The sequence below is a fragment of the Momordica charantia genome, assembly GCF_013281855.1.
Source record: "Momordica charantia cultivar OHB3-1 chromosome 7 unlocalized genomic scaffold, Mcharantia_2.0 BLBB01000007.1, whole genome shotgun sequence".
Taxonomy (NCBI): Eukaryota; Viridiplantae; Streptophyta; class Magnoliopsida; order Cucurbitales; family Cucurbitaceae; genus Momordica; species Momordica charantia.
This window is the reverse complement of record NW_028275165.1, coordinates 14,803,862-14,948,040: the sequence shown is the minus strand read 5'-3', so window position 1 is coordinate 14,948,040 and position 144,179 is coordinate 14,803,862. Positions and strand designations below refer to the sequence as shown.

At 34.4% G+C, this 144,179-nt stretch overlaps 7 protein-coding genes and 1 pseudogene across 8 annotated transcripts; 5 read left to right on the top strand and 3 right to left on the bottom strand.

Moving 5' to 3' along the window:
• The first annotated feature begins 26,617 nt into the window (after positions 1 to 26,617).
• LOC148210431 (uncharacterized) lies at positions 26,618 to 31,784 on the top strand. The gene is made up of 6 exons (XM_088126318.1): positions 26,618 to 27,127; positions 28,147 to 28,840; positions 28,892 to 29,463; positions 29,701 to 29,959; positions 30,155 to 30,444; positions 31,281 to 31,784. Exons 1-6 carry the CDS (start codon positions 26,618 to 26,620, stop codon positions 31,782 to 31,784), a joined length of 2,829 nt encoding a protein of 942 aa, XP_087982444.1.
• Positions 31,785 to 34,381: 2,597 nt separating this feature from the next.
• Positions 34,382 to 34,969, top strand: LOC111016196 (uncharacterized). Its single transcript, XM_022291492.1, has one exon. It carries the CDS (start codon positions 34,382 to 34,384, stop codon positions 34,967 to 34,969), a length of 588 nt encoding a protein of 195 aa, XP_022147184.1.
• A 21,046-nt stretch (positions 34,970 to 56,015) lies between these two features.
• Positions 56,016 to 59,900, bottom strand: LOC111016233 (Leucine-rich repeat protein kinase family protein). The gene is made up of 2 exons (XM_022291543.2): positions 57,551 to 59,900; positions 56,016 to 56,773 (listed from the first exon to the last, which is right to left on the bottom strand). The coding sequence occupies exons 1-2, from the start codon at positions 59,808 to 59,810 to the stop codon at positions 56,259 to 56,261; spliced, it is 2,775 nt and encodes a 924-aa protein (XP_022147235.2). The 5' UTR covers positions 59,811 to 59,900; the 3' UTR covers positions 56,016 to 56,258.
• A 16,398-nt stretch (positions 59,901 to 76,298) lies between these two features.
• On the bottom strand, positions 76,299 to 87,906 carry MTR4 (RNA helicase, ATP-dependent, SK12/DOB1 protein). The gene is made up of 14 exons (XM_022291505.2): positions 87,401 to 87,906; positions 86,177 to 86,377; positions 85,874 to 86,092; positions 85,243 to 85,581; positions 84,408 to 84,512; positions 83,594 to 83,704; positions 82,887 to 83,137; positions 82,051 to 82,174; positions 80,693 to 80,975; positions 80,454 to 80,608; positions 79,045 to 79,191; positions 78,502 to 78,734; positions 77,486 to 77,750; positions 76,299 to 76,737 (listed from the first exon to the last, which is right to left on the bottom strand). Exons 1-14 carry the CDS (start codon positions 87,653 to 87,655, stop codon positions 76,459 to 76,461), a joined length of 2,967 nt encoding a protein of 988 aa, XP_022147197.1. The 5' UTR covers positions 87,656 to 87,906; the 3' UTR covers positions 76,299 to 76,458.
• Positions 87,907 to 94,959: 7,053 nt separating this feature from the next.
• LOC111016175 (phloretin 4'-O-glucosyltransferase) lies at positions 94,960 to 97,331 on the top strand. Its single transcript, XM_088126712.1, has 3 exons — positions 94,960 to 95,494; positions 95,570 to 96,098; positions 96,770 to 97,331. The coding sequence occupies exons 1-3, from the start codon at positions 95,038 to 95,040 to the stop codon at positions 97,179 to 97,181; spliced, it is 1,398 nt and encodes a 465-aa protein (XP_087982838.1). The 5' UTR covers positions 94,960 to 95,037; the 3' UTR covers positions 97,182 to 97,331.
• Positions 97,332 to 98,316: 985 nt separating this feature from the next.
• LOC111016211 (DNA repair RAD52-like protein 2, chloroplastic) lies at positions 98,317 to 102,053 on the bottom strand. 2 transcript variants are annotated; one of them, XM_022291513.2, is made up of 4 exons: positions 101,377 to 102,050; positions 101,244 to 101,281; positions 99,244 to 99,335; positions 98,317 to 98,782 (listed from the first exon to the last, which is right to left on the bottom strand). In XM_022291513.2, the coding sequence occupies exons 1-4, from the start codon at positions 101,700 to 101,702 to the stop codon at positions 98,645 to 98,647; spliced, it is 594 nt and encodes a 197-aa protein (XP_022147205.1). In that variant the 5' UTR covers positions 101,703 to 102,050; the 3' UTR covers positions 98,317 to 98,644. The 2 variants fall into 2 exon arrangements, with proteins under 2 accessions (XP_022147205.1, XP_087982854.1); XM_088126728.1 differs by lacking the exon at positions 98,317 to 98,782 and adding an exon at positions 98,918 to 99,092 and having other exon boundaries at positions 101,377 to 102,053.
• A 14,960-nt stretch (positions 102,054 to 117,013) lies between these two features.
• Positions 117,014 to 118,602, top strand: LOC111016218 (mogroside I-E synthase pseudogene; annotated as a pseudogene).
• Positions 118,603 to 130,815: 12,213 nt separating this feature from the next.
• LOC111016174 (mogroside I-E synthase) lies at positions 130,816 to 132,514 on the top strand. The gene has a single exon (XM_022291472.2). The coding sequence runs from the start codon at positions 131,034 to 131,036 to the stop codon at positions 132,429 to 132,431; it is 1,398 nt and encodes a 465-aa protein (XP_022147164.1). The 5' UTR covers positions 130,816 to 131,033; the 3' UTR covers positions 132,432 to 132,514.
• The last annotated feature ends 11,665 nt before the right edge of the window (positions 132,515 to 144,179 follow it).

Sequence of the window (144,179 nt, the reverse complement as noted above, 5' to 3'; positions counted from 1 at the left end):
TGTGCCTTTTGTATTCTTTCATTTTATCTCAAAGAAAGCTTAGTACTTTCAAGGAAAAAATAACAAATACATCATCTATAGTGCAATCATATTTAGTTGTAGAATCTAATTATCATATTTAAGATGAAAATGATATTTCAAATAGAGAAAAGTACAACATAAGAAAATTGAAGTGTATAGATGACCGAGAGATGAAAATACCTTATAGTAACCTTTCATCACTTGAGGTCCCCTGACTTCAACAATGCCTCTTGATCCAGCTGGGAGAACATCTCCAGTTTCAAAACCTACAATCCCGAACTCTGTATGCCGAATTGGATGTACAACCAAACCAAGAACCTTTAAAAGTTAAAATCTGCATAACTGTCATATAATCTGCCAATAGGTATGGAAAAGGTTGAAAACAAAATGGAGCTAATAACACAGTTAATCTTAGCAAGGGAGACAATGAGTATATAATATCCTATTCTTAAAGAATTGGGCATAACGACATCAAAGAGAGAGTGGTGCGTTGAATTTTTATCTACAGAAAGAAAGCTCCCTAAAATAATTTGAAAGCCATTTGATAATCAGGATGATTAAAGCTACTAGTTTGAAACTTACAAGACCGATTTCCAATTATTGATCAAGGGAAATCACAACCAATGATTGCTAATCTATCATAGGTTTATTGCTAAGGTTAGCATCACTTTAGCACATTATATTGACTTACATTACATCCATTACTAAGAAGAATGGCAGAAACAGTATATGATCTATTACAGTAAGAGGATGCAGGTAAGGAATATCAAAATTTCTTTGAGAAACATTGTTATTGCTCTGTAAAACTATGCCAATCATATACTCCAAAATTAACTAAGACATTATATGAGCATTCCATACAAAGCAATAAGAGGAGAACATTCTGTTAAACCATACCCATTCTGCACTGTAATTCCAATTGCCTGCAAGAATGCTCAATCATATCAATTGTAAACGAACATATTCATTTACAATCATTAAACATATTTAAGCATCTAACCTCAAAAAATTGATCAACGTGTGAAGGCAAACTGCCCCCTCCACTTATGCTTGCCTGCAGATTCTAGGGATAGTTAGCTGTTCTAATATCAAGAACCTTGTGAATAAAAAGTATAGTCTTCAACAACCAAAAATAAACAAGATGTTTGATGACATTATCCAGACGATAATACGGACTAAACAACCATCTTCTCAAACTGAATCTATTGGTTCAAACATTCAATCATAACTTGTTCTTATGACAATTTTTTCTATGAAGCTTTCAAAGTTTGGAGGGTTTTGTGTCCATGACATGTCAAGCATGTAAATTAGAGAGTTGGCAATTTACTTATAATATTTTCTTGATTTTTGACATGATTGGACGTTCTATGGTTAAAATATATAACACAAAAGAAACAAGTTGTCTCACGACGTTCTAAACCCAACTCACGTACCACTTGAATCGGCGAACAACCGAACCCTTGGGACCTTCTTCAACCCCAGGATGTGATGAGTCGACATCGAGATGCCAAACGACTCCGTCGATAAGAGCTCTTGGGAGTCATCAGCCTGTTATCCCCTACGCGAGAAAGCTTTATGCAATTATAAGATTCATGTAAAGGGTATTCTAAGACATTCAAAAACCCGCTGAAAATAATTCACAATCAATTACTAAAATGGAATTCAGAACTATGGCTGAGAAAAAGAAAAAAAGGCAGTGCTGCAGAAGCTGTCATTAGTTCAAAAGTGTAACCACGATGTCATGCAAACAGTGTACCAAAAAAAAAAACAGCAAACAACAAAGGCATCAAACAAAAACTAAGCCAAAAACCTTCTGCTTCTTTCCAGTCCAAACAGGAAAACATTACAAGATACCAATATGTGTAAATCGCGACCACCATCACTCTTGGTGGTCGCGATTTACGGCTCATGGCCGGTGGTTTCGACAATCAGCGCTCTGAGCCTCCCTATTTCATATTCTAATGAGTCGTTCCTAGCTTCAGCATATTTCAAGAGGGTTTTGATAACAATGTCTTTTTCTATCTTGTGAGTCAGTATTTCACAATTCATCTTCAACCGTTGAAGTTCTCTGTCCTTGATTTCTTTACAGAGCTCCAACCTTTCACAATTCTCCTTCAGTTTCTCATTTTCTTTAATGCAGTTGTTGTAGTCCATCTTCGCTTCAAAACACTGCGGAATGTCCGAGGAACTGTCTGGATTCTCAGAGGTTCCGGTGTGGGCGCCAGGTACGGGGGAAATATCGTCTCCCAAGATTTCTTGGGTGATTACTGTGTCGGCTCCTTGAATGGCAGCGGCGGTTTTCAAGTTGTCGGCGACCACAACATCAGCGGCGGGTAACGAAAATACCGAAGTAGAGTAAGAGAAGTCGCGTGGATTTTCTGGACTGCTCATGATTCCGGCGGCGGCGGAGGAAGTCTTCTTTAGAGTATCGATTTTCGGAGGAGTATCTATTCCGACGACAGCGACGGCAGAGGAAGTCTTCTTTGGAGTATCGATTCTTGGAGGAGTATCTATTCCGGCGGTGGCGGCGGCAGAGGGTCTTCTTTGGAGTATCGATTCTTGGAGGAGTATCTATTCCGGCGGCGGCGGCGACAAAGGATCTTCTTTGGAGTATCGATTCTTGGAGGAGTATTTATTCCGGCGGCGGTGGCGGAGGAAGTCTTCTTTGGAGTATCGATTCTTGGAGGAGTATCTGTTCCGGCATGATAACAGCAGAGGAGTATCTATTTTTGTGAAAATATTTAGGGCGAAACTTAAAATTGAGGCGTTCTCTGATCATAGTTTTTTTATTTTATTTTATGTCAAACAAAAACTAAGCGAAAAACCCTCTGCTTATCCCCGGTGGTCGCATGCTGAAAGTTGGTGGTTGCAGCAATCAGCCCTCTAAGCTTAACTATCTCAGATTCTAATGAGTTGTTCCTATCTTCAGCACGATTTACAAGGGTTTCCATATTGTTGTAGTTTTGTAACTCAGCGCTCAGTATTTCATACTTCTTCTTCCAATCTTCAAGATCTACGTCGATGCTTAATATACCGAGCTCCAAACTTTCAACATTCTCACTCAGCTTCTTATTTTCCTCCATTATCATCCTCGCTGCAAAATGCCACTGCACGTCCAATGAGGGTTCGTAGAGCCTTCAATTCCGGTGTGAGCGCGTATGGCGGCGGGTAACGAAGGTACGGGGGAAATCTTGTCTCCCAAGATTTCTTCATCGGTGATTACTGTGTCGGCTCCTTGAATGGCGGCGGGTACCACAGCATCACCTGCGGGTAACGAAAATACCGAAGTAGAGTTAGAAAAGTCGCCTGGATTTTCTGGACTGCTCATGATTCCGGCGGCAGCGGAGGAAGTCTTCTTTAGAGTATCGATTCTCGGAGGAGTATCTATTCCGGCGGCGGCGGCAGAGGAAGTCTTCTTTGGAGTATCGATTCTTGGAGGAGTATCTATTCCGACGACAGCGGAGACAGATGAAGTCTTCTTTGGAGTATCGATTCTTGGAGGAGTATCTATTCTGGCGACGGCGGCGGAAGAAGTCTTCTTTGGATTATCGATTCTTGGAGGAGTATCTATTCCGGTGCGGCGACGGCAGAGGAGTATCTATTTTTGTGAAAACATTTATGGCGAAACTTAAAATTGAGGCGTTCTCTGATCATAGTTTTTTTTTATGTCAAATAAAAACTAAGCCAAAAACCCTCTGCTCATTCCCGGTGGTCGCATGCTCAAAGCTGGTGGTTGCAGCAATCAGCCCTCTGAGCCTAACTATCTCAGATTCTAATGAGTTGTTCCTATCTTCAGCACGATTTAGAAGGGTTTCCATATTGTTGTAGTTTTGTAACTCGATGCTCAGTATTCATACTTCTTCTTCCAATCTTCAAAATCTACATCGATGCTTACTATACTGAGCTCCAAACTTTCAACATTCTCACGCAGCTTCTTATTTTCCTCCATTATCATCCTCGCTGCAAAATGCCGCTGCACGTCCAATAAATGAGGGTTCGTAGAACCTTCAATTCCGGTGTGAGCGCCTGATATGTGTAACGAAGGTACGGGGGAAATCTTGTCTCCCAAGGTTTCTTCATCGGTGATTACTGTGTCGACTCCTTGAATGGCGGCGGGTACCACAGCATCAGCGGCGAGTAACGAAAATACCGTAGTAGAGTTAGAAAAGTCGCCTGGATTTTCTGGACTGCTCATGATTTCTGGGGCGGCGGATGAAGTCTTCTTTAGAGTATCGATTCTCGGAGGAGTATCTATTCCGGTGGCAGCGGCAAAGGAAGTCTTCTTTGGAGTATTTGCATTAGGTAGAGATATCCATACCTTGAATAATCATCTATGAAAGAGATGAAATACTGATACCCTCCCATGGCTTTAACATTCATTGGTCCACAAAGATCTGAATATACCAGATCCAAGGGTTCTTTGGCTCTGTAACCTTTTCCAATAAAAGGTCTTTTAGTCATCTTGCCTTCAAGACAAGATTCACATGGAGGTAAGGAGTTATCTTCTAACTCGCTTAGAAGTCCACTCTTAACCAATCTCCCAATCCTATTGAGATTTATGTGACATAATCTTAAGTGCCAAAAATAGGTATCTTCTTTTGGATAAGTTCTTTGCCTTTTGTGTTGAGTTTTAGCATTTTTAAACAACTCTGTATTTAAAATTGCTGTAGTTATGGTTGGTCTTAACACATATAAGTTGTTTTCAAGTTTTGCAGAACAAATGTTAACAACATTTCTTGAAATGAACACTTCATTTAATGAAAAAGAAATAGCATAACATTGTTCCAGTAGACAAGCAATTGAAATTAAGTTCCTCTTTATTTTATGAACTACATACACATAATCTAATAATATATACGTATTCTTGTCTAAAAACAACTTTAGGTCTCCCACTGCATTTGAGAGTCATCTTCCGAGCATAAAACTGCCTCCAGGAACTAATTCCCTTAAACGAAGAACAAGCATGGTTAGTGGCCCCAGAATCCAGTATCCAGGCAGAATCATCATTCTCCACTAAGCAAGTTTCAAGAACAAGTAAATCATATTTACCTTATTTGAATTTCTTCTTTTCGGCCAAGTATTTCGCGCAGTTTCTTTTCCAGTGCCCATCCAAGTTGCAGCGAAAACATTTTCCTTTGTCTGCAACTTTGGCCTTGCCCTTCTTGGCAGCCACAATAGTAGTAGGGTCAGCTTTCACCCCCTTACCATTGTTCCTCTTCTTCTTGAAAATCTTACTTTCAGAAAAGATAGTACATATTTGGTTCCTGAGGTCGAACCTCGATGGAACCGTGTTGAGGTGACAACGTTTGTCTCCCCTTCTTGTCCCTTATTTTTCATAAGAGACTCAAAAATCTGTAGCTCATTTAAGAGCGTGGTAAGGTTGTACTCTATCTTGTTCATCACAGCATTGCTGTGAAACTGTAGAAAACTCTTCGTAAGAGATTATAAGATAAAGCTGATCTCGCTCCCCTCGTCTATGATAGCGCCGTTCACTTCAGCCACATTGAAGTGGACAATCAGATTTAGAACATGTTCTCGCACTAATGTTCTCTCTTTCAAACGAGAATTATAAATGAACTTGAGGGCATCATGTCGGGCTTGAATGGACGGCTGTCCAAACATGTCCCGCAACGAGTCCATGATCTCCCTTGCGGTGACCATGCTGTCATGTTTCTTGGCCAGCACATCAGATATGCTTGCCAAGATGTAGACATTGGCCTTGTCATTGGCCTGGATCCATCTGTCATAGGCATCCCGACCCGCTCGGGCTGCATTAGGTGTTGGAGCCTGAGGACACTCCTCAGTTAAGACGAACCTCAGATCATCTACCACGAGTATCGTGTTAAGGTTTGTTTTCCATTGTGTGTGATTTTCACTGTTGAGTTTTTCAGCGGCAAAAAGGGCAATAGATTTAGACATGCTTAAATATAAACAAATCTACATAAGACACTTGCACTACCCATTAAAACCCAATCAATTTTAGTAAAGTAATAATGCACTCTATCAATCAAGATTATTTTTGCGACGATGCTTCAATGATTTAGAGCAACAGCTACCGTGGAGCAGTAAGCTACTACACTGAATTGAGACATTCTCAACTAAATATTACACCAGAATAACTCTTATTCCTATAACAGTTAGTCACTGTTTGTTTGGTCAAGGAGTTACCAACAAACTTAATAACTTATCGTAAGTGTGACCTGCCCTTTTCAGACCCAGAGGTCTGCTCGAATAAGTCTGTCGTAGGGAATGACAAATATTGGTGCAAAACCTAAGAGACCTTATCCTTTTCTGGAGTTCGCCCTGATTTTGATTCCATACAACAAACCCTCCGTAGAGGTGGTCGCTCCAGGACGACACGCAGGCCGTGTATGAAACCACATGTTGCAAATCAATGGAGGAGACTGTAGGATGTGTTGTTACACATCTTTCTCCCACTTACAATAAATAATTTCTCCATTCACCTTGGTATTGAACCATGCAAACACCTTCCGTAGGGAGGCCGTGCCCAGGACGACACGAGGCTGAGCATGGAATTCACGGTGTGAACTTATACGGAGAACGTGAGGGAAATAATGTGTATATATATATATATATATATACCACATATGTCTCATATACTTGGTATATTTTATATATACATATAATCCTCCCACTTAGTATTTTACAACTTAGGGTTATTACTTAGGTAAAATCCGGCTAAATGAAATCATCTAAGCTTACTAGTTTTCCCAATATAACTTTTATATTGGATATGTTTAACACTTCATGCTATAGTTCATTAAACACTTTAACGAACTAACCACATTATTGCATGTTATAAAATATTGACTAATTCAACCCCCAGGTTGGTTCCCAGGTAGAGGTGTTCCCTTACGATCAACTTAAGTACCTCAACCTAGACAGAACTTTCCTTAGACAGGGTTCCCTTATAGGCAATATTTTATATTTACCTTTTATTTCGTCGTTTTAAACCTATTTAAAACCAAAATAAAAGCCAATAGGATACATTAACAAGCAAGGGATGTATCAATGAAATAAGGCATGGAACGGCTTTCTTTCCAGCCGCCATACGGTTCCATTGAAGCTGGTATTCTTCCTCAATCTCAGATTCCACAGCCTTTCTTTTCTTCTTTCTTCTCTAGATACCAGGTCAAGACGGTCAGCGTGAAGGTTCAAGACTTAGCCGAGCGGGGGAAAGAAGAAGCATGTCATAAGGACGGAAAAATTTCCGTGGGGTCACCCTTCCTACTACTAATTCGGCCGGCCCTGCTCGCTTTGGTTCTGCTTCTGTGGTGACCAAGAAGCAAGAGCTTGAGCTCAACGAACGATGCTCCTTCTCATGCCCGTTTGCCAACATCCAGAAAACTCGTCTTCTGCTATCTTCCACTCCAACAATGATAGGCCAGAGGGATAGGTTCATTCGACTAATTAGGGATCCCTGGCCCTCCCTAAGAAAGAGATGCCCCTGAAATTAGTATCTATGGTCCGGCAACTATGAAGTGCGTATCTGAGATTCTTTATAGCCCTTTCAAGACCTTAGGTAATTTCCTTCGATTAGGTTAGCCTTTTGGTCCGTAACAGATCGCTTCTTCCAAAGCACCCCGTTCATTCCGCTTGCAACAATCCAATTAGTTCTCCGGGTGAAAAAATATTAGACATTCCAGTGGTCACCGGTGAAGAGACACTTTTGCCTTAGTACGACCCCTCTTTCCTTTTTTGTTTTTGAAAAATGGACAACTTTCTCGCTTGTTGCTTTAGAAAGATGGAAATATAAGTTGAAAAAATCATAGGAAAATTATTGGATCACCTGGTAAGAATGTGGAGAAGAACTAAAACAGAATGGTTCCACCTACTCAAAACTAAGAGGGGATGCCCGGCCACATTCTATTCTGATTGCCTTGAGAAAGTCACGCTTCTTCGAGAATGATTTTTTCCCTCAATTTGAAAGTAGGTTCCATGAACGGGAGGTACGCTTGGCCCCTTGTTACATTGCCTTTTTCCAAATGACAAAGCCCTATCAAAAGAAGAGAAAAAGTAGAGAAAAAGATGGCTTTTCCCGGATGAAATGCAAATTGGATTCAATAGCTGATTCCGCAGCTGCCACCGTTGGGAGATTCTACACGGTCAGAAATTTATACAGGGCCCAACCGAGTTTCCGCCTTCATTTTGTCGTGCTATTATGATGTAACGTGCAATCATCCCGAACCAGTAGGATGAATGGTATAGGGCTCCCTATTTTCTCTTACTACCAGAACTGCTACGTGCTGGCACTCAGAGGGCTCCCCCTTTGAACAGACTCTTACAGGTTAGGTTACGTGCCTGTGCCATAAGTGGCTTATTTATGTAGTGGTCGCTCGGAACCAGTCGATTCTTGAACCATTCGTCCTCCCCTCTCGGTTGGCGTTTGCCAGCCACTAGAGCAAGTAAGAGAACAATCAGTGAATGAACATGTATTTATGAACGAGCAACTATTTATCAGTTCCTATTCAAAGATCAGCCTTTTGTCTCTGTGTTTTCATATGGAGAATTCTTTGCAGATGAAGAAAGAGATGTTAAAGGGGCTCTTCTTACTTCCCCTTTGCATGCTGGTACCAAAAACCGATGCCTTACCACGTGGCTAAACTCTATACGGCCTTGTTTTGGACGGTTAGTAGCAAGCCTATTTGAAGAGAGTTGTTACACGAGCAAGCTAAGTCCATCTATCAGGAACGCTATGTCATTTAGAACTCCGACATATTTCAGATGCTTGCTCATCTGTGGCTCTATTTCATTTATTATATTCCATCCATATTTAAGACAAGAGCTAGGTGAGCAAGCAAGAAGGAGAGGCTAGAAAAGGCGAGGCAAGGGGGTGAACCACCCGAGCAGGTTAGATGCGTGGGACAGAGGGCTTGTAGTACCCCATTTTCTTGATCCAACCTTTTCTTCGCTTCGGTAGTGAATCACCTACTAAAAAAAGAGGCAGGCCTGCACGCTTTTGACTAATTGTTCGCATCGGATCTCAGGTTCTCTATTGCACGAAAACAAAAATCAGAATGAGGAAAAAAAAGATATCGTGAGGAAGAAACATAATCATATTAGCCAGAGCACCCTAAATCGGCAATAGGAAGACCAACCAACCAAAGAAAGGGGAATCATATGGGTAGAACATAAACCCCATGTAACGCCCCCAAAATCACTACAAGGTATGGGGTATTTGCCGCCATAACTAAACACTTTTTTTTTTCTTTTCATTAATGGAACATGAGACGGAGGAAAAGCCTGTGAGGCTTCAGTCATAACAAAAGGACACCTGGAAACTTAGATTGGCCTCAATGGCTAGCAACTCAACTAAGAAAAGGACCGGTTCCAAAAAAAAAACACGCAATTTGCCTCAGTGGCTAAAACCAATTAAGGAAAGTTACAATTATTCGCTTTCACAAATCCACAACTCAACCTGGTTTTAAACAATAATAATGAATCTGGGCGGCTAACAACTCGGTGAAGAACAAGTATGAAATAAAAAGAAAAGAACAAGAACATAAAACAAAAGAAAGAAACGCTCCGTGAGCCAACAACTCTGACAACGCTGACACTAAGTTTCTAAATGCGAAGGCAAAGGAATCTCAGTCCAACTATCCTAAACAAAACATAACTAGTGGTCCCTCCTCGGTCAAGCCTTCTCCACGTCATCACCACGGCCGAGGGTCCTATTCTCACCTGAAAACCAACAACATAGAGGGGGGGCGTGAGTATATAATATACTCCGTAAGTAGCCCTTACCAAACAGACACCAAACAGCATGCTCACAATCACATTGGCATCATACATAACAATCTAAGTAATAAGCATCAAGAACTAATAACAGTAAAGTGACCTCTCGACATTTCAAATATATTCCGTAAGTAGCCCTTACCAAACAGACACCAAACAGCATGCTCACAATCACATTGGCATCATACACATCAATCTAAGTAATAAGCATCAACAATTAGTAACAGTAAAGTGACCTCTCAATACTCCAACCAACTTTGGAACTATCGTGGCTTTGATTTGCACAACCCGCTAGCTCCTAACCCTTTCAACATACAACTCGTACCAAAACCCTGAGTTAGTACTCCAAGGCTAGTCCTTCGAGGCGCATCGGTCCTTGACATTTATCCCCAAGGTACCGATAACCCTCCATAGAAGCTTGGCGTTCAACCTTGCTATTTATTCCCAAGGTCTGGGGTTACACACCGGTCCTTGACATTTATTCCCAAGGTACCGACATCTAATCAATGTATTGGTTCTTGGCCCCCACCCCGTATAAAATCAAGGCTAGTCTCAATTAGATTCATCGTGCCTACCTCCGACCCTTTGTACCCGAAGCCTCGACACTCATCTCAACCAAAAATGGTGTATCGACCCCCGACCTTTTGTACCCGGAGCCTCGACACCCATAGAGACGTATCAGTCCCTGACTCTTTACTCACGGGAATTAACCCTCATTCCACATCCTACCCGAACCATACAACACCGACAAACCCACCTCTCACTTCCAACAAGTGTTCCAATTCACAATGACCCATCCTGCCTGTCACAGCAACCTACTCATTAAGGTAGACCCAATATTCCTACGACTAGGCCTTAGTAACCACAACCAGACTTCTCAAAATGTCAGGGATCCTACTCATACGTCTAGCTTATCATACCAACGTTTTACCATACGACAGATGCAACAAGTCCATCAACAACAACAAACAATTATAACGCACGCCTTAATTACGTGGTTTATTCTAAACGAAACCAAGCAACCTGTACAAATCACTCAACAAGGGACGACCTCATGAAACTGTCCAACATACACAGAAATACCGACACAACAATCATACTCAGAAACATAGACTTCCACAGATGCTTCACAACATTCTAGCCAGCACAACTACAAGTTCAGCAACAACGACAATATTCAGTCATAACCAAATCTAACGTCAACAATTATAATAGAAACCATTCTTCCAGAATTATCTCAACGAACAAAAGACAGTCAGAATCAATAGTAACAATCATTCAAATCTAGATTAATGTGAACATTAACACAAAGACTTACCCAAGGAATTTATCACACATTCACACACACACGTCGGCCCCTCCCCCCCGGTACTACTTACACACTGCTACGCTTCCAAAGCACGCGTCGATTCAACACCTAAACACCAAGGAAAAAAGAAAAAAAACAATTAAATAGAAGTTTCAGCCATCGAACTAGTTTTAAGGTGCTATAAATGCTTCGTTACCGCTAGAAACGATTTCGTTCAGGTGCGGTTAGTAGCACAGATTGGGCTGTTATCAGGTGTGGGTAGTCGCCAAAACACTATAAAACTCCGTTGTTTGAAATTCTCCGCTGTCACCGTCGCACGCTGCTAGCACGAACGGAGTCGCCGCCCGCTGCTGCCACGAACGGACGACGCCGCTGCACACCCCACTGTCCGAACACGCTGCCGCGCCAAACGCCACACGTCGCCTACTGTTCTCGAACACACCGCCGCACGTCGCTTGCACGAACGGAGTCGCCGCCCGCCGCTATCACGAACGGACGCCGCCGCTGCACACCCCGCTGTCCGAACACACCGTCGCGCCAACGCCGCACGTCGCCCGTTGTTCTCGAACACCGCCGCGCCCGTTGCCGTGAAATGGAGCCGTCGCCGCACCTGCCGTCGTGGACTGGGTCATCGTGTCGTCGGCAGCTGTGGTCGTCAGAGGAAGGCTCGCCGGCGAAGTCGTGAGGCAGCCTTAGACGAGGGAGAGGCTAAACGTGAAGATGGGAAAAAGAAAGGCTAGGGTTTTTTTTTTCTTCTTTTCTCTTTATAACTCTTTGTTTTAATTTCTAAATGGCTAAGGTTTTGGGCATTTGACAAATCCACGCAAGGCCCCTTCTTGGATAAGTTTTGGGCTTCTAATAAAGCCCATTTAACTAAAATTGAATGAAAGAAAACAAGACCCATGGACTCCAAAAGATTACGAATGCAGACCTCACCTCTCTATACTTAATTAGTTCTCCTAATAGAATTAAGCAATCGGCCCAACGACCCAAGCAAGTGCCACGGCAACACACTCACAGTCAACAACCATTAAATACATACATAAAACCAATAACTCACAACAATTACTACAGTAGTTCAAAAGAACTGACACAGAGCAATTAGATAAATTTAAAATTATCTCTGAGAAGAAACCCCCGGGACTCGAGGGTAACCTGACCTGAGTAACGTATGGCCGGACCTGAGTAACGCGGGGCGTTACACCCCATTGTTTCATTCGACAAAATATTTTGCCGACTATATCCATCTTGATATAGAGCGATTTCCCTCTTTTTTTCTATGTTCATTTGTTTTTCGATAAGATCCCCGAGCAAGCGGGTTGCTTCTCCGAAGAAAGATGGGCTGGTTAGGCGGTGGAAGCTAGTGTGGCCAATGTGTCAGCAAACTGATTCTTCGCCCTCGACTAAAAATTGACTTGTGTCAGAATTGAGAAATTCTACGGCTCGAATCTTTAGTATTCTCTTATTTATTACTTGTGTCTACTATTTAGGTAGAATACTGAAGACTAATTCGTCGTCATGACGTTCGGACAGACAGATTAGAGCATGATCCCTCTCCTTCTCTCTTTGGCTAGTTGGTTAGTTGCGCGATAAGCGGGAAAGCATACCAGGCAAGGAAAGAAAGGCTCTCCATTTCTGTACCGATTTCGGAAGAGCGAACAAAAAAGGGATGTTTTGTTAATAGGAACAAGAAAGTGTTTATAGCTGTAACGACTTGCCACAGGTACATTCGATGGATTCCGCGGATACTTTGCACTTAAAGGCTTCTATCATTCTGGAGTCGTATTTGGATTTGAATAAGCAGTCTTGGTGCTTTGGGCGTGACATTTGTCTCACTATGCCTGCATGCATCACTCTTTCTTGACGGGTCGCTCCTATGCCTTTCTTGGTTGGACCAACCCAACCGGCAATTTTCGTGGTCTAAAAGTACCTAGTAGATAGGATTCCATTCCCAAGAAGGGTTGCGGGCGGGTAGGAACTGAATCCATTTGAATAGCCGCCGGTGAGGGAGGAAATAGAAGCGAGGCCCAGATTGGAGATGATCCCAGCGACGATCTACTTGAAATTGCTTGATGAGTTGCCGGGCTGGTGAACCGTTTTTTCATCTTCCACGAAGATTCAGATATTGAGTAGACTGTTGATGTATCAGACTCGACCTATCTTTCGATGGGGTATTCTTGTACAGCTTAGCTTTTTCCCTAGCGCACTGTCATCGAATCTACTAGTCCTCCTCAAAGCCAATGGTATAGAGGGCTGAACGAGTGGAATGAGGGGTGTGTCCAATAGTTTTCTTTCTTTCTCCCATTCGAGAGGTTATTTGTGCCAAAGCCATTTATAAGCCCGTTCGTTGGGCGATTCAGCTAGCCAAATCGCACTAATGCAATTCATTCGGCTTTCGCGCAAGTTGCAACATCCCTTGCTTGTTGCTTTCGAGCCCCTTCTCGATCGCATAGGGCTGATCCGGACAGCAAAAACAGGAGCCAAGCCAACACACTGAGCGAGGGGGGAATTCCTATCGATTTTCGATGGATAACAATCCATCTTTCTCGGTTTCGCTCCTTTTCCCAATCAATCGTGAGACTCTAAAAAAAGTTAAAGAAGCTATTAATCATTATTTCCAATGAAGTGAAAATAGAGTCGATCTTTAAGTTCCAACCGGCATTGTCGGTATCTGATTCCTCTTTTTCTGCTTCATTTGTTGAAATCCAGGTCAACGAAGTCAAGTTATTTTCCTTTCCTGTACCTTTGTGGCATTGGCCCGTCCTTGTGTTCTTGTTTCTTCCATTCCGTAGACCCCTCTTTCTTCGAATCGTTTCGCAATGCTTGTATTCAGCATGTTCTTCAAAAGAATGAGACTTGGGATCTTGTGTTTCCACCATCTGACAAAAACATTGACAAAAACATTGTTGGGTCACCTAGTTCCTTAATGTCATACTTCTTAGGATCACCATGCTCCTTCAGTCTTGAAAGAAAGTAAGAAAGATCACGAGCTTCTATAGGCTAAAAAAAGAACGAGACATGATCAAGGAACTATTCATGAAGAAGTTCTAGCCAATTTCGATTTCCCATAAAAGAAGGGCAAAGGGAAAAAAAAGCCATGATGATCAGAAAAAGGTAGTGTTGGTCACTACGCTGGTCACTAGCAGGTTTTTTCGGAAAACTTCATTTATTCTGGTGTGGAGATTACCTAGTAGAAAGATTTGAAAATCATCACAAACCCCTCACCAGGCTACTGGCATTGCTAAATGCTCCGCCACGAAGCAAGCTCTCCCACTAACCATGTAAAAAAATGATGGGTGGAATGGCGCGACGCTAGCATCCACCGGTAATGTGTGGAAGAGGGCAAAAACTTTGAATTATTCTCTTGAAGCTCATCCTCTTCATCATAAATGATCTGCTTGCCCCGAGAGAAATATATCGATCAATTCCAATTCTTTCTTTTTCAATTGATTCTTTTCTGATTGAGATGTATGGATCAAATTCATTAATGCAATGAACTAAAAAACTTGAAGAACTGGCCTTGGAAACCCCATTTCATCAAGTGTTCATGCTAGAGACATAAACTATCATGGAGAATTTTGAGATGATATCCTTCCGAACTAAAGCGTTACCGAGCAAGAAAAGGCCCCTTCCTTTTTGTTTCTATAGCTTCAAAGCCAAAGAGGAAGTTTCTTCTGATTGGAAGGTTTCCGCCAAGGACTTTTTCTTGCCTACTTCTGGTGGTTTATCTCTTCACGAGTCGTCGGCTCTAGTCTAGACTTTCACGCTGAATTACTTACGGAATCTAAAATCTCTCTCGACGCCGAGAATTTTTTGATGTTTCCAAGTCGATCAGAGGTTCAGCTTGCTTCTCCCCCCACCTTTTAGCGTTCTGGGCCCCTGAAAAAAGAAAGAAACCCAAAATCAAAAAGAAAGAAGAGAAATTAGGCCATGTTTCCCAATCACTAAAAAAGAGGGTTAACCATCGGTTCATTGGATTTCGTGTCGAATGGATCCAGTGCATGATCCGTAGGGGGTCTTCAGCAGATTGGTCACAATCATTAAAGACCTAAACCGAAGGTGCTTGAGGTGCATTAGAAGAAGCTGACTTAACTCTTATGGGAACCAGTAACACGTAAAACCATGTCAAACCAATACCCTTGTGACTCATTCCTTCGGTTGAGCGTTCTTCGGACGTTGATCAATCTATCATAGGTCGCTTTGTCATTGTCTGATTTTTTGTTGTCTGAGAAAAGGTCGCTAAAAATAGAGTGCCAGGACGGGTGAATTTTGATTCATTGTTCATAAAAATGAATATTTCGGTGAGATTCTAGGTATTCTATACTTTAGAGGAGCATATATTGAGATAGGATTGAATGTCATGCCCCACCAGGTTGAATTAGTTAGAATAGGGGCATTCATTCTGGGTAGAAAGATAGACTGAGCTACAGAGAATCCAGAAAGTTTTTGGGCAAGACAAGAAAGGACCTTGGTTCTGGAAGGCACATCGGCACCCACCGGAGGTTCGTACGCTCACGCTCGTTCAAGGTATTCCATTGGCTTATCTAAAGTCGTTGGATGGGGTCAGGTGAGCACCGCATTTATTCAGTCAAGTCACCCTGCGGTGATGGAAGGAATGAAGGCTTTCTTCTCGAACGGTCTTCAGCCTTGAGCTAGACAAGAACTTCGTTGGCAAAATTTACCGGATTTGGCTCAAGATTTTAGGCGCAATAGAAAGGAATGTTGTAACCGGGATGGATGAACCCTTTCGGCCGGAAACGCTTTTCTTTCTTTTTCTTCACACTATTGGATTAGAGAATTCCCTCTTTTTTGCTCGCCCTACTTCTAAGACTCGATAGAAAAGGGAAAGCAAGTGCTGTGATGAGATCTGTCTTTCGGCTTGGTCGAGGACACCGTTGTCAATGAGTGGGCTTGTGTCTAGCTTATGTTCGAGTTCCTGTAGCAACTACATGAAGAGTGTGAAAGAGGGCGAGTACGGCCCCATTCCAGACACGAACCATGTAAAAAACTGATGGCCGCTTTAGGCACATCTCTCTTTCTTAGTTTCACACTGTATACTTCCAGGTTTCCAATGCGTGGACAATTTTCTTTGAGCAAAATCGAGATCTCCTTCCATGCATCTCGATGTTTGCCGGGGGTGCTCCTAAGGTATGACTAGAACGTCCTTGTTGACAATCCTTTACTCCGACTGGATGAGGATTGATTCAGAAAAGAAAAGAGGGCAAGAAAGAAAAGAATGGATTAAGGTGATAGAATGTTATTAGGAGACGAAGGAGCTGTTTTAAAAAAAAAAAGGTCAGGTCACAACAAGTCGGAAGAGAGAGGAGTGGCCTTCTCGAAGGTTGGGGGTTGCTCGAAATCGAAAATAGTTGGCTGAAGATGACACTTCTCCCTAGTTGCCTATTCGAGGTGCTGCCGAGGAACTGGAGGACCTTCTCGAGCACAGGATAGGCAATTGAGATCCCGAGCTAGCCTATTCGTTATAAGGACACCCCCCCTCAAACTCAAGATGCCTTAAGGGATGAAATCTGGAGTTTAGATACTATGTATCGGAATCCCACAGTGGTGTGGGCCTATCAAAAGACCCTATCAAGCTTTCTAAAGAAATTCCTGGTGGACGATAAGCGGCTTCCCGGACTTAGCCGAGGTCAAGATGGTTCGGGGTTCAGGCGCATCGAACTCAGACGACGGACGACTGCCCGTATGGAGTTTACTGCACAAGGCCCCTGTAGAGGAAAAGCTTGGGGTTCCGTGCTTCGCAAAGAGTTTAATGATGCGTCTGTAATGGCCTACACATCAGTCCCAAAAAAGAACGCGCTACACCTGGCCCCCTTTTCCGTATATGAGATTAGGATTGATATGAACCAAAGTATCTTAGTGCTCAAGGATTTAAAGGAAAATGTTGGAGAATCCTATGTCGAAGTTGACAACAAATTGGAGTTGTATTAAATGCACTCTAGTTTCATTTATAGTCAACTCAAGTTCCATTAATGTGTTTTAAATTACTTTTAAGTTAGTGGGTGTTCCATTAATGTGTTTTAAATTACTTTTAGCTAGAGGGTGTTATGGCCATCATGTTTTAAATTACTTCTTAGCTAGTGGGTGTTATGACCATCATGTAATTAGGAGTTACAACCTTGCAAATGCTTTTAGGTTACTTTTAGGGTTGTTTTGGAGGCTATAAATAGCCTAGCTTGTTCATTTTGAAAACAAAATGGGATGAGTAAATGAAAATAGCCATTGAGCTTCAAAAGCCTAGAGCTTGTTATTCTTTGCAATTCTTGAGTGTTAGATTTGCATGCTAGAATCATTCAAGTAGTCTTGATCAAGCTATCTTGTGGAGTGGTTAGAATCTTGAGTTTTGAAACAAGTTTTCTCTACTCTTGATCTTGATCATCAAGGTAAATTCGTTCTAACTTCTTCCTTGGGTTGACATCATCTTGATTTGGCGGTTTTAGCACTTGTGATCTAGGGGTTTGAATAACCATAAGGATTCTTAGATCCAATTGGCTATTGTTTTCATCATAACAAGGATGAAAGGGCTTGCTTTCATTAACATTTAGTGAAGGTGCAGAAAAGTAAGGAATGAGGCATTGGAAAGGCCGACCACTATATCATAGGTCTTCCTTGACTACGAAGGAAGGCACTCGAAGTGAGACGGCTAGGCTCACCAATCAACCTGGACTTTGATTTTTATTATTCCTACCGGTACAAACTCGAAGTGAGACGGCTAGGCTCACCAATCAACCTGGACCTTGATTTTTATTATTCCTACCAGTACATGTATCAGTCCGTGGAAGAGTGAAAGGGCTGATCTTCGACCAATCAATAATGGGATGTCTTAGGGTTGATTCCACCAGTGTGAACAGGCCCTTATCATAGCCTTGCCCATTCGATTGATTGTTCTAAAGTCGAGACTTCATGTTTACCATTGTCACTGACTCATACATTCTGACTTAGTCAGTCGGGGCCCGCGAGCGGCTGAAGGCACATTCATCGTTTGTGGACGGCGTAACAAGCCCATATTCTTCCCCTTGAAGCCAGGATCTAAAAGAGAAGATTCACTCTCCAAAATTCCGAGAGACATGATTCATTCCTTCTTCAGCAAAAGTTGAATGATCGAAGTCTCCTTCAGGTTCCTGAGACTCAAGTCCCTCTTGACAAATCCGATCGGGTGTCATAATCTGGAGTTAAAGGATTCTCAGGACCTCCCCTTTCCTTTGACCAACAGGTCATCTCTTGCATGCCTCATTTCCCGTGCTTAGACTCACGTTTAGCAGCCCATTTTCGAGCAGCTCTTTCAACTGCTGCCTAATCTCCTCATTTACCAATGTCGACGTCCTTCCTGGTCACTGATCACTCTTTTGTATAGGGCATTTTGACTCTCACAGATGGATTAGCTTTATGCACTTTGCTTAATGCTTGCCAGAGATAGTTCTATAGCTCGTGCCTTGTCGATTCACCAAATAACCAAGAAATTTCCTTCTAATTCATGTGGTCGTTCTCTGCTACATTGATATCTTCGCTAAGCGTTTATGGAATTATTATAGCGGGTTGGTCTAGTAATTAGGGGGCGAACGCCAAGTGCATCCAGTAGAAATCGAACCTACGCAGTATCAAAGTCACTCGAAGTCGAATACCTCACTCACACCTACTTCGTCGCACCAACTCCCTCAAACACAAGGGAGCGGGCATTGCTCTTAGCCTGGTTCGTTTAGATGCTCCAACGTCAAACCCCTGTGATACGAGATATACTTGCTCTGACGACTTAGCTCTTTCCCCTTTAATTTCGGAGAAGGGCAATCACTCATTCTTAAAACCAGCATTCTTAAGACCAAAGAGGCGGGAGTGGAATCGAATGATTACGATCTCGACAATGAGACAAAGCTTCACGTTCATTTGATTTACTTTTCATCTCAGACTCTAGCTATTGGAACAGGGGCGGTTGGAGAAGGTCGTCTGGAGATTCAAATGCCCGCCTCGGCCGCAATAGCAGGGAACTATGACCAATAGAGTCAGACACTTAGCTACATCCACACGCAAAAGGAATGTGGTTCTGGTTTCGAATAGTGAATCTTCTCTTTTAGATCGTGGCCTTGGTAGAACTTGTCTTTGATTGGGATTTCGGCCACTAGTGGCGAAGAAAATTTCTACCATCCCCATTTCATTCGCTAAGCGAATGATCTTCGTTTTGCGGGAACAACAAAAACAACCATCTCGCAAATTAGGCTTACACTTTTGAGTTCATAATGAATGAAATTCACCCCCGGATGAAGATAAAATCTCGCCTCCATTTTACTAAACCACAGGGAGCTTTTTACCACGTCCAGAAATGGTATGCCAACACCTTTTCTCCTTAACCAACCAAAGTATGATGATGGCAATAACTGCGTTTGCCATTAAAAGTTAACCGGTGTTCTCCATACGCAGGTAACACCCTACTCCTCGTATTACCATGGTCTTCCGAGTAGGATATGTAATATGTCCGACCCTTTTCGCGCGTATTAAAACTTTCAAAGTTGAGGAGGTTTTCGATTAGCGCAAAGTCGACATCTTCGTGATTCTCGGTCTGAAAATTCCCCTTTAGCTCGGTAATCGCTCTTTCGAGCATTAAAAAAGAGGATTTGTGCCCGCTCTTTCCCAATCCGAACCACAATTTTACTACAAATTCGGTCCAATGGCTGTTCAATCATGGATAGGTCAAGGATATCTTCTCTCCAAAAGACCAAGATATTGGCAGGGGATTCATCCGAGCGAGATATAGACTCCTTTTTCATTTAGGATCCCTTTTCGACGTGAAATTCTTTATTGATCCTGGTGTGTGTAACGTGCATTTTTTGCTTGTTTGAATCCTCGAACATCAAGTGAAAGCCAATGCGTTTTCCGAACGGGGTTTTGAAAAAAAGGCCTACCCGTTGGCAGGAGATGTTGAACTTGCACCACCAAGCGAGATCAAGACCAGCATCTTGGCCCTAGATAGGGCCGCGACGAATTTCCAGAATTTTAGTTCGATCACTGCAGCCCCTTGGCCTTAGATAGGGCAGTTCCCAGCCCGAGACGCGTTCAGGGCCGGAAAGGAAGGGGCCTGCGAACCTCCTACTAGAACCTCTTTCAGATCTGTCTTTGAAGATCTTGGAAATCCTAATATAAAGGGAGGAAGGAATAAGATTCTTTATAGAATTCCGGGCACCTTCAGTAGCAGCAGGAATGAGAAAGACAAATAACCAGCCAACTATTATGTATGCCTTAGATGCGCTTTCCGAACAGGCTATATTGCTTTATATCTTTGTCTTTTCCGTCCTCACGGGCTGGGCTCTCACGTGTCTGGGGTGCTTTATTGCCCTTTCTATTTATTTAATTAAAGCAATTAGGAGCCAATCTTCAACAGGAGCATCTCGATGTTTGCTAGGGGTGCTCCTGAGGTATGCCCTTCAGGTGGGTTGTCGTTTCTAGGCCTTTTGACTATTAAAGATTCATTAACCATTTAGCCAAACATGCCTTTTTCTTTTCTATTGCAATTTCTGGATTATTATATGATGATTTCACTTGCTTATCGTAGAGCCTGTCAGTATATAGTGCCCCACAATTATGAATAGTATAATGGGGTTAAAACACGAGTGTGCCCGCCAAAGAGCAGCTAAACTAAGCAACTTGTTGTCGTTGGGAGTCGAAGTCCTCCTTCTCCTAACCCACATATGGACCAATTCCCGAGCAAGGGCAGCCACCCGAGATAATTGTCCAGGTCTCTTATTGTAAAACAAAAAAGTCGCCCCGCCACATCAGGCGGGTTGGTTCATCTGTTGTCGTTGGTGTTCGTATCAAACTCTAAAGAGAGGTTGTTTTCTTGCAATTAAATCAAAAGGAACAGTTCTTACCTCAAAGGGACCGCTCGTCGGGCCTGATAGGTGGTGATTCATTGAAGTCCTCCGTTTCTTTCGGAGGTGCTGATAGGACAAGGAAGGGCTAAACTAGGATCATTACATCCGGAAAAGAGGACTTCTTTGCTCCACATCTGGGCGGGCGGGGGTTCATGACGAGTGGGCTCATTCGCTAAACAACTATTTTGTTAGGCGATCAACCAGGTGCTCCTACCCAAGCAGACTAATGAATGTCGTAGCGAAAAAGGGTTTTCCATGAGATGGGAAATGAAAACTATTAGCCATGAAATCCCCTCCTTAGCTATAACGTTCCAGAGTCATGCAGAACAGACACTAACCGTCCGGCATGGGCTCTTTTTTGATTTTGAGTGTTGTTATGGGACCGCAACTGGTCGACACGAAGTTCTTTATCATGCTTAAAGATGAGACATAGCTACTCGGGGTTCCAAACCTTACACAAATACCGTCAGAAAAGAGAGCTTCGATCTCTTTCCGTCATCCCAGAGGAAATCATCAGTGAAAGCAGCTCTCTTGGAAGTTCGTTTCCCCAGCCTAACAAAAGAAGTACAGGCCAATGGAAGTACTTACTTAGCCTACCTAATTCTTACACGGATGAGCCCTAGCCTGTAAGCTCACACTTAATCAGTGTTGATGCCCCTTCACCAACAATTTTGTTTCGTGGCTCGATATGGAATGAACTTCTAATCATTGAATTGACTCGATCATCAGCATTTTTGGAGGATTCGTTCCCTGGTCCTGTGGTTGAGAAGCCTCAAGCTCCACCTCTTTCGTCCTTCTATCTACGCAATTCTCTGTCTTCGTTCGCAAAGGAGGCTCGAGGGCTTGTTAAGGAAGGCGACAACGGCCAACGAAGGGGGGAAAACGAAAGGCATTTTAATTTGCTTCTCTTTAATGGAAGTTTGATTTTCCCATAATGTACCCCAATTTTTTCCCAAATTCTTCTTCTGATGATCGATTCAACCTCTGATCACATAGTAGGTAAAACCGGCCGAAACCCCTGCTTTTGCTGTTACCTACGTAGGGAGAACACCGGTTGACTTTTCAACCTCTGAGAGGAAAACTAGGGATTCTCGCATAATCAGGTAGTTGGAATCGCGGTAATGAAATTTTGAAACACACAACCACAACAATCAAATAAAAAGACTACGGCGACAAGGAAAGTAAAAGGTTACTTTCGTGGGTCGACTAGTCATAAGTGGATATGCTGTTAGCTCTACCGGAGACCTACGGATCATTCTGTGCCTGATTATGAGCTTTATTTGATTAGTAAGGGGACGAATTTCCCGGACGAAGCTCTCTAAAACACGGACCGGCTCCCCTAAAAAAGGGGGCACTTCTACTAATGTGAACGGTTTAAACTTCGACCCGGATTTCTTTCTTCATATTGTAAAGGGGAGTAAAGTCCCAAGGAAATCAAGGTCGCAGCCCTCTATTGAACAACCAGCACTTGCACCTCGCTCTTCTAATAATAAAAAGCAGCCAGCCTGCCGTTCCCTTCTCTGTCAATCCACTACGGGTTGGGTCGGCCTCATTTCATAGAAAACCTCAAAGTGGCTCTATTTCTTTCATTATATTTCATCCATATCTCGAAGAGAGGAAAGAGCGAGATGGTTGTTTTTGTTGTTCCCACGAAACGAAGATCATTCGCTTGGCAGGCGACGCCAAAAAGTCGTCTCGTGCAGGAGCGAAGCTGCTTTACCGAGTTTACCTCTCTTTCGCGCTAGAGAGAGAACCCGAAGATAGACTTGTTCTTATGGCTCTCTCATCCATGTAAGAATTAGGAATTCCTCTTCCAACTCGTCCTAGGATCCATGTGAAGCAGACCGACAATCAGATAAGGAGAGATTCAGGAGAAAATGACTTGTAACTATGAAGCTATAAAGTATCTCACTTTCCTATCATTCAGTAGGAGATCTCTTCTTGTTTGTTGTTGGAAAATGGACTGAGATGCGATGGAATAACTTTTGTTTAACATTTCTGGAAAGACCACCTATTTGTTCCCCCCCAACAATTGAAAGAAAGTAGCGAACGGTAAAAATGAGGATCTTTGACACTCCTCTCTTCCGCTAATGCGAATATCTCGTTCTTGGTTCTTAAATAAGGATATGTCTCCAGCCCGCTCCGAGCAAGCATCGAAGGAATTAATCCAATGCTGGTACGGGTTCTTCTTTCTTTTATCACTTAGAGCTTAGGAGTCGTGCGAGATGAAAGTCTTTTGGGGCCCTACCCAACCTATCTCGACCAACAATTGAGGTTGCGGGGGAAATTTCTACCGTCCTGACTATGGATCATTCAGTGGGTACCAAGAATGGTGGTTCGACATTCGACAGTTCTGGTCATAGACACGGTGTTGCTGATCTCCCCAGCTACGCGACTTGAACCTACGACCATTAGGTTGAAAGCCTAATGCTACTTATGCGACAAGGAATTTCGCTACCTTAGGACAGTTAGAGTTACTGCTGCCGTTTACCAGGCTCTAAGTCAGAAAAATTCATGAACGATGATCCGCTTCCACTCCGGGATTCACATCCCATCAGCAGTGGTCGTTTAGTCCATGGTCCATTAGATGGTCGGTGCAAGGCCAGTTCTGCGGTGTGGTGGCAGGATTGATAGGGGATTGGCTCCGAGTGTAGATAGAGTCAAATCTGCCATTTCGAACTTTATACAGAAGGTTTTCCTTCGTTTTTTTCCTCTTTCTCTATCTTTATCTCGCGGGTACAGTGTTTGAATCAATAGAGAACCTTTTCTTCTTGCAACGAGAAAATAGGAGTTTTTAAGAGCTTGCTGTCTAATCACGCTCTGGTTTTAACATGCTGGGCCGAGGAAGTGTCTGATTTCCAATACATTTCGACGATATTATTTTGAATCTCATTGAGCACTGGCGTGCCTCGTGTGTTAACAGGACAAGGTCAAGCAAGAATTTTATAACAACTATCTCGAACATGCGTGGACCTGACAAAATGATGCTTATCTGGATCAGCTTACTTCTTCTATGTTACGTCATTCCCCCCGTATAGCCATTTCAGCCTGACTCCCTATTCTCTCTACTTATCTTGCTTGTGAATTAGCTTGAATTAGTTCCTCTGTTTCTTACCCTATAGCAGCAAGAAGTGCACATTCGAGTCCGCCGTCCCACGGCTTTCCCTTTTGCCGGCTGCTCCTCAAGCCTTTGAGTGTCGATCTTCGCTAGGCTCAACCTGTGTTCTATTACAGCTTTGCCAAGCTCAATCCGTCAATCCAATCAATACCACTTCCCTTCCTTTATTCAAGATAGCTTTGATTTTATTCAAAGGGGGGCGAATACAATGAACCTACAAAACCCTTCAAATTGTATCTGATTAAACCCAGGTATTGTAGACATTTTCTCATTTCCACCCCAAGCATTTTATATCCACCAGAATATCGATGTGAGGAAGCAGAGAATTCGGAATGGGAACGGGTTTTTTCACGTCTCACTAGAAGGATGCCCTCCCTACTTCAATGGAAAAGGGGGAATCGTTGTTTCACAGCCGCTCCTCTACAACTACCTTTCGCCCAACATGAGCAGAGTCGCTTCATGAGCGGGGGGGGGGGGGGAGAGGGGGGGAGGTGGGCTAAGCGCAGTTCTTTGAATCAAACGTTGAATGAAACCGATTCTTTTTTAGATATCAAAATCGAAATCGTCTCGATAGATTCATCCATCCTTGTTTTCTTACTGGCATATGATCTTGGACATGTCTTGTTGGCTTGATGCACTAGCAGAGCTTCCAGATTGAAGATCCTGACCGTAGAGTCGATGTCCGCATTCATTCAGAGTTGACAAGGGAGTTTTAAACCATGTGAATACTGGGGCTCGGCTCCCGAATCGTACGTGAGCTGCCTCGTATGGCTGCCCTTGCTCGGTAGTTCTGTGGCAGGTTTTTTCGGATGTTTTCTAGGATCAGAAGGAACCGCTATAATCACCACTACGCGTGTTTCATTCTCTTCGATCTTCTCTTTTCTTGCTTTTTATGAAGTCGCACTGGGCAAGGGATGTTGCAACTTGCGCAAAAGCCGTCGACTCTCATACGCATTCCTCTTAAATAATTATTATGCTATGCTCGTGTTAATCCGATATTAACACTCCCAAATCTGGAAATGCTAACCACACCTTCAATGGTAACGAACCTAATACAATTACCCAACACAATCATTTCTTTTTAGCGTTGCCCATGTGTTTTCATTTCTTTTTATGTAAATGGTATTTTTTCCCTATAAAATTTTCTATTAAGTTCTTTTTGTGAGTCTTAGTAGAAAAAAATTTCGTCGATTTATTTTTAAAGAAGCAAATAAAATCATTGATTATTGTAGAACCATGAATTTTGAGCCAATCATAAACGGCCACGTCATTATCTATTTTACTTAGGGATTAATTATATATTAACCCTAAATTAAAATTAAAGATAAACTGACATTTAAAATATGTAATTGGGTCATATGAGAATTGGCCTTGGAATCAATTTGGTTCACAACCTTGGGCCAAAACCCAATTTACCATGAAATTAAGTGGATTAATATTTAAATTTAAATAAATCCATTTAAAGAATTGGGCTTTGCCCAAAATTATTCAAGCCCAATGGCCCACCAAAACCTATGGAAACATCTATAAATAAAGGGGACCTCATTCATTTTCAGGGGTTCAGAATTTGAGAATTGAGAGAATTCATACCAAGTTGAAGACTCTTTGAAGACTTGAAGTCTTTCGAAAAACATATAACTTCGATCCAAATCCAAATTCAAGAACATATATCTTCACATCAAGTTCGAGAGAAAGAATCAGAGGTTAAAGATTAGAGATTGAATCCACTATACAATACATACAATCAATACAAAAGTTCAACTCCACGAAATATAATTTCTCCGGAAATTTCGTGTGAACAAATTGGCACGCCCAGTGGGACAATCGCTACCTCTCATCCCTTTCTCTAGACTAAGTTTTTCTCAAGAAAAAAAGAGAGAAGAAACAATGATGTCCAAGAAAACCTCTACAAAGGTTAATTTTGCTTTGGGCGACTCCTATATAGGACCGATCACCCGTAGCCGTTCTAAAGAAATCTGGCTAGGAGAAGATCAAACTCCTCCAGCTATTGCAAAAAAAATACTGTAGCAGATGAAGAAACCTGCTCAAGTTGGGGTTGTTATAAAGGAAAACCCTTTGTTCATCTAGTCTGCTCCTTCCTCTGTTCAGTTGGAGAAAATCCCAAAAATCGATGTGATGTCTGTTTGGTGGCTGATGCAAGCAGCATAGAAGAAAGGATGGCTGAAATGGAAATGAAACTCGCTGCACTTATGAAAACAGTGGAAGAAAGAGACTATGAAATCGCTTCCCTAAAGAATCAGATTGAAAACAGAGATAATGTTGGGTCGAGTCAAACCCCTACTCTCAAGATAAATGACAAAGGAAAGACTATCGCTCAAGAAAATCAATCGCAATATTCCAGTTCGATCGCTTCGCTGTTTGTTTAGCAGCTTCAAGATATGATCACGAACACGATCAGAGCGCAATACGGCAGGCCTTCTCAAAGCTCCCTCTTGTATTCTAAACCATATACTAAGAGGATTAATGATCTGAGAACGCCTGCTGAATATCAACCTCCAAAGTTCCACTATTTCGATGGAAAGGGCAATCCCAAGCAACATATTGCTCACTTTGTCGAAACTTATGAGAATGCTGGTCAACCAGTTCGTCCGAACGTTGAAGGGAAACGTCTTTGACTGGTATACTGATCTCAATCTTGAAATAATCGAGAGTTGGGAACAGCTTGAAAGAGAATTCTTGAATCGTTTTTACAGCACAAGGAGAACCGTTAGTATGATGGAGCTCACCAGTTGCAAACAAAGAAAAGGTGAATCGGTTGTCGAATATATCAACTGGTGGAAAGCTCTAAGTCTTGACTGCAAGGACAAACTCACAGAAGTATCTACTGTGGAAATGTGCATCCAAGGCATGAACTGGGGACTTCTTTATATCCTTCAAGGGATAAAACCTCGTACATTTGAAGAACTAGCAACTCGCGCTCATGACATGGAGATAAGTATTGCTAGTATAGGTAATAAAGAGCCTCTAGTCTCAGATGTGAAGAAAGAGAAGAAGGAAATGAAGAGTACACAGAAGATCTCCAAGGTTTCTACGAAGAAATCTATCGTCGTTAACACGACCCCTCTCAAATCTTCCTCGAAAGGAAAAGAAAAAGAAAAGAAAATAGAAAGCGACAAGATGGAAACGTAAGACATCGCCTATCTCTGGAAGAAAGACAAAAAAAGGTTTATGCTTTTCCAGATTCTAACCTTGCAGATATGTTAGAGCAACTACTAGAAAAGGGACTCATAGAACTCCCTGAATGCAAACGACCCGAACAGATGGGAAAAACAAATGATCCCAACTATTGTGTATATCATCGAGTCGTTAGTCATCCAATAGAAAAATGTTTGGTTTTAAAAGAACGAATTTTAAAGCTTGCTAAAGGAAAGAAGATTGAGCTAGATCTTGATGTAGTGGCGCAAACAAATCACGCTGCAATACTCCCAAGTTTCGGCGGCCAATCATCCATAATCTCATTTGGTGACGAAAGAAGTGGTTTGGATCCATTTGGGACCCTCGAACCTATAACCATTTTGTCCCGACATAAGGCTCATAGGAAGAACTCCCAAGAAAACGACGAATTTACAGAGGACGGAAAAGAAGAATAGACTCTTGTAACTCGTCGAAAGAAGCGAAAACAAAATTTCGTTAAGAAAGAGTCTCGCATATTACGAGACCATAAAAGAAGAAGCAGAGCTCATAAGAAGAAAGGAAAGAAAAGTTTGAGGAAACATAAGCTAGTCGTGGAAGAGAACGAATATATTTCTCGACCTCGAAAAAAGATTTCTTTCCATTGAGTTTCCTTAATAATAATCAAGAGGAAATCTCTGAAACAGTCACCTGTCACACTATCACTGTGACTGACAATGATATGTTTCTACAAGTTCAACAGAAGCAATGACAAAGTTGGAAGATCCATCATCTTACCGTAAGTAATTTGTTGTCACTTCCTCGAAAGGTAAAAAATGTTCTTATTGAGACATTGAAAGATTCTGACATTCTAGTCTCTCAAGCAAACACATGTGCTTCATGTTTTACGTCTATTGGCTTCACATATGAAGATTTTTTGCCTGGGTCAAAACCCCACAATAGACCGTTATTTGTTTCAGGGTATATTCAAGAAAAAAAAGGTCAGCCAAATTCTTATTGATGATGGCTCAGCTGTCAATATAATGCCCAAGTTAACTATGAAGCAGCTAGGCATTTCGATGGAACTGTTATCAAATAGTAAATTGGTGATTCAAGGCTTCAATCAAGGCGGTCAGCGAGCAATTGGCATGATCCACCTTGAACTCAGCATTGGGGACTTCAAAGCTAACACTCTGTTCCACGTTATAGATTCCAGGACCACCTACAAGCTATTATTAGGGCGCCCTTGGATTCATGGAAACGGCATAATAGCGTCCACACTGCACCAATGTTTCAAAATTTATCAAGATGGCATCATGAAGGTTGAGGCTTATACGAACTCATTCTTGGAAGCTGAGTCTCATTTTGCAGATGCGAAATTCTATATAAAGACTGAGATTATAGGGGAAGTTATACCGACGGAAATCCTCTTAATCAAGAGCTGTGATAAACCTAAGTTGCAGCAGCATGAAGACCCAGCCAAAGGGCTAATCAATGAAGTAAACACTTTTGACGTCCAAAAGAATGAAACCCCTACCAGCGCTAAAAAGTTATGGGCTTTGAAGGTTGAGAAAGCGCCAAGTGCTCCTATCCTTCGCCATGTCCCTTTATCTCTGCGAAAGAAGGGTGAATCACCATTTACAGAATGCTAGAGAAACCTAAAGGGCGGTGATGTAGAAATCTTGAAAGAGAACTTCACCACGCCTCTTACAAAGATAACAAAGCAAGAGGCTAAAAAGCCCGAGGATGACCATATAAAAGTGATCTTTCCAGAGAAGCGAACGAATGATGGATTTGACCCAAAAGCATATAAACTTTTGGCAAAAGCAGGCTATGATTTTACAACTCATACTGAGTTTAAAAGCTTAAGGATCTTCGATGAAATACCTAAACTTTCTTCAACACAGAAGAAGTTGCAAAAAAAGGGTTACGCCATAACTACCTCAAGAGTAGGCATTGGATATAAATCACCAGAGCTTGTTCGCATTACCAGGAAATGGAAAGCAAAGATCGCAGACACGAACCATATTACAATAGAAGAAGTTGACGACCAAGAAAATAAAGAAAGTGCTAACCAAAGGGTTTCTGCCTTAAATCACATCAGACCGCCAGTTGCACGCTCTTTGATCTTTGAAAGATTAGGTGCGGGTACCGCAGAAGAGGAAGTTTCATATCCAGCTTCTAGTTCTACGTGCACTTCGGCTTTTCAGAGGTTACTTATGGCCACAAGAGAAGAAGAAAGCTCACGTGTACCTATTCCTTCTAAATGACCTTCAGTTTTTTGAAGATTAAGCTTTACACCAGCAGAAAATAAAGACAAACGTTTTGCGTCAGTTTTTGAACGTCTGGGACATGAAGGGATAGGAGAAGCTTAAAAAAAGAGGCAACTTACTGAAACGAAAGGTGATAAAGAAATCTGTAGTAGTGTTCCATCCAAAATGAGAAGAATGACTTGCATTTTTGTAAGTACATAGGGCTCATTGAAGGTAAAGCCACATACTATCATCCTCAATAAACCGGCGGATGAGAGTGAAGAATACAAGGAAGATAAGACCGAATGTTGCCATGTTACTGTTGAAGACGCCTCGGACATTGAAACATCTGAAGAAGATGTCGAAGAAGCTCCATCGTCATTAGAAGATGGCAACCAGCCAACAGTCGACGAACTTAAGGAAGTAAATCTTGGCATGATAGAAGATCCACGTCCAACTTTCATAAGTGTGTCACTTACTTGTGATGAAAAAGGTGAATATATAAACCTACTCACCACATACAGAGATATTTTTGCTTGGTCATACAAAGAAATGTTAGGACTTGATCCGAAAGTGGCAGTCCATCACCTTGCAATTAAACAGGGATATCGGCCAGTGAAACAAGCCCAACGACAATTTCAACCATAACTTATACCTCAAATCGAAGTTAAGGTCAATAAATTGATAGAGGCAGGTTTCATCCGCGAAGTGAAATATCCAACATGGAGAGTAAACATTGTTCCTGTGAGAAAGAAGAACGGCCAGCTTCGTGTGTGCGTTGATTTTCGTGACTTAAACAATGCATGTCCCAAGGATGATTTTCCATTACCAATCACCAAAATCATGGTTGATGCTACTACAGGACATGAATTCTTATCTTTCATGGATGGATCATCAGGATACAATCAAATTTGGATGGCACTCGAAGATGAAGAAATGACAGCATTTCGAACTCCGAAAGGGATATATTGTTATAAGGTAATGCCCTTCGGACTAAAAAATGTCAGCACCACTTATCAGCATGCCATTGAAAAGGTATTTGATGACATGCTACATAAACATGTCGAATGTTACGTTGACAATCTCGTGGTTAAGTCCAAAAAGTGACAAGATCACCTTGGTATCTAAAAGTAGTCTTTGATCGCTTGAGAAAGTATCAATTAAAGATAAATCCTCTCAAGTGTGCATTCCGAGTTACCTCGGGAAAGTTCCTTGGTTTCATTGTAAGACATCGGGGAATCAAAATTGATCAGTCAAAGATTGACGCTATTCAAAAAATGCCAAGACCTAGGAACTTACATGAGCTGAGAAGTCTTCAGGGTCGTTTGGCCTATATCAGGAGATTCATCTCCAACCTAGCTGGCCGATGCCAACCTTTTCAGAGATTGACGAGGAACGATACAAGTTTCGAGTAGGATCAAGCATGTGAAAATGCTTTTGAAAGCATAAAAAAATACTTGCTTAATCAACCTGTCTTAGGTGCACCCATAGCAGGAAAGTCGTTGATATTATATATCATTGCGCAAGAAAGATCGCTCGGAGCATTGTTGGCGCAAGAATGAGAAAAAGGGAAAGAACGAGCCCTTTATTACTTGAGTAGAACCTTGATCGGAGCTGAATTAAACTACTCTCCAATCGAGAAGATGTGTCTTTCTCTCTTCTTTGCCGTCGATAAATTAAGGCATTATATAAAAGCCTTTACGGTGCATCTAGTTGCTAAGGCAGATACAATAAAATACGTTCTGTCTAGGTCGATCATTTTGGGACGTTTGACAAAATGGGCAATTTTGCTCCAGCAGTACGATATTGTTTAGGTACCGCAAAAGGCAATGAAAGAGCAAGCATTGGCGGACTTTCTAGCGAATCATCCAGTCCCATCAGATTGGAAATTGTGTGAAGACTTGCCTAATGAAGAAGTATTCTATGTCGAAATAAAGGAACATTGGACTATGTACTTTGATGGTGCAACACGAAGGAATGGAGCGGGGGCAGGTGTTGTCTTTGTTTCACTTGAGAAACATATGTTACCCCATAGCTTCACACTTGGTGAATTGTGTTCAAACAACGCTACTAAATATCAAGCGCTCATCATAGGACTTCAAATTGCCATAGAAATAGGAATAACATACATTGCGATCTACGGCGATTCGAAGTTGATAATCAACCAACTTCTGCTGGAGTATGATGTGAAGCACGAAAACCTTAAACCTTACTTCGTTTATGCGAGGCGACTGCTGGAGAGGTTCGATGGAGTAACACTAGAGCATGTTCCTCGTTCGGAGAACAAAAAGGCAGATGCCTTAGCTGAAGGGATGTGAATCCCAGAGCGGAAGCAGACCGTCGTTCGTGACTTTTGGGAAACAAAATCAAAAGTGTTGATAATGAAATACAAGGGAAAACTTTACCTTTGAAGAACGTTTCTTCAACGATTTCCCAACGAACACCACCGAACGATCTTCCTTGCTATCCTCTTGGGTCTCGAGATCGTGCTTGTGGGAGCAATACTTTGGAATGAAGAGAGAAATTCAGTGAGATTCTTTGAGAGAGTGACGTTTGAGAGAGTAAATTGCTTGGGTCTCCTCCTCTGTGTTGTGCAGCACCTTCTGCAAAAATAACAAAGGCGAAATATGACGTGGGGTAACTCCCCACGTCATATGCAACTTCCCACTCCCCTGCATTTTTGCAGGGGAGTGATTTATTATTAATAATAATATAAAATAATATTATTAATTAATAATAATTAATATATATTTAATTAATTAATTATTAATCTAATTAATAATCAATTAAATATATATATATTAATTAAATAATTAATTAACACTTAATTATTTATTATCAAAATAGAATCATATTCTAAAGCATTTCTCTCGTATAACCTATAGTTCTAACGTACATCTTATGCACAATATTTTTAACCTATAGTTTTAATATGAATCTTATATTAATTTTATTTTAATCTCATTCAAATAATTTCTTTCATAATATATAGTTTTAATTTAGAATTAACTATATATTATTATGTATCAATATACATATATTCCCTTGAGCAATTTGAAAAGTTCAAATTTTTCCAAAAATTTAATCCTCGTTTTACTCGTTATGAGCTAGCAAGTGGACCTAATCGACCTACAGATCCGAAGCTCCAACGATACGAGATTAATCGGTCAAACTCATTGACCGAGTTAATCAACATTCATTAACTACGGGTCACTCCACTAAAGACCCGCAGTTGCACTCTTCTCACTGTAGAATGTTTTCGTGTCCATGGATATACGACCATTAATGACAAGTCAATCCTTCACGAGTGCTCGTAACTCAAGTTGGGTCAAATTACCGTTTTACCCCTGAGTTACATCTTACTCCTTAAATACCACTGCTCCTTTAATGAACAACCCGGTTATGATCCGACCAATAACTGGAAGTCCCTCTCGGGCCAATGAGAGGGTGGGGCCCCTAGTTCAAGTCCCGGAGTCAGCATTTAAGAGAACACTCATCTACTCCCCTAAAGTCGGGGAGGAGTGAATTCCATCTTGTGAAGTTATGTTCCCAGCTCCCCACTCGGTCTCGTCCCCAAAATGGTAGGAATATTGAGTCGGTAACTCGGGCCAATCTCACCCATACAGATCAAAGGACGAGCCCTCACGAGCAGAAGTCCATAACTCACTCAGGATTGAGAATGAGTTGTTTGGTCATCCTATGAAATAACAATCTGTTAGTCAACGGCGTTGCATCTAAAGATTGTCTATTTCACAGTCCGGTCTTATACAAACTCATTGTATAGGATACCCCCACTCGCATGTCTCCACACGAACGACCTGGATCGAGTCGTCTGTAACATTTACAAAGTGGACCGTATCCATAGTGTTGCCAGGATAAGGTACCCAGCCTTATCCATATACTATAGACCCTTTAGGTTATTCACGGGACATTATCCCCTCGTACATCAGGGGTATATCAAATATATACCTCGTATATCAGGTATATACCCAGTATATATACTGTCCCGATTACATGAAATAACCTTGGATGTTTAGTTTATTGGATTTTGGACAATGCAATGCTATGAATTCAACAATAAATCTATTGAATAAAACTTTATTGAATATACATTTATTTTTACATAAATACAAACTACGAGTTTAGGGTAACACACCCAACATTAGCAAATTTGGCTACTGCTCTTACAATTTAAGAAGATGAGACGTTGCACATTTCACTTTGCCAAAAATGGATCACCCCACCAATCGAAAGTGAGCGTCAAGAAGCAAATGCTATATCAGTTTGCATCATTGAAGAAGAAGATTGGCGACAATCTATTATAGATTATCTTCAACATGGAAAGCTTCCAGTAGATCTCCGACATAAGACTGAAATACGTAGAAGAGCTGCTCGATTTATCTACTACAAAGATACTCTTTACCGACGCTCCTTTGAAGGTCTTTTTCTTCAATGTTTGGGAAAGGAAGAATATGCTAAGGCGTTAGAAGAAGCACACTCAGGAGTTTGTGGTGCTCACCAATCTGGGCCAAAGCTCCATTTCCGATTAAATAAAATGGGTTATTATTGGCCCACAATGGTTCAAGATTCTATGGAATATGCAAATAAGTGTGAAGCTTGTCAGATTCACGCTATTTCATACATCAGCCACCAGAACCTCTACACCCCACTGTAGCCTCGTGGCCATTTGAATCTTGGGGACTTGACCTTGTCGGTCCTATAACGCTCAAATCTTCAGCTGGACATTCTTACATACTCAGGGACTGATTATTTTTCAAGGTGGGCTGAAGCGATTGCGCTAAAAGAGGCAAAGAAATAGAACATTGCAAATTTCGTCCGAACTCATATAATTTTTTGGTACGGTGTACCTCAACGAATTGTCGGTGACAATGGCAAACAATTCTCCAATAGTCTGATGGACAAACTATGCGAAAAGTTTAGCTTCAAGCAATATAAATCGTCCAAGTATAATGTTGCAGCGAATGGGTTGGCAGAAGCATTCAACAAGACGTTATGCAACTTATTGAAGATACTGGTCTCCAAAACAAAAAGAGACTGGCAAGAGAAGATCAGTGAGGTGTTATGGGCCCATCGAACTACTCATCGTGCTCCTACAGGAGCTACGCCATACTCTTTAGTTTATGGTGTAGAAGCTATCCTTCCATTGGAGAGAGAAATTCCATCACTACAAAAGGTCGTGCTAGAAGGTTTGACCATTGAAGACAATGCAAAATTACGCCTTCAAGAGTTAGAAGCACTTCACGAAAAGAGACTTGATGCGCAACAAATATTGGAATGCTATCAGACTCGAATGACCAAAGCTTCAATAAAAATGTTCGGCCTCGGTCATTTCAGGTTGGTGATATGGTGCTTGTTGTTCGAAGACCTATCATCACGACGCGTCACACATGGAATAAGTCCACACCTAAATGGGACGGACCCTACATCATCAAATAAGTCTACACAAATGGAGCGTATAAGATCATTGATAAAGATAGATTGAGAATTGGTCCGATTAACGGCAAATTTCTTAAAAGAGTTTATGTGTGAAATGTAAACACTCCTTATCGTAAGAGTCTAAACTACATGATACTCATGGCCCGCATGAGTTAAAAAGGTGAACGGCCTAAAAAAAATCTTTTATTTGAACTACGTTATGACTTGATCCCTTTCATTGATGGGTACGTATGCAGCTTAGAGGAAATTTTAAGTTCGGTCTATAATAAAAAAAATCTCAAATCATGAATCAAGGCAATTTTATTTATTATTTTATTTATCAGTTCAATCTATAATTTTATTTTTTTATGATTAAAAAGAAGAAATATTATTATCATGAAATCATAGAGTCCATACATGAAATGATAAATTAATATATATATATATGTATAAATCCTCTAAAATGGCGGCATCCACTTGAAGTCCTTTAACTCTTGTTGCGTGTCCTCCAATATTCCACAGTAGGCCACAAGCGATCTGACATCCGCATCATCCACAAATGGAGCACCTTCAATATCATTCATCTTCTCTCGCACTTTAGAGGCTTCAAGTTTTTGTTGGTCTATGTATCCATCTTGCTTGAGAATCAGCTTAGAAACTTCACCTTGTTGAGCTTGGGCAACTTTAAGTTTGGCTTTCAGCTCTTCTTCCTCTTGCAATAGTTGTGCATGTTGTTGTTGAAATTTGTTCTTCTCTGTAAGCGCATGTTCCTCATTGTATGATATCTTCTATTAGCTAAATTTGCACACTTCTAATTGACGATCTTTGCTCGTTAAAGTCAGCTGAGAAGAAATCAACGATTGTAGGTTGTTAGAAGTTTCAACCTTTCTCAAATAGTCAGTATAAATTCTTCAAGATAAGCAAGGTTAGCTACTCCAGTTTCCGAAATCGCATGGATAATTTTTCGAGCCTCTAGTTCAATTTCACAATTGTATCAAGTGGAATACATGTAATCTTCTTATGTAAAGTTTCCCACATAATTAAGGCAATTTGTCGTCAACTGTCAGAAATTACATTAGCTGCACAAAGGTCAGAGACCTCTGACATGACAACATGTACCGCCTTCTTAGCTGGTGTAGAATCCTCAACATTTTCAGGCAACGGATCAGAGGGAGTTGCAACCCTGTCAGTTGCCACCTCGAAACTTTCGACGCCAGCGACAACTTGATCTTGAACATGGGACTTCTCAAAGATGGGACACTTCTTTACTCGTCAATTCCTTCGAGAAAATCATCCAGAAGTGACTAGAAATAATAATAAAAAAAAGATCATAAAAGAATAATCATTAAAGAAAATATAAAAAAAATAGAATAAAAGAAATTCACTAAGCAAAAGTGTAGAAGGAATAGGAGGACATTCTGAAAGAACTTGCTATGGCATTAAAGAATTTGTCATCGTCACAAACAGATAGTGGTTTAGATTTCTTTGACCTTTTCCAATGACGATCACTATTACTACTGTGACTTTCCTCATCATTCTCAGAATTGAACTTCTCAATCTCTAACAGACGAATTTTTTTCCCCCTATTATCATCACCAACCTTTTTGGGAAATTTGGGTTTAGAAGGAGGAGAGGCGCTACTTATCAATTTGCGTAAGTTCTTTTCGAGATAATCTCCATTTTTCGCTAGCCACCAATCCTTGTATTGAGGAGTAACTTGGCTATCTGGGTTTAGCGAACGGGCAGGGAGGTGTACCTGAGATGATTTTCTAGTTAAAACATAAAGCCTCCAATAACGTAATACATTATCCAAGTTGATTGGAGGAACCTCTTTCCTCAGATCCTTCCGTATATCTTGATAAAACTTGAACTGTCAACCAAATCGATAAGGACTATAAACCTCAATGACCATCGAACTTGAACATCGTGATGATATGAAGTAGGATTTTAGGCTTGAGAAGAGTGACCAATCTCGAAATGAAATTTTGTCATTACCTTTCAAATCTTCATCTCTATTTCTGGACTAAAAGTTGAATGCCATGATATAAATTTACCCCTGTGAATTATGTCACGAGCAGCAGCCTCCTTGAAGTATTTAGATTTACCTTCTCCAGAATAATCAACCATCATCGGACCTCTAACCGGCATGGGAGTTTTGTAATGTGTCTGGAAATAATGAGCAAGTCAACCATGAACATAATGTATGGGAAAGCAAGCACCTGAGTTCCCAGCTGAAGTTGACGCATCGTGGATCTGGCCGAGCCCATGATAAATGTTGGCCAAAACAGGAATGGCATAAATGAAATACCTTCAGCCATGTAATTGGCAATTTTAAAGACTTCTGGACGAAGAAGAGAATTCTTGCTGGGAAAGACGAATATGCATAACCAACAAGATAAGAAAGCGGCTAAATACGTTTTTCCCCTCCATTCATCTATTATGCCCAACTGGTCAAATAACTCAATTTCTTCCATTGACCAACTGCAACTTACTAAAGGAGTCCCATCCCGGTTACAGGTTGAACGAGGTCGAGCAGTTTTTCGTGCCCTTCGAGAAGGCGGCTATACATATTTCCGATCTCCTTTAAACCATAAAGAGATCCACAACTTGACAGAGACTCGTAAACCAACATCATCTTTAGATGCAACATGGTGATAAGCGGCAAAAAGATACTTACAACTCTTTGGGAGATTTCCCTCTTTTTGAGTAGATGACGTTAATAACTCTGAGCAACTTAGAATAACTTCATCATGACACCAACCTTTGATGGGAAGTCCCCCTAATCTCCACATATCCCACCAAGAGAGGGATAACTCTTCAGACGAAGTATGAAGTGTATTAGTGGAAGGACACCAAGCTTTGCAAAACGCTCGTATTATATCATTGTTACGATCATAGGTGTACAAAGAAGCCAGCACAGCATCCAACAAGCAATTAGACTGCAATGTATCATTATTTCGGGAAACCGTGACTTCTAACCATTCCCAATAACAAGGAATATAAAATAATTCTTCATGGAGCTTTAATATAGAGCCCCAACTAGCTGAACCTTCAATGATCTTGCGACCTAGTGTTGATAAGGATTTGAATTTGGTTCCTTGTTATGAAGAGGAGAGTCTAAAAGCCACACCGTTGAGGAAGTATCATGAGTCAACGCTCTTTCTTTGGACCATTTAGATAAATAGCCAAAGTCTTTTTTTGTATTGGCTCCTCTACTGGGAGGATTAGTCCACTGTTCAGCGATTGGTCCTTGTTCTTTAAAATAACCAAATACCTCTTCTTGGGATCAGGGTGTTCCGCAAAGTATAGCATGATGCTGCAAAAGTATATATATATTATTATGGTTGTAGAATATATGTATATATATTTTACAAAAGAAAACATAAAAGTTGTCACTGCAAGGTAAATAAAAGTAACCACTACTGGTATAGGAACACCTTAACCAATCGAAAAGGTGTTAACCTACTCGCAAAGTAGTCACTGTCGGGTAGATAAAGGTGACTGTTGCTGCTATGGGAATACCTTAACCGATCGAAAAGGTGTTAACCTACTCAGAAAATATGTCACTGCAAGATAGATAACAATGACTATTGTTGGTATAGGAACACCTCAACAAACCGAAAAGGTGTTAACCTACTCAGAAAATATGTCACCACAAGATAGATAACAATGACTATTGTTGGTATAGAAACATCTCAACAAATCGAAAAGGTATTAACCTACCCAGTAAATATGTCACTTCGAGATAGATAACAATGACTGCTGGTATAGGAACACCTTAACCGATCGAAAAGGTGTTAACCTACTCAGCAAAGATGTCACACTAAGGCAGATGGACGTGAGCATTGCTAGTATAGGGCGTGACTACTGCTGGTATATAAACACCTTAACCGATCGAAAAGGTGTTAACCTACTCAGCAAAGATGTCACGCTAAGGCAGATGGACGTGAGCATTGCTAGTATAGGGGCGTGACCACTGCTGGTATAGGAACACCTTAACCGATTGAAAAGGCATTAACCTACCCAGCAATGACATCACCGAAAGATAAATGAAGGTGATCACCGCCGCTAGGATACAAAGATCACAAATAAATAAGTGATCATCCAAAGCAGAAGTGACGCCACTATAAAGAATGATCACAAGACTCAACTACTAAATTTTGGATTGGTCTATAGACTCTATCACAAAATCTAAGTGTTGGTCTTATATAGAGCAACTTCATCAAGGTAAATTGGGATTTTTGACCCCTTTCAATAACCACTCTGGATTTTTGACCCTTTTTTTTTACTTATTCATGACCCCTTCACCTCAGATTTCTGACCCCTCCCCTTATTTTATCATGTAAATTGACTAAATTGCCCTCATTTCATAATAAATGCATTTATGATATAATAAATTTCCAACCAACCCACCAACCACCAACTTAACAATTCTCACTTTGTTTTTTCAAGTCCAAATCACCACACACACGCAAGTCACGTTTTTTTTCCAATACTCAAGATTTTCTCCACGTGATTGTTGGCCCACATTATCCAATCGATCGGTCCCCACATAATTCGTTATCTCGAATCCATTGTTTTCACAATATAGGTATGTCCATTTTATCATTTTAGAATATTGTACTTCTTCAAACTTGTAATGATACGAAATTTTATCATTTTTCTAGAAAAAAACATTATTTTACGGAAAACAGAAATGAAGTCTAGAATTTATCTTGGACCGGGATTGGTACCGGGATAAAATTTAGAACCGGGTTTGAGACCGAGATAGAAGGTAAACTCAAGCCCGGTCCTTCATGTCCAGATACGACCGGGACCGGGACCGAGATGGGGATAAACTGGGGTAGACCGGGATAGGGATTGGGACCGAGATAGGGACTGGGACCGGGATCGGGATAGGGACCGAGTCCATGCAATATAAATCTTGAATTTTTCTTGTTTGTTTGTAAATTTATTGATTTGTATTTAATTATAGTGTTTTGGATTATTTAATTTGTAAATTTAGTAGTAGCTTATGGTTGTTGTTTTGTTTAAGCTACTAAAAAAACACTTTTTGTAATGGGATGGATGGATGGAGCCCCTGTTTCCTACTTTAATGAATCAATTATTATTATTTTTGTTGTTACTGCTTGCTTACTTTCTCAAAATCCTACAGTCTTCTTTCTCTTACACGCTCATTCTCGTTCGTGGTAATTTTCGTTGATTTTCATTGCACTTTTAAAAAAAATTATCCTTATTGTCATCACGGTCGCTTACTTATTACGCTATTTTTCTTCCTTCACATTATTATATATCCACTTATATGCTGTTAATCGTTCATGATGACGTCTCATTTTCGTTCAAGCTCATTCTCGTTCAAGCTTATTCACGATCTCTTTCGTTATCTGTTTTGCACTCTCGCTGCTATTTTCCACTGCACCCGTTTATTCTCAATAGACTGAAATCGAATAAGTACTAAAAAAAAAAAAATTAGATGCAGCCTTTCTTTAATTTAAAGAACATCAACCAACAATTGAAAGAATTAAATTTCACGTCTTTTCATCTCTCTCGCTCTCGTTCCTGCACGTTCTAGATGTACGCTCTCGTCAAGCTCATGCACGCTCTCGTTGTACGCTCTCGATCAAGCTCATGCACGCTCTCGATATCGATCACGATCAACCTCATTCACGCCCTCGTCAAGCTCATGCACGCTCTCGCTGTACGATCTCGATCAAGCCCATGCACGTTCTAGAAAGCCCGAGATGGAATCCAGAAAGCATCTCGGGCCTCGTCCCAGTCCATTTCGAACCGGGATGAGTCCCAAGATGGATTCCAGAAGGATGGTATTTCTGGATACCATCTCGGTCTTCATCCCGGTCTACTTCGAACCGGGATGAGGCCCGAGATGGAATCCAGAAAGTCCATCCTTCTGGAATGGACTTTCAGGGTTTCATTCCGGTCCTAAATCCACCGGGCTTAAAGCCGAGATGAAACCCTGAAAGTCAAAAATTAAAACAAAACAATGGAAGCAACAATAAATCAAACTTCATAATAACCTTGGCTACTTCAGATAAAACCGAAGGTTGAAATCATTCACACCCACGCAAAGAACGAAGAAAAAAAAGGTAGAAAATCATTCACAATAAGATCGCGAGTTCGAAAGAAAAATTACCTCAATTAGGGAAGGGGGAAGGCTCTGATAGAGACGAAGTGAGGGAGACGAAGAAGAAACGACGGAGATGAACTTTCTGGTTGTGAAGGAGAGACCGGGATGAAGACTGGGATGGACAACGAGATAGTGAATGAGGGAGGGGAAGGACCGAGACAGGGAAGGAAAGGAGGGGAGGGCTGGGTTTGATTTCTTTTTTTAAATTGAGGGTAACTTGGTAATTTTACAAAGCAAAATAAGGGGAGGGATCAGAAATCTGAGGTGGAGGGGTCATAAATAGGTAAAAATCAAAAGGGGGTCAAAAGTCCAAAGTGATTATTGAAAGGGGTCAAAAATACCAATTTCCCCTTCATCAAATGGAGACATCATATTTGCAATCAAATAATATGGGCATGTTCAAGTTTTACAAGAAAAATTAAAAAAAAAAAAAAAAAAGCGGAAGATTCACAGAGAGACTTTCAATTGAAAAGGGAGTTTGATAAAACAATTTCAATTTTAAAAAAAAAAGTTTGATAAAAAGTAAATAAATAAATAAATAATTGAAAAGTGAAAAAAAAAATCTTCTTTGCCACATGGCAGGGAGGAGTTTTTTTTTTAAATATATATAAAAAATTTTAAATCCTCCCTGCCGCTTGTTTTTAAAAAATTTTCTTGTTTTAAAAAAAAATATATAATAATTTTGAAAATTCTCCCCCATGACAAGGAGGTCTTAACCTAAAGAAAAAAAAAATATGGCAGTAAGAAAAGGTTAAAAAAGAAAGGAAGAAATTTCTCTTGTGGCAAGTGTTTTAATTTTTTTCTTTTAAACAAAAAAACACAGAAATAGTAAGGAGAAATTTCTTACTCTTTGAAGATGCAAATGAGACAACGGAAACTTCGATGATAATCCAAAGCTTGGAAGAACGTGAATACTAGAAGCCAAGAATTTAAGAAAAAAGGGAATGAATTTTGAAGCCAACGTTTAATTTAAAGTGGGACAAATTCAAAAGTTTTGAATTCATCTCAAATTTGAATTCCAATTATATTCGAACTTTTAAATTAGGTTTGGATAAATTCATATTTTCAAATTTGATCCAAAATTCAAATTTGAACCATAATCCAGCCTTTTTTTTAATTCAAAAAAATCTTGAATTCATCACAAATTTGAATTTGATTTATATTCCGATTTTTTTGAATTAAGTTGGAAAAGTTCCATGTTTTCAAATTTGAACTAAAATCCAACCTTCAATTTAAGCGGGATAAATTCCAAATTTTCAAATTCATCGCAAATTTGAATTTGAATCATATTTTGACTTTTAAATTAAATTCAAGGTTAATAAAAAACTTCTGAAGATAATTTAAATTTCAATGGATAAATTTCAGATGTCTCATTTTAAATTTTGCAAATTTATTGTGAATTGGACGTACAACGATATCTTGGTCCACAATTGATTTTTTTTTTCGAAATTATGACTTAAATTCATCTTTTTGATTGCAAAATATTTTCGAAATTCAGCCACAATTATGTTTGGCACAAATTTCGAAAAGGGGCATTTGTAGAACCATGAATTTTGGGCCAATCATAAACGGCCACGTCATTATCAATTTTAGTTAGGGATTAATTATATATTAACCCTAAATTAAAATGAAAGAGAAATTGACATTTAAAATATGTAATTGGGTCATATGAGAACTGGGCTTGGAATCAATTTGGTTCACAAACTTCGCTGAAAACCCAATTTACCATGAAATCAAGTGGATTAATATTTAAATTTAAATAAATTCATTTAAATAATTGGGCTTGGCCAAAATTATTCAAGCCCAATGGCCCACCAAAACCTATGGAAACCTCTATAGAGGGGACCTCATTCATTTTCAGGGTTCAGAATTTGAGAATTAAGAGAATTCATACCAAATTGAAGACTCTCTGAAGACTTGAAAACTTTGAAAACTTGAAGACTTGAAGACTTTCGAAGAACATATAACTTCGTCCAAATTCAAGAACGTATATCTTCACATCAAGTTCGAGAGAAAGAATCAGAGGATAAAGATTAGAGATTGAATCCACTATACAATATATACAATCAATATAAAAGTTCAACTCCACGAAATATAATTTCTCCAAAAATTTCGTGTGAACAATTATGTCCATTTTTAAAAGTTGAAAAAAGAAGATAAATTACAAATTTTCTATATAAATATGTCAATGGTTAAAATAGGAAAACCAAGAGATTATATAAGTTTGTGGAAAATTCAAAGTCTAATTTTAAATTGTGTAGCCCTCACCTATTCGTTTGAAACTACAACAAATTTTTTTCAATATATACATGATTTGTCGTCCTTTTGGTCTAATTGTTGCCATTAATTTTAGGGATTAGTACATAGATGGTTTATTTAGGAGTCATAATTACATAAAAGGATTGAAAGGTCTAGAATTTACACTTTTGTCTAAAATAATTCCCAAAATATATGGTACCCAATAAAAAAAATTACTAATATATCCATCTCAATATTAAATCATTAATAAAATATGAAATTGGTAAATAATTATTAAAATATATCAACTCCCTAAAATTAAGCTAATTTAAATTTCCAAAACTGAAATTTCTAAAAACCCACGATTGCGTAACCTCCTTCATCTCCGTTGATATCCTTTCACCGTCGCGACTGTACGGGTTCTCTCTCTTGAAGCTTATCGTCGACGTTACTCACGAGATTTCTCTGGCGGCTGCTTCTTCGTTCTTTGCAGAAGATTTATCCGGCGGCCTCCATCGCATTTCATAGGGCAACATCGTCGCGCTTCCTTCATCTCCGGCGGCTATGTCGACTCCATTACACGGCAAGTTCTAATTCCATCTCCGGCCTCCGTCGCATGAGCAATCTAGTCCGTCAGTTCCCCTTATACCATATTTTATCTATATGTAGGTTTCAATTTTGTACAGAATCGAGGTATATAGTTCTTATTGTATATGCTCAATTTAGGTTTCAATTTTGCACAAAATCTGTCTGTTGTTCTCTAGTTCCCATTATCTTTTGCTATCTTGTTTTATCATTTATAATAGTGTATATTTGAGTATATATAATATAGTGATACTAATTAGAATATATAATATATCTCTAGATTAAAGTATCTCCATATATACCAATGAAACAATTAAAAGAACCCGAGCATACAGACCAATCTCCATGGAAAAGGTATTAGGATATATAATATATCTCTAGTTTATAGAGGACTTTCGGTATTACATTGGTATTTATGAGTATATTTTTTTTATTCGTTTGTTCTAAGTAACGTATATGTGGGGATATATAGTGTTTAGATAAGTATATATATTATATCTCAAGTTTTATGTATCTCGATATATACTGATGGTGATTTAAAGTTAAAAATTTATTGGATATATACCGTTACTGATTTACATCAATACATACGAATAAATTTTATATCTCATAAAGTTTGTAGCACCGTGCACCATAGCAGAAATAGAAGGGAAAGTGTTCGTAGCACCGTAGTAGTGAAGGAAGATTAGCTTGGCAGTGAACGAAGAAGAAAATTGGAAGAAAAAACGGAAAACCTTGAGAAGAAAATCGGAAACAATGGGGATGATAAGATTTGAATATTTTTTATTAATAATATTGGTAAATAAAGCAAATGAATCTTTTTTTAGAGATTTGGAGGGGAGAATTAAGGAATGTGAATTGGCAATTACTATGGGACCCACATTTATTAAAGGATTGTGATATTAATTTATAGAAATAACAATTTTATATTTCAAAAAAATCAAAATCCCTTAATAAATGAAAATGCAATAAGTAGAGGTAAATTCAGAATTAAATTAAAATCCTAACGGTAGAAATCTAAAAGTGTAAATTTATAAAAATTTAGACATTTATGTAAATAAGTTTCTAAAATAGCTCTTCGAAGATATTATCTCTTAATTTTAAATTGTCTAAGATACATTTGTATTAACTTTTACATCACATATACTCAGAATTTGGTTGTTTGAGGTTATTTTAAATATAATAGTTAGTAAAAACTTGAGCTATAATATAAAATTATCATATTTCAACTACTTATATACATATATTTATATCATTCTTATTTGATGTTTTAGCATTTTATTTTATTTTTATTATTGTTCCTCTAGATTTAATTTGGAATTTAAATGTAAGGATACTACAAAAATTGATGGAGTCATCATCTCCATTAAAGATAAGTAATACAAGTTCTCATAGATATTTTACATAAATAAATTTAAAATAATTATCGATAGATTCATGATCTAAGAACTAGGAGACCAAATTCGTAGAAAATAACTTTGCTACTTCAAAATAATATTTTTATGAATTTTTGTAATTATTCGTAAATTAGTACGAAGTCCTTCGTAAACAAAATTTTTGGATTCGCCACTGCAAACAACATGAACAATTTGTAGGATTTAACCTAGCTATAATAAACTCTAAATTACATCTTAAACTATAAAAATCAAATCGATAATTTAAGAACAATTCAAACATAGTTCAAGTAAATAAAACAATCGTGGAACGAAAGCAATTAAAAATGAAAAAGAGAATAAATAAAAGTGCTTGGCCAGCAGGTTGCCGGTGGCTGGTGCGTATTCAACGCAACCACTCCCCCAACTAATTCACATTACCGGTACGCCTAACCCTTTTAATTCCGGAGATTCCAACACTTCACACTATATTTATATTTATTTAGTTTTCTTCAAAAGGTTAAATTAGTCTCTATAATACTAAAAGAGCCTAATTTAACAGTAATTGACGTATATCTTCGTTCTAATTAAAGAAAAATGATGTTGTTTTAACTGTTTACTAACATTTTCAGATTACCTAACCACTCCAAAGTGTGTCATATATATACATGTTCGAAGTGCACTTTTTTTTTTAATTTAAATAAAGATGACGAAGATTACCCGTCACTATTTACTATTACTTTTTTTTTAATACAACGTGTTGGGGAGGGGATTCGAACTCACAACCACTTGGTTGGAGAGCTATGCTCGCTTTGACACTATTTACTATTATTTATTGTTGATTTGTAGTCGTACTAATTTATGGAAAGCTCCATTAAAAGAGGCACGGTTTTGTAAGATACCGTCACAAATTTTCATCATTTGTTATTGTTAAAATATTTTAACTGTTATTGAAGGTGGTAGAGTACAAGCTCATTACCACGCAAGTAAAAAATGTCATACTCAAATGTGGGGGTGGGGTATACAACCTGCTAATGTAGTAAAAAAGATCGTTTAGATTTTATTTTTTTTAGTACAAAATGTGGGTGGGAATTCGAACTCACAACATTTCGATCGAAAATATACATGTCATGAGTAATTGAGCCATATTCAGGTTGAAATTTCTAGAAATTTAAGAACCGAATTAAAACTAAACACAAATTATATAGACTATAAGAAGAAATTGAACTCCTTCCTACTTTCTTCCCACCACTGTTCAACATCAAAATCATTACCAAACCCTAAATCTAATGTATTTTTTATTCTTTATAACTCATATTTAAAATTACAAAAAGAACCGGTAGAAAATTATTTGGTAAGATATATATATATATATATATATATAATATTATTTTAAATAAACTTTATAGTAAAGAAAAACATAACGTATAAAATGTTATCTTTTTTTATATATATATATAAAATATAAAATGTTATCTTTTATTATCTTTGCGTGTCTTCTTTTGATGTTTTTTCTAATTTTTTAATTTTTTTTTTTAGAATTGATGTTTTTTTAATTAAATGTTTATATATTATAATCAATGATCATTCACTACTTTTCAAGTTTTATTTAATTTGAGGGAAAAAAAGAGTGTCTTATATTTTTAAATTAGTATTTAAAGTCACATTCACAGATGGAATTTTGAACAGTGTAAAATATTATTATTTTAAAAGATTAGTCTCCACCCTGGAACTGAATTTTAAAAACATTTTAAAGAAATATATCTAAACGGCTCTACTTTTTAAATATTTAGAATTTGACTATTTTAAAAAATAAGTTACATAATGAAATATTTTTATTTTAAAAACTTATTTAAAAAAAGATAATAAAGAGCAAACACGAAACATATAACTTTATTCCTTTCCATTATTTTCCAATTTCATCCACAATATTTAAAAGTTTCAATTTTATCTGGAAGCTACATAATTTTTTTTAATTAAGCTCTTACTCTACCATATTGTTGAAATTTAAAATAAAAACGTGAATGATGGTTAAAATATTATGTTTTTATATTTCAATATTTCTTTAATTGCTAAATTTACGCCATATTAAAAAAATCAAGTAGGTTGAATATATATATAAATAAGACATTTCTTACTTCAATAGTCTTGGGGTGTGAGATTGAACAAATGACATTTATATATTAGAGACTTACATTAAAAATTTTTGATAGTGTTATGGGTAAATAGTCTCGGGGTAAAGTCCCTTAGGTTCAAACAGTAAGATGAGCTCCATTGACTAATCCCATTCTTTCCATTCAATCTTTTGAAGGTTTATCGAAAGACTCGAACTTGGGTCATGTACATTAAAAAACCAAGCCTCTTACCACTATTCCAACATCATAAGATGAAAACAAATGTTTTAATTTATTTTTTTAAACTAAAAAAAAAACTTACGAATTTTGTTAAATAAAAACAAAAAATAAATAACTTTTTTTTTTATTTATTTCGAAATTAACAAGATTATTTAAAAAAACTTTTATTTAAAAATAAAATCAAATTTACTTTAACAAAACTTATTTGCTAAAAACTGATTTTTTATTAAAATTCTTTTCAAAACCATAACCACCAAACCATTAAAAGAAAATAAAAAAATGAGATTTTATTATAGAAAAGACTCTATTTTTATCTCTTTTTTTTAAATCCTGCAGCATAAGAAGACTCTTTTTAATTAAAAAATAAAACAAAGTTGACAAAAAAAATAATAAACCTTGTTAAAAAATTTAAATAAAAAACTAACTTTTAAACTTTGTATTGAAATTTAAAAGAATCCAAAAAAAATTTTTAAAAACAAGATTTATTTTATAAAACTCTATTTTAAAGTAATATCTTTTATTTAAAAGAAATTAACTTTATATTTATTTAAAAAAAAGAAAAAAAAACTTTCTTTATTAGAAAAAGAAAAACCTTTTTTTATTTTAAAACAAAATTTAAAATATCAAAATCATTATTTTCTTTTCAAAACTTATTTAAAATTTCTTTGATCTTTTAAAAAAAATGTTTCTTAATATAAAAAAGTTCTTTTCCAACGGATTTTTTTACTCACTTAAAGCACACCATGAGGAAGGAGGTTACCGTAGTGCAGCAAACTTGGAAGAAGCTGTGAAGAAGGCTGTTATTGCTGCGTGGTCGCCGGAGGTCGCTGGAGTTCGTGGTTGGAGGTCTTACCGTTTGCTTGCATCGCCTGATGTAGTCGTGGGTATGAAGGAGAAAAGGTGGTGGTGGAGGAAAAAGACAATCTTAGAGAGCGAGAGAAGAAGAAAAGATGAGGGGTTTGTAGTGAGTATTTAAGGGGGAGGCGATTCTCCCTAAAAAGAACTTAAAAAAAAACTTTAACGAGGCTTCACTATTTTCTTTCTAACTGTCTGCCTGTATGCACTGTCCATTAAATACATAAATAAAAATAGCGGAAGCGAGAGAAAAGGAGAGAGAAGAAGAAGGGGAGGGGACACGTACCTTGGGTTTAACGAGGAAATAAAAACTAATTTGTTTAATCAGTTTTAGTGAAAACAAAATCTCTTTTTAATTAAAACAAAATCTTTTTGAAATAGAATTATTTACCTAAAAACAAATCAATTTTTATTATAATAATAAACAAGATCTATTAAAACAAAATCTAAACAAAACCGTTTTTTATTTTCTTATTAATAAAATCAAAATCTAACATTTTTTTTAGTTTAAGTTAATTTAAACTTTATGTTAAAACTAATAATAAAGTAAAATGATGTTATTTTTAATTAAAATCAAACTTTTTTAAATAATAATAATAACAAAAAAATAAAATAAGCCGAACCAAATACGGTGTCTACACTTAACACAAACTCAAATCTCACTTAGGCATAAGAGAGACTAACACCACAATAGTGTGCAATTCTCTATTTTTCAAATTCCATCAAATCTCGTTACTCAAGAACAATAGTGCGAGTTGGTCATTCTACTAAGGTCAATTTTACGTGATAGATTTGAAATAAAATTTTAAATTTTAAAATAACAGAATTTTTAATGAAATGATTTTGGGGAAAGGCAAGGGCACTTGGGGGTGGCAGATGAATTATGAATTTAATTAATTATTACGTTTATAAATATATTATAATGGTAGAATTTTCTATATCTATATCCATACCATATTAAAAAGCAAGATTTCTAGAAAACAATTGTAGACTATATTATCCCTCTCATTTTTAATGAATCACAAATATACTATTTACTTCAATAAAATATTACAAATTACAAAATTTCATTTCATTTTCGTAAATATTTTGAATTTTGAATATTCAGTTACATTCAATAGGAGGAAATTCAATTTATTTGTATAACCGAAATAAATTAATTATTCAATATTGCTAGCTAATTATTAGCCAACAGTTACCATTTTAATTTTTATAATCATCATAAATAAAATAAAACAATTGTCTATTCAAATTCCATTAATAAAAATATATATAAATGTAATAGAGATTAGGATGAAATTTTCTTCAAAAACATGGTGATTGCCAACTTCCCACTTTGACATCAATTTCAAACGTGATCTCCAACTTACTTATGGTTGAACTAAACAAAAAATAAAAAGAAAACAAAAGAAAAGAAAAAGAAAAACGATACATTAATAACTGATAGTGTTTATATAAAATCTATAACTTTTATTGTTGTGCTGGTATACCTTGTTTGAACTTAAATTCAAGTTATTTAGAATTTGTAAAACTTATTAATTAATTTAGGCTTGAATATGAAAATTTTGTACAATTGAACCCCGTCCAAGTTGTAAAAGAAAAATAATAAAAAAAATAAAAAAATGAAAGAAATAATTCGGTACGTTGGTTTTCATTGTTCTCCATAGAAATTGATTCTAAACCTGGAGAAAGAGAAACATGTAATATAAAAAGATTTTATTTTTATTTTTTGGTTTAAAAATAAAAATAAGAATATTATTTATATGGATACTATAAATATCTTTCTTTTAATAATAATAATATTTCAATATCAACTGCAAGTCTTTTTTTTTGTTTAGTTAAAAAGTACTTTTAGTTCCTCTACTTTCTCTGAAATAACAATTTAGTCCATGAACTAGTTTGTAACGATTTAGTCCCTGTACTTTCGAATTTGTAATAATTTAGTCATTGAATTTTAATATGTAACAATCTAGTCATTGTATTTTAAAGTTGGTAATGATTTAGTCCTTATTTGAAACTTTTTTTTGTTAAGTTTCTTGTATGTATAGATCGATAAACTAAAGAGTGACCAAATATGCTTATGAATTAGAAAGATTAAATTTTTATACGATAAAATTTGACACTTAATTTTAATAAAAAAATTTACGATAGGGACTAAATTGTTACAAATTTTAAACTACAGGGGCTAAATCGTTACAAGTTAAAGTTCAGATACTAAATTGTTATTTTAGAGAAAGTACAGGGACTAAATCGTTACAAACTGAAGTTTATGGACTAAATTGTTACTTTAGTAAAAGTAGAGGGACCAAATGTGTTTTCTAACCTTTCTTTTTTTAATTTGTTGTTAGGATACAATACAATAATTAGAAAGGAGGTTTAGTAAATTACTTACACATAAAACGAGGCCACAATGTAAAAAGGAAAGGTTTGATTTATGAATTTTGAAAGATGTATCTAATAAATTATTGTACTTTAATATTTATTTAATAAGTTCTTCAACGGATCTTTAAATTTAATGATATATTAGATACAATATTGAAAATTTGGTAATCTATCCTATATGTGGGGGTGGAGATTCGAATTCACAACCTCTTGGTTGGAAAAATTCAGTTGATAGCTACATTATTATAATTTCGTTTTTAGTTTTTAGTTTTTAAAAATTATGATTATTTTCTTATAATTTATTTGGTAATGTTTTTCACTTCTTTTAGGATACATTTGAATCTTGGCTAAATTTCAAATTAGAAAAACAAGTTTTTAACGATTACTTTCTTAATTTTTAAATTTGGCTTAGATTTTGAAAAGATTTTTTTAAATTGATAATAAAACAAAGAAACAGATCATGAATAGTAGTATTTGTACATTTAATTTTTAAAAAATAAAGACTAGAAAATAAAATGGTTATTAAACGAACTTTAAATCGTCCCGTCATTCTTGCTTTACTCAGGTCTTGGAACCATGTAATTAAGGTATCATACAAAATTGAACTAATAACACACCCACGGATATACTTAAACCCAACCATAAAAATACTTAGATGTAACTAAAAGCAAAGAGGTAACAAGGTGCCCAAACTCAACCCTAACACATTGTTTGATAACCATTTCGTTTTTTGTTTTCTGTTTTTGAAAATTATGCTACTCTCTCACAATTTCTTTAATATGTTTTCACGTTGGTTAAAAAAATATTTGAATTCTTAGTCAAATTTCAAAAACAAAAACAAATTCTTTAGGGCCCGTTTGTTAACGACTTTTGTTTTTTGTTTTTTTTTTTGTTTTTAGTTTTTGGTTTTTTATTTTTATTTTTAAAAAACAAAAACCATATATGTTTGATAACCATTTTTTTTGTTTTTAAAAAATAGAAAACTAAACATGTTTGGTAACCATTTTTAGTTTTCTATTTTTAAAAAGTTAGAAAATTAAAAATACATAGTAGGGAGAGAAAATTCTATGTAAAGTAGAGATGACAATAGTGTGGGTGGGAGTGAAGATGTTCTCCCCTATTCTCGTACTCGTTAAAATTTTTAGTCACCGTCTCCACCTCGTTCTTCAGTCCGAGATATGTTCTCGAGAAAAATTACCGGTTTTATAATTAATATAATTATTTTTAGAATTTAAAAAAATAAAAAAGGGTCATAAATATATATTAATTATTCAAAAAAATAGAATCAGGGATGGGGTCGGGACATGTATTTCCTATTCTTGGAGCGGAACCAGACCCTACGGAAATTTTTGTCATCCTAATGTAAAGACATGAAAATAAAAGTTTAGAGAGATGTAAATAAATTTTAGAGAGATAAACAAAAAGATTTAGAGAAAAAAAATTAGTGAAAGAAAAGTGGACAAAGAGAAAAATTTTAGAGAGAAAAAGTAAAGTTGTTAGGAAAATATATGTTAAAAGAAAAAAAATTATAAAGAAAGAGAAAAATTATCGTGGAAAAAAATAAGATTCAAAATATAATTTTTATAGAAAATAAATAAATATAGAGATAAATAAAAGTTACAGCGAAAAAAATTGAAAGAGAAAACAATATATAAATTTCAATAGATTAGGAAGAGAAAGAAAAGTATAAAAGAAGAAATTTTAGAGAAAAAAGTTCGGAAAAATATTAAATTTTTAAAAAGAAAAATAAAATTAATTTGTTAGAACAAAAGTAAAAAAATAAAAATAAAGATAAAAATTTTGAAGAGAGATAAATAATAATAAATATTCAAAATATGAAAATTTCATAAAGAGAAAAATAAATTTCGTGGAAAGAAATTTAGAAAGAACAAAATTTGAGAGCGAGAAAGAAATTTTTTAGAGATAAATATGGAAAAGAAAAAAAAGTTGAGTATCAGAAGAAAAAAAGAGATTTTGAAAAATTAAAAAAAAAACTGTTTTTGAAATTTTTTTTATTTTTTGAAATTTAATAGATTTTCAAAATAGTTTTTGGAAAAAAAGTAGAAAATTGAAATGGTTATAAACAACGCTATTTTTAAAAAACTAAAAACAAAAAAACAAAAAACACAAAATAAAATGATTATCAAACGGACTTACATTTTCAAAAATTAACTTAAATTTTAAAAATATAAAAAAAAAAGTAGATAACAAAACGAAGAAATAACACATAGGTATAATTAGTATTTATAAATACTTAATTTTTCTTAAAAAAAAAAACCAAATTCAAATGGGTTACCATACCAACCTAACATATCTTAATGCACTAAAAAAAGATCCAACACTATCATAAAATCATATACTAACAAAAGAAAAAAAGGTGTAATCCAATCACAAGAATGCTAACAACTAGTCATAATTAATCATTAAACAAAAAAAAAAAAACCAACTCTACCGATTGAGGAAAAGCCATTAGGTGCCACATATAGATATATCGTAAAAACATGTCGGGCTCTCCTCCACCCTCAATGTGGATAGTGCATCACGACAACTTCGAGAGCACCGAAATGAGAACGTCGAGCCCACGATACGTATAGGTCTTGTGAAGATTCAGCATGCACTCTCAAGCAAACTCTCACCCTTGAAATCACTGTCTTCTTGTTCTTTCTGCTCCATACCTGCTGGCCCAAACTTGAGTTCTACTTAGATTTCTGTGTGCATATGTCAAGATCTTGAAAACGAAGACATACGTACGTGACACCTGTTTGGCACCTGCGTAGACCTCACCGAAAAAATCAACATCAACTACTAACAGAGGGTACTAATTTAAGTTGAATGAAATTAAAAAACTTAATACTATATTTGACCTACTCGATTAAATAGGGAAGGAGAAAGAAAGACCTTTAAAAGAGGATATTATTTGAAATGTATTCGGTGTAGTATTTGGAGAAGTCTAAAATTTCAACTGTTGAATTGAACGAATACATAACTCTTATCCCTAATCTCGGCGTCATCTCCGGTGACGATGGTCGCTCACAAGTTTATCAAACCATGACACCAATCATCATTTTTATACCTTCCAATTTTCAAATATGTACCACACCACACATATAAATATATATTAGTTTAGATTTTTCTTTTTTTTTTTTTTTTTATAATGGGAGTCGGAGCTTTGCTCCTCTATATCCAGGGATACCCGCACAGGGAGACATAAAATATTTTTTACAACAAATTGAAGATACAAGAGTTTGAACCTTTGATTTCATGGGTAAGAGTAGATATCATTTATCGTTGAGCTAAGCTCGTAGTACCAAACGGCGGTTTTGATTGGTGAGGCTTAGAGGGGTGAAAGCTGTATTCTATAAATCATAACTCAAGGATTAAAAGCTAAAACTATCATTTTTCAAAAATTTTAAACCTGACTTAAAATTATGGTCTTAGCTAAGGGATGAGAGAAGGAAGAAGATGAGCAATTATCTACCTCTTGGTTTGTCTTAAACTAGAAAATATAATATACACACACAAAAGAAAAAGAAATTAAAAATTTTCTTAATCTGCTTCTTCGAATTAAAATATTATATATATAAAATTAAAATGGAGTTACTAACAGTTTGGTAACGATTTCGTTTATTATTTATTGTTTCATCTCTTTTAATAAAGAAAAATATAATTCTATTTCGTGTTCCTTATAAATCAAGAATGATAAAACAATATTTTTATTTATGTTTTAAAAAAAATTGGAAACAGGAATAAAACAACAAAAAAAACTTGATTTTTTTTGTTTCCAGAAATTGTATATAATTTTTTGAAGCATTTCTAAAAAAAATAGAAACAAGAAACATAAATAATCATCAAATACTTAAGTTTCTCGATAAAGCTGAAAAACAGAAAAAACTTTACCAAATGGACTCTAAAAATTTCTTAAAACTGCTTCAGGTCAAAATCTTTTATCCTCGTAATAGAGAGCAAAAGGTAGAAGAGAGAGTTAATGGAGTCTTAACTTTTAAAGCCATAAAGGCAGGTCATTCATTTTCATCTTTTCACCGTGGATGTTGTTTAGTCGAGACCACTACTAACATTTTGACATATAGAAAAAGAGAAATTTTAGTGTAAAATTAGCGATACTTATGCAATTAAATCATCACAACCAACCAAATAAAAGTATTAATAACAATCCCTAAATTTTCAAACCAAAAAAAAAAAAAAAAAAAAAAAAAGATTTGTAGGAAACCCTACAACCACAGCCATGTGAAGGCATTACCAAAAAGTCACTATTATCATCCTAATTCCTAAAGCCCCTTTTCCCAACCCTTCAAAACTCAAAAATTCCTCTTTTTATCTCTTTCCTCCAGCTCTCATCCAACTCATTTTACACTTAAAAAAAAACATGTGAAATCTTGCTGGCCTTTAAAGAATCCCTAAGTTTTCTTGTCACCTTTCACACAGCCTGGAAGAATCATTGATCCAAAAGCTATCCTTACTCAACCTATGAGTAAAGAAAACAAAATAGAAAGTTCAATTTTGATGCCATCTGTCAATTTAGTCTATAAACTCTGAATATATCTCTCGATCAATAACCAACGGTAATATAACATCATTAGACAATCGTCAACTAAATTGACACGACATTACAAAATACCAAATATAGTAGAAGAAAGTGTATCTTGCTGGATAAAGTAGGGTGATACAAAGTATAAAATTAATCCATTGCTTAAAAATGAAGATACGTTATTGTATTTGATACTTTATGGTCTTATTACCCACTTTTTTCTGCCATCTATTTGCTATGTCGTGTCAAATTAGCCAACATTTATAAAGATTTGATGTGATGTCATCATTTAATAAACATTGTTTACCATGAAATGTCAACCAAACATAGTTCAACTGATTAAGGTATATAATTATTTATCAAAAAAAAGTAAGATGTTTGAATCCCTACTCCACACGTGTTGAACTTTAAAAATTAAAATAATTAGTCATAAAAATTAACTAAGTTACAATCATAGATGTAGTTAAAAAATTTCAAATTTAAATGAGATTTAGTAGATACGATTATTATTTTGTTTTTCTTAGTGTAATATACGAGAGTGAAGATTTAAACTCACGATTTTTTGATCGTAAATAAATGTTTTAACCAATTGAACTATGTTTAATATGTTTAGACAGTAGATAGATTATTGAAGCTGAAGAGTTAAATTTTGTTTATATATATATATTTATCATACAAATTCAAATGGCTAAGAAATCCATAACCATGCAGCAAAATTCCATAGTTAGCATTAATAAAAGAATGAAGCAAACAAATAGATAAATCAATTATGCATCAAAAGAAGGAAAAAAAAGTGACCCACAACTAAATCAAACAGCTCTTTAGTAACCTTTTTTTCTTGCCTTTTGAAGATTTTTTTGGTTTCCTTTTTCTTTCTATCATCTGCAATCCATGGAGTCAAAAGTGTCTGCAAATCCGGAGGGTTTCGAAGGGATGCTCGTATTGGTTTGCGAGTAAGATATGTCATTGAACATTGTCGATGTTCCTTCACTGGCTTGCCATCTTTGAAGAGCCTGAGGTAGGCTCATGTGCAAATCGATCCCGTACGTTTCTTCCTCGTGTTGGCTCGAAGGTTTCCATTGCTCCACGAGAGGGCCGAGGATATTCACAGCGTGGCCCATGTCTGGTCTCTGGTGAGGCTCTCGAGCTGTGCAATGACCTGCCAACTCGGCCACCTTGTATATGCTCTCCATGGTCTCCTCGTCGGGGTTGAGAGCTTGATCAATCGCCTTTGGGATGTTTTCTTTGTTGGTCAAGACCCTTCGGAACCATGTGACCAAATGAGATTGCTCATCTGGCATGGTGTCGTCCAGAGCTTTTCGACCCGTAATGATTTCCATCAAAACTACTCCAAATGCATAGACATCGACTTTTGTCGTGACTCTTCCAGTTGCTATCAGAAAGATTAAAGATGAGGTTGGTAAATACTTCTGATGAAACAAATAGTTCTAAATTGTAATCCATTAAAACTAATCTGAGTGAAATGCAAAGTCACAAATAAAAGTTTAGTTCCTGTAGTTGTTTGTTGATCATCCAAAATGAGAATTAGATGCTTGAAAATGTGTAAGAATGCCTATGACAATGTAATTACACTTTGTACTCCTAAAAATGTAGAAAAATGTAGACCTTGTTTGATAACCCTTTCGTTTTTCATTTTCTATTTTTAAAAATTAAGCTTAGAAATATATTACTTTCACCGATGTGTTCATTTGTTTTGTTAATAGTTTTCATAAACATTTTCAAAATCAAGGCTAAATTTTGAAAAGAAAAAAAAAATTAGTTTTCAAAAACTTGTTTTTTTGCTTTTTAAATTTGGGCTAAGAATTCAAATATGTTATTTTTCGAGGAGGGATGAAAATCTTATCAATAAAATTTTACAAAAACAAGTATAATTTTTTAAAACAGAAAACTAAAAATGAAATGGTTATCAAACGACACGTCGTTCTCCAATGGTCATAAAACCACCTTTTAACTTCCAAATAGTTGAAATAGAATTAAGTTCATTTCTCAGCTAAACCCCGAAGCTTAAGCGATAAGACTATTAACTTTAAAAAAGTTGCAAGGAATTGAACTCATTACCTATTTTGAAACCATGCTTGCTAAATAAACAACCTCTATAGTAATAAACTTGAGTCATTAGGCAATATGGAAGATTGGAGGCTTTGTTTACCTGCGTATTCGGGCGCAAGATAGCCAAACGTTCCCGCCAATCGAGTCTCAACAGAATATTTCCCATCGGGCGCATTTCTAACCAAACCAAAATCAGCGACCTTAGCTCTCATGTCGTCGCCGAGAAGTATATTCGAAGGCTTCAAATCTCGGTGAATGAAACTTTGTTGAGCTAAGCTGTGTAGATATTCTACTCCTCTTGCCACATCCAATGCAATTGTAATTCTCTGTTTCCAAGTAAGAGGAGGATAGCCATACTCTTGCCAGTCAAATAAATGTTGTGTCAATGTCCCTTGAGGCATATACTCATACACCAATAGCCTCTCATTGCCATTGATGCAAGAACCCAAAAGCGCGACCAAATGTCGATGCCTAACTTTGGTTAGAACAGCGATTTCGGCTTGAAACTCATTCATTCCTTTCGTGCCCACCGCCCCCGATTCCATCCTCTTCACAGCAATTTTAGTACCATCATGTAGCTCTCCTTTGTAAACAATTCCAAATCCTCCCCTGCCCAACACATTATCCTCGCTGAAATTGTTTGTGACCTGCCTCAAAACTTGTATGGATATTGCCACATTTCCACCCTCGAAGACGTGGAATTCGCTGTTAAGATCCTCACTGCTCTGGCTCTGCAGTTCACTTGGAACTCCAGCGTACCCGTTCAAGCCACTCCCTGCATCGCTCTTCGCAATCTCCTTACCGCTTTCGGGATTGTTTACTTTCCCAAACTTCTTATGCCGATTGCTTACATAACATTTGAAGACAACAAACAGTAAGACAGCAACAAAAACAACAACTGCAACAACAACACCAACAATCAAACCAGCTGAAACAGAAGATCCCTTGGAAGATCTTGAAGGAGTCCCATCTGGGATGGTGCCATTGGAATCAGACTTGCCACTCCCAGCTCCACCATCACCTCCTCCATTTCCTGGGCTCAAGCTCGTCCCAAGCAACGGATTACCCTTCGTGTTCAACTTAACTGATGCAGCAAACTTCGGTATCTCTCCACTGAGATTGTTGTTAGAAACATCGAGGGTTTGAAGCTGCGACAACGTCGTCAAGCTCTCGGGTATCTCCCCAGTCAAGTTATTATCGTTCAAATACAAATTCTTCAAACTCGTCAAATTAGCAAACGCAGGGGAGATCATCCCCACCAAATGCTGCTTCCCAAAGTTAACATTAGTAACCTTCCCCTCAGTACAAACAACAAAGCTCCAATTGTTGCAAGCATCATCCCCTTCCCAAGCATCCGCCAGTGAAATCGGGTAGCCGAAACCCCCGGCAACCGCAAGCAGCACAGAAACCTGAGGATCGCACGCCCCGGGCGTCGTCCTGCAGAACCTATTAACGCTACTAAACGAAGCAGAAACTCTGGAATCAAACACCGGCAACGGCCCCTGAAGCTTATTGTTGTCCAGAGAAACATTGAGCAGACTTGAGAGCTGCATAAGCGAAGGAGGAACAATCCCAGTGAACTGATTGTCACGAAGCTGAAGATCAAAAAGAGCCTCACATTTGGAAAGATCCGGAATCTGGCCAGTAAACTGATTCTTCTGGAGCCAAACCTGAGTCAACTGGGTCATAGAACCCAACAAATCAATCCCACCGGAAAACCCATTTACCTGATTGTTCAACCAAAGGCTTCGAATCACAGATCCGGCGAGCGATTTGGGCAAAACCCCAGTCAAATTGTTGTAAGAAAGACGAAGCTCCTGCAAACTGGGGAACGAATCGAAGAAATCCGGCAACGACCCAACAATGTTGGCACTCGCGGCGTACAAACTGACCAAACTAGAGGCCTGAGTCAAGTCGGCCGGAATGGTCCAGGGCTGGAGGTTGAGATTCTGGGTGAGGCTGAGAATCTGGAGACTGGAGAGGCCGCGGAAGGCGGCGGAGGGAACAGAGGAGAAATTGTTGTTGTCGAGATAGAGGGTTTGGAGGAGGGAGAGGTTGGCGAAGGAGGGGAGTGGGCCGGAGAAGGAGTTGCGTTGGAGGGAGACGGCGGAGAGCTGGGAGAGGGAGTTCAGATCGCCGGGGAGGACGCCGGAGAGGGATTTTCCGGCGAGATTGATGGAGGTGACGCGGTTGGAGGAGTCGCAGCGGATTTCTTTCCAGGAGCAGAAGGAGTTGGAGGTGGTCCAGCCGGCGGGAGTGGGGGTGACGGCGGCGGCGAGCTTCTGCATCACGGCGGCGTCGTCGGCGGCGGCGAGGGAGAGGAGGCGGAGAAGGAGGAGAGAGAAAATGAGGGGACCCATTGGAGAGAGGATAGAGAGAGAGGATGAAGAAGATGAAGTTAATGAATGTGTAGTTGCAGAGACTTGAAGAGGCCACAGCCGCTGGTTAGAGCAGCTGGCCGGGGATCGGTTTTTGTTAAAATTACAAGAGAAAAAATAATAAAATTAATATAAAATAATAAAATAAATTTATTTTTCTAGTCAAGTTAAATTCAAAAATTCAAACTCTCAACTCCACAGCTGAATATATATATCTTCAGCTATCTTTTTTATTGGAAAAAAAAAAATTTATACCCTTTTACAAAATACAAGTAAAATATAAAAATTAAAATTTTATAAAAAGAAAAAAAATTCATAAATTACAAATTTATACTATCACATGGGACGATGATATTAAATATCCATATAAACAATTATATGTTTATAAATCCATGGATTCGACATTGATACGAGAAATAAATCGACATTTTCGTAATCGTACAAAAAAATAGATAAAAGTATGAAAAATATCAATAAAAAGTTACTAATATATCCATAATATTAATATTAATCTTTTTTAACTTATTTAGAAATAGAAAAATGTTTTTAACTCAAAAAAAGAAATAGAAAAATGTTTATTGTTAACTTAAATATTTTTTATGATTTTCTAATTTTTCTAATTTTAGACATTTTATCGTATTTTTATTGATATTTTCTTCAAATTGAGAATTCGATGTTGATATTTAAAACCTTGCTCCTTACTAACTATCATTTAAAATTTATAAATATTTTTAATGGTGGTAGATAGGATGATTTTTTTTTTTATGCTGGGTAGGGATTAAAAATTTTTGTGGCGGCTCTAACGGTCTATTCCATTTCTACTGCCACTACTAAATTCTTTAAAATGAAAGAAAAATGAAAAATATCTCTTTTTTATACATTTTTCTAAAAAGTTGAATGGTATGCAAGAAAAAGTATTTTCATTCTCTTATTATGTGTCAAAAAATATTTTCTGGATAATTTGATTGTGGAAGATTCTTACTGCTCATTATTAAATTTAGAGAGAGAAAAAACAAAAAAACGAGAGAAATTTTTTTTAGGTAATAAATAGTTGCCAAATTTTTAAGGGGGAAAAGCAAGAAACAAACTTCTGTACTGCTCAGTAGGGATTTAATATTCTTGTCTATTAATAATTGGGAAGCTGAAGCTCAATAATTTACCTTTTTTTTTATTTTCTGAAAACAGTATTTTCCTTCCCCCATCAAACAGTCCTATTATTTTGAAAAAGTTGAATACTATTTATTCACACACACGTATATATATATCTGTGTATATATATATATTTGTTGAGGGAGAAATCTAAGTCTGATGACGTTTTGTGTGAGGATTTGAGGAGTGACAGTTGGAAGTGAGGTTATCGAAGATGCGAATCGTACGAGTGAGGAAAACGAAGGCTGCACACTTGCTATGCGATACAGGGGACGCGTCGCACCGTGCAAATGATAGTCTGCATAAAGGATAGATTGGCAAGTGGCGGAGCGCTTGTCGTGCACCTAGAATGTCGTTGCCTGACTGTTTTGCACCCTGTTCGATGAACAACATCGTTGTACCCTATGCAATGCTTCCTCCCTAGTCAGCCATGGACACCTACAAAAGGGAAGAACCACAACCACCACCATGATCTATCACTAATTCCTTAAAGTGTTATCTGCTACTTTTACTTTGATTACTAACTTGATCGTCAGAGTCTCCAAGGTAGGACATCGCATCGGTGTCGAGGATCGTTGTTGCAGGTTTGTTCGTCCAAAGACGCCCCTTCCAAAAGACACGTAGACCTCTCCAAAACTCACCGTCAACCGTACACACACATATATATATACACTTAGTTTTATTCAAAAGAATTTTCTTGATTAGTTATATTTATAGAAATACTTTTAACCTTAGTTTCTATTATATATTGTAAAATACAAGAGATATTTTCAAGATGACTAGCTTTATTCAATCTATTTTCTTGGTTAGTTAATGTTGTTTTAACCAATTAGTTTCTATCCTTTTACTTTTTTATAGAATTTACCCTATGTCCATGATAATTGGTAACAAGTAACAAATATTCAACCACTAATTAGCCAAATAACTTAACTTCATATTTTTCGACCAATACGACTTTTTCTTGTAATTCAATAACGTTGGAGTAGGAATTCAAACCTTTAATTCTAGGACATAGATATCATGTCCCCAGTAAAGGTTACATTAAAGAAGTTGGTTTGTCAACTTTAGCCTTACAAATAACTTGTAACGATGGTTGAAAACTTTGGTATAATTATCTTTTTAAAGTTACAAATTTGGTCTACATAGTTTAGGCATAGTTAAAATTTTCAATTTAGTGTGTTTAAAAAAAAAAAAAAGAAATTCAATTTAGTGGCCATATGATTTGAGATTTGTATCAGTTTGGTTCCTATACTTTTTAAAATTTTAATTTGATCTCTATGGTTTGATTAAACCTACGATCCCTAAAATTATCTTGTATGTGCTCAAAAGTCTCGTATATATTCTTCTATATTTTACTTAACTCTAAAGTCTCGTACAACGAGGAACATATAATTAGCCAAATAGAAAACACGAACTCATTGTCACGTTATAAAAAATGTCACCATGGTAACAATAAAGATGATTTGTGACGTTTGATTAAACGGTAGAGACTAAATTAAAAGGTTTAAAATACAACTATAATAACCAAATTGAAATAAAGCGAAACTTTTAAAATTATGATACCAAATTAAAATTAGATTGATGAAATTTATAATTTAACCTACTTTATTTACGCGTCTTAGAAATCTGGTAATTTGACCTAATTTCATTTACCCGTTGGAGAAATTTATACGGAAAATGAAGAGGCAAAAGTGGCAGCTTTATGGTCAAATGTCAGCCAAAAAATCTGATCTAAAATAATGTGAAAACGACTACGTGTCACTTGCTAGAGTTTGAACTCTATTTTTCTACCTCACAATGTGTGTTTTTTTATTTTTTATTTCTTTTTATTAGTGAGGCTTCATAGACTAATCTTGGGTAATCAATTATTTAATCTAAATGAAATGAGAAACCTGATTTTAATATTTGGGTGAGTGACTATCAATAAATTTAGACACATTCTTTTAGAAATATGTTTATTCTTTTGGAAAAAAAAGATATTATATATATATATATTAGTTGAACATGAGGCAGTGATGGAACTCTCGACAGATTGAAAATATATATCAATTATTGTTGAACTATGTTCACTTAGAAAGATATATAAATTCTACTGTAAATTTTCTATTTCACCAAATTTAACCTTAAATTTAGAAGTTAGGATTATTAGTAAGTTAAAAATCTCTCCAAACTCATTAATTTGAATGAAAATAAGTTTTGTACCTTAAAGTCTAATTAATGCACAAATATATCACTGTAATGCTAAAATAAACTCACATAATTTTAATTAGAAAAAAAGTCTTTAATATCTGTTGTTTCTCTCTAAAGTCTTTTTGATTTTCATACTATTTTATAATATATATTAAGAGTTTTTTCTTTTGTAAACAATTCTTAGACAAAAACTAAATTTTGTAAATATTATTTGATCCATTTGAAAACAATTAGATGCTGACAAAATTCTCAAAGATTGGCGTTTTTCCAATTGTTCATTTTTCATTAAAGGAAGAGGAAGAAGCAAATAAAGCAAAGGCCTCCTCTTTCCGTCCGCTCTTCCCGAAGTGAGCGAATTGCATGTAGAGATCCGTAGGGGCTTATAGTTTAATTGGTTGAAACGTACCGCTCATAACGGTTATATTGTAGGTTTGACGATACCAAAGATGTATTTCCTTATCAGAGAGGGGCCCCAATGGAAGCGGGGCTTTTTTCTTTTCTAATCAGTTTAGGGGGGGAAGGAGGAGAGGCACGGAAACAGGATCAATAAAAATGCCTATCTATAAAGCGCTGAGTTGAAGAGGGAACAAGTCCCACAGAGAGATGATAAGTGGGAGAAAGAGTGAAATGGAAATCTCTTCTGGAGGGGGGTATCATCAGTAGCAGGGATATCGCCAGTCGATTCAGACGCTGTTCCAGGTAAAGCACCACCCGCAGAGGTATTTACATACCTAGTTTTCTTAAGTTAGGAGCTTCGGTCCACTCTCGCCCTGACACATGGACCTGAACCCCAACTCAGATGCGGAAAATTTTCTAGTCCTCCCCTAGGGAGAATTTCCATACTCCTCTCGTTCAAAAATTGTCACATGTAAAATATCTTTATTGTTATGACAAATAAAAAATATATATATTTTTATGTGGGGTCCACATATTTAGAAGTAATATTTATTCCGATATTTCACTTTCTCTCTTAATTTAATTGGATATTCTTCCCTATTTATTACTCTTCCACCTCTCTCATTCTCAACTTTTATTTGCTAATTTTTTTCTTTCTTTATATTGTTTCCTTTTTTCCGTTTTCATTGTTTTTTTTTACATCTTTAACTTTCTTCTTTCTTCTTTCAGTACAACATAGGTATGCATTCAAATTTATGACTTTTTGATCGAAATATATATTTTAATTAGTTGGGCTAGTCATTTATTTCCATTTTATTGAATTAAATGTTATGGATTAGCCATTTATTTGAAACAAAATTTTTAGTTAAACTAAAGTTCAATAATGTTTTTACTCAAAATAACAACAAAAAAAGTGTATTTTAATCAAATAATAAAATTCATAAAAATGATGAATTTAAAAAATAAAAAAAAATTAAACATAACATACTTGGAGATTTATTTCTTCACGTGGGGATGGATACATTAAAATATTTTATGCATTCAAGAAAAAATGAAAAAGATATAAAATGATTAGAACGGAATAGATAAAAAAAATAATAATAAAGAACCATAAAAATTAAAAATAGTTTCAAAAGTTATACATAATTTAAATGGTGAAGTACCAATAATTGAAGTTCCAATATTCTATAAGAAAAATGAAAAATTTAAGTTTGAAGGGAGAAAATTAAGGAAATGAAAATTGAGAATAAGAGAAGCACTGAAGATGTAAATAACATTGAAATGAGAAATAGATTAAAAAATAAATAATCATATATAAGAATAATAAATAAGAGAGAATGTACCATTAAATTAAGAGAGAAAATGAAATATATGAAATAAATAATGCATCTAAATATGTGGATCCCACATAAAATATATATTTTTTATTTGTTATAATAATAAATATACTTTACATGTGACAATTTTTAAATCGGAGGAGTACGAGAGTTCTCCCTACCACGAAAGGACTAGAAATTTTCTCGAGGTTGAAACTGTGGAGGAGCTCTGACCACTCAACTCTATACTATAAAATTTTAATTTTATGGTAAATATTAATACATCTAAAATCTGATATTTTTCTTATTTTATATTATTTTATATGCCCTTAATTCAACATATGTTGTAAATTATACGCGATGCCCTTGGAATTTGGAAATTATACAGTTCCCCAAATACCAATTCAGAAAACATGGATGGAACATGGCTCTGCTATTCTGCTTTTAACAGTTTTCAACTCAAAAGGCAAAAATAAATAATAATAATAATAAGGATAATGATAGAATAAATAAATAAATAAATAAATAAATAAAATGATCTCATTGGCAAAACAAGTGATTAAACTCATTCCGCTCTAGACTATAAATACATGTTTTTGTCTATGAGGATTGAGCGGAGTTTTTTCAATTTAGTCCTTACCATTTAAAAATTTTCAACTTTATCTCTTATGTTTTAAGATATTTCAATTTAGCCTAACAAGATTGATAAATATTAAAATTAACGAATAATAATAATAAAGTTCGATATCAATATTAAGATCAATTGTGATATCTCATATAAAGGTCCATGAACATTAAAAATTAATTAGTCATCTATATGAATATAAATATACAAATAATAAGATCTTTTACTTATTTAGGAAGTTAAAATTAACTTCATTATTAATTTAAATATTTTTTATAATTTTTTTATTTATACAAGAATATATGTCGATAATATCTATTAATTATCCATAAAGTTGAAATCTCAATATTGACATCAGTATCGACATTTTAGTTCTAGTGACATAATTATTTTGATGAATTCACATCAGTTTAGAGGAGAAAAAAATATCATAGGGAAGTTTCTAATTCTTCATCCAAGTTTTTAAGAATCACAAATAGATTTTTCGAGTTTTTTCCTCTAACTTTTTATTAGATTCAATATTATGTCAAGTAAAATTAAGCCAATATTCTTCAATAGTAAGGGATCAAATATTAAAATATTAAAATATAAAGGACTAAGTTAAACTTTTTTAAATAATAAGAATTAAATTAAAAATACGAATTTTTTTTTCTTTTTTAATAATCTTATACTATTCGGAACTTATCAGCACCCCATGTTCTATGTTCTCCTTTCTCTCTCTCTCTTTTTTTTTCCTTTTTTTCTTTTTTAAATAAAGAAAGTATAGAGAGTTCCAGAAGTTATATTATAATTATTGGTAATCAAAATACATTTTTGTCACTCTATTTTATTTTATTTTAAATAATCATATATAATAAATATTAGGGTGTCAATTTCAACCGGTAGCCTCTATTTGTTTTTTCTTTAAATCTATTTTTTATCATTTGAATTCGGTTACATTTTTCCTGTTAAAAAAGAAAAATCGGTTCTATTTGAGTGTTTGAACTTTTAAATTATTTATTTTAATTTTTAATAATTATTTTGATTCATGAAATTTTAAAATTTTAATCTCTCTTAATACATGTTTATATTTATGTTTATATTTAGCATGTTTTTTTTTATATCCACGAGTGTTCAGACCGCACGACTCGATTCACTTTAACATTTTAGATAACATAGAGTATTTTAGAATGAACTACTTAAAATATAAGTACCTTTAAAAGGAAATCAGTTCAATGTTTCTCGAACTACTCGTGATTACTAAAAAAAACCTTTATAAAAGTGATTTTTGTTGGTTAAAATCATTTTTACAACCTTAAAAAATCTTAACCAAAACGTTACAAATTTTTAAAAGAACATTTTTAGTCATCCATAAACACTTTAAGAGTCTGTACCAAATACCCACAATAATATACATATTCAAAAACTCATTTAATAAATATATTATTGTTATTATTTTTTCTTAAGAAATTTCTCCCTCCAAAAGGCTCTGTGACATCTTTCAATACTCTAACACACACATTTCTCTCTTGATCCATTACTAAAATTCAAATGTAATACAAAACACAATATAAAAAAGTTAGTAAAATTTATAATATTTTATAAATATATATTAAATTTATCTTTTATGGTGAATATTTCTCCGACTTATATAAATATTACCCCAACTCCTCTTTACCAACAATAAAGATGTTTCACTTTTTATTTGAAAAGTCATAGTTATTAAGTAGGTATGAATTATAGATAGAAAAAATAGAAAAACAAATATATAAAAGTAAAATAATCATAATAATAATCATAAGTTACAAAAAAAGCTCTATGCTCTAGTGAAATTAAAATATGACGTAATAAAGAAATTAAAAGAAAACATATATGTTAGGAATTTAGGGAATTAATTAATGAAAGTTGAGTTTGTTATTACAATATATTAAATTAATGATTAGATAGTTAGTTGGTTCATTGAAAAAGGCACTTCATTTAATAAAATGTATGACACACACTACGCAATCGCGTTCCTTCCAACCACATGCATTGCACATGCTTCAATCAAACTAAGATTTCTTTTCCTTTTATATATATGTATTTGTTATTTAGTTATTCTCGGGTTTTAAACGTCGGTATCCATGGAAGTGTCAAGGTCTCAATTTCGTGTAAATATCAATAAAGTATCTATGATAAATATTTCTATAAAAGTTGGAGAAATTAAAAAATCGCAAAGAATACTTAAATTAACAAATAAATATTTTTTATTTCTAGAAAAAGTTAAAAATGATTAATATTAATATTATGTGTATTATAGTGACATTTTGTTCACACTTTTCATATTTTATTATTATTTTTTTTTGTATTGTGATGGAAATGTCGATTTACTCCTCATGTTGATGTCGAACTAATTGATATATCGACGCGTCAACAAATATTTAATACTATAATTATTCTTACTAATTATTATTTATATAATATAATAATTATTACGGGTAAAATTAAACCCTACGAGTTAAGACTAGGAAGGAAATTAATGGGTCGAGCTCCAAAAAGCCAAACCTCAAAACGAGACCACGAAGATTGAGGCACGTGGGCTAGCTGGTCGACAAAACAACCCATGAATTGGTTGGTTGGCCCATAATCGACCATTCCATGGGTCGGCTTGGCAAACCAACTCATGGGTCAACCAAAGGCCATGATCCAATTGGTGTGCCCAAAATCAACCAGCCTTAAGCCATCCATGGCTCGACTAGTCAACTCAACCCTTTGGCTCAGCCATGGCCCTACTAGATTGACTAGCCTTGGCTCAATTATGACTTGGTAGGATCAACTAATCCATGGGTTGCTGCCATGGCCTAGTCTGTGATTGAAGAGAGTCTCTAAGTTCCATTATTCTCTCACGTGATGAGTCATGATAGATCAAATTATCAAATTTCAAAAAGAGTTCAAAAGAATAACATAATCTCAAGACATAATAATTTGTCTTTCTATGAATAGAAAAAGAAATCTCTCATGATGAACGTATGATACAAAACCATATTTCTTGTAGTTTTCACATCAATTTGATTCTGACTTAAACATCAAAGTGTGTGGCTAGTACTATTACCACTATGTAATTTTTTATTTTACAAGTTTCGTCGAATCTCTTCTATCTTAGAAGATCGATGATGTAGATTTGGTAATTATGTCGGACTAAATTTACACACGAACAATAATACAATAATATAGTGTATATAAAGTTGGTAAAGTCGAATTATTTATATTTCTAGTCCAAGCCCAAATCTATGGCCAACGCATTAGAATTTAGGTTTTTGTTATCTAATTGATGTTTTTTTATTTTATTAACTCATATATTTTCTTATATGCATAAAAAAATGAAGGTTACAATTATTGCACTATTTTGGAAGATCACGATATCAAGATCAGTATATGTTCACTTTTCATATCTATTTATATTTTATTTATTATTTATAATGATTCATTATTATATTTATACATACTACTAAACTAATTAATGACTTATTTTATCACAGGGGCCAAAGATAATTTTATAGAGAACAATACACCGTAATATTAGTTATTAAAAATGAATTTTATTAATATATCCTCGTAAGAAAAATTATTGGAGTGTAAAACCCATTGCACTTAGAATATTTTAATTATATTTTACTGAAATATATCAAATTTATGTTGGGTAAATATACGCTGTATATATGAACTGTGTAGTACTGACAAACAGATTACAACGTAACTGGCTACAAATGATATAAATTTGAACAACTTGATGAACACCAAAACTTGATAAAAAATAGTCGAGACACACTTCAATAGCGCTGACCTGAAGACAATTATTCGCTCTGCACAAGTTGCTAGCAGACTACAGCGATCGTCTCAGCAGGATACAACGACTAACTCGATAGAACTGCAACCTCGAACTACTCGGATCTGGCAGAACTCTTAGATACTTGCTCTCAACAAAAACAAGAAGAACAACTCAAAAGAAGAGAGAAGTCTTGTGGGAGGAGGAGAATACCCAATTGTGGTATGCTTGGATATTTCAAAATGAAGAAAATCACAACTATATATAGTTATTTAAACATGAAACTCCTCACACAAGAATTAAGTTCAACTTTAACAACATGAAGAAAAACTTCTCATTTGAAGAACTTCAAGTTTAACAACATGTAACTTTAACAAAATAAAGTTACAAAACACAAAATTGACACAAAAACAACTTCATGAAATAAATAATGAAATTGTTACAAATGTAAAATAAGTTTCAAATTCTTAATATACAAATTTAATTTCCAGATTTTAAATTTGTATACTCAACGGTTTTCTCAATATCTTCAAGTTTCACTTTCTTTCACTATTAAAAATCCAACAATTTATTTTTAAAAGATTATTAAAAAAATTGAAAAAAATCACTCATTCCCTTTATGCTATTATCTTAGCTGATACCCAAGTATGTCATCGATCTTCTCTCTTGACCAGAAATAGGGACCTGAGACTCGGTTGGGGGAGTTTCGTGAGAGAAGAGAATAGTTGCAACTATTGGTAGCTGTTAAAAAGAAGAAATGTAATCCGCTCTAGAGCTAGGAGTTTTATGTCTAAGTTTAAGAGTTGAGGAGAGTTCTTTAAGTTAATTTTAGCCGCTGCCCACCGACCCTCCATCCAATTACACTGAACTCCTACTCCTAAAAAAGTGCATAAGAGGCAAACCAACCATTTTCTCTTGGCCCTCTCACCAAGTGACTTGTCAACCATGCTTTCACTCCCTCAAAACGATGCACCTCACAAAAGTACTTCTTTGAATTGAGGTAATACATCAATGAGTAGTTCACTCTAGGATTCTGCCCCTCGAGAGTAGGATGTGGCCGCTATATCATAAGCCTACACTAACTCTATACCAAGTCTTGAGCGATAGCGAAGCCAAAGCCTAAAGAAAGATTAAATCTAATCCCATCCAAAATACAGGTAGGTAGAGTTCACTCATTTTGTGGTAAGAGGAAGATTCTTTTTTCTTAAGTTAAATAAAAAAAATAAAAAATGAATTGGACTTCTTCCAACATTTCACTTTTGTGACAACTATTTGAATCAAGTAAACGTAGTGATCCAAAAGGTTATAGATGAATAGTATCTTGTACATGAACTTGTGGCTCACTTTTTTTAAGTAATAGAGAAAAATAACTAAAACATGGTATTGCACAGCTACCATGGAATCTGCGATCACACATGAGTACCTCGCCTTGAAAAAAAAAGTGACTGTTAATTGACACTAATGTTAATGGAGACCATTGATCAAGAAGGATCATGTTCAGCTCCCATAGTGTGACAGGCGATGTGACAAGTTTCGGTAACCAGTTATTCCTTATCTCAAGACGAAATTGGTCACTGGACAGTACTCAAAATTGTAATAGATGTACCAGAAGCTATTCCAGTAATAGGATCACCTTTGGTAGAATTATTGCACAAGAAGAAAGGCGAAACTGAAAACCTCTTCAACTTTGAAAGTCTATTACGCGCTAAAAACATTTCCAACTAAAATTGCATAGGAAAATAAAGGAATTCATTCACTTTAAACAATAAAAAGATGGTCAATGAACACTAAATTAAGGAATACTGCTATAAAAGCTCTAATTTGTTCCCTTTCCTTTATTAAAAATATCCCAAAACTTGGTTGGATTATTTTTAAATCAATGTGATTTGCTAAACTCTTACCCTATTAAAATAAAATGTCACGTCATAAAATTCATAAATAATTAACCTAGAGTTTCTATTACTTCTCACCGGTAACATGATTGTCTCGTAAGCTATAACTCTATTATAACTATATATGATACTTGATAGAGATATTTTGAACTATGAAAAAACAAATGGGAACTAAATTTAAAGCTAGAGGACTAAACCTAGGATGAAATATAAAGGGAAAATTTTAATGGGCAGCATTTTCAGAAAAAATATGTGTAAATATGTATTTTTCTACTAGTAGCTGTAAAATATATCATTTTTACATAAAAAATTGTAAATATAGTAAGAAGTTCAAATAAATTATTGATGAACGTTAATAATATATAGTAATAAATGAATAACCTAAAAATGTAAAAAAAAAAAAAAAGGTGATCAATGTTAATAATTTGTTCACCTAAGTATTGATTCACTATAGCCTTAAAAATATATATATATTTTGTTGGAGGGAAATGTAAGATGTGACACGTGGACCAATCAACTCAGTTCGGTTTCGTCGAATCTGTTCAACACTAAGTCAACGAAGGAGACTAACCTACACTCAGAATCAAGCTAGAGACCAGAACTCAATCACAGAATCGCTTAAGTTCTCTTCAAGCCGACTTGAGAACTCCGACCTCAAACCCGACAACTGACCTGAGGGCCCGACAGTTATAACCGTTGGTCGGGACAGTTCGAACTGCTACTCACACCCTCCCACCACACCCTATAAAAAGGTGTTAGATGATATCCAATATAAATGAATTACATTTACACCCAACCCATCAGCTTAAGCTTGTGGGCTGAGTAGTGGTTTATTCATCTTTAAGAAAAGGACACTTTGCCTCTTTGCTCAGGTAAGAAACTGCTCCGAGAACGTAGCTCACAACCCTTAAAACTTTATTTGTTCCTTTTGCAAGTTCCTCTTATTTAAAGATTGCAACTCGCTAGCTCGTCCTCGTCGCCATTTAGTCGACCTTCAGTAACTTGGTGCATCAACATATATCATTGAATAACCTACATTGATTAACCATAATCTCAATAAATCATTTATTAATTTATATATTAATTAATGTTAATAATTGATATGCATATATTTTGATTTTGCTCAATTTTCCATATTTTCTTTTAGCTGATATTTTTAATTTTATTTATTTATTTATTTATTTTGGTAAATTACACTATAATTACAATTACACCAAATCTAAATTTTGAAATTTTATTAGAATGATTTGATGAGTTTACCAAGCAGCCAGAAGCTGTTTAAATAGGCAAAGCCCAATAACAATTACTTTAAATTTTAGGGAAATTGGGGTGGATGGCTATTTAGCCACCCGTTTTAAAAAATGTCTATTAGTTTTAAATTTTGTACAAATGGCTAAAGGGTATTTTTGGAGTTTTACGAAAGAACGTAATTTTCCGACAATACCCTTATCTATGTCTTTTTGATTTTTTCTTATATCCAACCACGTAACAAACTTTGTTTTGAATTCAAAATGATTTTCCTACCTGATTTCAAGTTAATTATTTTAATTACTTTGTTTTGTATTTCAGTTAATTTAAACGATTTGTGTACAACGATTCATCTCTCATCTCAGCGTTCTGCAATTGTTCTACTGTATCTTCTTAATGTATATATACATATTTGCATCAATTGGTATATATACCTAACCACTAAGGAGTATATGCTGTCACAAGTGATTTGTATTCTTGTTTTCCTATTTCTTTATCATTTAATAAATCATTTACAACAAAAGTAAATTAAAAAATTGAAGAATAACAACCCATAAATCAAAACAATTAGGAAAATAGATTCAATTTGTAATCTTAAATTTGTAATCTTTGGGGCGTGTATTGTCATCAGATTCAATTTCTTAAACTTCTTTTGACGATGAGTTATTTTTCTTACGTTCATCGGTGGATTCATTATTCACTATTTCATTCTCTTCATTAGACTTTGTGTTGTCCTTTAAAACATTAGAAAATTTATCAAAATTAAAAGGTCAATAAATGTATATACCAATTAAAGAAAAATCAAAATTAGAATTCAATACACGTATATATCACCATGAAACTCAATTATGTCAATACATGTATATACCAATTCAAGAATTAACAAAATATGAAAGTCAATACATGTATGTATACAACTATACAACTCTAGAATGTCAATACATGTATATACCAATAATTACCTCACTAACACGTTCTTCCTCAACTATCTTGAGACCCTTTCCTTTTCTTGAAATATACGAGTACAGTTAGCTCATTGAATCTTTGTAAATATTACTATAAAAATTAACAAACAAGAAATATACATCTTTTTCACTTTCTAAGTGATTTTGCACAATTCCTTTGAACGTCCTTTTATACCAGTAGCTTTTTTTCTTTTTTACAATACAACCTGGTGAATTGTTTCTTTTTTTCTTTTTTTTCCTTTTAATTTTTTTCATATAAGCAACTTATAATTTTATTAAAGAAAAACTTAAATTCAATATAAGGCAAACTCTATTTTATTTTATTTAAAATGATGGATGAGGCTCTGACCTTTAATATTAGATCAAATAGATACCATTTTTGAAAATTTTAAAATTCAATAAAAAATAACTTATAATACAAAAACTAAATAGACAAAAGTTCACCAAGTTTAATAACCATTTCATTTTTAGTTTTTTGCTTTTAAAAATAATGCCTACCTACTCCCAATTTTTTGGGTATGTTTTTTTTTTTTTTACCATTCTTATAAATACATTTGAATTTTGAGCAAATTTTAAAAAACAAAAAATAAGTTTTTAAAACCTATTTTTTAATTTAAAAATTTTATCTTAAAATTGAAAACATTTTTAAAAAGTAGATAAGTTTTTTCTTTTAAGGTATTTCAACTTGATTGAAGGTAGTAGATAAGAGTAGTGTTTATAAGCTAACATTTTTAAAACCAAAAATAAAAAATAAAATAGTTATCGAAACTAAATTTATAATTTAACATATAAGGGCTCGTTTGATAATGTTTTTGTTTTTTGTTTCTCGTTTTCAATTTTAATACGAATCTTAAGCATTTTGCAACTAATTATGTTCCTTGTTTCATTTTTTGAAAATATTTTAGAAATTGTATAGAAATTTTGGAAACAATTAAAACAAGTTCCTTACTTCTTGTTTTCGTTTCCAATTTGTTACAAAAACAAAAACATAAATATTGTTTGATCATTCTTGAATTCATAGGTGTTGAGGCCACAATTCTATTCTTTCTTTATTAAAAATGAAGAAACATAAATATGAAACAGTAACGAGGTCCTAATTTAACAAACTTATGATTTCCAAATGCTTGGAGCAAAATATAACTGAGACTCACATAACACCAATGGCAGAAAATTCCCCCACAGGTTACCTTTGGTTTGGCCTCAAGAAAGTTGAAGAAATGTTTTTAAATTTCGTGATTTGAAATCCGAAAAATGATTTTCAATTTTTTATCTTGTTTGAAACGAGAATGATTTGAAACGAATTAAATTAGATTTCTTTATTTGGATGTTCACTGGAAATGAAAAGAAAATAAAAATTTTACTGATTTGGTTTTTAGTCTACATGTATTAATTATAAATTAAAATATGACGAGGTTAAACAGGTAATTTACTGCGAAAGTCTATGAAATCATGTAAAATCCGACCATTTTGATCTGAAAAATTTTTTATGTAAAAATAAATCATTCAAAATCATGCGGTAGCAAACGGTGGAATTCATTTGAAATCCGTCATGATTTCGAATTCTTTCAAAATAGAGCATAGGTTGGAGTTTTAACCTGAAAACAGTTGGTGGCTGTGGAAGAATGTGTTTGGTATGCATTTAAAAATATTTATAAATAATAATTTTGTAAAAATTGTTGATGTTCAATTAAAATTTGATAGACTTGTCAAAAAAAGTGTTTTTTAACCATGAAAAACATATTTTAAACTTTTGTGATAACAAAAAATAATTTGAAAACTTTAACAAAAAAAAAAATAGAAAAGAAGCACTTACTTTTGGAGAAAACCTTTTTTTTCTTTTTTTCCAAAAGTTCTTGCTGAAACATTGTTTCATCTCAGACTCACTAGAAAATAGAAATCTTGTTTTACTAATTTTTTAAAAAAATAATTTCCTCTTGTAATTTTTAGCATTTAGAGTTTGTTTGGTTGGCGATCTCAAAACAAGAGACTCCAAACTTTTAGATATGTATTTGGTAGGAGATTTGAAAATTGAATCTCAATTTTAAACAATACATTAATATACTGTAAATGGTTACTGACTAAATATTTTAGTTTAATATAAAATAATATTAATTAATTTATTAACATTTTAATTATAAATTTTGTATAATTATTATTTTATAAATATATTTTACATGTTTTAATTTTAACAAAAATGAAATGAGTTTATAACGTGAAATAATATATTTATAAAAAAATTAAATAATTCTACATTTTAAAGTTTCAAACTCAAACTTTGAAAAAGTTGAAAAGATAAAAATGTTGTTTTCACAATTACGCAATTTGAATCCGAAAAGAGTTTTTAGAAACAAATCTTACACAGCTTTTAGATCATGAGTTTATAAATATTAATTTTAAGTACAGAATACAAAACCAACTACATTGTTATTGAGAAAACTATACTTTCAAACATTTCCTAAAAATGTCTTCTTTTAGTCCCTAATAATCATTTAAATAAAACAAGTAGCTTTAAAAAAAATGGTAAAACAAGTAGAATAAATATGAACATGTCACCATTTTTTCTTCTTTTAATTTACTTTCGAAATAATCAATTGCCTTTTGGTTTTATTTAATTTATTTTAAATAAGAACCTGAACTTTTCATTGAAAAGAATGAATAAAAAGAGAATTAAAAAAAATACCCAACAAAAAGATGAAAGAAATCCATATAAAGAAATGAGCTTCAATCTAAAAGGACGTCACCGACCAAATAATAAGAAAAAATCTTTATAACAAAGTATTAAATCTGTTAATCTCTCCACCTCTAAAGGTTCTATTATTTTGCTCAATTGAAATTCTCACAAAATAAGAAAGAAACAAGTCTGCCACAAAAAACCGCAATCATCAAAGCCCGACACTTGAAAACATAAGTGCTACAACCAGCAGGAAATGTCCATCATATAATAACAACACTAATATAAAGTTAATAATCAAATAAATACAGGAAACTTTACAAAGAGCCGCATACAGATATCCACTCGAAGTTGTACAAAAATTGTAATGAAAAATGGGGGGAAAAAGAAACTACTACAAGTACAGAGAAGCAGCAAAGACAATATCCCTTTTGATTTTGGAAACAGCCTCTTCAAACTTTGATTGAAGATCAGTTTCACCAATGGATTTTGCTGCAAGTATAAGCTGTTGCAGAACTTCCTCCAGTCTTCTAATTGCCCTAATCAAACTCCCTTCAAAAACCTGTGTTATTTCCATGATCTCATAGAACTTGGATCCTTTTGCCCAAGCATACACAGCCTCCATTATATCTGGTCTAAATGAACCCACAAAGCCTTCCACATCGATCTTGACCTGCAGTTCGACATGTATATATCATCGAGCATTCCTCTTATTCTATCAAATATGCTCACTCTCGGCTCTCCATACAAAACGATAAAGAAAGAAACTTTTCCAATATATAATTTTCCAAGAAGAGCTTTTTTTATATAGAGAAGCACAAATCACCTCATTAAAGAAGGAGGATTCACAAAACTAGGGGGAATAAGTTCTCTCAACCTAAGAGTCAAGGATGACATACAGTTATTTAAGAAGTTTATTTGTTCTAACTTATATTATCAAATGAACATGTTCATAAAATGGATTCTACATAATGAAAATTAACTTGTATTATCAAATGAAATAAACTTTTTCCTTTTTCCGCAAAAAAAATGAGAAAAATATATTAATGTCCTTTTTAAGTGCTTATAGAGGACTAAAAATGCTTTGTAAAAAATGGGTACTTGTTGGTTAAAATTTTAAAAGGGTGTTAAAACATGCTACTGACCAATTAAAAGTGTTTTATTAAATTGAAGTGGTTTGAGCAATTCTAAAAACAAATAATTAATACTTAAAAGGCTTTTAAAGGAAGCCTTTCATTAATTTTCTCATATATATATATATATATATATATTATTTAATAAGAAACAAACTTTTATCGATAGATGAAAAGATGGAAAAAAATGTTCAAAGCTAATAAGTGCTTCATTTAGAAACACATTTTTGAAGAGGCATGCAAAAGAACACTCTAAACGAACTTGATCACATGAGAATTTGTGCTAACCTTGCATTCAAGCTGAACCTTAGCAACCCTTCGAGCTGTGTCTTGTAATTGAATGAAAAGCAACTCAAGCTCTTCCCTAGGCTTTGCTGCATCCTGAAGTTTCTCTTGCCACACAAAACAAGATAGCAGAGAGACGACTTCCTCCACTTTTATGTCTTTGAAAACCCCATTGAACATGAGCTCTGAAAGAGTCAATTCATTTGCACTACTGATTTCACAAGCCACCTTGCCTTTCAATTCCACTACATCATCACTTGTGATGTAACTGCAATAGGAAAAGAAAAAAGATAATGCAACTAGTTCAATGTATCTACAATACAATCGGTAACATTGTCATTCTGTCATGAAATCTGAATAATCAATCTCAACTAGAAATCTGGCTATTTCGTTCCTTGAAATACAACAATCAATAATGGACAAAGAATTCCATTCATATAAAACAATGGATTCCAAGAATGTAAATGCACTCGGCACTTTGGAATGTTGAAATCAAATATGAGATCACTAGTAATTAGGGAGGTATTCCACAACTACGTGGATCTCTACTTTTTGCATAAAAAATTCTAAAATTTCATTCTAAACAAATCAATGAAAGGCGTCTCCTTGTTTTAGAATAAAGGAAACTATTTAGAATTACCTAGGCAAAAAATACAGTTTAAAAAAATTACCATATTCATCTAAAATTTTTTTTTTATAAAAGAACAATTTCATTGATAAAATGATATGTACAGTAGGGGAGGGCCTACGGTAAGGAAGTCACAAAATAAATTAAAGATGCAAAAGGTGAACTCTCTCATAAAAACAGATATCACTTGGAATTTACACTAACAATACATGCACAACTTGGCCCTTTTTCTTAATCATCATAACTCTAATTAATACTTACCTATTTGGTGACTATAAAAAAACCATTCCAATCCAACCTAAAGAATTGCTAGCCCATTTCCTTTTCCTTGTACAGTTGGAGGATAAAAGATAGGGATACTATGTTAATAGAAAGGAAACAAATCAATTACCCAAGCCTCCGCAATACTCGCTTCCTGGCCTTCAGTTCATCTTTGAAAGCCAATGCAGAAGAAGAACGCATCGTTTTCTTAATTGACCTGATCTTAGCTGTCAGCTCTTGCTTCATATGTAATGCCTTAAGCTTCTGCTCAACAAGTGTTGATTTTGCCACCTCATGCTTGTCAAAGAGGCTTTCCAAAGCCTCTATTCTACGCATGGCCTTTCTGTATGAACCACTTTGAATCTGAATACCAAATACAGTTAAAAATTAAATTCTATAAAGAATGCATGGCAGAAGCAAATAGATGCTAGATTATTACTCCAGCAAACTCTCAAACTGAATCAGGGTTGGTTTTCCTTGAATGAAAAAGGCAACTAAATGATAGAATTCACTGCAATCACCTAAATACTACCAAAGATTACATACTTGAACTGATACATAAGCTTCTACATAATACAACAAAGTAAAACGTCCCAAAACATAAAGATACAAAAATAATGAATACTTTTTTCGTTCACATCAATAAAAAACATTTCAGCTTAGAATAACGTACTTTCATGTCTTCTTCTGCATCTAGAAGAGGCACCCCCTTTGGAAATCTTGATAGAACTTCAGAAATTTTCTTCAATGTATTTTCTCGAGCTTCCAGTGGCAAAAGATCATTGGGTATGAGTATCCGAATACTAGCTAAAGTACTGATCTGTTTGTATACAAGAAATAAATACATCATGTTACATTGAAGATAAATCAAAATGGTAGTCGGCAGAAGCTGACAAGATTTTTTTTTTTTTTTTTTTAAAGATCATTTAGAACACATCTCACAGTATTGAAGTTGAAGCAAATACCGTTCAGAGGGACAGTAGGCAACATAAAGCCCACTTGCAAGCAAATTTGCCTCGAAAAAGAATGCAGCAAACAATTAAGTAGACACTCAGAACTAATCATACCCAATTTCTTTAATTTGAAAAACCAAACATGACGGCATCGAGTTGCAAACCATCATTTGGATTGGACCAAACAAGATTCTCAGGACAACGATAAGCAGGCAATCAAATAAGACTATAAAAACAGTATGCTGATATTTTGCAGTATGCTGAGAAGTATCTCATACTTTTCACCCATGAGAAACCTCTTAACCATTAGATGTCACCATTCTCCATTAGTTTTTCAGGTGGCTACAAAAAAAGCTATTTATGTATCAAGTAGTTGGCCAGATTAACATCACCAGTATGAATTATGATTCTGCAGCAAATCATGTCACAAGACAGAATGTATTATTCTTCCTTTTTCCCCACATATCAAGTTTTTTTTTCTTTTTTCCTTTTTTAAGGAAATGATGCTTCAGACATTTCATTGATACAAATCATATGATAAAATATAGGGAAAGGATCCCGAAAGAAACTGGATATCAAGTGTGATATTTTGTTTTTTATGTTAAATTTACATATTTTTATCTACTATGAAATATTAAATGTATCAATATATACACATATATTCCCAGAAAAAAAAAAAAAGTGTCCCCAATATGTCGGTTGACCCAATCTGCATAGATTTGTTTATTTGGTTTCGGTTAATGCAATAAATTTTTTCTTATAGACCATAATTAACCAATTCAGTTCTCATGTTTTATAACATAAATCCATTCATTTTCGTCTAAACCTATCTAGGTACAGTGTATAATTATCAAAAAATAGGCTAACGCATGAAATTATGTAAACTAACAATGGAACTTTTCTCATTACATATTTTCATTCTGGAATTAACATCTCTTCCATCATTATGACCAGGTGAAGGCACTTCCTAGCTACATTTTATATAGGTCTGTTTGACACATATACTTCATGCATATCAGTTGAAGCCTTATGCACAAATTCCATACCGAATAGACATAATATCTTCAGTTCTCTATTGTGAGTTGACATGAAGAATGTGGATAAAATAGAAGATCATCTAACTCCATACCTGAGAGATTGGAATGGAAACGACATGAGGTTCTCCATGCTCTTTCAATTGAACAATCTTAACAATTTTTTTCCCTATGCCATCTTTACTGACAACACATCTTGTAAGAACGTCCACAGTGTATTTTGCAGATTCCGGTTTCGTGCTAGCATCCTCTGGAACAAAAATTGAAGTTCAGAGACTAATAAGCTAAATTTTGAATGCAAGAATACATGTCAGAGATATCATCGATGCATCACCTTCAGAACCACCTTTCACCCTTTGAAAATTAATTATCAATCCCCATGTAACTTGGTCCTTAATGGAGAAAGATGAAGAAGTCTGATCATCAGTATTGCATTCAATAGATACAAGCCTGCCAGGTTGCAAAAATGGCAGACAGTATCTAGGAGACAACACAATGTCACGAATATCCTTCTTCAAACTTTTATACTGCTTTAGCAAATCATAATAATTCTTCAAACTATCTTCTTCTTCAATCACAATGGAATCCCTCTCCTCTTCAAGGTTTTTCATTTCTTTCTGCAATAATAACCAGAATCAGTATCTCGTTTTATATCAAATATAATACTATAATATGGTTCAATCTCTCCTGGGGTTATTGGATCCTCCACAAAAGATAATATGGTGCAGTTTTCTTTTCCAAAATAGAGAAACCAAACTTTCATTGAGAGAAATGAAAGAATAAAAAAGGGTCAACAAAAATGAACTGAAAAGACAGGCATACAGAAATGGCAGCCGAAGAAATGAGTCAAAGAAAGGACTCAATCCAAAAGAATAAGGTCTAACTAAAGAAATGCTAAAACCCTCAGGGTTTATCTTAACTTTTGAAGGAAATGCTAAAACCCTGAGAATTTATGTGGTAACGGCACAAGTCCTATGGTTAGAATGAACTCTCGGATCCCCAATAAGATAGAAAGGGATGGGATGGGATGTTTTCCACATGGCTAAATATCATTCTTCTTATTGGTTTTTTTTTTTAATTTCTAACTATTTTTGCAACTACACTCCCTTTACTACTGAAAGAGATACAATAATAACAATTAGAGCAGCATTTCTAATTGATGTGAGGAATTAATGAAAAGTGTCTCCTTTTCAGTTAATACAATAACTAGAGTATCATTCTCAGCAAACTAACCATAATGGAATTATCATTAGATATACAATAACAACAATTAGAGCAGCATTTCTAATTGATGTGAGGAATTAATGAAAAGTGTCTCCTTTTCAGTTAATACAATAACTAGAGTATCATTCTCAGCAAACTAACCATAATGGAATTATCATTAGAGAGTAAGTCGATCAGCAAAGGATTTTGGGCAAAAAAAAAAGTATACAGAAGGAGATGTATCTACCAGAAAGAAAAAAAAAAGATGCTCAACCATATTCAACAAATCAAAACCACAAAGCTTTTACAAACAGTATTCAAATAGCCTATTGACAACAAATTTGAAAGGCTGTAAAACAATAAACAAGATCATGCCATCACATGTCTCAATTGCTTGTTAGAGATCTTCGAGTCCATATTCAGTTATTGACTCGTTTAGTTTCAACTAATTCCTTTATTTTTAAGCCACCTTTCTCAACAAAAACTAACCTTGAGGTTAGGTATGTTGCGGTCAGCTTGGAACTGATAAAAGGAATTGCGCAGAAGATTTTCAGGATCGCCATCTTCAGAACGGATTTGATTCAAGAGCATGTTATAACTCAACTGAAAAGCACTAGAATGAAAAAGGACAAGATGTCAGAGCAGATTATCAAACAAGCTGTAAACATGGTTATGCTCTAGCAGACAACGTATGCAAAGCAATTAAATAAAAGACATAATCTCATGACATCTTGGCTAGTCAGGTAGCTTAAGGGCCAATATAGATCTGTTTAGCAACAAAGTTATTCTCCAGGCTATTGCTTACCAATTCCATATTAAAGGATTTAACCAACTTTTTATCAAAAAACGAAATTTAACCAACTTATTAAATGTGCCTGGCATACCATATTTCCTCTAGAAACTCCCGGTGTTCTTCCCTTGGTACTGCAGTTTCCATTATTTCTTGTCTTTTTTTTTCTTTTTGATAAAATAAGATTTCATTGATAAAATGTACAGGGAGGAGGAAAAACTCCAAGCCCGAAGAGCTCACAAAAGAGATTGCCAAACTAGTACACATAGTTTCTTGTCTTACAGAGACGGAAAATATCATGTTTTGTAACTCTTGTGTTTATAAAGTTTTCAGTTTCCAGTCTTTGAAGTTCAAACAACCAAATTGCAAATCATATCAAAACAACTTCATCACGAGAGAATAGCATGAAAACTTTGCAGCATTCTATATTTTTCTTCCTACACTTCCTTACATACCATATCTGCAGTCTACATATAAAAAATAAAGACATATCATCGGTTCTGACATGTTCAATAGTGATACAAAGAGTAGCTACCTGTTCAAGCAATCAGCATTTCCCTTGAGCATCATTTTAGCAGTTGATGGTTCCAGCTTCTCATCTACCATAAGGATACATATCCCTCGTATATCAATTCCTCTCCGTCCAGCTCGACCACTCATCTGTATATACTCTCCACTTGATAACCATCTGAATTTATCCCCATCAAACTTACGGACATTAGAGAAGACAACAGTTTTTGCTGGCATGTTTAAACCAATGCTGAAGGTCTCTGTGGCGAACAAACACTAAAGACAATGTTTCAATGACCAAGGAATTAAAAATATACAATGACAAAAAGCAATAAATTCTTTTTAGTGTGTTGGTTTTGCCCTCTAAATGCAATCTTGTTAGAAGAAGAAATACCATGATAAGAATTAATTCAGTAGTAGTTGGATACAAAATCTCTTATCTTTGTTTTCTTTTTTTTCGTTTTTTCTTAGTAAGAAACTATTTCATGAAATAAGTAATATAATGCAGAGGAAGAGGAAGAAGACAATTAAGATAGAGGTATAAAGGCAAAAGGAATGGGACTTAATGAGGCGAGACACCTCTCTTCGCCTCAATGCTTAACAAAACAAGATCACAACTGGCACCCAACACAATTTCAATACCCGGAACTATGTGAGAGCAATTAATTTGATTATAGGGCAAGCACACAGCAAATAAATAAATATATTTCTTGTTGGTGCCTTCAGTCTAACCTTAATTAGCCCTTCTTGAAATAATATCTCAATCACCTCCTTCAAAATAGGGAGCAAGCCAGAATGGTGGACTCCTATTCCACGCTTCAAGAGAGGCAACATATTTGAAACCTATTTGGAAGAAATCGAAAAAGGAAGGATAAATAATTTTTAAAGATAACAAGCCATAAGAATCAACTAAGCAGCAACTCCATAAGGTAAATACATTTAGTGAATCCTCAACTTAGCATCATATCTGTGATCCAAATGTTTTTCTGACCCCAACTTAACCATAAGTTAAAGCACCTAGATAGCTAGGCTTAAAAAATAAATAAATAATAAACCCTCAACTTAGAATTGTGTGAGGTTTTGAACTTTTAATAACAGTAGCCCAACTATTACAAGATCAAAGACAGTGACAAAGTGAGCAGCAAAACAATCCGATCAGATTGCTATATTTTCATGAAATTATGGAAAACAGAACTTAAATTTCGGTCATCAAATTACATAGTAAAAGAAAAAAAAAAACTCACCAAAAAGGCAACAAACCATGAAATTATTACTAGCATTGCATCTGTTTAAATTTTCATATTAATTGTACAACTTATCTTCCAACTTCTTATTACCAAAAGAAAACAAGAAAATTCAATTTCCTACAGATTTCCCCGTTTACTTAATCAAATAAGTACAAATATATATCAACAAAATAAAATGCAATAATTCAATTTCATCTGAGCACCATTCAAGAAATGGAAGTTTTCCCATCACACCCTACTTCAAAATTGCAACCTCAAAATTTTATACCAAAGCTTTGAGAAAATGAACAACTACTTGCCTGAGGAAGCTTCTTATCATCATCCGAAAGCATATCCATGGCACTCCAAAAGATGGTTTCTATGTTCACCTTTTCATCATCGCCATTTAGATCTAATTTTGCCATCTGTAATACAAACAAGAAAACCATCATTAAAGTTGACAGCCGCGGAATAACCCAGCAAAAGGAATGACCCAAATAGAATGATTAACAAAAACATGCTGAGAAATCAAACAGTTACCTTATTTCCCGTCTCAATAAACTTAACAGCATAATCAACATGCAAGTCTCATTGTTTAAATAAACATAAACTAAAAGCCAAACCTCCTCCCACAGCCCCTCCTTCCTAAAAACTCTTCCATTGCACTCCAATAAAATATTCCAGTGCACGAACATGTTCCTGACCACTCACTACTAAGAGTGAGAGCTTCGTGTGATCCTAAACAATATAACCAAATTTGTTCGGCGGGAGGCTCCAAAAGTGTTAAGTTTTCTTGGTGGAAACTGGTGTTGGGAGGGGTTCTACATGGGATAAAATTCAAGAAAATGCCCCTATGTTATGTTTTTCAAACTACTCAATTGAAGCTTTTTCTTTCCTATCCTTCTGCTAGTTTGTTGGCTATCTTATCTTCCCTCGTTTGAAGGTTTTCATCTTTTAATGAAAGTAGTTTCCTTTCTTAAAAAATATAAAATAAGAAGTTTTATCTACCGTCATATATATTGGATCCTTCATAAAGCATTAAACTTAGAGCATGATGATGCCATATCTAAGAACTCCATCAAACAAAGACCATAAACAAGCTGACAACCGGTAGAGATAACTAAGCAACCACAAGAACACCATAGCACATACTACCTGCATTGCAAGAAATTCGCATTCTCTTTTGCTAAAGCTGAAAAGTATAACTGGATCATATTGACGCTGAATTATCATCTTCACCATCTTAAATATATCACTTTCTTCACCAGATTTGCCCAAAGTCAAACTCTTCTGCCACTTCCCATTCTCCCTTTTCTTGTCACCATTACTAGCGGGGACAAGTGCATTTAAAGCTTTTTGAAAACTATCCTCACGAAAATGTCCTTTTTCATCAACCACCAAGTATAAGCCTTCACCTCCAGATGGGAAAATATAATGTTGAAGAGGTGTTGGTCGGTAGTCAGTATAAACAATATGACATGGTTGTTGGTGAACCTGCAATAATACCAATCCGAATCAACCAAACCAGCATATTTTCAGATCAACAAAACATCCATACACGATTTTTACCCTCCAAATTAATATAGGAACTAAAAAGCAAGAGGAACATATAAATTTGATATTAAAAAGGCTTCCATCAGCGACAAGTTAAGAAACTATGCAACAGCACGCCCGAAACATAACATAGCAAGATTTCTCATTTTAGCTTTTTGTATTTGACCTAAAAAGTATTTTTCATCATCAATTAATTACAGTTAACAAGATTTATCCAAGATGAGAAGAAGACCTTTGCAACCCAATCGGCAAATTCTTTTGCATTTGGTACAGTTGCTGAGAGGAAGACAAATCGAGCATTCTTTGGAGCCATGACAATGCTCTCTTCCCAAACAACACCTCGCTCCCTATCACGCATGTAATGTACTTCATCAAAAATAATCCATGCCACTTCCCGAGTTACCTCCGATCCTTTGTACTGCATACTACGCCAAATCTCTGTGGTCATGACCTAAAGTTCAAAAAATCCCCCTTTCACAATGATTTAAAATTTAGAATCCAATAAAATGAAGTAAGGAGTTAGTAACATGCACACCAGACAAGATGCATTTGGTTCAATTGTTACATCCCCAGTCATTAAACCAACATCCGAGAATTCTTCTTTAAATTCCCTATATTTTTGGTTGCTGAGTGCCTTGATTGGTGAAGTATATATGACACGCTGTTTATTCCGAAGAGACATGGCAATTGCATACAATGCCACAACAGTTTTACCAGCTGATGTATGGGCAGACACCTGCCAAAGAATTGATTATTTCACTCGCTGAACTCTACATAATAGAAACTCATGATATATATGATGACAATTAATCAAACTGGAGATGGAGAGGCATAAAAAGGACTGAGATATGATTTTCAATTGAAAGTTAAGTCCTAAGCCACTATGTCCATTCATATCATTGTAAATACAACAACACTACATCTCTGCAGTCTTAAGTTGTCAACAAAAAGAAATTTCTGTACGGTTGAAACTTTATTTCTTTCTGTATGTCCAAAATTTATTATTTGAAGTCCTACTTCTACCTGAAAGTGAACAAGTCCAATATCCAATATTCCAACTTCACAAATCTAAATTAAATGTTACCCCTTTTGTTAATCACTATAGCTTTTCTACACTTTTGTCCAGTTGGAATAGTTTCATGTGATCACTTTTGTAATGGTTTCTTTCATTAAAAAATAAAAAATTAAAAAATTAAAAATTAAAAAATAAAAAAACTTCACAACTCTAATAATTTTGATTCAGTAACCTTCTAACCTTTGTTACTCTGTAAGTTCGAAATTTATGATTTGAACTCCTAATTTGCCTAAAACCAACAGGTCAAATATACAATATTCCAACTACAAAACTCTAAACAATTTTGATTCAGTAACCTCGAGGTGAAATCCAAGGGGCTCCTACTATTATGCTCAATTCGGAATTACTGGGCAATGTTACTTTATTATTAGTAATCTGATCATTTAAACATTTTCTGCATTCAAGCTTCTAACTTTGGAAGGAGGAACAAAGTTTATGAAATGTAACTAGTTTCTGAAAAATGATCTCTTTAATTAGTTAAAACTACAAGGACAACTAGATGCGACTACTCCCGATGAATCACTACTAATGAAACTAACACAAGTTCCTCTAAGAAAATTATTACATTTATTTTACTCCTACACTTGAACTTATTCAAAAGATGCATCCACATAGAAGAATGTAAAATAATGAATAAACTCGAGCAACGGCCGAGGAAACAAGTGTGAGGTTCGATAAAGTTACCATGACAGATTCTCCCTTCTCCAAGCACCCAATAGCCTCAGATTGAAAAGGGTCTAGAGAGAAAGGGAACACCTTAGCGGGTTCCAACTTCTCTCCAGTGGAAGGGAGAGGATTGAAAGAACCCTCGGGGTAGGACACATCATGGACACACGCAACCGGTTCGTCTTCAACCATGGCAGGGCCATTGGCTCTGTGGTGCTTCGGCGAAGGTTCTGCGGTCGTGTCCTCGACCACTTTTCTCTTCGAAGAGCCCATGAGAGAGCTTCAACGGATCACGGACTGCAGCAGATACTTCGTTTATTCTCGATTTTGGGAATCGAATTAACCCGTGCGCTCCTGTTCGTGGAGTGTCGCGAGGATGATGCTGTTAGGGTTTTTGTCTCTGAATAAACCCTAAGAAAGAGCTCAGTGGAGAGGAGACGGCTGAGGAAAACGGCGCGCGAAATGGTTAACAGAAATTTTCTTCTTCTCAGCAACGGGATTTCCCTGGTCCGCAATTGGGGTTTAAGGGTTGAAAATTATGCTAGGCAATTAATACGTTGGAAAGTTAGCCACCACTTTTAATTACATTTTGTAACAACTCAGGGAAAAAAAAAAAAAAAGAGTAAAATACATTTTTCGTCATGAAGTTGAGGTTGTCTATTTAGTCCCTATATTTTAAAAAGTGATAGTTTGGTCCGACCTTTAAAAAATAATTCTAAATGATTCATAAGATTATTTGATCGAGTTGACTAATGAAAAAAAGATAGAAAGCAGTTCTCCGTGCACGGACACGTAGCTTATCGAATCAGTTGCGAAAACGAAAAAGTCATAACTAACATAATAGGAGCCCTCATGAAACTTTGGATGGTCGTCAGGTATAAAAATCCGGAATTAATCGAACGGGAGGATTCTTTTAGATTCCATGTAATCTATTAGAAATTTGCCCATTTGTTATATACTTTCTATTTTAAAATTCTTATAATTCATTTCCTCGCTTCTTTTTGGGTGTGAAGTAATAGTGTCAAACCAAAATACTCAACAAACATTAGTTCTCCCTAAAAAGAGGTGTTCAGTCACGTTTTCATTCATGTGGAATTTGGGCTCTTCTACGTCATTTTTATTTACTTATTTTTCCCTCTCTTTTTTTTTTTTTATTCCCTTCCATCATTCCTTCCACTCCCAAACCTACCAACAATCTCAAGTTTAGAGTAAATCATCTCCACAGCACCTTAGATGGCAAGAATCTAGTAACCGAAAGCATCACTAACTTACGCTCTTCCATGACTTACGAAGGAAACCTCGAGCTCATATTGGTCATGTCTTTCAGTCCCAAATTGGGGCAACAACGTTACATGGCATAATTTAGTTGGCAAATTTCAAATGACTCGGTAATATTAAATAATTTTATGTTATTTTTATCTTATGCGTAATTTTTTTCTTTTTTTATCTCCCCTCCCTCTTATCCTTCTCTTCTTCCCTTCTTCTCCTCTAATATTTGGTGGAAGAAAAAAAGTGAAAAGAAGAAAACTAAAAGAGAAAAAGACTCATAGTTGCGGAAAGAGAGAAATAGAGAAGAATGAAAAAATAGAAGAAAAGAAGGTAGAGAAAACAAAGAAATAATGGATTAATCGAAAATGAGAAAAATAAAAAAAATTATGGAAAAAAAAAGAGAGGCAGATAGAGAGAAAAAATGGAGGCAAATCTAAAAAATTAGTAGAGGGCAGTGAAGGTCATTTGGTATCAAGATGATATCAGCAAGATTAGAAAATACGCATTTTAAAAAAGTTGGTAAAAATCAATATTGTATTGATAAAATGGTTATTTAGTCGAAAAACTCAAAATATTTGTCATATTTGCAAATAAGTAACAATTTTTGGATTTTGCAAATACAAAATATTTGAAATATGCTTTTTGATATTTTAGGTATTCCGATTTTATGCTTCCAAATTTTTACATATATATCAAATTATATATATACACACTACTAGAAAATTTGGTTTCTAGGACGGTTTTGAACAATAAAAATGTTTGGGAAAAAAGCTGTCACAAATTATTGGGTGTGTTTTTTGTGGAAAAAAATTCTATTTTCTGAATTTTTAAAATTTTATGTCACGAAAACTTGAATTTATTTTATTCAATGACAGTAAAAAATTGTCACGAAATGGTGAAGGTATGTTAAGAACTGTCACGAAAACTAAAAATTTTATTTTGATTTAATGATAGTTAAATTTTTTTATTTCATTACAATTATTATGAAATTTTGTTATGGTTGATTGAGCTTTAATCAATTTCCTATATCCGTCACTTTGTAATGCCCCACATTTTAAGGTTAGGCTACTTAAACTTTTAATTTATATCTTATTATTCTGTGAATTCAAATTTTGAAATTTTTTGGAGTCTTGACTTAAATTATTTAGTTTTTACTTTTATGTTTTTTTTTTAATTAATGGAAATTTGCCTCGTGGGCTCTGCACCATCATTTTTAGAAGCCCAGGTCGGACACAGTCCACAAAAAGTTGCAGTTTGTATGGATGACATATTTCTCTAGATTATGCGCCACGTCATTAAAATCCCTATGCAAATGAAGGAACTTTATCTCTCTCAAAGATTTATGTAACCAACGTATTTCAGTGATCAAATCGATCTCTTACGATAAAAGGTTCACAGCTTCAAGGCAGTCGGTGAGAAGAAAACATGGCTAAAACCTGCTCGAATTACGAGGCGCAACGCCTCCTAATTAATTGCACACAATTTGAGAGAGACGCACCTCCAAACAACGAGATAAGGAGAAAAGCGCTTTCCATCTCATGATCTTGGATTAGAGTCCCAATTCTCGTCCAATGAAGAGTCGACGAGCATGTTGCATCCACAGAAACACGGACTCAATCAGCCTTTTAGTTTGAGACTTAATTAAGACTTGAAATGGGAAATTTGGAGATTATTTCTCCCCTATAAAATCACCCCAAACGGTCGAAACCCTTCGTCTTCCCCCTCGATTCGGGTGTGATGTATATGTGAATATAGTTCTTTTATTTATATATTGTTTTAACCAAAAATTCTATAAAAACTCTAAGATCTTCCAGAACACTCGAAGATGAAGATGGATCCTACAAAAAAGAAGTTAGTACTCCCAAGGTTTTATCAATACAGGATTCAATAGTGCAAAATCTCAATTAGAAATGTTTGCCTACCTCTTTCATTCAATTCTTGAAATTCAAATTTACGCTTGCTTCCAAGATTCTAGGACGTGAAATACGCATTACGATGGAGATGCGGTTGGCGGTTAGTTGATTTAACTCGATAGTTTGTAGTTCATCTTTTTTAACTTACTCTCGAATCTACCCCCATGGGATTCACGCATCATGCACGTGACTAATTATTGACTTAATGATGACATGTACCCTAGTCGGAATTCTACCTTCATCATGTGTCAATGCTCAGTATATTATGATTTGTGAATACTTTATTTATGGATATATAACTTCTTGGTTTACACTTCTTTCTTTCTATATATGCTTTTATATGTGAAATGCATAAAATTGAAATGGAAAATGACTCCTTAAAAAAAACCAGATTTACGACAATGACAAATATTTATGCCGTTTTTTAGAATACCTGTCATAAATCTATATCTATATCTATACTATATATAAAAGGCACAATCGAGAAAACTTTATCTCCCTATTTTGCCCTTTAATTTTAAACTTTTTGTATATAATTTGATGACAATGTTATCATTTGTCCCTCTAAAATTACACTATTTTCTCCCTCACTCTCTAAAATTATACCACACATCCACATTCCTCCATCTCGCTCTTGAAAATTACACCACACATTCACATTCCTCCATCTCTCTCTATTACTCTCTCTCTAAAAAATTACACATTTTCTTTCTCAAAATTAAATGTAAAGTTTTAATTTCCTTTCTTCCCACCAATTCACATTCTCCCATTTCTCACTATTTTTTTCAAACTTATTTTTCTCATAAATCATTAATGACAATTTTTCGAAAGTTGTCATGATCTCTCTTTTCTTGATGTCTTAATCCATGACAGTAGTTATATAACTGTCACGAGCTTGATTAATGACAATTTTAAACTGTCATTGAAGCTCATATATGTAGCAGTGATATGTCTCTATAATCCATAATCTATATTTATAATCTATAATATATTAAAAAGTATGGATGCAGAAGAAACATTTTTTTAGACAATATTACCCTTCATTTTTTTACTTAATACAATGCATGCCCTTCATTTATTCTTTAACTATATTAACCTTGCTATTTTTAATAATACCAAAGCTATCCTTTCATCCATTTATGTTTCTCTCCCATTTTTTTTCGTGTATCTCTCTCCTCTCTCCCACTCATTTATCCTTCGTTTAATTCTAATTTTCTCTCTCCTGTTGACCTTTGATTCTCTCTCCCCGCTCATCCAAGTTCCTTTCTTTCTAATTTTTTTGTTTTCTTTTATTTTATTTTCTCTCTTTTTTTAGATATATTTTCTTTTTAATTCATTGTCTTTTTTTTTTCTTTCATCTCTTTCTAATTTTTTTTGTCTGAAACTTTTAAATTTTATGGTTTAAATATAAAATTCTTTTCCAATTTCGTGGGTTGGTTATGCATTGAATTTTATTTGATTTTTTTTATTATTTTTTGATTTTTGATTTTTCTTTTTTTGCCTTTTAAAATTCTATTTCAATTCCATTTAATTTTGCATAAATGTTAAAAATGTAAAGAGTTTTTTCCATCATCATTTAATAGTGTTTAATCTATACTATATTAAAAAGTGAGGGTGTAGGAAAAATATTTTTAGACATTTTTGTCCCTTACTAATTTTACTAATTTACAAACTAAGTCAATAATATATTATTATAAATATTAAATTAATTATTAATTATTAATTATCAATACTAATAAATGCATAGAATTTAAAAGGTTCGAATGAAAAAGTTTTCCTACAGCATGAAATTAATTTTTTCTTTAATTATAATTCATACTAGAAATTTCAAGAATTTTAGAATTTCAAAAGCTTTTGTAACGTCTTATCCTCTACTACTATAAGAATAGACTTCTTCCACCATATTTTTCACAACAGTTTCACTACTTTATCCTTACTTCTCTCAAAACATCTGTCAAAGATTATTCAATCTTGGAAACTTCTTGAGATTTTGGTGGCATATTCATCGAGAGTTACAAGAGATGAATATACATCAAGTTGCAATGGATACACGTGTCAAATATATATATCTCCAATACTTACCTAAATTAATTTAAGAATTATAACCCTTAATTATATTTAATTTTTGAATGTCTAAGAGTTTTGGAATCTTAGGAGTTTTGTAACTCTTTCATTCCCTGTGTGACTATAAAATGACTTATTTTCTATCACAATTTGGAGCTACTTTTTTATTTGGTCTTTTTTCTTTTTAGATTTCTTATTTTTCGATTTCTAAGATTAATAGTTGAACATCATCCATTGTTGTTTAGCGATCTATAAATCTATTTTTTAAAATTACGTGCACATTGATTTTCTTCTTTCTTACCTACTAGCTATTATTTTTATATTATTTTATAGTTAATTTTCAAATTATTTTATTATTTTAAATTTGTATGCATGTTTGAGTTTGTATATTTTAATCTTAGTTAAAGTACATTATCAATCTTTTGAATGCTTGTTATTATTATTTTTTTTAATACAATTTTGAATTTTAAGTCGTTATTTTGATTTAAATTAGAAATATGTAAATTAATTTTAATTTTAATAAAATATAAATTATATTAGATTAATTAATGATTGATAGGATTGATATTGTATACTTATATATTAATTATATTATTGAAAGAAAATTTACAATAAGAAAAATTTGTTATTTGCAATGTATACATAATTTATTATAAAATTTAAACATATTCTAGTGTTATAATTTACTCTGAAATGAATAACAATCATATTAGATATATTATATAATAAAATAAATTTTTTAAAAATAAAAATGTGCATATTGCACGTGGTAATAAAATAGTATAATTTTTTATAATATTATCCCAATTTTTTTAGAGAATATCCCATTCATCACTTTTTTTTATATACAACTAACCCACTCAATAATTATTTTTATCTATAATAAATATTAGGTCCACTACCACTACTTCGGATTTTTAAAATTTTATGACAGTTAAACTGTCACGAAAACTAAATTATTTTTTATTCAATGACAGTGAAAAATTATCATGAGATGGTGGAGGTGCAATTTTGGCGGAAAAAAACAAAGATTTACGATAATTTACCTGTTTTATGACATTTTATTAATGTCACGAAATGTCATAATTGTTTTTAAACATTTGCAGATCATTTACAACATTCTTTAACTGTCATGAAATGTCATGATTTTTAACTGTCACAAAAGATCATAATTGTTTTTCAAACCATATTTATGATTGTCGCGAAAAGTCATATTATATATATTTCTTCTTTTCAGATACTTTATAAATTTCAAAAATTCACATTCCTTTTCCAACTCGTATATTTTATCTAACAGAGACCTTATGAATTTCACATTCCAACTGGTATATTTTGTCATTTATGAATTTTTCACATTCGGGTGTCTCATTGGTCCAAAAGAACTAGGATTAATTAGGAAGGAATGTGTTCAAATCCAATGATGGTCACCCTAAGAAATTAGTAATTTCTCTGTGTTTTTAAAATTAAAGCATATCATATATGGGGAGCTTACACACAATCACTTGAGTTTTCTCATTTTCGAAACTCTTTATTTGGTTACTTCAAATTTTGTGGATTTTTCTAAAATTTTCATGTGTGGTTTGTAAAGTAGTTCAACTTTTAATTGATGTCTTGAAATATTTCTTCAGTGTGGTTTGTAAATTTGAATTTTGAGTTTTAGGAGCCTTGGATTAAGTTATTTAAAAACACACGGTTGAGAACATATATTAGAATTGGAATAAAGGGCAAAATAAAATAATAAAATGTAATCTTGAAACTTATGGGTTCTTCATAGTCTTAAAAATATATTCTTTTTTTTTTTTCTTTTTTAAGTCTTAAATCCAAAGTTGGATCGGCAAAAATCTGTTTCTAATCTCCATGACTTGTTATGGTGGTGTAAAGTTAACTTAGGAAGAGCAGATTTTGATTTGTTCTTGACAATGATGTGGGCAGTTTGGAGTGCTTGAAATAAGGTGGTTATGTGTGGGGAGTCGATTACAATCCACGGGAAGAAGGGGACCAGCTACGGGTGGATTCAACGTTACATAAATCAATTTAATGTGTGTTGTGCAAAGGCAAAAGAGAAAGGGCAAAAGTATATATCTAGGAGGATTGATCCAGCAAGAATCAGAATCCACCAACTGAGTTTCAACTTAAATTAATTTCAGAAGTAGGTCTATTTTTTGTAAAATTTAGAATCTACTATATCCAAAAATATGGAAACATAATATCTACAGATAATTTCTCAAAAAGGAAAGAAAAAGGGAAAAAGATACAAATCACAATGAAACAAAAATGGTGGGTTCAAGCCTTTGATTAAATGCGTAAGAGCAAACGTCATGTCGTCATGTGATATTTTCATCCAAAATCTTTGCCACAGCAACTCGTTTTATCCACCTCACATTCCACATCTCTCAAGAACCAACTTCCATGGAGAATTCCGGTGGCCGCCGCCGCCGCCGCGTCCTGCTGGTAACATTCTGCGCTCAAGGCCACATCAACCCAGCCCTCCAATTCGCCAAGCGCCTCACGCGCCGCCGTGTCCACGTCACCTTCTTCACCTCCCTCTCCGCCTACCGCCGCATGGGCCAAACCCCACAGCTCCCATGCCTCTCCTTCGCCTCCTTCTCCGACGGCCACGACGACGGCTTCAAGTCGGGACTCCACGACGCCACCCATTTCATGTCGGATCTCGAGCGCCGCGGCGCCGAAGCCGTCCACGACATCATCACGGTCAGCGCCACCCAAGGCCGCCCCTTCACCTGCGTCGTGTACACCATCCTCCTCCCATGGGTCGCCACGATGGCGCGTGCCCTCCACCTCCCATCAGTCCTCCTCTGGATCCAACCTGCCGCCGTCTTGACTCTCTACCACCACTACTTCAATGGTTAAAAATAAATAAACCACCGCTCATTCTAAACGTTTAAGAATAAATTTAATTCATATATAATTTTTCACGCAGGTCAGCAGGATGCAATCCATTGCATCCTAAACGGCAACGACAGAATTCAGCTGGTGGGGCTTCCACCGCTCGCGGCACGTGACCTTCCGTCATTCTTCCGGCCTAGCGACATTTACGATTTTGCCCTCCCGCTGTTCCGGAGGCAATTCGAAATGCTGGAGCAGGAGACGGAGCCAAGAGTTCTTGTCAACACGTTGGATGAGTTGGAGGGGGAGGTGCTGCAAGCGATGGGGAAGTTCAATTTGGTGGCGGTGGGGCCGTTGATTCCGTCGGCGTTTCTGGACGGAGAAGACCCGTCGGACGGTTGCTTCGGCGGCGACATGTTCAGATGCGGCGGCGGAGATGGGGATTACATGGATTGGTTGAAGATGAAAGACGAAGGGTCGGTGGTTTACGTGTCGTTTGGAAGCATTTCGAGATTGTTGAAGCAACAGAAAGAGGAGATCGCGAGAGGGCTGTTGAGCTCCGGGCGGCCATTTCTATGGGTCATGCGAGATGATGATGTGGAAGAAGATAAGTTGAGCTGCAGGCAAGGATTGTTTTCACTAAATTTTTTACAACCATTTGATTTTTCTTCTTTTTTTGGCTAAATTAAAAAAAAAAGTTGGATGATTTCCTTACAAAAGTTTTTTTTTTTATAGTGCGTTTAATGAATGTTTAAAAGATATCATCCCAATTTTGTCTTAAAATTTCTTTTCTTTGCTGTCGCGGAGTTTGGTCATCCATTGTCTATCCAATTTTACCCTAATCTTTTTATTTTTAAAACGATAGCTTCCCTTCGTATCTTTTTTTTTTCAGATTTAATTTATGTTAATTATCACTCAAATTAATCATATGTGCTCAAAGGGTACTTTTATGAAATTTTATGAAAAATTAGGATAGTATTGAAAATTTGAAAATGATAGAGGTATTTTTCGAAACCTAGTATTTTTTCTAGTTTATAGTTTAGTTTATTGTTTTTAAAGAGGAAAGTTCTCCCTTTGCTCCCCTCTCTCCCCACGTATGAAAAACTTTGGTTTTTTAAAAAATTTGAAAGCTTTGAATAGATGAGAAACTTACTAATAAAGTTTACAATTTTTTTTAAATAGAAATTAAAAGACGAAATAGTTATCAAACACCTGATAATAACTCATTTACAATCAATGTATATATCTATCAAAGCTGCTGTGGATGTTGATATTTTAAATCCTTGTGTACAAGTGAGGAATTGGAAGGCCAAGGCAAGATAGTTAAATGGTGTTCGCAACTGGATGTTCTATCCAACCCTGCGACGGGATGTTTTCTAACGCACTGCGGTTGGAATTCTTGCTTGGAAAGTCTTGCCTGCGGGGTTCCGATGGTGGCGTTTCCGCAGTGGAGTGATCAAGGAACCAACGCAAAGATCGTTGAGGAGTTGATGGCAAGCGGAGTGAGAATGGATGTGGCAATGGACGCCATGGTTAAGGAAGAGGAGGTGAGGAGGTGCTTGGATTTGGTGATGGGAAATTCAGAGAAAGGGGAAGAAATAAGGAGGAACGCAAACAAATGGAAGGAGTTGGCCAGGAAAGCCACGATCGAGGGTGGCTCTTCATATCACAACTTGAAGGCTTTTGTGGATCAATTGTGTCCTTAAAAATCCAAGATGTGAGACCATTTGATTCGAGATTTTAAAAAGTAGTTTGGGATTAAGATGTCTAAGAATAAAAGATAATTGATTTTATATATGACTGGGATTAAGATGTCTAGATATTTGAAAATAAATTATATACGTGTTTATTTTGTATGATTAGTCTAGAAATATGCATTTTATGTTATTGTAAACATTGAGTTTAATTCAAAATATATTATTTTAAGTTATAAATCCAAGATCCGGATCAATTGTCTTTAAGGGGCTGTTTGTTTTTTAGGAATGTAGATACTTGACAGCTTCAGATGTCTGAAATCTCAAAAGCTCGGAATTTTAGATGTCGGGAACTTAAGATAGCCATGTTTGTTTTGTAGAAAAATTTATGAGAATATCCGAGAATATTTGGATAAACACATTTGTTTTGCAGGTCATCATATAATTTATACGTTAAATTTAATATTATTTGAATTCATATAAAAATTTTACTTTTATTAATTTAATATTATATTTTTATGTCAATTTTATTTTATGTTTGGTGATTATTGGAAGAGTAAAATAAATGAAAGATCGTACACTAGATTTGAATTAAAAATAAATTAACATATTATACCATTAACTAATATTTATTTTATATATGTAGCATATAAATCAAATTGTATTAAGACATTTATCAATGAATTGGTGCATACATTTAGTTTAAAAATATAATAAATGAAAAGTCAATGTTATTGATGAAAATAATATTATATAAGAAAAATGATGATTAACAAAATTGTCAAAAGAAAATACCCTCAACACAGGAATTTTAAAAATCCACAGTATAGACGTCCTGTTCGACATTAGAAGGATAAATCAACATTTTTATTGTATTACAAAGTTGACAAAATATGAAAAAAATGAACCAAATATCACTAATATATCACTAATATTAATATTAATCACTTAAAAAAAAAAGGTTTAAAATACTTATTTGTTAATTTAAATATTTTTTTTCAAACGTTTTCATCCATATTTCCATAAAATTAAAACTTCAATATTTCTATTTGACATCGAAGTTGGTGTTAAATGTAAATGAAATATTAGGTCCCTAAAAAGGGGTTCAAAACTCAAAATATAACTAGAAACAGCCAACTTTAAGGTGTCTTTGAAAGAAGTGCAAACTGCCATTCAATTTCGTGTAATTACTGTCATTACAAATATAAGAAATACATACATACTGTCATTACTCATTATTATGCAATGGTGTACAGTACAGTCTCCAGTTGCTTTTGTGTTTATTCTAAACATATAACTCAGTACCATGGAAGCATCAACCTAGCTATGACTTTGTTCAAGTTCAACACCTCAACTGAATTATCTAAAACTACTGATATACACCTCAAGTCGCAAACACTTCCTACAATGCATTGAACTAAATAACCTTTAACAGTACACGTCGTGATGTCACGTTCTTATGTTGTTTTCTGCATTCATTCTTCATGGTACAGGTACAAACCCAGGCCGAATCTTGCACAAGCCTTGCAGAAAGCTATTTCCTCCGCTGCAGCTACAGGATCCTCAATATTGCTATCAGTGGCAGATACTGTTCCAGTCGATTCGCGGTGTGCCTACATTTTATTGTAGTACCATGGAAGATAAATAAATAGAGACGTAAAATGAGCAAATTGTGTATTTAACTGAAAATAACGTACCAGACAAAATTTATTAGTTCTATTCTTTTTTTTTCCCTTTTAATGCCAACTAAATCAAGGCATGGCATTCATCAACTAATACAAGACAATTTCAATTTTTCTTTTGAGTACGACATGTGGGGATGGGGAATCGAACTCACAACCTTTTGGTTAGAGATATATGCCAATTACTGTTGAGCTATGCTTGCTTGGCACAATTTCAATTTTTATGAGAAAGAAACCATACCTAAACAAAAATAAATCCTAAATTAAGAACAAGTCAATAGAATTTGTACCTATTATTGTTATTATTATTATGAGTCCAATGTTCCAAGGTATTCGTAGACATGGGAAAAGACAGCGAATCAGAACGGCAATATTAGGGAAAAGAAACAAACCTCTCCATCAGATCCTCTTACAGTAACACGATACACCACAGTCACACTACCATTGTCAGAGAATATGACATCTCGTATTTCTCCACACCATCCTGCCAAATTGTGTGATGTACAAAATGATCTTAGATAGTTACTTAGAAACACTAACTCTTAAACTAAGATAACTTAAAACATCAATGGTATAATGAACATCCAGTGAGAAAATAATCCTTAGATTACAAAACTGACTAATACTCGGCATCATTTTCAATAAAATTAAACTGGCATCCTAAATTTCATATCACCCATCGAGGAATGTTTGTAGTGAAACATGATTGTTACAGTAATGGGATCAATGATCTTATTAAAAGCAGCCGAGCCACAACACAAAGACAATCTTATTAGTATTAAAATAGACATGAAAAAGTTTACAAGCTTTCAAGCACTTAGTTTCAAGTGGAACCTTTGCATTTTCACCAATAATTCTAAAACAAGATCCACCGACAGAATCAATACTCTGATAACAATTTGGAAAGAATAAAAAATTGAAAGAAATATAATGGAAAATGCTATTAATATAAGAAAGAAATAATTACAAAATACCAACTACTTCAAGGGGCCTGGACTAAAGAGAAATATAAAAGCAACAAAAAAACGACAAAGAAAAAGAAAACCCCTCAACTTTTGGTAAAGGTCCTGATTTCTTATGAGAAGGTTATTATGTCGTATAAAAGGGGTGTTTCGTAAGTTTATATAACATGGGCGTATGGAGCCAGTGAAATTATAAATTCATAGCTTGGAACAAGTAAACCCACATACTAAATATAAGCTCAGCTTCTATAATCAAACATTCAAAACTGATAGAGAGCAAATAGAATGCTCTCTTCTCCCTCTTTTCTAGGTTTTTAGTTTTCTGTCTTTTAAGCTCGTAGATTTATGTTTAAGAACTTTTAATTTTTTGTTATTTGAATCATTGATTTATTCTCCATTTAACGTTTGGAATTGGTAAGAAATGATTTCAAATTATGGAATTGGTAAGAAATGATTTCGAATTTCTAATTGCATTTGAAACCAAATTTATTCTAAATCATTGAAATTAAAATTTCTTGTTTGGATGCTCAGGAGAAATAAAAAGAAAGTATAACATTTTACTATTATGCCCTTAATATTTTGCAGGATATTATATTATTAATAATATAATATATTACCATATAGTAGTAACTTCAATCATGGATAAAATAAATAATTTAATCAAATCAACTCAACAAAATTTGGCAAATGTCGAAAAAAAAAGAGCTCGGTAAAAAAATGCTATGTTCTCCCTCCACTTTTTTCAAATTTTCTCCTTTCATCTCTAGTTTGGTTCCCTTAGTTCTTTATAGTTTAGTCTTCGAGTAAGATTTTCATTCTCGTTTAACTTAATGGGGAAGTTAATAGTTGCTGCAAGAATTTTTTCTGCCCTTTTGATAGTTTTTGGTTCGGTTTCGACCTCTAAGATGTAATTTTGACAGAAATTGGTTAGCTTCCTTAAGATAATCCAACCAACCTTTTGATAAAGAGATCTACCAATCCTGGAAGAAACTACTGAATCTCGAAGATTAGACTACGCGAAGCATTCCTAATAGACCAAGATTACTATACAATTCTCCGCTCTCTTGGCCCCCACACCTTTCTTACTACAACCATGCCCATCCTATGAGAGACTTTTCAAGGGAAGCAATACCCCAATCCAGTTTACAAAATAGAAAAGTAGCTAACAATTGAGCAAGACACTCACAAGAAATGTAACCGCCCCCAAGATCATATTGAGAAAGGAAGGCAGTACCTACTTGGAAAACATACACTAACATGATTGGTTGATTCTTCCCTAACGAAAGGAGCAAGACAAGATAAATACTATATGACAATCATACATAGTGTTGACATCACATCAAAGTGAGAAATATGAACGTTGAGAACAGGGATCAGCTAAATCATTACCAATAGGCACACGAAAAGATAGAAAATAACAGTCAACGTACCAGGGGCATAGAAACTCAACATCCTGTTGGCATGAAACCTGCGGGGAAAAATCCAGTATTCAAAATTTCTCAATCAGAAACCAGATCTTGTTGATTTGTCATTAAAAAAGAAAATCGATTGAACAGAAATTACCAGGGGATGAAAGTAGGGGGAGGACGATCATGGGTGTCGGACTGAGGGATTTTCTGAGTGATATTATCAGGGATTCTCTTATTTAGATCGCGGAGGATCTCAGCCAGAGGACGAGTGATGCAGGACGAGTTAGCCGGAGAAAACGATTTGTTGAGTGGAACAACATAGTTGGAATTGGGCACTCCCTTCTTACTACCACTAGCATCACTGCTGCTGCCGCAGAGAAGATGAAGACGGCGCCCTCTTCGAGTCCCATTAACAGGGTAGGAAGAGGGAGGGAGGAGATGACGCGAGAGCTGGAAATGGGCATAGGTTTGGAGAGCCATCAGAACAATGAAGCGACAACCAACGGCGACTAAATTAAACCTCCCACAGAAGAATTGTTTGCCTTATCTTCTGCAATCAACAAGAACAGAGGGCACTGCCCCATGAATTTGCTCTTCTGGGCTTCGAGATCGAAAAGATCGGTGGCTACTGGCTACTGCTAGTTCAATTCCACCTCCATGGATGAAATTCGTTCGAAATCTCAGCTAAATCCCGCAGATACAAGAGTGGGTTGCTCAGTAGAGACGCCGCCGGACAGTGTTCGTGAGATCTGAGATCGAGATTGAGATTTGAGTTTGTGAGATTTAGGTTTCCTTCAAAGGGTTGGTGGTAATTGGTAAAATTTGTTGGGCGGCTGGGCGGCTGCATTTTATTTTTCAGGAATTGTTTTTTCAGAATGTCAACCAATTTTTTACTTAATTTTGTTTGGAAATTGCACAAGTTAGCAAAAAATTATTTCAAAATATGTGGCGTATTTTTAAAATTTTTAAATATAGCACAAATTTTTATTTATATCATATATATATATATATATATTGCACCAACACTCATATTAATAATAATATATCACATCCAAATTGTAAGTATATCAGATATTCATATTAATAGTATATCAAATGTATATCACAGTAGTCATATATATTACAAATATATATTATTTGGGTAAAGTTGTCATTTTAAAATTGGACCTCAATTTAGAAAAAAAATAGTGCTATATTTGAAAATACTAAATGTTGTTGCTATTTTGTCAATTCTACTGAATGGTTTTGCCATATTTGAAACTACCCTTAATTTGAATAAAAAAATTTGAGTATTTTTTTTTTACAATAAGTATCCTTATTTCATTTAAGCAATCATGTTTATTTTTTTTTTATACTTGACCAGTTTCAATTAAGACAAACATTCAAAAGATTTTATATTTCAATAATTATTACCTATTTAATTTCATATTAATTCCATATTTTAATATCTTCTTCTCCTCATATTTTTTGGTAATTTTTTTTCAATAGTATGATGAACATATATTTTTTAAAAATATTTTTTTCATATATTAATTATCTTATTCTCCTTATTATTTTATTTTTCGGTATTTTTTTCTAGCGTCTTTTTTCGACGTCTTTTTTTTTCTTTATTTCAATAGTATGATAAACATATACTCCTTTAAAAGATTATTGTTTTTAATTTATTAATTAATTTACCATTTTTATTATGTTCAATGATTTATTGTACTAATTTTTATTTTTGCTAAATTGATTTGATAAATATTCTTGCTATTGGGTTAGATAATTATGTTAGATAACTAGTTGTTAGGCAAAAAATAAAGGTAAGCTCAACCCACATATTTCTCCCTTATTTACTTTACCTAATTACTCATTATATATATTTTTACTTAATTGGGTTGTTCGCGTTGGTTTTTAATATGTGATAGAAAGTGAGAAAATCGTTGAGTGTACAAATTTAACATCCAGAAATTAAATTAGTGTATTAAGAATTTGAAACTTATTTTACATTTGTAAAAAATTCATTATTTATTTCATAAGTTGTTTTTTGTTTCAATTTTGTGTTATGTAACTTTATTTTGTTAAAGTTACATGTTGTTAAGGTTGAATTTATACTTCAAATGAGGAGTTTTTCTTCATGTTAAAGTTGAACTTAATTCATGTGTGATGAATTTTATGTTTACGCAACTATAAATAGTTGTTGTTTTGTTCATTTGAGACATCAAGCATTGTCATTTGAGTTTTTCTCCTCTCACAAGAATTCTCTATTCTTTTAAGTTGTTCTTATTTATGTTGAGAGCAAATGTCTAAAGTTCTGCCAAATCCGAATAGTTCGAGGTTGCTGTTCTATCGAAGTTAGTCGTTGTATCTTGCTGAGACGATCGCTGTATATTATGCTAGCAACTTGTACAGAGCGAATAATTGTCTTCAGGTTAGCACTATTAAAGCGTGCCTCGACTATATTTATCAAGTTTTGGTGTTCATCAAGTCGTTCGAATTTGTATCATTTGTTACTAGTTATGTTGTAAATTGTTGCTAGTGTTATTCAATTTACCCAACAATCTGGAGATAATTATAATAATTGCAAACACTTCCACTAATGCTCCTATGATGATTGGATCGACCATTGTCAAATCTCATGCTGAAAAACCAAAGAAGTTCAAGGGAGAAAACTTCAAAAGATGGCAACAGAAGATGATCTTCTACCTCAACACCTTGAATCTTACTCACATCCTAAAAGAGGTATGCCCAACTACTCCGCTAGAAGCAATCACTCCTAAAACTGAAGCGATCGAGCAAGTGTGGTTGCATTCAGACTTTCTATGTCGCAACTACATTTTAAGTTGCCTAGATGACACCTTGTATAATGTTTATTGCAATGTCTTTGATACTTCAAGGCAATTGTGTGAGACATTAGACAAGAAGTATAAGCTGAAAGATGTTGTTACTAAGAAATTCCTTGTTGGAAAATTCTTAGATTATAAAATGGTTGATACCAAGTTGGTAGTCAATCAGTTGAATTACAAATTATCATTAGTGATTTGCAAAGTGAAGGATTCGTCATTAATGAACAATTCCAAGTTGCTGTTATGATTGAGAAATTGCCTCCTGCTTGGAGAGAATCCAAATGTTATCTCAAACACAAGCGAAAAGAGTTGTCCTTGGAGAATCTTACTGTGAAACTTCACATTGAAGAGGACAACAAAAAGGGAGACAAAGAGCCACATAAAATTGAAGATAATGCACATATTGCTGAAGCTTTAAGACGTCAGCCCAAGAATGATCAATCCAAGACAAAGAATGTGAATCTTGGGTCAAGGAATGACACTAACAAGCACATTCGTGGAATTTGCTGGGTTTGCGGCAAAGAGTGGTCATATAGCTGAAAACCGTAGACACAAGAAGAAACAAAGCTTCAACAACCAGGCCAACATTGTAGAAGATGACAACCTAATAGCTGTCATCTCTTAGGTAAATATAGCCTCTAATACCAAAGGTTGGTGGATTGATACTCGTGCTACTAGGCACGTTTGTGGGGACAAATCACTGTTTACCACTTATGAGAAGCTAGATGGTAGTGATAAACTGTACGTGGGAAATGCTTCAACAGCCTCAGTGGAAGGCAGAGGAAAAGTCCTGCTGAAATGGACTTCTAGAAAGATACTTATCTTCACTGATGTGTGGCATGTGTCAAAGACTCAACAGAATCTTGTGTCAGGAATCCTACTAAGTAAAAATGGGTTTAAACTTGTATTTGAGTCACATAAATTTATTTTGACTAACGGGGTATGTATGTGGGAAAGGGCTATCTGAATGATGACCTGTTCAAATTGAATGTATTGGCACAAGTGCCCAAGAATAATAATAATAACAACAACTCTTCTGCTTATATTGTTGAGTTGTATGGTGTATGACATTCTAGATTGGGGTATGTCAATTATCATTCGTTACAAAGAATGGTAAGTTTAGGACTACTGCATAATTTTAACATTGATAATAGACACAAATGTGAAGTTTGTGTTGAATCAAAGTTTTCTAGAAAGTCATTTTCATATGTGGAAAGAAGTAACGAGTTACTTGATTTAATCCATAGTGATGTATGAAATTTGAAAAGTACTCCCACAAGAGGTGGTAAGAGATACTTTGTCACATTCATTGATGATTGTAATAAAATTTTCTATGTATATTTATTACATAGTAAAGATGAGACCTTAGATATTTTCAAAACATATAAGGCAGAAGTTGAAAATCAACTTGAGAAGAAAATAAAAGTGCTTAGATTAGATAGAGGTGGTGAATATGAATCATCGTCACTTTTTGAATTTTGGAAGTTAATGGTATAATACATCAAACTACGACACCTTATACACCACAACAAAATGATGTAGCTGAAAGAAAGAACCAAACTTTGAAGGACATGGTTAATTGCATATTAAATAGTTCAGGTTTACCCTATAATTTGTGGGGGATGCTTTGCTTACAACAAATTTTATCTTAAATAAATTCCACACAAGAAGACTAATAAGTCACCTTATAAAGTGAGGAAAAATAAGTTACCCTCATATAAAATACTGAAAGTGTGAGGGTGTTTGGCAAAGATACAAATTCATTTACCAAAAAGAACAAAACTTGGATCTAAGACAGTTGATTGTGTCTTTATAGGCTACGTTATACATAGTGCTCCTTATAGATTTCTGGTAATTAAATCAAAAATATTTGATATTAATCATAATGCTGTCATAGAATCTATTGAAGCTGAATTCTTTGAGAATATATTTCCTTCTAAAGAAGAAAGACGAAAGGTAATGGTACCAAAAGGAATAATGAGGCTAGCTATTCGAAAGGTCAAAACGATTAGGAAACTGAGATCAAACCTAGAAGAAGCAAAAGAACTAAGAAAGCTACTTTCTTTGGACCTGATTTCATAACTTATATGATAGATGGAGAGCCTCAAACTTTTCAAGAAGCTGTGTCATCTTCGGATGCACCTTATTGGAGAGAAGATATGAATAGTGAGATAGAATCCATTTTGCAGAACAATACCTGTGTATTGGTTGATTTACCTCCTGCAAGTAAACCAATTGAGAGTAAATAGATTTTCAAAAGAAAGCTAAAGGCTGATGGTACTATTAATAAATATAAAGCCCGTTTAGTAGCTAAAGGCTATCGTCAGAAACAAGGGCAAGATTTCTTTGATACCTATTCTCCAATGACGAAGATTGCATCTATAAGGATGTTAATTGCTATAACAGCTTTACGAAACTTGGAAATACACCAAATGGATGTAAAAATGACATTTTTAAATTGAGGCTTAGATGAAGAAATATATATGGAACAACCAGAAGGGTTTGTTGTAAAAGGACTTGAAAATAAAGTTTGTAAACTTGTCAAGTCTCATTATGGGTTGAAATAAGCACCCGTACAATGACATGAGAAGTTTGATCATACTATGTTATCTAATGGGTTTAAGATAAATGAGTGCGACAAATGTGTCTATGTAAAAACCAAAGATCAAGATTGCATCATTGTTTATTTATATGTGGATGGTATGTTGATAATGGGCACAACTAGAAATGTCATTGATTCCACTAAAAGGATGTTGAATTCCAACTTTAATATGAAAGACCTTGGTCTTGCTGATATTATCCTTGGAATCAAAATAACGAGAAATCCAAGTGGATGTATACTTTCTCAATCTCATTACATAGAGAAAGTGTTGAGAAAATTTGGTCATTTTGAGAGTAAGCTGGTAGTTACTCAATTTGATCCAAATTGTAAGTTGAAGAAGAATAATGATGAAGATGTATCTTCTCTAGAATACTATAGAGTTGTGCGTAGTTTAATGTACATAATGAATTATACAAGATTTGATATTTCCTATTCAGTATGAAGATTGACAAGATACACTAGCAATCCTGGGCATGATCATTGGAATGTGTTAGTTAGAGTTTTAAAGTACTTGAAGTACATTTTAGAGACTATGGATTGTATTGTACGAAATATTCATCTGTATTGGAAGGATTCAATGATGCTAACTAGATCTCTGATAGCATGGAGACTAAGTCAACCAGTGAGTATATATTTACTTTAGGTGGAGCAGCTGTGTCATGGAAATCTTCAAAACAGACGTGTATAGCACGATCTACTATGAAATCAGAGTTTATAGCTCTTGATAAAGCTGGAGAAGAAGCAGAATGACTTCGAAACTTTGTTGAAGATATTCCATTATGGTCAAAGCATGTAAGTGCCATATGTATTTATTGTGATAGCTTAGTAGTCTCAATGAGAGCTAAGAATAATGTCTACAATAGAAAATCAAGACATATAAGACGCATGTATAATTCTATTAGGCAACTGCTCTCTAATGGAATAATTTTCATTGATTATGTAAATTCAAAAGAGAATGTTGCAGATCCTTTGACGAAAGGATTGTTAAGAGAGCAAGTTGCATATATATCAAGTGAAATGAGATTAAAGCTTATGAAATGAAGTATCTGGTGGTAACCAAACCTAGTTGACTGAAGATCCCAAGATCTAGGTTCAATAGACAAACTGGCTGGATAATTCATAGTTGACACACTAAGAAACTTATAGTTTCTTCCCATTTCTATGATGTTATGTTATGTATGCGATCTGTTAATGTTAAAGTTCTATTGATATATTGATTACAAGAGGGGTAGTGGCCGAATACTCTTAATTAATATCACCTATGTGAGAGTAGAATAGGGTCGGTTCTACAAGAACTTTTCAAATGACTTATTTTCTCTAAAGCTCTCATGAATTCAGGATCTTGTCCAGGACCAAAATGGACACAACCGTATAGAACTCAAAGATACAAGATAAGTTATGTGTGATATTTATTGTCTCAATTTATCACGAGAATGATAGTTCCAAAGCTAGTTCTCACTATTTCTATGGTAAATTCGATAGATATTCACTAAGGAAGGTTCAAGTCCAAAAGACACCTCTTCTGATCCATAACTTATCTATTTGCTCTCAACGTTTTGGTCGTGTTTTGTCGTCTCACTTTCTTTCATGTAGGGGATTGTTGGATTTTTAATATGTGAAATAAAGTGAGAAAACTGTTGAGTATACGAATTTAACATCTGGAAATTAAATTCGTGTATTAAGAATTTGAAACTTATTTTACATTTGTATCAAATTCATTAATTATTTCATAAGTTGTTTTTTTATTTCAATTTTGTGTTATGTAACTTTAATTTTGTTAAAGTTACATGTTGTTAAGGTTGAAGTTATACTTCAAATGAGGAGTTTTTCTTCATATTGTTAAAATTGAACTTAATTCATGTGTGAGGAGTTTCATGTTTACACAAATATAAATAGTTGTTGTTTTGTTCATTTGAGACATCAAGCATTCTTCTTTGAGTTTTCCTCCTCTCACAAGAATTCTCTCTTCTTTTGAGTTATTATTCTTATTTATGTTGAGAGAGCAAATGTCTAAGAGTTCTGCTAGATCAGAGTAGTTTGAGGTTGTTGTTCTACCGGAGTTAGTCGTTGTATCCTACTGAAATGATCACGGTATATTCTGCTAGCAACTTGTGCAGAGCGAATAATTGTCTTCAGGTCAGTGTTATGCTTGACTTTTTACTGCAGAAATGTGTGTTGGTAGGCCTGTTTGACCACGATTTTGAATCCTTTCCTATCATTATTTTCCAAAAAGAATTACATATTCTTAAAGTAGAACGTGCATAGAACATTTCTGAATAAATTACAATATATGGTACTTTAGAAAAAGAAGAGAAAAACATGGTCAAAGTTTGAAGAAAATAACAGTTTTCCTGATTTTGCAAGAAATTGCTTCTGGGAGCAATTTTGTCAACTTTGCCAAAACGTGCGTTTCAATTAATGAAGGCAAGGGAGACATTTCCAACATGTTTGGCATTCAACTTTGCCAAAACGTGCGTTTCAATTAATAAAGGGGTTGTTAGGTGAATCTCAACCCATTTCCACCTAAATAGACGTGGAGTTCAACAAACTGAAGGGCCTATAAAAAGGAGCCTCTCCCTCAACTTCAAATCATCCATTCCAAGCTCGTTTTCAGCTTCATTTCATTCATTCTTAGTTGTAGAACTCGTCCTTATGCTTTAGATTTAAGTTTTAGTTGTTATTTTCTTGTATTTTCATACTTTTGCTTACCGTATAGCTTTTAATTCAAGTTATACCTTTTGTTCTTCATTTATTATGTTCTTCTTTAATTATTTAGCGAGTTTAAACTCCTCTTACGCTCGAACGAGAAGAAGTTCAAGCTAGAACTCATTGTACGACTTATTTATTTGTCTTAATTCAATGAAACATACTTCCTTTATGTTTTCGTGCATTTTGCTCATTTAATCATGTTCTAAATTAGTTATCAACCTTTTTGTGGAATGCCTTAGTCAAAATAATTTGATTTTCAACACGCTCGAGATTTTGTCCAGAATTGCACCTGTCACTTTTTTGGGTTGGTTTCTAAAAACTTCTCTTTACGTATTTTTTTCTATTTGGCCAGTGGGAACTTGATTTATATATTAAAGCCCAATCTTGAGAAGGGTGAGTTAGGTAAAATAATAGGAAACCAATATGAGATGTGACTTAGACATAAGCGCATAAAACATGGTTCTATATTTTGATTTCTTTTTATTTTTTACAATATTACCATTCATTTTTAAGTAATAATAAACATGTCTATAACTTTAGGTTTTGTTTCGATTTATTTATTTATTTATTTTTGGTTGTCTTTTGAAATTCTTTTACAATTTCGTAGGTGGGTTATGGGTTGATTCTGATTTTATTTTTTATTTTTGCCTTTTGAAATTTTTTTAATTTTGCAGGTTTTGTTTTGATTTTTTTACCTTTTAAAATTCTATTTCAATTCCACTCAATTTTGCATAAATGTTAAGAATGTAAAGAGTTTTTTCCATCATCATTTAATAGTGTCTAATTATATTAAAATATGGTAGAATTTTAAAAGTTTTGTAACCTCTTTTAACATTCTATATAAAAATATTCTCTTCACTCATTTTGAACAACATTGTGAGCTTTATTTTTCTTCTTCTTATTCTTTGAAGATGAGTCAGGTCAGAAGGCATAGTTGATGGACAACCTGTATTCTTTTTTCTCCATTTTTTATCTCTCACAATATTTTGATTTCTTTTTATTTTTTACAATATTACTATTCATTTTTTAAGTAATACTAAACATGTGTGTAACTTATGTGTAGGTTTTGTTTTGATTTCTTTTTTTTTTTGTTGCCTTTTGAAATTCTTTTCCAATTTCATAGTGTGGGTTATGGGTTGGTTTTGATTTGATTTCTTTCATTATTTTTTGTTTTTTTTCTTCTTTTTGCCTTTTGAAATTCTTTTTTAATTTTGGAGGTTTTGTTTTGATTTTTTCTTTTTTACCTTTTAAAATTCTATTTCAATTCCGCTTAATTTTACATAAGTGTTAAGGATGTAAAAAAATTTTTTAATCGTCATTTGTTTGATTATATAATATTAAAAGGTGGTAGAATTTTAATAGTTTTGCAACCTCTTTCTTTTATCATTATATAAAAAGACTTTCTTCACTTATTTTCAACAATATTGTGAGGTTTTTTTTTTCTTCTTCTTCTTTTTCTCCCATTTTTTCTCTCTAACAGTATTTTGATTTTTAAGGTTCAGTGTATAAGATCACGTTCCAATTTTAATTTTTAGAGCATTATTGTTCATGTTTAGCATCCTTGAATATTGGTGAGAGGTAAATATATATATATAATTCAATCTTTCTTCTTGTTTTTTAATTTTTGTATTTTAAAGTTTTATTAATCAGTATTTCTATATCTATAATATATTTATATTAGTACGGATATAGAAGAATTTTTTTAGCAATATTACCCTTCAATTTTTATTCAATACCATATATACCCTTAATTTATGGGTAGGTTTTGCTTTGATTTCTTTTTATTATATTTTTTTCTTTTGCCGTTTCAAATTCTATTTCAATTTCGTGGGTTTATACTGATTTTCTCATTTTTTTAAAAAAATTAATAATAAAATTTCAAAATTTTAGAATTTTGATAGGCTTATAGTTTTACAACATTCTTTCAATTCTACAACCATATAAAAATTCTCTCTCTTTTTTTTTTATTTATTTTTTTAAAAAATTTGTTCATTCTCTATTTAGTGTTATTTCTTTATTGGTTAGTAATAATAATGTTTGTTCGTCTAACTTGATATACACAATTATCTTAATTGCATAAAGAATTTATGTTTCTTTCTTTAATAAAATTTATCGTAAATATCAAGTCAACTTCATACATCTACATAAACAATATTAAATATCTCAATTGAAAAATAAAATAAATATAAAAACTTATGGATTAACTTCTCTTCACATTCTTACCTCCACAATTTTTAATTCTAATCTATTATATATATAATATTTCAATTATAAGAATTCAAGAAAAAAAATTAGATTCAACCTACAAAAGATTATGTAATATATATTCGATATATTTTCAATAACGACAACATATTAAAACTACAAAATGAATTTTGTCATTTTCCTTTCATATAGTTTATTTATTTTTTATTGGTTTTATATATAATTTTTATTTGAATTTTGCAAAGTCTAGAGATGTCGACAATTTGGAGATTGATTGTCTAGCTTATATTTTTTCTTTTAACTTTACTTCATTTGTATTATGAATTTCAAGCTATTTTGAATATAATAGTGTGTGTATATATATAAAAAACACCTTAAAATATAAGGTGTGAAGCACACGTGCTAAAATACTAGTATTAAGAAAAAGTCCCACAAAAGTGTTTGAAGAAAGCGTTTGCAACCATTTTTTTTCCCTTTTTGGGGAAAAATATTTTAACGCTATGTGTTGTACCAATTTTCACCCTCAATTTTATCAAACTCATCAATTTTTAGTTTTGATATAGACGTTGATAAATGTTACAATTTTTAGTGATCGACAGAATTGATGAGTAGACCTCCGCTCTACCTCGATCCTTGTTTCTCGATAAATATATTTTTTTAATTTTTAATATATATCAAAAGTTTAAACTTTAAATAGAGATTCTATAGGGAAATTTACCTTTAAACAGGAACTCCTCACCGAGAATTTAACCCCAACAAAATTTTAAATGGACTTTTCGGTAGGGAATCTCCGCTTCGATCATCGGAAAATTTAACGAGTAATTTTGCAAGGATGGAAAATGAACCTAGGATGAAACCTTGAAGTTGACATATGATGCATTTAGTTCAAATGTTTAATTCAAGATTGAGTGAAATATTTAGATGTAATTATGCCCGTAGTTGAGATATACTCATATATAATGAAAATTTTTCTAGTATTAATATGATAGTATCGAGATTACTTTTATTTATTGTTAAACATGTCACCATTATTTAAGTGTAATAAACACAACATTATTATAGTATGAAAAGAAATTAAGACGTTGAACATATCTCAACTGATTAAGGTATATATTTCGATCAAAATGTCATGGATATCAAATCGCTGTAGCAAATACTAACAAAACAAACAAGAAAGTAAGTATTATTTCTGACTTTTGCTCTCTTATGCATTTAATTTTAATTTTAACTTTAATTTTTTAATTTAATTTAATTTTATTTATGAGGGATCCACATTTTATCGCACTACCATTATGGCCAACCATTTAATGATCTGCTGAATCTACCGCAAGAGAGCTAATGCCCAACCACTTACTTTTTTTTTAATGGGTTTTTGCTTAAATAATAGCTATACACGTCTTTATATTTTTAAATTAATTAATCTTTTGAACTAAAAAAATAATTAATTGCAAAAAATAAATTAGTGATTAAATTATAAATTGTCTCTAAACTTTAGAATTTTTGCCTTTTTAATCTTGTATTTTAAAAATTATTTAATAGGTCGATATGGTTATGTATATTTAGACCATATCTTAAAAAAAAACAAACAAATATTTGGACTTTTAGTTTTTTGTCCAAATGAGTCTAGAAAAACAGTAACAATAACAAAGGAACAAGAGATAAGGATAGAAAAACTTAACACCACAGTTATTATAGTGGTTCACCTCAATCTTAGGACTACGTCTCAGTCTTCTGCAAAAATGTAAGTTCTACTATAGTTGAGAATATTATAATGGAGATACAGACTTCTTTTCATATATTGCCCACAACCACTCAAGTCTCTTTTATTTGGATTCTATACAAAATAAAATATTAACAAAAAGATTTTATTTATAGAAAGTCAAATATCATAATCCTTACAGGATAACAATATTGTAATGGACCCAACGAAAGTTTAGAAATTTATTAAAATATTTAGGGATAAATTTTGTTTTGAACAATACTTATCGGCGTATTGGTCAATAATAGCGCTCATACATAATTTATAATATAATTTATGTTTAGTGGTTAGAAAAATTATTAGTGGGGTCCAGTGTTTATCTCCTACTAACTAGGTAAGTATTGTTATTTTATCTTATTACGCAAACTTTAATAAACATCTGTATACCTAATCCTATAGCCGAGTTTATTCATTGGTGATATGTTATCTTAAATACACAAATTTTAATATCTTTATAACTAGACGTGTAGTTGGGTTTATAGATTGATGATTTGGTACGATGCGATTCTTAATGTGATGTGACATACATGTTAATCTAAGTTGAAGAAATCTCTATATTCGAAAAACATATTGTTGAATCACGTAATCAATCAATTCCGTGAATCTCGGCTTAGACTGAGAGCTGCTCGAGGGATGAGCTGGGCAGGTGACTTGCAAAACAGAACACACTCTGATGCTAAAGTTAATAACTGGCCGAACTAAATTCGAGAGAATTTAGTATTCACGCACCTTTCAACGGAGTAAATGGGTCCTATTTATAGGTAAAATCCCCGACCATATTCCTGACAAGGGCTCAACAACTCTTTAAAGTTGTCGCGAAATTTGGCGTATTGTCGTGGAGTCTGTCGGAGAAGAGATTGAGCTGAAGTGAAGTAAGCGGTTCAACCAATGACTTGGGAACGACACTTAATATAGCTTGGTCGGCTTGGCCAGAAGAATCACGGTCGAGGTGGTGAAACTTGTGCTTGGGTAGTATAAGAAACGTGCGCCTCTTATGAACGAATAACCAGCTCATGCCACGTGTGAGTTGAGAAATCACCTCCAACACATATAAGTCATGCAAATTTGAAAATCCGAACCCAACGAAATTAATAACAATGCAGTGACAACAAAAGGTTGAATCACAAAACACATCGAAAATGAAAGGTGATTAAAAATGCAATAGAGAAACACAAAAAGTCATGCAAAATTAGAAAGACATTGAAAACACAATCGAAAACAGGTAGTGAAAATGCAATCGAAAACATATCGATCTCAATGAGAGTAGGAATGATACTTAAGCAGTTGCAACAATTATAGGCGTCTGATAGAATAAAGGAGAAGAGATGCAAGCTAAGTTAAGTGAAATGGTGAAAACATATATGTTAGGAAGAAGATGAAGAAGACAAAAAAGAGGGAACGAGAGGATATATATATATATATATATATTTATATTTTGACAATTATAAATATGATAAAAATATTTAGTAAATAAGGAAAATAGAAACCACATTTAGTCTTTTCAAATATAGCATGTTTTTCAACAAAAAAATGGAGGCTCAATTTTAAAATTACAATTTTACCTTCAAGATATACATTTGTAATATATCTGATTAGTGATATATGTCTTTGATATACCACTGATATAATAATGATATACAATTGATTTACTTCTGATATAACTATGATATCTACCGAACTTTTAATATGGCTTACCACTGATATACGTATCTATTGATTTACGATACAACATTTATATATCTGTGATATATACTTGATATCAGATATTAATATAGAATAAATAGTAGTGATATAATAATCAATATAATCAACAAATTGCAATGATAAACTAGAATTTAAACAACTGATATACTTTATATTTAGTATATCAGTTGCAAATATTATTTAGTATATCATAAATTTGAGGCACATCATATATATATATATTATAGAGGTATAATACATACATCTAATAATGCATATCATGGGTGCATCTGATAATGTATATCAGTAGTATATCAGATGTATATCTGAAGTATATAAGAGGTACATCGAATGTATATATCAGATATAGATTTAATGTATATTAGATATAGATATATATTGGATATATATCATATACAGATATACATTAGATTTATATCAGATATCATAAACGTAAAATTGAAATAATAAAAATTTCGAAAATAAAAATTCAAATATTTTACTATATTTGAAAATTTAAAAAGCTGGTGACATTTTTTGAGATACATAAATTATTTTTACTATCTTCTACCGTTACCCTTAATTTTACGTTATAAGTGACGTGACCAAAAGGTTACAAAAACAAATTTTTTAAGAACTGAGCACATCTTATTAGCGCACAATATTTTAGGTCATCCCTTTCAATTTTCTCATTTACTCTACCCATCAAACATGTATTCTTTTTGTTTTTTAAAAGCTGAAACAAAGAAACATAAAATATAAAAAAACCGAAAACAGAAACTAAAAATTGAAAACCAATATCAATGAAACATCAATATCGATCCATGGATATTTTTGGAAAATCTATAAAATTAATAAATATCTTATAAATGAATTAAATTTATCCATCCATCAACTTAAATTTTTGGGTTGAGCTTCCTCTTTAAAAAAATACATTAAAATATTTAAATTAAAATTTAAGCTTTAAAGATTGATGGATATCTTAAAAACAAAAATTTAACATTGATGGATACCTAGAAGAGTTTGAAGAAGGCGTATTAAGCTGCTGGCTTTGTGTTGTGGCATGTCTCTCTCCTTCAAACTCAGCCTCATTAAAATACGCAATTTATCTCTTCATTGTTTTAGGGGACGGACGAGGAAGGAGAGGGAGGAGAGAGACGACGATTAGAGAAAAATAAGAAGAATACGTGGCTCATCACCACCACGACACAATGAATCTTATCCAGATAATCCTTGAATGTTTGACAACTAATAGAGAAATTCAAAGACAGATACTGAATCATAGATTGCCATTTTTTCAATGGTGGTCTGTACAAAATTGATAATCACCTGTGAAGAGTTCCAAAAAATATTGTGTTCCTCCTTTAACAAAAATAGTGATCAGTAATCGTAACTCCTATAATTAATTAAGTGCTGCTACTTTGCTGTTGACCATGACTAAAAATTAAAAAACAAAAAACAAAAAAAAGTTCTCTCTTTCAATATTTCTTTTTCTTACATATCAAAATTTGAATGATAGTCAACAAAAAGATGAGTGTTAACTAAAAAAAGTTGAGTAATACAGGAATATAATAATCTCTTTATTCATACTATGATTTGATCATCTTTACAAATATAATGTTTGAATATTAGTGGACTACGTCATTTTTGATATGATGTTGACGTGATAGGCCATGCAATACTGACGTAGTAGGCAATAAATAGAAAGATTATCTATACTCCCCGTAAAAAATTATGACACTATGGTAGTATGGATACTCCATCCCAATCACCACATGTCAAAGTTGAGCATCGTACTAGAAAACAATTTATAAATACAAAACCATAATATGAACATATTCTCGTTGGAAAATTTTTTACTAACTAGTCACCAAAAGATATAGATGCTATCTAAACATTTTCTTTACAAATTTATCTTGTTGAAATGCGTACGCGACCCGTTAATTAGATAGCTGCCAAATTTTCCTTAAATGCGAATTGAATTCGATGCACCAAATTAAAAAATAACCAAGTTTCATTTATATCATCTTTGTATTTTGATAGCTATATAAGAAGTAAGAATCGGCTTGTACATTCAAGAATCCCACCAAGATAAATCTTAATTATTGTTCCAAAAAAAAAAAGAGATAAATCTTAATTAAGAGATGAGAAATCACCATTTCCTCCTCATATCTTTCCCTGCTCTTGGCCACATAAACCCTTCCCTTCAACTCGCCGATCGCCTCATAAATCTCGGCGTCCACGTCACCTTCGCCACCACCGCTGCGGCCATCCGTCGCATCAACCAAACCCAACCACCACCACCAACTCTTTCCCTCGCCACCATTTCTGACGGCTCCGACCACCAAACCACCTTCCAACTCGACGCCGACGACCCCACCCACTACTTCTCCAACCTCAGTCGCCACGGCTCCCAATCCCTATCCCACCTCATCACTGCCATGTCAGACCAAGACCGTCCAATCACTTTCGTTATCTACAGTCAGCTACTCACTTGGGCGGCTGATGTGGCCGCCACGTTGGACATCCCATCTGCCCTTTTCTTCGTCCAACCCGCAACACTTTTGACTCTCTACCACCATTACTTCCATGGCCATGCTGACAAATTACTACTCCTCCAACACAACCCTTCCTCTTGCGTCAAATTACCAGGTCTGCCCCTGCTCTCTCCCAACGACATCCCTTCTTTCTTCTACCCTTCTAGCCCCTACGCTTTCGTTCTCCCTCTATTGAAAAACCAACTTGAATTCCTTCACAAACAGCGCCACCCAAAAGTACTACTCAACACGTTCGAAGAATTAGAAGAGGAAGCCTTGGGGGTCGTCAATGAGTTCAAAATGGTGGCGGTTGGACCGTTGGTTCCATCGACAACATCTGATTCATTTGTTGATACTAAGGATTGTTGTTGTTGCATCGAGTGGCTGAACTCCAAGGCTGAATCCTCGGTCGTTTATGTGTCGTTTGGGTCCATGTGCGTGTTGTCCGATGAACAAGAGGCTGAAATTATGGATGCTTTGGTGGGGAGTGGCTATAATTTTTTGTGGGTGAAGAGATGCGGAGAGAATAATAACGAGGAGGAGGAGGTGAGGGAATTGTTGGGAGGGAGAGGGAAAATTGTGAGGTGGTGCAATCAAGTTCAGGTCTTGAATCATTCTTCGTTAGGTTGTTTTGTGACGCACTGTGGTTGGAATTCGACTTTAGAAAACTTGGTTTATGGGGTGCCCGTGGTTGCTTTTCCGCAGCAGATAGATCAAACCACGAATGCGAAGCTTGTGGAGGATGTATGGAGGACGGGGGTGAGGGTGAAGCCGAATACAGAAGGGATTGTGGGGAGGGAAGAAATTAGGCGTTGTTTGGATATTGTGATGGGGGATAGGGAGGTAAAAAAGAGAGGAGAGATAGAGGGAAATGTCAAGAAGTTGAAAGAATTGGCGATAGGAGCTATCGGTGAAGGTGGGTCTTCCTATTTGAATCTTCAAACTTTTGTGAAGGAGATTGATGAAGGTAGGTTTTAATTATGTTTATGGAAAGACTTTCTCTTTAGCTTGTAGCATTTAATAAATTTTTAAAATCAAATAGAATATAAATTTTACCTGATTTGTTGCGCGATTGTTTGTATTTATGGATATGTTGGATTTGGGTCAGGTCAAGGAGTTTTTTTTGGACCAATCTGAAAATGGAGTTTTTTGTTTGTTCGGGACTTTGTCTATATAAAGAGGTCTTTCCCCTTAGATATTGAATAAATCATATTTCTCTCTTAGAATAACAAACAAAAACTTTATTGAATGAGTTTTTTAGAGTTCGTTGAAAGATTTATTCAATAATGAAGGTATCAGAATAGGCTATAATTTTTCAGCCGTAGTATATGGTATGACTACTATAGTTTATACTTATAGACCATGGCTAACGTTAGCTATAATCTATACTATTGTAGCACAAATTGATTACTACACGTGTACGAGTTAAGTTTTAAAAGAAGTTGAGGCTTTAGAATTCTTGGCCCACATGATAATAGTTTATTCAATCTTTAGTAATTAAATAATTGGGTCATAGATTCAACATGTGAAATCAATTTCCTGGACCTCATTGATTTTCTCTTTAATCTTGCATGTTTATTTGTTTTGATTTATTCTTTCATGCGAATTTGATTCTTTAAATAAAATTGAGCGATTGTATATGTGGTACTCAAGTGAGCTATAAACTCAATCTAGAGGATGATATCGGCATTCACTTACTATATATATTAAAACTTAACTTGTACGTACACTTGTGGTAGCCAATCTCTGATACATATCTCCAATGGACTAATTGCCCTCCAAATGGCCAAAAAGTCGAATTTCCAAAAAACCTTTTCAAAATTCCTCTTTTTCGGGACTGAAAATTTTTATAAAAAAAAAATGCCGTGTTAACACTATGGCATTGTCTCCTAAGGTTTTTTTTTTTGCCTCAATTAAGTGTTGTGATGTCTTCCTCTTGGGCTTTGATTTTCTCTCAATTTGATCCAATTTTGTTTCATTTTCTCTTGATACTTCATTCCTAAAATATGTCTTATGTGAATAAATATATCATGAATAACAGGAAACTAACAGATAATCTTATTTATAAATCTCATGAAATATAACTCACATATATAGTGTGCTATCAACTATAGACTACAATTAATGTCAGTTGTAGTCCATAATACTATACTATGGCTGACATTAGAGGTAATTTATACTATAGACTATGACTAACATCACCTATATTCTATAGTGTTATAGACCACAACTGACGAAAACCGTGGTTTAGAATGTCATTTTTTTTTTCCAAAAATATAATGCCATATACAATAGACTACAGCTATAGACTACAATTGTGATAGACAATGATGGTGAATTTATACTACGAGAAGCCAAGTTGTGATCAATTTAAATATGCATAATTTAATATCAAATTTAATAAAAATTAAGAATGTAATATTATCGATGGAAATTTTCAATTGACACATACTAAGCTATGTTTAAGAAAAAAAAAAGCTTAGACAACCTTTTATATTAAATAATTAAAGAAATGTAAACTCTACTCAAGATGTCAAATATTCTTTTGGTCTCTATACTTTCAGTCTAAGTTCATTTTAGTCTCTATATTTTGAAAATGTTGATTTTAGTTCCTATACTTTGAAAAAAAAAATATGTTTATTTTGGTCCGTGGTGTTAAGTGGCTATCAGCAAAGTAAAGAGTAGACGATTTGACACTTTTTAAAGATGAAGGAGAGATTACATGTAATTTTATTTTCAAATAAATAGTTAAATTAAATCCCTAAATATTAGGTGGATTCTTCGTGTCGTGGGGCTTTTGGGTTATCTGAAAAAAAACATCATCTCTTCCGAAACGCTTGGCCATGGGAGATTCGAGAAAGTTTACAAAGGAACCAAACAGTGAATTTCGATGGAATCCAAACAGGACTTTCGTGAACTCGTCTTCGAAATCGCCACCATCGGTCGACTTCGCCACTGTAATTTGGTCGTTCGGATATTGCCGCCGCCGGAGCAATCTTCTTCTTAACAATTTTGTGGCAAATGGAAACTTTGATAATTACCTATTCAACGATCCGAAAACCATTCTGAATCGGAAAAAGAGGTTTAAAATGTTGGAAAAAATATATATATGCAGTAATATAAAATATCTTTTTCAAGTAAGAGCAATTCAACCGGATCTAACTAGTTTTTTTTCCCTTCCATCGAATAGAATAGATCACAGTTTAATCAACAATAAGGAACTACGGGATAGGGATAAAAAATCAAACACCAAAAATATACTGGTTCACTCCAAGTTCAGCATCTAGGCTTGTACAGTTCCACTATAATGGAAAGATTACAATGAGCTTCATTTTCACTAAAATGCTCTCTAAATACTACAACAATAGCTATTTAGAGATACATAATGAAAAACCTCACAAGAATTGCGAGAACGGACTGCCGACGACGCTCCACAGTCGAAGATCTCACCTCTTCTCTTCCTCTCTGCCCAAAAATGGCCGCCGCCCTCTCCTCCCTTTTTGCTTCTGGTCTATATATTGGTTTCTTCAAAAATTATATAAATATATATGTGTGAATAAAAGGAATGAAGGGCAGTGGAAGAAATTTAGAAGGCTATTTGTTTTAGGCCTGTTAAGAGATGCAACAATTTTTCTTCGTTTGATAACGTGTGCAACATTTATTATCTTTCATTTTTGTCTCCATTTTCCCTAACATAAAATTATAAAGAGCATCACCTCTGCTATGCTCTATCTCCATGAAGGGTACGAGCAGGTGGTGATTCATAGAGGCGTGAAGGCAAGTCACTAGATAACTAATTAAACGGGAAATTGGTGGATTTCGGGGTCGCGAAACTATATGAAAATGGGTTGGATTCGAATACGACCCCGTTGTAGGGACTTTGAGTTATATGGCAATGGAGCTGGCAACGACGTGGAAATGGACGACGATATCCGACATTTACGTGTTGGGGGGATGATGCTAGAAGTGGCGTGTGGGCGGCGACTAGTCAAGGTGAAGCACTGTGGAGGAGATGATGTAACACAAAAGCTGCGCAAAGAAATCGAACGCAATAGCCCCACCCCACTGACACCACCCGTCCCAAAACACCTACTAGTCCTAGAACGAGTTGCACTGACCATAGATCCCGACAAGCTACAGAGTCCACAATCAACTTTCTTTCTTAACTTTGACCTGAACTTTGACTAACAAGCTCTGAATAGATGCACAATAAATCAATAATCTCAACAGAACAATCATTTTTACCTCCATGGGTGATAATAGAATGTCCGTAAGAAGTGATATGCAAATCCTCAACTACTCTGGATGGCAGAAGTTGAACTAAATTCTCCTTGAAACTCAGAAACCAAAAACTCAGATACATCCTAGGAAAAAACAAATGATAAAGAGTGAGTTTAAACTCACGAGTGATGAGTAAATAAGAAAATATTCTCATAAAACTTATAAAACTTCATAAAACTTCTGAAAATTCAGTTCTTAAAACAAACTTCGTCAATTGAACTAACAAAATTTTTCATTTAAATTTCATAGAACTTGAGCAACTAAAAACTCAGTAAAATTTTCTCAAAATAGACTTGCAACAACAATTTATTTCTAGGCAAACCGAAAAGGCAACGCTCCCAAGTCCAGGATTTGGACCAAGATTTGAAATCCAGATTTGGCCCTAATTGTCTCGGCATTCCCCTGCGATCCAGTTATGCCATCTCAACCTGCTCTAAAAACACATTCTAAAAACCTGTAAAACATTTTACTTCAATCATAAAACAGGCTAAAAAAAATTAAATACCGCACATGTAACCATATTCTATTCTGGTCTATTGGCGTATAGTGATCTCAATACACACAACAGAATACTCATCTCAACGCGCGGAGTCAAATGGTCCCAAAGACCTTCTATTTCTGGGTATATTATAGAAACACATTCTTATAGCATACGGGTAATCACCTGGATACAATAATATGGTGGTTTGAAAACTATTCTCAATTCCATAAACTGTTCTAAAATTATTTTCTTTTTCTTTCTAAGAACTTTTCTAAATTTCTCAAATCATTTCTAAAATCTTTCTTTCTAAATACATTTCACGAAATAATAATATCATTTTATGAAATCTTTTTCTAAATACCTTTCATAAGTTTTAAATATTTCTTTAAAATCATAAAACATTACTAAATTATTAGACAAACACATTTTTTTCATTCTTAATAGAAATGTTAAATCATACATAATATATATAATTTCTCAGAAATTCTAGGAAAAATATCTAAAAACATTTAATAAAATAAACACTCACAGATCTTTCAAACTCGATCATCGCAGCTCCAATTTCTATATGACCTGAAATATGGATTCAATACCAAATTAACTCACTTAATTCCAATATAAACTTAATTCAAACCTAACTCACAATATCTTCAAATAAAACCAATTATCAAATAAACAACCCCTTCTCTTTCACTCATTAACAACCCACAATATTCAATTCACAATTCATTCTCAGTCGTTAAAATACTTCTTTCTCTCTCGTAACACTTACAAGTGGGTCCCACAAAACCAATTCATTTTCTCTTCTTTTCATCTTGTCACGTGAAACACCCTTTTTACCCAATTTCTTTTCTTTTTCTTATTTAATTCTAATCCACAATAATTCCTTTCTCTCTCTCCAACAACTCATCCTCTTCTTCTTGATCTTCTTCTTTCTTCTCCATTAAAACCCACGAAATTTCTCCATTTCTTCATTCCTCCTCTCTGTTCTCTTTTTCTTTTCTCAACAAGCTACCCCTTTTTATTTTGGATTTCTGTTTACAAGTTCAATTCCCTTTTATAACTCGTAGACTTAGCTTTAATTTGTTTTTCACTTTTTTTCTTCAACAACTCAACGAGTTCTCCATCAAATTTTCAGTGCAAAACCCCCAAACAAAACTTACCTTCTCTGAAAGGTATTGATTAAGGCTAAGAATTCAAACTTTCTTCCAAACAATTTCTTAAACATAACAATAACAACCCATAAATTCACAAATTCAAAGGGTTTCTCAAAGAAGAAAACTTATGTATTATTAGTATTCATTCAATAATTGTTGTTCGTTTTCGCAAGTGTAAGAATCGTTACAAGTAATATAGAAGTGAATAGAGTATAGTCTCTACATGGAATGAATTATTAATAATTACCTAATTCTCCACTTTAGTTTTATCTACACACCGACAGTTTAATGGTGTTGAAATGAAGAAATTCTAAAATGAGTTCAATAAAAGAAGAAAATAACACAGTTCTTAAGAAACAAGAGTGAATTCGAGGGGAATAAACTCTAGAGAATGACTTCATCGATATCGTCTTTTTAACTCTTCCTACTAACTTGAATTGAAACTTTTCTAAATCAAGGTTGTTGGTGGATTCTATCATATTGACTCGCTATTCTTTATCAAACATTAACATTTTTGTTTGAAAAGTAGTGTATCTATATCTATATGACTACTCTGACAATTCAAATAAATAAGCACGTAGAACAACCCAAAATATGTCACAAAATTTACAAAAATATTTCTATCTTTTCCTTTAATGAGGGAGAATTATTCAGATCTAGTTACTAATCTTGTTTCTCAACCTCGATTTATGACAAGAAATCAATGTATAAAATCGCCAAATCTAAGCAATGCATCAAGAATAAAAAGAAGTTCTCACAACCAACAAGTTTAGAAGAGAAATCAAATAAAGAACATGAAATAGCAAAGTTTACGTCAATGCCCTAGAAAAGACTATTTAGCTCCGGCTTGAATTCAAAAGAAAATTTTAATCAGCAAAATTGAAATAAGTTCAAGTGAAGGGATGTGAATCCTGGAGCGGAAGCGGATCTTCATTCATGATTTTATGAGAAAACAAAACAAAAGTGCAAACAAGAAAATACAGGGGAAACTTACGTTTGAAGAACTATTCTTCAGCGATTTCCCGAACACCACCACCGAATCTTCCTTGCTATCCTCTTGGATCTTGAGAACGCGCTTGTGGGAGCGTTTCCTTGGATCGAGAGGGAGAATTGAGAGAGAGAGCTTGAGAGAAAAATTCTTGGGAGTTCTGTAACTTTGTTATCTCTATCTTCCGTATCTTTCAGAATTGCAAAAGGAAAAGGTAACAAAGACAGTGACGTGGGGAGTTACTCCACGTCACTTAACTGCCCACTCCCTTGCAATTTTGCTGGGAGTTAATTATTAATATTAATATTAATAATTAATATATATATAATAATTAATATATAATTAATTAATTAATAAATATTAATTAATTATTAATCTAATTAATAATTAATATATATATATATATCAAATAAATAATTAACCCTTAATTATTTATCACATAAATAGAATCATATTCTATAACATTTCTCTTGTATAACCTATAGTTCTAATGTACATCTTATGCACATTATTTTTAACTTATAGTTTTAATATGAATCTTATTCATATTAATTTTATTTGAATCTCATTCAAATAATTTCTCTCATAATATATAGTTTTAATTTATAATTAACTATATATTATAATGTATCAATATACATATAATCCCTTAAGTAATTTGAACATTTCAAATTCTTCCAAAAACTTAATCCTCGTTTTACCCATTATGAGCTAGCAAGGTGACCTAATGGATCTACAGATCAGAAGCTCCAACGATACGAGATTAATCTATCAAACTCATTGACCGAGTTAATCAACATTGTTAACTATGGGTCACTCCACTAAAGACTCGCAATTGCACTCTTCTTACTGCATAATGTTTTCGTGTCCATGGATATACGACCATTAATGACAAGTCAATCCTTCACGAGTGCTCGTAACTCAAGTTGAGTCAAATTACCGTTCTACCCCTGAGTTACATCTTACTCCTTAAATACCACTGCTCCTCTAATGAACAACCCGGTTATGGTCCGACCAATAACTAGAAGTCCCTCTCGGGCCAATGAGAGGGTGGAGCCCTTTGTTCAAGTCCTGGAGTCAGCATTTAAGAGAACACTCATCTACTCCCCTAAAGTCAGGGGGAGTGAATTCTATTTTGTGAAGTTATGTTCCCAACTCCCCACTCGGTCTCATTCCCAAAATGATAGGAATATTGAGTCGGCAACTCGGGCCACTCTCACCCATACAGATCAAAGGACGAGTCCTCAAGGGTAGGAGTCCATAACTCACTCAGAATTGAGAATGAGTTGTTTCGTCATCGTATGACATAGCAATCTGTTAGTCAAAGGCGTTACATCTAAAGATTGTCTATTTCACAGTCCGGTCTTATACAAACTCATTGTATAGGATACCCCCACTCGCATGTCTCCACACGAACGACCTGGATCGAGTCGTTTGTAACATTTACAAAGTGGGTCGTATCCATAGTGTTGCCAGGATAAGGTACCCAACCTTATTCATATACTATAGACCCTTTAGGTTATTCACGGGACATTATCTACTCGTATATCAGGGGTATATCAAATACATACCTAGTATATCAAATATATACCCAGTATATATATTGTCCCGGTTACATGATAATAACATTGGATGTTTAGTTTATTGGATTTTGGACAATGCAATGCTATGAATTCAACAACAAATTTATTGAATAAAACTATATTGAATATACATTTGGTTTTTACATAATTACAAACTACAAGTTTAGGGCAACACACCCAACATATCCAACAATCTCTCAAATTTCGATTCTTCAAGTTCCTTCCATGTCTCTCAGAATCTCTAATTTTTACTCTAAAATATCTTTTGGTCTAAAATCCCCCTCTTTTCTCCCCTAGGTATATCAGTTATATAGTAGAAATTAAGTTTTTTTTTAATCAAAAGGAAAATAAATATTCAATAGAAAGAAAATCTAGCGACGATAGATCTTGAATCCACACAGGATTAAGGTGAAACCAACAAGAAGACACCCTCCCTTCACACGATCGTTTGGCTAAATCGTGAGCAGCACCATTCACACTTCTCGAGATGGGACAAAACACCTCAACCTTGGTCATTTCCACTTCTCGTCTTATGTCGTTAGCGATCAACTTTGTCTCTATAAGGTCAGAAATTTCTTCGTTGATGATGTTGACTGTCGCAACGTCATCGCGACGCAGAGCGACCGGCGTCATCCCCTGAAGGGTCTCTTTCGAGATAAGGGTTTGGAGTCGCCACCAATCATATACGATGTGTGATTAGTCACCTATTTTAAAAACTTGGTCTACGAAAAACAGACTTTGGTTCGGGAGTTGACTGAGCGTAGGGAAAGTGTTAGCACCCTACGACACTCGTTCGAAAACGGTACCTCATTTTATCTTAAATCATCCTATTATTTTATTTGGTCTAAGAAAAAAATATTTTTGTTTCGATTGAAATGTCTCATGTTATATTAATTCACATTTTGTTATAAGATATGAAATAATAGGTATGAGTGACACAAACACCATTAGAAAAATTAAGCACCTCGAGAATATTGGAGGGTTCCAATTCCCGTCATCAGAGTTTTAGAAATAATTATTTAGTAAAAAAAAAATTATTTTAAGGCACATTGAGACTTCAACATGTGACTAGAGCGTTAACACTCAAACATCTTACCAATGTGTCAACACATTGAAATATAAGTTATGTTCTCTTTTAAAATATAAACTTTGTATTTTTGAATTTTGTTTTAAAAAAAACTCTAAACGAAATCTTTTATTAAAATAATTGTTTAGTAAAAACAATGATAAAATGAGGCATTTGCATTGTAAACCAAACATCTAACCATAATGCCAATATTTTAGATGTAAACTAAGTAATCTTTTACAAAAACAAAATTTTTAATTAATTTTTTTAAACTAAAAAAAACCAACGAATTTTGTTAAATTAAAACAAAAAAATAAATTTTTATATATTTTGAAATTATAAAGATTTTTTTAAGAAAATCTTTTATTTCTAATTAAAAAAATCATTTAATCATACTCATCAAAGCTGTTCAAAAAAAAAAAGATTTCATTCCTCTTTTATAACAACTTAAACAACTTATTGTAAATTCGAAATGTTAACGAGATAAATTTTATTTTAAAACGAACTCTCTAAAAAAATAATTTTCTTTAAATCCTCTATTTTTTAAATCGCCGTAGTAGAAAATCTCTTTTTGAAAATAAATAAAAAAAATAAGAAAACAAAACTCATCCGAAGACATTTAACAAAAGAAGAATAAATCTTATTAAAAGCTTTCTTAAAAAAAAACCTGAAGGGAAATTTTAAAGAATCCAATTTATTTTTGAAACAAGATTTAGTATATAAAAACTCTTATTATTTTTTCCTAACTCATAACACTTTAATATTTAAAAATTATTTTATTTTAGTTTTAAAAAAAATTATTTACATTATTTTCAAAACTTATTCTAAAAAGTTTATTTTCTTTATGAGGAAAATTTTGGTTTCTTTGTTAAAAAGAAACTCTTTTTTTTTTATTATTGAAAGAAGTGTAGTGATATACTGTGCAGAGATTTTTACCACCAAGCTTTTGTCCAAAACTGATGTTGTTCGTCGCCTGAGCTCGTGGGTGTTAGAGTGGGTCGTTGGACTCTTCGTTGTCGTCGGTATATCACCGAAGGATGGTCTCAAGGCAGCAATGGTTCTATTGCACCGCCTTTAGAGACTAAGGGAAAGAAAAAAATAATAAAAATTTCTTCACCCAAATCATTCTTTTGTTATGTGTGCTCTCTGTTTTCTCCCCCATCCCTTTGTGCAGAGCCTCACCTTAAATACCATAGAAGGCAACCGTAACGTGGAGTGAGTAAAATAAAATTAGAGAAAAAACAGGGAAATGAGATCAATAGATAAAAATGACACGTTATTAGGGTTTGATGAGGAAAAAAATCAAAACCGTTAAAATCAATAAGTTTGTTTGAAATAAATCTTTACTATTTTTAATTCTTAATTTTATCAATAAAACAAAATTCTTTAAACAAATCTAATTTTAAATTTAATTAAACTTTATATCAAAACTAATAATAAAGTAAACTTATGTTATTTTTTTTAATTAAAATAAAACTTAATAAAGTAAAATACAATAATATAAATTAAAATAAAAAAAGCCGGACCAAATACGGTATCTACATTGATGATTTCCATACAATCAGATTCCATGATGACTTGAACTCCAAGGTAGGTGTTCATGATTATATAAATGATAGTCCGTATATTGTACCAAAATAAGAATATTTCAGCTCACATTCAAGTACAAGACTCTAAATATATAGAGAAAGACTCAATACTTGGAGCAATACAATAGGTAAAGAAAGTAACCAACTATTACATAAAGAAAATAGAAAACTAGACCAAGAGAATAACAAGATAAATAACATTTTATCATGCTTAAGCACTCTAAGACCTTCAAGAATTGCCCGACCTTCTAAGGTTTTTATGGGCCATTTTCTTCTCAGGTGATGACAGTCGGTTGTGACTAGGTGTACTTGGGGAATAGGTACACTGTCTCCATATCGATACATACGCAAGAGGTCATTGATTGGAGACCTTAAGGATATTCCTTGAAGCTCCGAGCCACCCAAGTTATCCCTCAGACACAATACTTGAAATTTATTATTAATTTCTTCATATAATTTTGAGGTGAAAGTAATGTTTGTTAAAATTGCAAATTAAGTATTTGATGTACAAGAAAATTTTGGTAAATTTTATAAAATTATGCAGCAATTTGTTTCATTGTTTTTTAAAAGGTTGTATTACAATGTATACTTATATTAAAGTACTCTCCTTCTAGAGTTTCTTATATCAATTCAAAATATTGATGTTTTTCAAAATGAGCAGTGTCTTCCCGATCCAAGTATCACTTACTTTAAAATTCAATTTTAAGTAAATTTATGTTTTACTAAAATCAATTTTTTAATTTGCATCCATATGGAAATGAAAGTGATTTTGGTAATTGTCATGTCAAAATCACGCTCAAATTACTTTTTAAAATCAGAAATTTCAACTCAGAGATGGAAAGTCTAATAACCATCAGGAACACTTTAATAGCGAACTATTTTCGACACTTTTTAAAAAACGTCGATAATGGACTACTTCTCTTGATGACATTTTCTAACAAAAGCGATGGAGAACTTTAAAACTTCCAGTTCGATACTAAAGTGCTACCGACACATTTTAAGAAACATCGGGAATGGACTACTTCTCCCGATATTTTGTAAAATATGTCGATAGAACATTAATAGTTTCTGTTCGATACGAACTTCTTCAAATGCTTTATAAAAAACGTTGGGAATGGACTATTTCTCAGAATAATAGCTTTGCCCGACTCTTTTCTTACGTTGGGCAAGAAAACATCGGAAAAACAAAAAATTATTGTAGTGAATTTTTTCCAGTCTCTCCATTGCACACCTTTTAATCTGTCCTTATTACAGTATCACGGATCACTATCTCTAATTTGCTTTTCCAATGGACAATTTTGACAATAACTACTTTTTCTTTTAGCTTCCTTTAATTTTAGTGCACCTTTACAACCACCATTTTATTTATTTATCTATTTATTAATTTTTTTTATTTTTTTGAGGAAAGCACCATTTCTGTTAGAAACAATTTACACTTTCATACTTTCTATTTAAAAAAAATATATAGCAGATAAATAGGGATGGCAACGTTGGGATGCCCCCCTCCCCATCCCGGGTCCGGCCTGTAGTTTTTAGAACTATTTTGCCAGTTTCCAACTAGAGTGACGATTTAGTCTATGAACTTTGTTTTATAGTGATTTAGGTCCTGTAGTTTAAAAATTGTAACAATTTAGTCTCTATTGTGAAAAATTTATAAAATTAAGTGTCAAGTTTTGTCATATAAAAATAATTTAATCCTTCAAATTTATAAGCATATTTGGTCCCTCATTCCTTTATGAATATATATATAAGAATTAAAAAAGAAAAATAAATTCACGATTGACTAAATTTTTACAAATTTTAAATTACAATGATTAAGTTGTTATATGTTAAAGTTTGGGTACTAAATTGTTACCAATTTAAAAGAAGAAAAATTAAATTGTTACAAACTAAAGTTCATGAATTAAATCGTTACTTTAACAAAAGTACGGGACCAAAAGTATTTTTTAACCTAAAAAAAATACTTACAAATACTGATCTTGACCATCACTAAGATACATAATTGAATACATAATAAATATTTACGACAAAATATATCACATATAGCGACTATCATTAAGATACATAATTGAATACCTAATAAATACTTACGGCAAAAGACATCTCACTCTTTTCTTAGATTTTTTTTTTTCGAGAATCCCAAAAATCGAATAAACATTTACAAATTTATTTCTTTAAATGCCAAATTGGCAAATACACAGACCCAAGTGGTGCCAAGTGTTGAGATATTTATATTTCCATTAAATGCGATAGCAATGTACCAATCAACTACAACCAATACCAAGTTCCATTATATCATCACCTCCATAAGGCCCTGTAGAAGATAACACTGCCCTCTCCTCCGCCATGACCATGAAGAAAAACCACCACTTCCTCCTCCTATCTTTCCCTGTTTTTGGCCATATAAACCCTTCTCTTCAACTCGCCCACCGTCTCATATCCCTCGGCGCCCACGTCACCTTTGCCACCACCGTCGCTGCCGCCCGCCGCCTCGACAAAACCCTCCCCATCTTCACCACCCAAGGCTTCTCGTTCGCCACTTTCTCCGACGGCTTCGATGACGACACCCTCAAGTTGAGCGCCGACTTCACCCACTACTTTTCTGAGCTCACCCGCTGCGGCTCCCACTCTCTCATCAATCTCATCACCTCTTCCGGAGACCGCGGCCGTCCGATCACTTTCCTCATCTACAGCCTCCTCCTCAACTGGGCGGCCGATGTTGCTTCCACATTTGACATTCCCTCCGCTCTCCTTTTCGTTCAGCCCGCCACGCTTCTAGCTTTGTACTATTACTACTTCGTTGATGGTTATGAAGATACCATCTCTACCAAATTACTCCAACAAGACCCGTTCTTTTCTCTACAATTACCAGGTTTGCCATTGCTCGTTGGTCGAGAAATACCCTCTTTCTTGTCTCCTTCCGATCGTAGCGCTTTTCTTCTCCCTCTAATGAGACAGCAGTTTCAATTTCTTGCCCGACCGAGTCGGGCAAGAGTACTGGTGAACACGTTCCAGGCGTTGGAAGGAGAGGCCTTGGGAGCCATTGATGATAAGTTGAAAATGGTGCCAATTGGACCCTTGATTCCATCTGACGAACTTTGTCGTTCTCCAGTCACGTCGGAGGAGGATTATATCCAATGGTTGAACTCCAAGTCGGAGTCGTCGGTGATTTACATATCTTTTGGGTCTATTTGCGTGTTGTCTGATCAACAAGAGGAAGAAATTGTTGGTGCTTTGTTGGAGAGTGGGCACACGTTCTTGTGGGTAATAAGATCTAAGGAGAATGAAGATCAAGAGGATGAGGAGGAGAAGAGGATTAAGAAATTTGGGGGGAAAGGGAAGATTGTGAGGTGGTGCGATCAAGTTCGAGTCTTGAGCCACCCTTCGTTGGGTTGTTTTGTGACGCACTGTGGTTGGAACTCGACTTTAGAAAGCTTGGTTTGTGGGGTGCCGATGGTTGGTTTTCCACAGCAGGTGGATCAGGCCACGAATGCAAAGCTTGTGGAGGATGTGTGGAGGACAGGGGTGAGGGTGAAACCCAATGCAGAAGGAATTGTGGAGAGGGGAGAAATTGGGCGTTGTTTGGATATTGTGACGGGGGATACAGATGTAAAAAAGAGAGAAGAAATAGAGAGAAATGTCAAAAAGTGGAAAAAATTGGCTAGAGAGGCTATTGGGGAAGGTGGGTCTTCATATTTGAATCTTGAGTCTTTTGTTAGGGAGATTGATGAAGATAGCTGTTAATTTTGTGAGGCCTCTTTTTAACTTATATTGGTGAATAAATTCTTTTTAAGTGAAGAGATACATATCATTATCTTTTATCTTTATCTTGTATCCAATTCTTGTAGTGGGGTTGTTTGTATTTTCTTTGTTTAATGTCCACTGAGTAAAATCAAGGTTATAATATATGATATTAGGACTAAGTACATGCAAGTTGGGTGATCCAATATATAATCTTTTTTATCTGTGAGTTGAACACATATCAGTGGGGATTAGAATAGGTTTTTTATTCACTAAGCTATACACTAATTGATAATTTAAAATGCAATCTAAAGGATCTACAATACTGTATTACGGTTCTTTTATATATATATATATATATATATATATATATATATAATTTAATATTATAAAGGATCTATGTTTTCTCTGTTATAAAATTTAAAACAAATCCTAATTCATTATTATTCTAAAATAAAAGCCATAAAATTTTAGAACAATCAAGACCAATGATCTAAGCATGGAAGAAAACCAAAATCTATAAAGAGATTAGAATTACCTGAAACCATGAAACCATTAGATAGATTGACCACGATTTGCAAGAAGTTGTGGTTTGTGGTCTTCCTCAATTATGCAACCCAGACCAAATATGGGCAATACTCTCTGTTTGATGGGGAACAAGAGGCTCAAGAAGCATAGTGTATTGTAGACCAGAATCATATATTTATAGGTTAATCCTAAGATTAATGGCTACTAAATGGGCAGTTATGAGCCCATAATCAAGATCATTCATATGCCCATTAAATAACCCGAATATAATTATTTTTTATTTGTTACCCACATATGAATTAATTATTAAATTAACTCCAACAATCTCCCACTTGGGTAACAATTTTCTTTACTAGCAATTATTATAATAATTTATTCTTTAGTGCACAACTCAATGCTATTAAAATAAACTTCCCTTTAATAACAATACGGTCCTTCTCGCATATCGATGAGGAACCAAAGCGGCTTTTGTCACATGTATAGTCGTGACTCAACCTTCAATGATCACCAGACCAAATATACTAATGACATGAATCTAGTGTGGAAGAGCAGCATGAGAATTACATGTAATGTGATCTAAACATGTCTATTCCCAACTGGTCCAATTTTATTCTTTAAAGAGATCAAAATTTATGTTTTATAGCTTTATGTTAAACTACATTTAGAAATAAAATCATTCAGAGTAACAAAATAAACCATTTTCCTTATTCTGCAGCAAAGAAAACCACGTGTCTAATATAAGAAAACACAAACTCCCACTCAACTGACATACCATAATTTTCACATCTATATGAGTATTATGCTCGTAAAACTTTTGTGAAAGTCCTTAATGAGCGGATCCGCAATGATGAAGTTGCATTTCTTTAAACAAAAATACTTTGAAATTTTCTTTATCAACTAAAGCTTAAATATTCATACAAAAGCTTTTGTTGCTGTGATATGGAAAAATACATATCTTTGTCAAAACAACCTAATGACAAAATTTGCAACCATATTCTTAAGTTTATTGCCACATACAAAATGCTATAAACACAAACTTTACTGGTGAAAGGAACTAAAGTGACTCTTTACCATGAGATAGTAGTTACCTTTAAACTCTTAGTGAATATAGCATCAACGGTGGATTTAGATGACAATTCAAATTATCAAAATCAAATAGCATTATGATCTCTAATTAATATAATTTTGATGAGTGAGCATGTAACCTTTTTTTGTTAAACACCTTATAACTCTTTAGATCTAATTAAGAGTTATCAGGAATTGTCTTTCATTTTTTATATGAATACTGCAACGGAAGCATATAGACTTGAAGCATGAATTTTTATTTTTATTTTACTTTATTATTCAAGGGATCTCTATTGAAAATGAGCTTGTCTCCACTAGTGATTTCAATATCCATAAATCTTTATGCTAGGGAACTTGCAATACCTTTCAACATAGTTCTTTTGTGAATTCTCAATGTTACTTGAGATTGATCTTACAATATCATTTCACAATATAAAAGAGATATGTTCATGCAACTTTTCATCCTCTAACAAAGCCTTTATTATGTCGCAGACATATTATACTAGAAAAATAAATGTACTCCCACTAAACCTGTAATTCATAATTATTATTCTTATTACCTTCTGATATTACATGTGATAATATCAACATATGATGAATATTATGAAATCACAAATAAAAAATTCTTCATTGAGATTACAGATGAATATAAGCTTTTTGAAACTTTGTGTTACTAGATAAAAAGTCTCCAAAATATACAAGCTTATTGATTTCATAAATTATACAATTTAAGAAACCAATCTTTATATTCATCTGACACAACTCAAAAAAGTTATAAGAATTGTCATTTATTTGAATGAACTTTTCGAGAAGTCATAGAAAAGATCTCTAAAAATTAATGTCAGCCTTAAGAATTGAAACTATAACAACTAGATGAGCTTTATATTTGTTAACATTGCATTTTAAAAGCAATATTGTCGCAACGTCATCGCGACGCGGAACGGCCGACGTCATCCCCTGAAGGGTCTCTTTCGAGATAAGGGTTTGGAGTCGCCACCAATCATCTATGAGGTGTGATTGGTCACCTAAAAATAAAGACAAGGTCTGCGAAAATAGATTGTTGGTTCGGGAGTCGACTGAACGTAGGGAAGGTGTTAGCACCCTACGATACCCGTTCGAAAACGGTACCACATTTTGTCAAAAATTATCCTATTATTTTATTTGGTCCAAAAGAAATGTTTTTATTTTATTTTAAATGTCTCATATTATATTAATCCACATTTTGTTATAAGATATGAATTAATAGGTATGAGTGGCACGAAGGTCATTAGAAAAATTTAAATAATTATTTAGTAAAAACAATGATAAAATAAGGCATTCAAAGACTCGAACTTGGGTCATGTACATTAAAAATAAAACATCGTACCACTATGCCAACATCTTAAAATATAACTTACTTTTAATTCTTATCATACAAATCTTTATTTACAAAAAATTGTTTAAAAAAAATAAAAAAAATAAAATAAAAACTAAGACCGAAAAAAATAATAATAATAAAATAAAAAAATTATTTTATTTTAGATTTGAAATTCCTCTAACAAACTTCCTTAAAACTAAAAAAATACATTTAAAACAAACTTGTTTTTCTTTTTAAAAAAATCATATTTAAAACAAACTTATTTTAAAAGTAATCAAATCATATTTAAACAAATTTATTTTAAAATATATCAAATTTAAAACAAGCTTATTTAAAACAAATAAAAAAAATCAAATCATTTCTAAAAAAACTTTTTTCTATGTCACGTACTGGAGTGAGGAAGTTCTGGGTGTGCCCGCGAGTCTGAAACCGTGAAGGAGCACTCGAGGTTGGGGATTATAGAGCTTTGCGCCGGACTATTGTGGGTGCAATTTGTCTGAACTTGTGATCACCGGGGGACGTGTGCAGTCTGTGTACCGTCGGGGTCGCCGGCCTGGGTGAAGAAGAAGAGAAAGTGATGGTAGAGAGAAAGAAGGAAGTGAATTTTTCTCCGTCTTCTCTGTATGGTGTTCTAAAGTGGTGATGGTGGGATAAGAGAGATGGAGAGAAGAAGATACGGTGATGAGGTGATGGGTTTCTAACTCTCTGCACTATGTCCTCTGTTTTTTCTCCCCCCTCTGTGTGTTGTGTGCCCCTTTAAATGTACCAAAAAAATAACAGTAACATGCGTGAGTCGAGTAAAACCAGGAAAAACGGGAGGAGAAACCAAATGTTTATCTTTAACCAAAACTGAATCTAAATTTTTTTAATTAAAAAAACCTTTATTTAAAACCAAATTATATAAATAAAATCAAATCTTTTTATTTATTTTATTTTAATTTTAAAACAAAATCTATTTTTTTTAATTTAATTTAAACTTTAGCTTATAACCAATAATAAAGTAGTCCTATAGTATTTAATAACATAAAAATTAAATAATTAAAAATAAAACTAAAATGAAGCTGGACCAAATATGGTGTCTACAACTTGCTCTCTTTGTGTATCCTTGCAGAACTAAAAGGGTAGACAAAGGCAAAAGACAAAGTATTTGGGAAGGCGAAAATTTTATTCAGACAAGACAAGATAGAGATGGACCTAGCTGGACACTAGGCGGGATCCCGACATGCAAAGAACCCCGTACTTGATACAGGCCTTAACCTCGATCTTGGATCGGGTTTGATTTAATTGACATGATAAGTGCGATGGACCTGGCTTGACACAGGCTTCGACCTCAATCTTGGATTGGGTTCGATTTAACGAGATGATAAAATGCAACGGACCTGACTTTAACAACAGGCTTCGACCTCAACTTGGATCGGGTTCGATTTAACCAAAAGATAAAATGCAACGGACTTGGCTTTAACAACAAGCTTCGACCTCGACTTGGATCGGGTTCGATTTAACCAGATGATAAAATGCAACGGACCTGGCTTTAACAACAGGCTTCGACCTCGACTTGGATCGGGTTCGATTTAACTGAATGATAAAATGCAACGGACCTAGCTTTAACAACAGGCTTCGACCTCGACTTTGATCGTGTTCGATTTAACCGAAATATAATGCAATGGACCTGACTTTAACAACAGGCTTCGACCTCGACTTAGATCAGGTTCGATTTAACCGGATGATAATGCAATGGACCTGGGTATAATACAGACTTCAACCTCGATTTGGATCGGGTTCGATTTAACCGGATGATAATGCAATGGATCTAGCTATAACACAGGCTTCGACCTCGATTTGGATCGGGTTCGATTTAATCGAATGATAAAATGCAACGGACCTGGCTTTAACAACAGGCTTCGACCTCGACTTGGATCGGGTTCGATTTAACCGAAGATAAATATTTGATCACAAAAAATTACCAAGCTTACAAGCTCGGCTTGGACGAAATTATGACCTTGAGGATGAGCTGAATTTTTCTGAGCAGGATACCGGTAAGAGAAAACACTCCGACGCTAAGTCAGGAAGGATCCGAGTTGTATTAGAGAGAAAATACAGTGTTTGCGTACCTTTGATAGAGGCAAATGGTTTTTATATATAGGCAGGGTCTCTGACAGGATTCCTGATAAGGCCTCAACGGCCATTTAAGGTAAGCTTGAATCACGACATGCTATCGTGGAGTTTGTCGGAATATGAGGCTAAGCGAGACACATCTAGGTCAGTTCAAACAAAGAATGGGAACGTGACCAAAGGAAATCTTGGTCGGATCGGTCATAACGGCACCGGCTCGAAAGACAGTCGAAATACCTAGGTGATAAAACTTGGCTTCACAAATTTAATGACACGTGTGAGGTAGAAAACTAGCTCCAATAGATTAAAATGCAATTTCTCAAAAAAACTGCAGTTATTTGATTTACTAGAGGTTTATTATCTAAGTGCAGGACTTGAAATATCCTCCTAAAAGCTAAGTGCGTGAGATATGCACTTTGACACATGACAATAAAAATAACAAAAACCACGTGTTCATGTTAATGAGAACTTCCAATGGCATCGTAGCGAGAGTCTGACATCTGAGCGAGAGGTTAGACCAATTCTATTTATCTTGGCAACCGACATTACACTACGTAGGTACCTGTGCAAGTGAGACGTCGATCGGTCATTTAATTGCGTCCTCTTGTAAACGAAAGAGCTCCATGCCAGAAATAGTTAATGAAAATCGGGTACCTTGTTGCTGACAATTGATGTGGCCTATCAACTATCTCTAACTCTAAAGACCGAGAAAAAGCTAAAGAGATTTGTAGGAGGCTCTATGGGAAGCCGCTGCGCGACCTCTGACGCAACTATTTTATGATGGATTGGTGCATCTACAAATGTGTATTGCCCCAATATCATGAATGCCAAATGATGCTCCATTTATTACTGTCATTTATTCTTATCAATTAACAATGTGTGATAGTATATGATCTATTTTTTATTTAGTTTAACCAATGAATTTGAGCCTCAATACATGATGCAATAATGTATATGCATTCTAAAAGCTAAATGGTTGCAACATGTATGTATGATGCTCATTTTATTTTTGCTCAAATAATAGAATGTGGCTATGAATACACAATGCATCATACTTAAATTTTCACAACTTAACCATTATGTGAAAACGGTTTATTTTTTTGAAGAATATATATGCAAGTGATGTGAATGCATGATCTGTGAAAATATGGTTGAGAGAACAAGAAGTTTTCCATATTTTGCAAAGATATTACTTTTTTGTATACTCTCATCCTTCATATTAGCAATGATCTAGCAAAGAATCAAATGAGAAAAGGTAATATTGACATTGGAAGAAACACATTAACTATTATTTTTTTTCCTTTTTTTTTTGAATGAATGCCTTCACTCGATAGGAGATATACAAGGTAACTTATCAACTATATCAGGTTTGGAAGGGAATTCTTTTGTAGAGGTATCACATGTGCCAGTTTAGAGAACTATTAAAAAGTAATCCATAGCATTATACATCTTGCTTGATTAAACTGCTTCATAAACTCAGTCTTGTAGTTCACAAGAATGTTGGATACAAGAAAATAGATCTGGCTTTATGAACAAACGAGGATGGAAATCATGATTTTCCATCAAGCTTAACGATGAGAAAAGTCAGCGAGCTTCCTTTTTAAAGAAAAGGAAACTAAGAGTTCAATGATATTTTGTCAAATCTCTCGAACAGTAAGAGACTAGAATATGTTTTTTTAAAAGCTTTGGAGAGAAATTAGAGCATGATCAAATGAATATAAGAATAGAAATGATTCAATTTCTTTGGATAGATGACCTTGAGAAATGGTTGCGTAACTCCCCACGAGTTCATCTCATGTACCGCACTCCTTCTTTGAGCTTAGCTAGAAACACTTGATAAAAATCTTCTTTTTTTGCCTTTAGCTTTAAAATAGTTTTTTACGGCCATGTTGCTGCAATCCACTTTTGAATGTAAATGACTTCTCTTTCCTTCCTTTAACTTCAAAGGGTAGTTTTTTATGGAAATATTGTCAGACAACCCACTCTGTGAAGTGAATGACCTTCAAAAATCGAAAGATTTCCTGCGAGAGAAATGAGATCTTCTCAGGATGGACTTGTCTCATGACTTTTGCCCTAGCTTGCAAATGATAGTTTTGCCCCAGTGTAACAGATGACGGCTTTTGCCCCAATATAGTAATGATCAAATTTGCCCTAGTGTGGAGATTTGCAAAGAAGACTTTGAAGCCTTTGAAATTTTTGTTGTAGATTTCTGTTGATTGCCCTAGTCATTGAACGAAAATAGGGTGCAATCATGTATAAAAATGCGTAGTCGCCTCTACTGCTGTTCCAAATTATATCTTTTTTGCTGCTCCAATAACATGATGAAACTGATCCCAAGCAAAAACTCATCAAAGAAGACTGATATCTTGAGACTATTTGTTAGGTCGCTAACTTCCCAATTGTCAAAATCATTATCCTCGGTCTTGGAATCACTTTTTACTCAAAAGAAAAAAAACAGACAAAGGATTAAGCTTTAAAAAACAAGACGGAAGCCAAGATAAAGCTTTTTTGGTTTAGGGATTTAGCCCGACAACAAAGCTTTGAGAAATATGTTTCAAAGAGAAAAAAAAATGGTTGAGACTTGGACAAAAATTTATATCTCATTGAGAGCATCGAAGGCATTCATTTTTTCACATTTTTTTTTACATTGTTTCCTTTTTCACTTTTTCATTTTCTCACTTTTTTTTCCCTCCAAGTGACTTACTGTAGTTGCTTAATGATTCTTGCTAAGGTCTTAACCAACAAAAGTGATCAGAGTAGACCTTTTTAAAATTATTATTGAGAAATTTCAAAACATGTAATTTCCTTTTTATCGAGAGCCTTTCAAAGAAAACGTTTTTTTTTTTGTTTTTCAACCAATGATATGATATGAGTGATGCATGATTGAATGTATGACTTTGATTTTACTTATTTTTTTAAAGAAAAATAGCTCAATGTCCACACACTCACATTCTTTTTTACAAGTACTTAACTAAATCATGGGTAACTAAAGCTTCATTGCCGTTTTAACACTAGCAAGCAATCTCAAAGATGACTTCAAAGCAGAAATAAACTTTATTGAGAATGCAAAGCAATAGGTCAACATTGATTTTGATAATCTTGTACACTCATGATTCTAGTGCTTCATGTGTTGACCATCTTCCTTTGAAAACTTTAGCCATCCTGCCTTCATTAGAACTTGCACTTTCTGGTTTAATGAAGTACAATTCTCAGTTGAATGACCTACAGCTCCTGCATGGTAATCACAGTGGACTTGCGGGTCGTACCACTTTGGATAAGGTGGCTGCAATGGTTCTCAGGTACCGGAGCTAGTAGATGACTTTGAAATAATTCTGATAACAGCTCGATATAGGATATTGGGATTGGATGAAACCTCTCTTGCTTTAGTTGTCTCCTACTCTTATGATTGTTAAGTAATGCTGACAATCTTAGATGTGGGTCATTCTGCAGAGCCGATGAGTTTATGGGTACTGTAGACGGATTGTATATCATAGGTCCTTGCTGATGCATCCACTTGTGCTTCGAGATTACTGCCTCGACTTTATTTTTCCTTTTAACAGAGCTTTTATTCGTTTCAGAATGTGGCTCTTTATTAATTAAAGACAATGACAGTTGTTTTGTTGCTTTTCCCCATCTTTGAGCATATTTTTTTCCTGCAGTTTCTTCAGCATTTCTGTTGGTAACATTTTCTTTTTCTTTACCTTTTAAATTGGCATTTGATGCTTGACCATCTTGGAATGCGAACTCAACCTGACAGATTGTAGGAGCTTGTTGGCCTTTCTTGGAAAGCTGAGCTTCATGTGATGAATTATGCTGGGGGAAGCCCTCTATTGACTGACAAAGAGGTGAGTTCACCTTAGATGATGAATTATTATGAGGTTCGACTAAATTGTTAGGTTGAGAAATGCCCCTAACAATATTTTTTAAGATATTGAAAATTTCTTTGATTTCTCCCTGAATCTTATTAATGTCCTGTCTCATCTTCTTTAGCTCTACATTCTGCACCTCCATGACCTGTTCTTGAATCTCGCTCTTATTTTCTTTAGCTCAGTATTCAATTCTTCCATGACCCGTTCGTGGATTTCATCTCTAATTTTCTTTAGCTCAGCATTAAGTTCTTCCATGTTATGCTGCTTTATGTACCTTGTATATAAAGAATAGTAAATGTGTGGTTCTTGAGCTATTTTTCTAAGAATTCGTGTTAATTATGATGTAATGGAGAATGCATAGATTTTGATTTTTTTAAGATAGAAATTGATATGCATGAGACGATTTTATGCAAATGTTGGATATAAATTAGAGGAATTCTGCAAAACAATGCCTACAAAAAATATTGCTTCTTTTTTTTAATATATATATTTAGACATATGAAATGATGCATTAAAACGATAAATTTTTTAATTTATGATATATACATGTAAAATGATGCATACAAAAGATAGATATTTTTTAATTTATGCTATGGTCATGCAAAATGATGCATAGGAAGAATATGTTTTTTTTAATTTATTTTCTTTGAGGACAAAAAAGATTGTTCTTTAAATATGCTACAAATTGCCCCAAGATAAATTATTACATTCTAACTACATACAAATGTAATGGTAGACTCTAATTCACCCTAAGAGAGAGAAACATGAATATGTACATAAAATTAAACTATAGAGTTATAAAACTGAACTCCTAAGTTCAGTTTTCGATAGAAGTGAATAAATTCTAAAGTTTTTGGGTGGGCCTACATAGGGACGTTTAAAATCCCGTTGAAAGGCAACACTTCCACCCAAAATTAAACAAAGAAGAAGTAAGGTAAATGATTTTTTATTCTTTTCATTTATTTTTTAAAAAAGCGGTTCATTTAAAACCTTATGGTTCAATCTTCAAATCAACCTTAAATTTTTTTATTAAAACAAGCAATATGTCATGAATGACATAACAACCGACATAAATGTAATATGAATATGGTGTGAAGTTATGTACTAATGCATCCTATAGGATAATGGCCCTCAAATCTTCCATATGCTTTGCCAGTATGGTCGACTTGAGTGGAGAATTCCATGCGCCTGCACGGGAACCGAAATTCCACGAAGGTCACACTACTCAGTCTCCAATCTAATCCAAAAGGTAAAGCCCAGGTAGGAGGCTTGTGAATTTGTGTGAGATTCATGGATAATGTCAATTTACAAAAACAAATAATTAAAACACAACCTGTGCAATAAAAAAGGAATGGACCAAAATATTCATAATGGGATAGTAAATGACAAAAATAAATGGATTGACTCTCAATCATCCCCAATGGAGTCGCCAAGCTGTCGCAACATCATCGCGACGCGGAGCGGCCGACGTCATCCCCTGAAGGGTCTCTTTCGAGATAAGGGTTTGTAGTCGCCACCAATCATCTATGAGGTGTGATTGGTCACCTAAAAATAAAAACAAGGTCTGCGAAAATAGATTGTTGGTTCGGGAGTCGACTGAGCGTAGGGAAGGTGTTAGCACCCTACGACACCCGTTCGAAAACGGTACCACATTTTGTCAAAAATTATTCTATTATTTTATTTGGTCCAAAAGAAATGTTTTTATTTTATTTTAAATGTCCCATATTATATTAATCCACATTTTGTTATAAGATATGAATTAATAGGTATGAGTGGCACGAAGGTCGTTAGAAAAATTTTGACACCTCGAGAATATTGAAAGGTTCCAATTCCCGTCATTGAAGTTTTTGAAATAATTATTTAGCAAAAAAAAATAATCAATTAAAAGTAATTTTAATTTTAGGGAACATCAAGACTTAAACTTACGACATGAGTGTTGACATTAAAACATCACACTAATGTGCCACCACTTTGAGATATAAGTTATGTTGACTCGAACTTGGGTCATGTATATTAAAAATCAAACGTCGTACCACTATGCCAAAATCTTAAAATATAACTTAGTTTTAATTCTTATCATACAAATCTTTATTGACAAAAAATTATTTAAAAAAAATAAAAATAAAAAAATAAAAACTAAAACCGAAAAAAAATAATAATAATAAAATAAAAAAATTATTTTATTTTAGATTTGAAATTCTTCTAACAAACTTCCTTAAAACTAAAAAAAATACATTTAAAACAAACTTGTTTTTCTTTTTAAAAAAATCATATTTAAAACAAACTTATTTTAAAAGTAATCAAATCATATTTAAACAAATTTATTTTAAAATATATCAAATTTAAAACAAGCTTATTTAAAACAAATAAAAAAAATCAAATCATTTCTAAAACAACTTTTTTCTATACCACGTACTGGAGTGAGGAAGTTCTGGGTGTGCCCGCGGGTCTGAAACCGTGAAGGAGCACTCGAGGTCGGGGATTATAGAGCTTTGCGCTGGACTACTGTGGGTGCAAGTTGTCTGAACTTGTGATCATCGGGGGACGTGTGCAGTCTGTGTATCGTCGGGCTCATCGGCCTGGGTGAAGAAGAAGAGAAGGTGATGGTAGAGAGAAAGAAGGAAGTGAATTTTTCTCCGTCTTCTCTATATGGTGTTCTAAAGTGGTGATGGTGGGATAAGAGAGATGGAGAGAAGAAGATACGGTAATGAGGTGATGGGTTTCTAACTCTCTGCACTGTGTCCTCTGTTTTTTCTTGTGTCATCTGTTTTTTCTCCCCCCTCTGTGTGTTATGTGCCCCTTTAAATATACCAAAAAAAT

Coding starts and splice junctions, on each gene's coding strand:
- LOC111016196 (XM_022291492.1), top strand. CDS start 34,382: ATGGACAAACTATGCGAAAAGTTTAGCTTCAAGCAATATAAATCGTCC.
- MTR4 (XM_022291505.2), bottom strand. CDS start 87,655: ATGGGCTCTTCGAAGAGAAAAGTGGTCGAGGACACGACCGCAGAACCT. Junction 84,513..85,242: donor GCGAATTTCTTGCAATGCAG/GTAGTATGTGCT, acceptor TTTGTATTACAG/ATGGCAAAATTAGATCTAAA. Junction 80,976..82,050: donor GCAACATACCTAACCTCAAG/GTTAGTTTTTGT, acceptor TTATTATTGCAG/AAAGAAATGAAAAACCTTGA.
- LOC111016211 (XM_022291513.2), bottom strand. CDS start 101,702: ATGGCTCTCCAAACCTATGCCCATTTCCAGCTCTCGCGTCATCTCCTC. Junction 101,282..101,376: donor CCCCCTACTTTCATCCCCTG/GTAATTTCTGTT, acceptor TTTTCCCCGCAG/GTTTCATGCCAACAGGATGT. Junction 98,783..99,243: donor TAAGAGGATCTGATGGAGAG/GTTTGTTTCTTT, acceptor AATAAAATGTAG/GCACACCGCGAATCGACTGG.
- LOC111016175 (XM_088126712.1), top strand. CDS start 95,038: ATGGAGAATTCCGGTGGCCGCCGCCGCCGCCGCGTCCTGCTGGTAACA. Junction 95,495..95,569: donor CTACCACCACTACTTCAATG/GTTAAAAATAAA, acceptor TTTTTCACGCAG/GTCAGCAGGATGCAATCCAT. Junction 96,099..96,769: donor GAAGATAAGTTGAGCTGCAG/GCAAGGATTGTT, acceptor CTTGTGTACAAG/TGAGGAATTGGAAGGCCAAG.
- LOC111016174 (XM_022291472.2), top strand. CDS start 131,034: ATGACCATGAAGAAAAACCACCACTTCCTCCTCCTATCTTTCCCTGTT.
- LOC148210431 (XM_088126318.1), top strand. CDS start 26,618: ATGGAAAGGGCAATCCCAAGCAACATATTGCTCACTTTGTCGAAACTT. Junction 28,841..28,891: donor TTTATCTCTGCGAAAGAAGG/GTGAATCACCAT, acceptor GCGGTGATGTAG/AAATCTTGAAAGAGAACTTC. Junction 30,445..31,280: donor AAGGGATATATTGTTATAAG/GTAATGCCCTTC, acceptor GATATTGTTTAG/GTACCGCAAAAGGCAATGAA.
- LOC111016233 (XM_022291543.2), bottom strand. CDS start 59,810: ATGGGTCCCCTCATTTTCTCTCTCCTCCTTCTCCGCCTCCTCTCCCTC. Junction 56,774..57,550: donor TCTTGCGCCCGAATACGCAG/GTAAACAAAGCC, acceptor TCTTTCTGATAG/CAACTGGAAGAGTCACGACA.